The sequence below is a fragment of the Cetorhinus maximus genome, chromosome 2, assembly GCF_964194155.1.
Source record: "Cetorhinus maximus chromosome 2, sCetMax3.hap1.1, whole genome shotgun sequence".
In the NCBI taxonomy this organism is placed as follows: domain Eukaryota; kingdom Metazoa; phylum Chordata; class Chondrichthyes; order Lamniformes; family Cetorhinidae; genus Cetorhinus; species Cetorhinus maximus.
The window spans coordinates 38,623,787-38,767,965 of record NC_135880.1 but is presented as its reverse complement, the minus strand read 5'-3'; the positions used below and the strand labels follow the sequence as shown (position 1 = coordinate 38,767,965).

Sequence of the window (144,179 nt, the reverse complement as noted above, 5' to 3'; positions counted from 1 at the left end):
GGATGGACCACGAAAAATCAGGGACAATTGGAACCTTAATAACTTTAATTGTTGGCGGGCGTGCTTCCGACACTCACATGTGCCCGCCGAATGAAATATTGCACGATTTCGTGTCTGATCAGGTTGGGTGCATGCCTGCAGAGCGACCTAAAAAGGAGGGTCATATGGACTCGAAACATTAGCCCTGTTTCTCTCTCCACATATGCTGTCAGACCTGCTGAGCTCATACAACATTTTCTATTTTTATTTCAGATTTCCAGCATCCGCAGTATTTTGCTTTCTTGAAACAATTTTGACAAATGTTCTTGAAAGATTATTTTAAATGACTAACGTTCAGTTTAGAAAAGTTGTATTTATTTCTGGAAAAAAACCTAAGTGTACAACAAGTTTGAGTGGTTCGTTTCATTGCCATCGGAAATTTGCTTTTATTTTGCACAAAATGTGTACAAAGCAGTGGAAGCATCAACAGTGGTAGTAGGACACCTACTGGTAGAGGGAGAAACAACCTAGAACTACTCTAGACATATCTACAGTTATACACAAAAAGTATATACATCCACCATCATTTTAAACATATTGTGTTATGGTGAGGTGAGTTTAAAAGACAAACTCATCACAGAGCATCTGCCTAAAGATATGCGTATGCAGACTGAGTGCCTATGAAGATTTTCATTCATAAATTGCAACTTTTGTGCAAATGCTTGGTGAGGAAACCAAAAGCCACAATTATTCAGCATTTTGGAAGAAGGCTAGAATGGATTTTCCTCTGCTATACTGGGAGTACAGTGGCAGAAAATGGAGGGAAATGGGTCATGAAGGACTGATTCCAGCCTTGGAGGGAGTGCAGCATAGGTTTACTAGAAAGATACCTGGGGCCCTGTTTTAACTATGTGCAAGTGAATTGGTTTTGAGTGAGTTAAAATCTCTTCCCCTGGAGTCCAAGGGTTAAATTACAAGGTGAGATTACAAAAATCGTATTTGTATTCCTTGAAATTTAGAAGGTTGAAGAGCGATTTGATCAATGTTTTCAAGATATCAAGAGTAACTGAAAGGGTAGATATCCTGAAGCTACTGCTTGGGGAATCTAGGACCTGGCAACATAGGCTGAGGGCCTGAATTTGAAAATGGTGGACAGGACCCTGATCTGGCAGGTCCTATTTTCACTGGTAGGGAAGGGGGCAAGGCATGAAGCTCACAGGCGTGAATTATGAATCAGCTGGGCCATTTAAACTCAGTGCACATGGCAAGCAGACCTGATTTTTACTCCAGGAATGGCCTCAATCTGCAGTGTGTGTTTCATTAATTTATGCTGGAGACATAAATGCTCTTGAAGGGTGGATAAGGTATGTAGAACTGTCAAACTGTCATGTTATTTAAATCTCCTGTCCTTTAAAAATTGTAAAAAAAAAACACCTGTCTCTGTCTCTGCCAGTAAAAATAACCTGTTCCAGCAGTTTCAATAGTCGTTTGTTGACATAATCCAAAGTGCTATCATTATAGCATTATTACTGCTTGACTGCTTCCCACAATCTCTCATTATCACAGTGGGCAGGGGACTATAAGTTGAAAGTTCGATGGACAGCTCAAAGAGGTTATTAAAGGATTAGCTGTCTTTAATGTGGGGCTATGAATGCACATGTTTGTTTTTATTGGGGAATAAGCACTTGAAGAGATTTAAATGTTTGGCTTTCATGAATGGGATAGTTTTAATATAGTGAACACTGGAATAGACATTTGGAATATTGGGCAAAATTTTTAGCTCTCCAGGTGGGCACGCGCCCGACCCGACCGAGCATAAAATGATGCGTGATGACGTTGGGCGTGCATCCCAACATAATTGCGCACTCACGCGATATTTCGGTTGGCAGTCACATGCCAGAGTGGGTAGCGCACCCGCTGACAATTAAAAGGCCTAATAAGGCCATTAAAAGGGTAGTTAACTTAAATATTTCACTGCCCATCCAATCTTACGGTTGGCGGGCAGGTGAAAAGGCCAAGCAGCCTTTGCACTATTTTGGAAGCCTCATCCCGCAGGATCCCTCAAGGGTGGGATGAGGTTTCCAAAAGCAAATAAACATAAAATAAAAACTATATTTTTTTCATTAATAACATGCCCATGCTCATGTGAGGGACAAGACAGAGTCACATGAGGGGACATGTTTCATTACATTTTTTATTTTTTTATTATATTTTTTCATATATCTTCCTCTCCCTGAGGCAGCATTCACATTCCTCGCCCCGCCTGCACAGGCAGTGCCCAGCGCTGCCGCTCGCGTTTCATGAAATTGCCTTCCAGGCCCAATTGCGGGCGGCGGTCAGCTTCCCAACCGCCCTCGTCTACTTCGCCCTGCCAAGCCAGCACACCAAGGGCAAAATTCTGCCCATTATTTTGTTTCATCTCAGCATGACCCCTGTCGTCTGCCTATGGTGGATACTGGGTGGTGGTGGGTGGAGGTGGGCATGAGTTGGAAAGAGTTGGAATAAGTTGGCATTGGGGCTATAAGAGGCCAAGGGGGTGGGTGAGGGTCATAAGTTAGCACGGAGTGTGTGAGGGGCCTTTGGGGGTGGGTGGGTGGCATGGGTTGGCATGATTTGGCATGGATTGGGGCATGGAGAGTGGATGGGAGTTTGAGGGGTGTTGAGGGGTGATGATTAGAACGCTTAATATTTAACAAAACAACTGGGACAAAGTCTCAGAGAACCAAGGTGGGTCTTTTAACCAGCCTGCCTCAGCATTCGGCTGCCCCTGTGGCTGCCTCCGATCTGTGTCCGGGGGCAGTTGACCGAACTCCATCCGTGGACCTGACTCCATCCCACACCTCAAGTGAAAAATCGCATAATTCGTGGCACTTTTACTGAGGTGAATGCGTTCAGCCGGGAAATCCCCTGACTCGAGCTACCTGTCTCGGCTGCGAAATTACCACTCTAAAAGTTAGAGCCAGTTCTTTCAGGACTGAAGTTCGAAAACAACTCTCTACACACAAAGGGCTGCATTTCACGTGCCCCCGCCAGGCATTTCCTTAGCTGGGGGGGGGGGGGCACATAAACTAGGGCGGATGCCCACCCCACCATCTTCCCACCCACCCCCTGAGCTCACCCCCATAACAATGAAGGTGGACGGGCACCGAAATCAGCAGCTGCCCACCATATTTAAATACATAATCAAGGGTCAATTGGGCTTGATACAAAGCCAATCAACCCCAATAATACGCAGCCCATGCCATAAAACATATGGTGTGGGCAGTTGGGTGGGAGTGGGCAGCCCACTTTTTCAAAAATAAATTTCAAAGGGCGGGTTGCTATCTTCAGGGGCTACCCTTTGTGGATTGGGGGGTGCGCTCTGGAGCTGCCGGCAGCCAATCTGATTGGGCCAGTAGCTCCCAAGGGTGGGATTTCCTCCCCAGTGAAGGGCGGATGTCCCACACTGCCCCTATCTAGCCTTCTCGCAGTGCGCTGTGGCTGTGGAGTGGGCTGGCATGGAGCGGGTCAGCTCCATGCCAACTTTGCTTCTAGGGTGGCGATCAATCCACGCCACCCGCCCCCCCCCCCCCCCCCCCCCTCCACCCCGCCCCCCCAAACCCCCCTCATAATATTCTGCCCAAAGAGTGGTAAAAGTCTGGAATTCTCTTTTGGCAGTTGATGCGAGATCAGCTGTTAATTTTCATTCTGAAAATCTCTATTTCTAATTCTATTTCAATCTCTATTTTTGTTAACCAAAATTATTAAGGGATATGGGGCAATATGACCTCAGTGTATGTCAGAACACGCCTGAGGAGCTAAATGGTCTACTCCTGTTCCAATGTTCCTATAAATCTATTTTAAGTTTCATTCATTTTGACCTTAAAGCTGTTGCAAGAATTGTGTGTACACCGTAGCGTGGATTTTCTCCAAGTCGGGTTGACCCTGGAGCCCTTTAAAAATGGCGGGTGGGTCCCAATTTCGGGTTTCCCGACCCCAGTCCTGGGCTGTCTAAATTTTGGGAGTGCCTTTAAAGGGTGCGGGCTGCTTCCTATCAGAAGCCCGCATCCGGCACTCCCAATCTGGCCTACTCCATTGCGGAGCTAGGCATGTCCTACTCCTCCGCAATTTTCATGTTGTCGGTGCAAGTTTTGAAAGAGCCGTGGTTCACAGCCCCTCAGAGAAGTTCTGGACCCCAGTGTGCATGAGGGGACCTTATTAAAGGTAAGTTCAAAAAATCCCCTCATGCGCCCTATACCAAGTTATGGCTCCCCATCCACCCCCTATTGCCCCTCATGCCCCTTATGCCAGGCTCTGCTCTTCCACTCACCCCCTATGCCCCCTCACGCCTCCTATGCCAGCTCTGCCCTTCCACCCACCCTCTAAGTCCCCTCATGCTTCATTATGTATGCTTGGCTGAGAGCACAGACATCTATTTGAATAACAGAACACCTGCTCCCCAGAGAAATGCTGTTTAATTGGCAGCTCAGGCTCTCTGATCTCTGCTGTCGACCTCATTGTGTTTGTTTACATAACTCAAGTGCTTGCAAGTGTTTGTGGTTTTTGAAACCGCAAAGGGCCTGGATGATTGGCACTTTCAGGAGCTTGTCCAGGCTTTTTTTTCAAGCATAGGGAAAAGTGATCAAAGGATTACATTTTCTCAAAGCTTTTTTTTTCTTAGTCTGCTTTACACTGTGGTGTTCATTGGTTCTAGAAAGTATACAGTGGGTCAATGGGCATGGATGTGTCAGAGCTTGGCATAGGGGAAATGAGGGGACATAGTGAGTGGGTGGAAGGGCATGGCTTGGCATGGGGGCATGAGGGGATATGGATGGGTGCAAGGGCAGAGCCAGGCGTGAGGTGATGGATGGGGGGACATGAGGCGGCATGGATGGGGCATGGGAAGTGTTTGGACAGTGAAGAGGATGTGAGGGGTGAGGGCGGGAGGGCTTTGTATTCTTTTTCTCACTGGGACGAAATCCCATGGAACCGAGGTGGGCCTTTTAAACAGCCTGCCTCCGCACATGGCAGCTCCTGTGGCTGCCTTCACACTTCTTCCTGGGTCAACTGGCCCGACTCCAGCTTGCACCTGTCCCGCAGCAATGAAGATTCCACCTTGGCGGGCACTTTCTCCCGAGGCAGGCGGGTCAAGCCAGGAACTTTTCCGCCTCCCCCTATCCACCCCCAGGATGAAAATTCAGGCCTGTGTGTAAGACTATGAAGTTGGTGGCAAAGTACGTGGCAAGGTTACTACACAGCATCACCAAACTTCAAGTTAGTTTAAGACTATTCACAAGTTCCACTGGGAACAATAATCTTTTTGAAGATTAGGGCAATTTATTTAGAAAGGGTTGAAATAAGTGATTGATTCTCAGATATACCTCCACTATGGGTAAGGTAAGTGGTTCTTTTTTGAACAATCTGCATTGAGCAATACAATCTTGAACTAAATCCACCCCATAATTGAAATAACCAAAGTAGCAGGGGAAGCGGAATAAAGGACACACTGAATAATATAAAATTGGCCGTTAACAACACTAACAGCAGATTATTAAACCTTGTGGATTGCATGTGGGGTCGTAGGCTATAATTCTGACACCCTGTTGTAAAATCTATCTCTATAACGTTGACTAGCATAGCAAAATGTCATCTCTGACTCTGAATCTCTGGGAGCCAAAGTAAATGGTTTATTTTGAATGATGAATATTTGCATGATGGAACTTTTTAAATGTTTTTCTTACATTTTTCAAATTCCAGTAATTTTAAATGATAGATTTTTGTGTGCAACAATATATAGCAAAGAATATACCAAAGGTTGGATTTTATACTCAGCAGGTTATGGAAGCATATTAATTGCGATTTTGGTAAATTCAAGGAATTTTGCAGTTGAAATTTTTTCTCTCTGAACAGGACTGTAACAAACTTCAATAATCAATCAATTTCTAGTCATGAGTCTGTCAGCTAATGATCCTAACTAGATAGTAATTAGTGCCACGACCTTTGAAGTAAAAGTTGTGGTGAAAAATTGCTGTGAAAAATACTGCTGCAAATACAATGCTTCAGGGAGACAGAGATGGAACTGCTGATTGATGAGTTGTGAAGTGTTGTCGAGCAAATTTTAGCGGTATGAAATATGACCTGCAGCTCAGGATTATCAGTCAGCTTGGACTGAAATAGCTATTAATGCTGTTTCAAAAGTTAAACGTGTTGCCAAGAGCCCATGATAACAGCTGAACAACATTAAATAGTCTACAATAAGTGAACTGTATGGAAATGCTATAATTTTACCTTTGAGGCCTTTAGTTTTGAATCTTATCCAAATTGTAATTGTAATTATGAAGGGTTTTTTTTTAAATTCATTCATGGGATGTGGGCATTGCTGGCTAGACCAGCCTTTATTGCCCATCCCTAATTGCCCTTGTCTACAAATCGCCAATCTTACGAGACAATTGGGTCCCCAAAATGTGTATTGGGTGTTATTATTGGGTGTTGAGGAATTAGGGATTGGAATGTTGTCTTATAACAAAATGTAACAGTGAGAGAGCGCGAGAGAGCGCGAGAGAGCGTGAGAGAGCATGAGAGAGCGCGAGAGAGCGCGAGAGAGTGCGAGAGAGCGCGAGAAGCAGCGGGGCCATTAACAGTGAGAGAGCAAGAGGAGCAGCAAGGTCATTAACAATGAGAGAGTGCAAGAGAGACAGCGGTGCCATTAACAGTGAGAAAGTGAGAGGAACAGTGGGACCTTTAACAGTGAGAGAGTGCTAGGGGAGCAGTGGGACCTTTAACGGCGAGAGAGTGCAAGAGGAGCAGTGGGGCCTTTGACAGCAATAGAGTGCAAGAAGCAGTAGAGCCATTAACCGTGAGAGAGCGAGAGGAGCAGTGGTGCCATTAACAGTGAGATAGCGAGAGAAGTAGCGGGGCCATTAACAGTGAGAGAGTGTGATAAGAGCAGCGGGGCCATTAACAGTGAGAGAGCAAGAGGAGCAGTGGGGCCATTAACAATGAGAGAGTGTGAGAAGGGCAGCGGGGCCATTAACAGTGAGAGAGTGCGAGAAGTGGCGGGGCCATTAACAGTGAGAGAGTGTGAGAAGAGCAGCGGGGCCATTAACAGTGAGAGAGCAAGAGGAGCAGTGGGGCCATTAACAATGAGAGAGTGTGAGAAGAGCAGCGGGGCCATTAACAGTGAGAGAGCAAGAGGAGCAGTGGGGCCATTAACAATGAGAGAGTGTGAGAAGAGCAGCGGGGCCATTAACAGTGAGAGAGTGCGAGAGGAGCAATTGGGCCATTAACAGTGAGAGAGGACGAGAGGAGCAGTGGGACTATTAACAGTGAGAGAGTGCGAGAGGAGCAATTGGGCCATTAACAGTGAGAGAGTGCGAGAGGAGCAATTGGGCCATTAACAGTGAGAGAGGACAAGAGGAGCAGTGGGGCCATTAACAGTGAGGGAGTGCGAGAGGAGCAGTGGGGTCATTAACAGTGAGACAGTGCGAGAGGAACAGTAGGGTCATTAACAGTGAGAGAGGGCGAGAGGAGCAGTGGGGCCATTAACAGTGAGAGATCGAGAGGAGCAGTGGGGCCATTAACAGTGAGAGAGGACGAGAGGAGCAGTGGGGCCATTAGCAGTGAGAGAGCGAGAGGAGCAGCGGGGCCATTACAGTGAGGGAGAGAGAGAGGAGCAGCGGTGCCATTAACAGTGAGAGAGCGAGTGGAGCAGCGGGGCCATTAGCAGTGAGAGGGTGCAAAAGGAGCAGCGGGGCCATTAACAGTGAGAGAGCGAGAGGAACAGTGAGGCCATTAACAGTGCGAGAGCGAGAGGAGCAGTGGAGCCATTAACAGTGAGAGAGGGCGAGAGGAGCAGTGGAGCCATTAACAGTGAGAGAGGGCGAGAGGAGCAGTGGGGCCATTAATAGTGAGAGAGGATGAGAGGAGCAGTGGGGTCATTAACAGTGAGAGAGGGCGAGAGGAGCAGTGGGGCCATTAACAGTGAGAGAGCGAGAGGAGCAGTGGAGCCATTAACAGTGAGAGAGGGCGAGAGGAGCAGTGGGGCCATTAATAGTGAGAGAGGATGAGAGGAGCAGTGGGGTCATTAACAGTGAGAGAGGGCGAGAGGAGCAGTGGGGCCATTAACAGTGAGAGAGTGCGAGAGGAGCAGTGGGGTCATTAACAGTGAGAGAGTGCGAGAGGAGCAGTGGGGCCATTAATAGTGAGAGAGGACGAGAGGAGCAGTGGGGTCATTAACAGTGAGAGAGGGCGAGAGGAGCAGTGGGGCCATTAACAGTGAGAGAGGGCGAGAGGAGCAGTGGGGTCATTAACAGTGAGAGAGCGAAAGGAGCAGTGGGGTCATTAACAGTGAGAGAGTGAGAGGAGCAGTGGGGTCATTAACAGTGAGAGAGTGTGAGAGGAGCAGCGGGGCCATTAACAGTAAGAGAGTGAGAGGAGCAGTGGGGCCTTTAACAGTGAGAGAGTGTGAGAGGAGCAGTGGGGCCATTAACAGTGAGAGAGTGTGAGAGGAGCAGTGGGGCCTTTAACAGTAAGAGAGCGAGAGGAGCAGTGGGGCCATTAACAGTGAGAGAGTACGAGAGGGGCAGTGGGGCCATTAACAGTGAGAGAGCGAGAGGAGCAGTGGGGCCATTAACAGTGAGAGAGTGAGAGGAGCAGCGGGGCCATTAACAGTGAACGGAGCAGTGGGGCCATTAACAGTGAGAGACTGCGAGAGGAGCAGTGTTGTATTTAACAGTGAGAGAGTACGAGAAGAGCAGCGGGGCCATTAACAGTAAGGGAATGCGAGAAGAGTGAGAGACCATTAAAGAGCGTGGAGAGAGAGGCGAGAAAACAGTAGCGAGTGCGGAAAGCAGCTGTTTGGTGAGTAGAATTAGTGAGTGTTTCTAGTCTTTAAAGTTAGAGTAAGGTCTTTAGTTTGTGTTTAGGTCTCTAGTTTTTTTTTTCTTTTTTTCTCTTTTTCTTAAAAATAGCTTGTTAAGTATAAGATTGATACTGGTGTGTAATAGATTACAATAAAGTGTAAAGAGTGGGGGATTCTTCAAGTGTAAAGAGAAGGGATACTAAAGTACCCTAGAGTAGTCCCTTTAATTAATTAAATAAAATACGATAGCAATGGCAGGGCCTGTGCTGTGTTGCTGCTGCAGCATGTGGGCGCTGCTGGACACCAAGGTGATCCAGAGGGAACACATTGGTAGTCAGTGTTTGCAGCTCGAGGAACTTCGGATCAGAATTAAGGAGCTGGAATACAAGCAGCAGACATTGCACTACATCAGGGAGGGGGAAAGTTACCTGGACACTTTGCTCCAGGAGGTGATTACGCCCTTCAGGTTAGGTCATTCAGATTTAGTCTGTGATCAGGGACAGAGGGTGTGACTGCAGGTGAAGCAGGTTTGGAGGCCCAGGGGGTAGCATTTGAGAAGCCTCATCCCCTGGAACTATCCAACAGTTACCAAGTTCTTGGAAGCTTATGGGCAAGACCGGGGACTGCAGGGAGGATGAGCAAACTGGCCATGGCACCATGGTACAGGGAGCCATTCAAGTGGAGGGAGGAAATAGGAACGTAGTAGTGGTAGGGGACAGTATAAGTAGGGGGATAGATACTGTTCTTTGCAGCCGTGAGCATGAGACCCGAAGGCTGTGTTGCCTGCCTGGTGCCAAGGTTAAGGACATCCCCTCAGGGCTGGAGAGGAACTTGGAGTAGGGGGGGAGGGATCTAGTTGTCGTCGTCCACATTGTTACCAACGACATCGACAGGACTAGAAAGGAGGCTCTGCTAAAAGAATTTGAACAGTTAGGAGCTAAATTAAAAAGCAGAACCTCCAAGATAATGATCGTGGGATTACTACCTGAGTCACGGGCAAACTGACATAGGGTAAATAAAGTCAAAGAGTTAAACTCGTGGCTCAAAGATTGGGGTGAGGAATGGGTTTCAGTTCATGGGACACTGGGAGATGTTCCGGTGGGACGAGCTTCACTTGAACCGTGCTGGGACCAGAGTCCTGGCAAATTGAATAACTAGGGCTGTAGAGAGGGCTTTAAACTAAATAGAATGGGGGAGAGTTCTGGATAGGGGATACGTAGGCTAACGAAGCAAAGGGATATGGCAGCATTGCAGGGCAGCTATTTAGGTATTGATACCCAGGGTGTGACAGGAAGGGACAGATGTACAAACATAAAAAAAACAGCAGCAAATTGGATCAAAGGGGGAAAAATGGTTAAAAGGCAAAATTAATGGCTCTTTACTTAAATGCATGTAGCATTCGGAACAAAATAAATTAATTAACGGCACAAATAGAGATGAATGGATATGATCTTATAGTCATTACGGAGACATGGTTACAAGGAGATCAAAGCTGGGAACTAAATATTCAGGGGTATGTGACTTTTTGAAAGGACAGGCAGGAAGGAAAGGCTGGTGGGCTAACTAGCTTTGTTAGTATGAGATAGAATAGGTACGATAGCAAGATCTTGGATCAGAAGATGTAAAATCGATATGGATGGAGGTAAGAAATAACAAGGGGAAGAAGACACTGGTGAGAGTAGTCTATAGGCCCCCGAACAGTAGCTATACTGTAGGACAGAGAATAAAGCAGGAGATAATGAGGGCAGGTAAAAAAAAGCAGTACATTAATCAGGGTGATTTTAATCTTCATGTAGATTGGGAAAATCAAATTGACAGAGGTAGCCACAAGGAAGAATTCATAGAGTGTATTCAGGACAGTTTCCAAGAACAATATGTTATGGAACCAACCAGGAATCAGGCTATTTTGGATCTGGTAATGTGCAATGAGGCAGGTTTAATAAATGATCTCAGAGTAAAAGATCCCATCGGAAACAGTGATTATAACATGGTAGGATTTAACAATCAGTTTGAGAATGAGAAACTTGGGTCGGAAACAACTGTGCTAGACTTAAATAAGAGTAATTACAAAGGAATGAGGGCAGAGTTGGCTGGAGTGGGCTGGGAAAGGAGTTTAGCAGAAAAGATGGTTGATAAACAATGGCAGCTGTTTAAAAAAATAGTTCATGACTCACAACAAAGATATATTCCAGTGAGAATGAAGGATTCTAGGAAGGGGATAAACCAACCATGGTTAACCAAGGAAGTTAAGGATAGTATCAAATTTAAAGAAAAAACATACAATGTGGCAAAGATTAGTGGTAAGCCAGAAGACTGGGAAAGTTTTAAAAACCAACAAAAGATGACCAAAAAATTAATAAAGAGGCAGATAATAAACTTTGAGGGTAAACTAGTAAGTAATATAAAAACACAGTAAGAGCTTCTTTAAATGTATAAAAAGGAAGAGAGAGGCCAAAGTGAACATAGGCTCCTTAGAGAATGAGGCTGGGGAAATAATAATGGGGAACCAGGAAATGGCAGAGGTGTTGAATAAATACTTTGCATCAGTCTTCATGGTAGAAGACGTGAATAGCATTCCAAAAATACTAAATAACCAAGGGGCAAAAGTGGCAGTAGGAAATAAATACAATAACTATCACTAGAGAAAAAATACTAGGGAAACTAATGGGGCTAAAAGCTGATAAGTCCCCTGGGCCTGATGGGTTGCATCCTAGGATATCAAAGGAAGTAGCTGCAGAGATAATGGATGCACTGGTAGTAATCTTCCAAGAATCCTTAGATTCTGGAAAAGTCCCGGAAGATTGGAAAACTGCCAATGTAACGCCCTTATTCTAAAAGGGAGGGAGACAATAAACAGGTAACTATAGGCCAGTTAGCTTAACATCGGTCATTGGGAAACTGTTAGAGTCAATCATAAAGAATGTAATATCAGAGCATTTAAAAATGCATAATATAATCAATCAGAGTCGGCATAGCTTCATGAAGGGGAAATCATGAATGTACTATCACCAAGTTTGCTGATGACACAAAAATAGGTGGGAAGGTTATCGGTGAGGATGACACAAAGAGTCTACAGAGGGATATGGACAGGTTAAGTGAGTGGCCAAAAACTTGGCGGATGGAATATAATGTTGGAAAATGTGAGGTTATGCATTTTAGCAGGAAGAATAGAGGAGCTGAATATTATTTACATGGAGAAAGACTGCAGAAAGCTACAGCACAGAGGGATTTGGGAGTCCTCATGCATGAATCCCAAAAAGCTAACATACAAGTTCAGCAGGTAATAGGGAAGGCGAATGGAATGTTGGCCTTTATTTCAAAGGAAATGGAGTATAAAAATAGGGAAGTCTTGCTAAAACTATACAAGGCACTAGTCAGACCACACCTAGAATACTGTGAACAGTTCTGGCTCCCTTATCTAAGGAAAGATATATTGGCATTGGAGGCAGTCCTGAGAAGGTTCACTAGGTTGATCCTGGGTATGGAGGGATTTTCTTATGAGGAGAGGTTGAGTAGGTTCGGCCTGTACTCATTGGAGTGTAGAAGAATGAGAGGCGACCTTATTGAAACATATAAGATTCTTCAGGGGCTTGACAGGGTAGATAGTGAGAGGTTGTTTCACCTTGTGGGAGAGTCTAGGACCTGAGGGCATAATCTCAGAGTAAGGGGGCGCCCACTCAAGACAGAGATGAGGAGAAATTTCTTCTCTGAGGGTAGTGAATCTGCAGAACAACTCTACCACAGAGGGCTGTAGAAGCTGGGTCATTAAGTATATTCAAGGTTCAGATAGACAGGTTTTTAATCAGTAAGGGAATCAAGGGTTATGGGGAAAAGGTAGGAAAGTGGAGTTAAGGATTATCAGATCAACCATGATCTCATTGAATGGCGAAGCAGACTCAACGGGCCAAATGACCTACTTCTGCTCCTACGTCTTGTGGTCTTAATCCATGGTTGCATATGGAAGCTGAAACTTCCCAACATATTTCCCTTCTCCCCAATTCCCCATCCGTCTAATCTGGCCTTCATACACCATGGTGAGAGATCAGAGGTAATAAAGAACACTATAGTTGGACTAACACTATCAAACTGGAAGAAACCACATGCACATGAAGATTTCTTCTCACTAATACGAAAGCAGAATATTGCAGAGTCTGGGAATCTTAAATAAAAACAGAAAAAGCTGGAAATACTCAGCAGGTCAGGCAACATCTGTGGACAGAAACAAAGCTAATGGGTGGAATTTTCCATTTGGGGTGGCGGGCAGGTTTCATGGAACGCTTCCTGCTAGGCAGCGGGACAGGAACTCGCGCCCGATTTCACGCTCGGAAGCTCATTAATTATGCATTGGCGAGTAACTTTCTGAATCAAAGGGCAGGCACTGATTCATCAGTCCCACCGTTACCTAATGGGGTCGAAGTTCCGGGTACCATATTCAAATGTCACCCGAACACGCATATTCACTCTCTCCAGCCCAGCTGTGTGAAGGAGACGTCTCGATATGGCTGTGTCCAAGAAGAAAGCTGCACCAAGGTTCAGATATGACTCCCTTGAGGTTCTCATCCACGGAGCCAACCAGCTCTATCCGAGGGATGGCTCCAGGAGGCCCACCAGCCTCATCTCACCGGCCTGGGAGGTGGTTGCAAGGGAGGTCAGCTCATCGGGCACCCACCCAAGAAACACAATCCAGTACAGGAAGAGGATGAATGATCTTATCTGCTCCATCGGGGTATGTCAACCTTCAGCTCCAATGTCACACTCTCATTATGGCATCATGCACTCAAAGGGTTACACTGCTCAGGGATCTCACACAATATTAGCGGGGGCACATCAGCACTGATTGTCTCACAGGCACTTTAACATCACAGGCATCTCATCTACCATGCTGCACAAACATCATCCTCAGCCCTTACTGGAGAGGGCTCAGAGCACACGGCACACATGCGTGCTTCCCAACCTCTCCTCTATCTCCTCATCACATTCCATCCATTTGTCTTCATGCAGGCAAAGCTTGCCCACAACCAGAGGGGGAGATCCCAGACTGGAGGAGACAAGACTGACATTCTGGAGCTGTCCAAACTTGAGGAGGATGCTGCAGAGTTGGCGGGTGAGGACAGAGATCGGTCCTGTGGGGAAGGTGAGATCAGCCTCTCCCAGCAAGCCAGTATGGATGAGCCCTCCTGACATTCACAGTGAGTGACATGCAATGTTGTATTCAGTCTGTTCATGAACTAAATCTATCTTCTCTCTCTTACAGGCAACAGCAGGTCTAGACAGACCACCAGAGCCAACAGAAGGCCCAGCCCCCAGGTCTCCTCAGAGGAGGATGCTGAGCAGCCATTTCAAGAAGACCCATTGCTGCGTTCACCTGCACCTTCCACCAGCACAGAAACATACACACTGTGGGTCATAGATCTAGATTAGGCTTGGGGTCATATTCTGGGGAACACCTCACTGACATGTCTCCATAGCAGTCAGAGGTAGTGATAGCCCAGGTCTCTGGCACTTGGAGGACTGCTGGAAATCAGGCACCCACTGAGTCCGAGACTGATGATGACCTCTGGAAACAGCCATCGCAAGCATGCCGGAGGTGCAACTACAGTTGGTGGAAAATCAAGCAGAGTTGCAAGAAGCAGTCAACAGACTACAGCGAAGGATGGAGGAGTCCCTCTGCATTCTGTCTGATGTCATGGCTCTGACATGCGAGCATGGGAAGGGTGGTGACTGTCTTAGAGACTTTGGTCCAGAAGATCCTGTCAGATTTGTACTTGGACCTGCACTCCATCACTCTTGGCATTGGTGGGATCCATCAATGGCTCGGCAAGGGTGGGGGGTGGGCGGCGGGGCACCTTGACCTCCCTCCAGGAGCCCCTTCTCCTCAAGGAGTCAGGCTGGGGCCCTCAGGCACCCACAGGGAAGAGGACCAGCAGCAGGAGACCGCGGGGCCATTGACCCAGGTGACTCCGACAATGTCCAGCCTTACCTAATCCCCTTTGCCTGTGACTCCATCACCTCCAACTGTACAGGCTGAGAAGGGTGCACCTGCCCCACAGCAGGACACCCAAAGCAGGCTGGGCCCTCCAGCTCTCAGCCACACCTGCCAAAGTCATCAAAGACATCAGGGCATAGCAGTAGCAGGCTGCCTCCACCTTTGCTCCGGAGGTCGGGGATGCACCTGGACTTAGCGGTAGAGTTAGAAAAATTAAGAAGCTTTGACCTTATTTCTGGGTCACAGATGTTCATTCACAGCTTATAACATGCACCTTTGTAAATACATTTTCTGTTCATGAGAATGATCTCGTCATTTGAAAGCATCGTGCATATGCACCTATGTGCCCTCTTATTGCGAGGATGAGCCTTACTCCCCCCACTCAGTGTTTACCTCCCTTTGTGAGCCGCACGTACATGTGATGTGCAGCTGACTCATGATAGTTACTCTACCATTGTGTTATGTCAGGGAGATGTGTCGAACTCTTTACTGGAAGTGTCTCCAAATGCGTTAATAACCAGACTCCTTGCAAGACAGCATAGAGTTAGGCATGCTCACTGGCCTTGGCGGGGTAGCTGTAGTTGTCTCTCAAAATGAGACAGCTGCCTTCATTGGTAGTGCCAAAGCACAAGACCTGCAGCCATGATGATTTCTCCAACCATGCACGCATCCCACTGTCCACTGAAAGTTTCCTATAAAGGTGGCGCCAACTGCATCAAGTCCTTTGACACAGTGTTTACACTGTTGTGCCCTCTTTCACTTCCCAGAGTGCATGGATACAGGGTTCGCTGCTGACCTTTCCAAATATTAGGGCCTAGTGAATCATGAGGATTGAAGGTGCAAGTCCGAACGCTGAACTTGCTCTCGATGTCAGTGGTTGTAAAGGCCTTTCAGTGCACTAGCATGGCACTAAGGGACAGAAGGAATGTACCTGTGTCTCGTTGCCTGTACCTTAATCGTCCTGGAATCTTGTGGCTATCAGTGTGGCATGGGCACATCTTCCACATCGTGCTTCTTCAATGGCATCCTCATGTGGAAGCCAACCCTCATCTCCCTCTTCAGGTTTCTGTCCTTCCTGCTCTTCATCATCTGAGGAGCTCTCAGCTCCTCCACGTCTCCCTCTGGCAAGGGATCCACCTTTGAAATGCCAGGTGTGAAGGATGCAACAGACCACGATTATGCGGGACACCCTCTGTGGGGAGTACTGCAGAACCCCACATGAGCGGCCCAAACATTGGAAACGCATCTTCAGGATGCCAATGATCTCCTCAATGATGGATGGATGGATGCCTTTTGCATCCCATTGTATCTCTCCTCTGAGTGATTCAGAGGACGATGCACGAGTGTCATGAGCCCAGAAATCTAGCAGCCTGGCTAGCTTCATCGAATGATGACCCTTACTATAGAGGGCATCTGTCACCTCCTTGATATATTTATGTGCTGAGGACTGTGAGATGCCGCTTAGATCCCATGTGGATCCCTGGAACGAGCCCCAGGGAAAGAAATTGAGCACGGCGGTGACCTTCAGGGCGCCATCAGGGGATGTCCTCCCAGTCCATGGGGCATTAGATCCTCCCTCAGATTGTGGCAGATATGATTCACCTCACTTCTCAACAGGTGCCAACGTGCGCGGCATTGTCTTTCACTCTTCTCCAAATAGGAAAGTCTTCTTCAGTAGACCCTTGGTCATGGGAGTTGCCTCTGTGAGATGGGTCTAACCTCCTCATCCTCTGGGTGTTACTAGGGCTCCCCTGGATTATGGACCTGAGGCGAAGCCTTTTCTCGAAGACGGGCTAGGCAGCGCCGGGCCCTTCTCCTCCTCCTCAATTTGATCACTGCCATCAAGATGGCAGCATTGAGCACAGGCTCCATTATTCAATCCTCATTCTCCCTGGGAACTGATAGATGCAAGAGATTAATGAACACTGGGCAAATATAGCAAACTTTCCACTCGCAAATGGAAAGTCACTGCCATGCCCTAGAGCTGTGTCTGCTCTACTAGTTTTTCACTGATAGAGCCTTGTAGTTGAGGCGCACTCTCACATATCTAGGTGACCAAGATGCCAACCCTGATATCTCAATCCCACAGAGGTTGGGAGAGGATTATACACATTCATGAAACGCACCACCTCACCAAAGGCACTCCTGCAATCTCTGATCTGGTATACTGATCAAGCTCAACTTGCACTTCAGCCCATTGGCCTGTTATCCATGCCAATTGGAGAAAGCACATTACAGGCTTTCATTGATGATCTGGCAGGTATGCAGCAGCATACTTAATACTAATATTAATACTTCCTTAATGGTTGCCTGCACTTTCCATTCTCACATACCCCTCTGTTAAAGCTCAAATGGAGTGACTGTAGTGTGAAGCCAATGACTCCTGCAGTGGCTCCAATTGCACCTTCTCAAGGGAGTCTACCTCTTTTCTCTCAGCTCTGACTCTATTCCAATGTTGAGACTCCAAGCAGTTTGAAGGTGGTCCCTGAAAGGGCCCCTGTGTGCAGCCCTGGGCTCCTCCAACACTGACTCAGTCCTGTCCTGTGCTGATTCTTTTCCAGTTTCAGTTTCAAACTGCAGAAGAACCTCAGGCTTTCAAGATGGTGGTGATGCATTTTTATTCTAAGACTAACTTCAAGCCTCCCCCTGTCAGTGTTCAGGTCCCTCCAATCTTCCTGGAACCTCACGATGTGCAGGTAGACCTCCCTCTGGTGATTCTCCAGCCTCCCCCAGTAACCCTGGATCCCATTGTAGTTGTGGTTGACATTCCAACTCTCCCCACTGAACCCATCACTGTTGATGTCACCATGCCCCATGTGGACCTCACCCCTCCCCATCTCGAGGCTGTGTTTTTTTTTCCCTTTATTTGTTCAAGGGATGTGGGAGTCACTGGCTAGGCCAACATTTATTGCCCATCCCTAATTGCCTTCATTCAGAGAGCATTTAAGAGTCAACCAAATTTCTATGGGGCTGGAGTCATATTGTAGGCCAGACGATTTCCTTCCCTAAAAGGCATTAGTGAACCAGATGGGTTTTTATGACAATCAGCAATGGTTTTGTGGCCATCGTCAGACTTTTAATTCCAGATTTTTTATTGAATGCAAATTTCACCATCTGCCGTGGTGGGATTCAAACCCTTAAAGGATATGGGGAGTGGGCGGGCAAATGGAGTTGAAACCCAGGATCAGCCATAATCATATCAAATGGCAGAGCAGGCTCAACAAGCCATATGGTCTACTCCTGCTACTATTTCTTGTGTGCTTGTATTTTCTAAGCGAAAAAAATTCTCCTCATCTCCATTTTAAATAGGAGACCCCTTATTTTTAAACCCCAATTCTAGTCTCTCTGACAAAGGGAAACAGGCTTTCAGCTTCCACCCTGTCAAGCCGCTCAGGGTCTTATCAATAAGATCACTTGTCATTCTTCTAAAATTCAATGGGACAGGCCCAATCTGCTCCATCTTTCCTCATAAGACAGCCCCTACATCCCAGGAATCAGTTGAGTGAACCTTCTCTGAGCTGATTCTAATCCAATTATGTCCGTTCTTAAATAAGGAGATCAAAATTGTATGCAGTACTCTAGTTATGGTATCGCCAAAGCGCTGTACAACTGTAGCAAAATTTCCCTTTATTCCATTCCGCTTGCAACAAATAATAATGTTCCATTTGCCTTCCTAATCACTTGCTGCACCTGCTTTTTGTGGTTCAGGTACCAGGATACCCAGATCCCTCTGTACTGCAGGGTTCTGCCATTTCTCTCCATTTGAGTAACATGCTGCTTTTCTATTCATGCCGAAGTGGACAAGTTTACATTTTCTCACATTATACTCCATGTGCCAAATTTTTGTCCAGTCACTTAGCCTATCTATATCCCTAGACTCCTAATGGCCTCTTCACAACTTTCTCTCCTACCTATCTTTGTGTCATCAGTAAATTTAGTAACCATACATTCAGTCCCTTCAATCGAGGATTTGATATCCCAGCACTGATCCCTGTGGCACTCCACTCGTTACATCTTGCCAATGTAAAAATGGCCCATTTATGCCTACTCTCTGCTTCCTGTTGGCTAACCAATCCTCTATCCATCCGAAATGTTGCCCCCTCACCCCCTACCCACACACCTTGAGCTCTTATCTTGTGTAGTAACCTTAGATATGGCACTTTGTTGAATGCCTTTTGGAAATCCAAGTACACTACATCTATAGGTTCCCCTTTATCCACATTATTTATTACTTCCTCAAGGAACTCTAATAAATTAGTTAAACATGATTTCCCTTTCACAAAACCAATTTGAGTCTGCCTGATTGCATTGGGATTTTCTAAGTGCCCTGCTATAATCTCCTTAATAGATTCCAGCAATTTCCCTATCACAGATGTTAGGCTAACTGGCCTGTAGTTTCCTGCTTTCTGCCTCCCTCCCTTCCTAAATACAGGAGTTACATTCGCTATTTTCCAATTGGCTGGGACATCCAGTATCTAGGGAATTTTGGAAAATTAAAACCAAAGCATCTACTATCGCAGCAGCCACTTCTTTTAAGATCTTAGGATGAAGTCCACCAGGACCTAGGGCAGGATCTTGAGGTCGTCGGGCAGGTGCGGTGGGCGGGCCTGGGAGCGGCCGAGAAACAGTCCGCCACCCGCGAACGGCCCCCAACAGTGATTTCACACTGGTGGGCCAAATAAGGCCCACCCAGTGTGAAACGCAGCTTGCACTGGCCGGGAAGGGGCGGGCTGGGGAGAAGGCTTGTCGGCCGCCAGGCCCAAGTGCCACCCAGCAACCAGTTTAAAAATGGCCCAGGTAGTCCCTGGAAGGCTGCCACGGAAGGACATGTATTCAGCGTTCCCAATGGAGTCAAGTGTGGCTGGACACAGCAGGTAGGAGGGCAGGTCGGGTGGGAAATGGGCCCTTGCTTTTCCAACGAGTGCCTCGCCATCCTCCTGGAGGAGGTGGTTGCCAGGAGGGACACCCTTGTCCCCAGAGGTGGGAGGAGGAGGCCACTAAACCTCACCAAGAGGGCATGGGTGGAGGTGGCAGCGCCGGTGAGCAGCCATGAGGCTGTGCGGCGCACATGGGTGTAGTGCCGGAAGCGCCTCAATGACCTGCTATGCTCAGGAAGGGTGAGTACCATGTCGGCATGGGTCAGTGTGCAGACATGTTAAGGTGTGGCCGTCCTCCCGTGGACCTTAGGGGCGCTAGAGTCTGAGTGCCAACTGTCAATGATGCCGGAGCTGGCCAAGGGGGTGAGTCCTAGCTACTTGGATGTGCCTTAGGAGGTGTTCCTCCACTGGGGTTGGCCAGGATGCAATAGCGCTGCAGATAGAGAGTGGACTAACCAATGCTCCTCTGTTGTTTCATGAGAAGACAAGCCATAACCAGGCAGAGAGGGCACGTACAGGCAGAGGGCAGCCCAACCTCCTGCTGCTCAGCAGGTTCGAGCAAGGCACCGTGGAACTTGAGAGCCAGGACACTCCCCGTGCAACTGGACATGGAGAGGCAGGGGTGCCAGACGAAGTTAAGAGTGCAGTGCACAGAGGTGAGACCTTCGACTTGTGCAACCATTCTAGTGTAGTCTCTCCATTGATGTGAGCCTCGTACCTGGAGTCCCCATTGATCATTGAAAGATGATGGCACATTGATGCAGATCTCCATTGTCTCACCAGGGTACCTGGCATGCACAGTGTGTTGACTTTAACTAATGACATGTTCTCCCTCTTAGGTTCAACAGCAGGCGTTCACTCTGTGGATGCCGGAGGACCACGGAGCTTCCGTTGCACCTGCTTCATGCCCACTCTCTGAAGCAGGCACCAGTGCAGATACCAACACCTCGGTGGGTATTAGATCAATGACTAGTATCTCGGTGCACATTAGTGAAGGCACTTCACACTCGCTTGAGGTGCAGGTGGAGGACTGCCAGGGACCAGGACGATGCTCGGTTGAAAGCTGATGATGAGCCTCTGGAGTCGCCCATTAGGTGACAGATCCTGGATGCCCAGTGAGATGTGCAGGTGGATCTGGCGGAGATCCATGAGGGTATGCATGCCATGGTCTCCGTTATGGAGGAGTCCATGAGGAGCATCAGCACTGCGTTGACCCTTGTGGCCGAGCAGGCTGCCTCCTCCATTGAGAGAGTGGCGACCTCATGGAGAGGCAGCTCCGGGAACAGAATCAGGGGTTCCTCGCCCCTGCAAGCCCACCCACAGGCAATGACCTCAGGTGGTCAGTTTCAGTGTGGGAGATGGACGAGGCACCCAGTATCCCAGCTAGGTGCCCATCCATCAATAGTGAGCAGGGAGGTCCAGAGCGACCTCACATTGACGCATGAGCTGCTTGTCGTCTCTGGGGGCTCCTCTCAAGGTGCTCTGGATGACGGCAGCAGCCTCTCTGCCCCTCTGCCAGTAACCATCGCATCTGATGAGGTTGAGATGACTGGGGAGATGCCAGCCATGGGCCGTCACAGGCTCCACTGGCCAGAGGACGACTGCCAAGGTCATCAAGGCCAGCAAGACAGCAGAATCAGCAGGCTGCCTTCAATGCCAATACCAGTGAGGGGGAGGCACCAAGACGTAGCCCATGCAAACATCAGTTAAAGGCACCATGAGCACAAGACGGACAGATCACTGGTGATTTTATGTTCATTTATGTTTACTGTATCTATATTGGTCTGGGAATGAAGACCAGAGAAGTTTATGTAAATAGTTTGGAATTGTCAAAATGAGATAAATATTGTTATTGTTGTCATGGCCTGAGTATGCTTCGCCTTTTTATTTTATTGGTGCAGGGTACGCCAGTATGTAATGCTGGACGGAAGTAGCTCTGAACTTTATTGCGTAGGCACCGAGGGCAGAATTTTCTGCCTGTCGGGCGGGCGGGCCCGACCCAATCTCTGGCGGGCGGGCAGCCGATCCCCGCCAGAGAGGCGGGCCCCGCAACTATTTTACGTGGGCAGGTCAATTAAGGCTCACCCAGCGTGACGTCTTGCGAGAAGAGCTATGCACTTCCTGTGTGGGTGGGGGGGGGGGGGGGGGGCGGGGGGGTGGGGTGGGGGCGGATTCCCCAAAAGCGAGAGTGCACACTTTCGCGCATGTGCACGAAAGAGCGCACATCTCCCTGAGGCTAAGTGCTGCCTCAGGGAGCTCACTGGCACTTTTAAAAAGATTAAAAATAGAAATTTTAAAAAATCCTTAACATGTCCCCCTCATGTGACAATGTCACATGAGATGGGACATGTTCATAAATTACAGTAAAACTTTATTAAACTGTTTAAATCCCTACATGAAATCTCATCCTGCTGATGGATGAGGTTTCATGTTTTTTCTATTCCCCGCCAGGTTGGACGGGCAGGTCCTTTAATTGTTTAAATGATCCTGTCAATGGCCTCAATTGGCATTGACAGATCAGCAGGTGCACAGCTGATTTTGCCTTGTCCCCGCCTTCCTGAAAATTTAAATGGGGCGGGATGATGTCGGGGGTTCCCCCCAACGTCATTTTACACATCGGCGAACGGGCCCCGCCCCCTGCTCACCGATGGCAAAATTCTGCCCCGAGTGTTCTTTGTGTTCAAATGAAAGGGTCCTTTCAGACATCCAGGATGGGAGGCGGCGGCCCTCACATGCGTTTAAAGCTGATCGTTGGTAGCCTAGCTGAAGGAGTCTTGCATCAAGGTGTAAATAAAAGCAAAATACTGCAGATGCAGGAAATTAAAAACAAAAACAGAAAACGCTGGACAAACTCAGCAGGTCTAACAGCATCTGCGGAGAGAAAAACAGAGTTAACGTTTCAAGTCTGTGTCTGAGGATGTGAGCGTCATGGGAGCTGCCTGGGTACCTTGCACAGACTTGCAGAATCTGTATCCTGTGGTCACACACTATCTGCACGTTCATGGAGTGGAATCCCTTCCTGTTGATGAAGGCACTCGGCTGACCCACTGGCGCCTTGATGGCCACATGTGTGCAATCAATGGCACCCTGGACGCGGGGGAACTCAGCAATCACTGCAAAGCCTCTGGCTTGCTCAGCCTGGCTGGCCTCATCTGTACGGTAAAGAATAAAGGTCAGTACCTGTCTGAACAGAGCTTCTGTCACCAGCTTGATGCAACTGTGGATAGCTGATTGGGAGACTCCACACAGATCCCCCACAGACCCCTGGAAAGAGCCGGAGGCTTAGGAGTTGAGGGCCACTGTGACCTTCAGAGTCACTGCCATGGGGTATCCACCCACACAGTCGGAGCTGACTTCAGGCCCAATCATCTGACAAATGGAGGTCACTGTCTCTCTTGAGAGGTGGAGCCTCATTTGGCATTCCCCCTCAGACATATTGAGGTAGCTGCATCGCCGCCTGTAAACCCTGGCAGCAGGATAGTGGCGCCTTCTGCGGCCCCTTCCATCTTGGACTTCTTGCTGGCCCTGGGCCCCTTGTGTCTGCACCGCTCCTTCCACAGGTCCCTCCCCTGGAAGCTGCACTGGGACACCTGGCCTCCTCTCCCCTCTGCCCCTCTCTTCCTCCTCAGAGGAGGTGACACCAGTGAAGACCACAATCCCCATTACCAGGGTAACGGAAGACTGTCTGATACCTGGATGGGTCCACACGGTCAGAATCCTCCAGGGGCCTTGCAGGTACCAAGGAGTCCTGAAATGAAGCCTGGAAATGCTAAGAATGAAGTCCAGAACAGAGATGAAGCTGCCAAGTACCAAAAAGCAACCAGCAGCAAACAATCTCCTAAACTCCTCACACTGGCAATGCCTTTTTATCCAGCCTTGGATAAGGTTTTTGAAAATGTCGGCTGGCCGCCTGCCCGTTTTGCCCTTGCGGCGAGCACGAAATCACACGGGCAACAAAAAATTGCTGTCAGTTTGACTGTTAATGGCCTTAAGTGGTCTGTTAATTAATGGCAGGCGCGGTTCTGGTACACGCTCACGCTCGCCGAGCGCAAATGCATGATGACATCAGGATGCTCGCCAGACGTCATCGCGCGCTATTTTACGCCCAATTGGGTCCGCCCGCGGGACGTAAAATTCTGTTCCTTGGGACTTGTTAGCCTTTAGTTCTAATAATTTCCTCAGTACCCTTTCCCTGACGATTGTAATTATTTTAAATGCCTCCCTCCCTTTCACCTTTTGATTTACAGTAATTTCTGGGATGTTATTTGCATCTTCTACAGTGAAGACAGACACAAAGTATCTGTTCAATTCATCTTTATTTTTCATTATTAATTTCCTAAACTCACTTTCTAAAGGACCAACGCTCAGTTTAGTTACTCTTTCTTTTTAAATACCTGTATAAACTTTTACTATTTTTATATTTCTAGCTAGCTTTCTCTCTGAATCTAATTTCTCCCTCCTTTTTTTTAAGTCATTCTTTGATTTTTTTAAATATTCTGTCCAATCTTCTGACCTGCCACTAATCTTCACAGAATTGTATGCTTTTTCTTTCAATTTCATACTACCTTTAACTTCCTTAGTTAGCTATGGATAGTTTGTCCTTCCCCTAGAGTCTTTTTCTTGCTGAAATGTATCTCTGCTGAGTGTTATGAAATATTTCCTTAAACGTCTGCTACTGCATCTCTATTGACCTACCCCTTAATCTAATTTCCCAGTTCACTTTAGCTAGCTCTGTCTTCATACCCTTATAATTGCCTTTATTTAAGTTTAAAACATTAGGCTTAGACCCACTCTTCTCTCCTTCAAACTGAATATGAAATTCAAACACGTTATGATCACTGCTACATAAGGGTGCCTTTACTGTGAGATGCTTAATTAATCCTGTCTCATAGCACATTACTAGGTCTAGGATAGCCTGCTCTTTGTTAGGTCCTAGAATGTGTTGCTCTAACAAACTGTCCCAAAAACACTATGAGCTCATCATTCAGGCTACCTCTGCCAATCTGATTTGTCTAATCTATATGTATATTAAAATCACCCATGATTACCTTTCTCACAAGTCCTGATTATTTCTTACTGTATAACCTCCTAAAGTGTAGTTACTGTTAGGGGGCCTATCAATTACTTCCACAAGTGACTTCCTAGCTTTGTTATTTCTTATCTCTACTCAAACTAATTCTACATCTTGATCTTTAAAACTAAGGTCATCTCTCACTATTGTATTAATGTCATCTTAATTAACAGAGCTACCCCATCATCTTTTCCTAGCTTCCCGTTCATGCTGAAATGCCATGCACCCTTGAATATTCAGGTTCCAGCCTTCATCATCTTGCAGCCATGTCTCTGTAATGGCTGTCATATCATATATATTTATTTCTATTTGAGCTAACAATTTATCTATTTTGTCACAAATGCTACATACATTCAGATACAGAGCCTTCTGTTATATCTTTTTTACTATTTTGCAACTTTCTCTGTTGGCGTATGTTCTGTTCCTTCCTGCCACTCTCTGATTATCATTACCCTTATTGCTACCGTGCTGCTGTCAAGGCAAAGAAACATTCTGCTTACCACACATTTGAGTAACATGGTGGATGAATTTCAGTGCTGGGCAATGCCAGGTATGCAAATCGAATGAATGGCAGATCATATCAAACAGCAAGTCCCTTTTGCTGTTTACAATAGGTAGAGTGCTGACCATACTCAACCAATCTGTGCTTGCAAAACTCAGAACATGATGTCTAACATTAGTTGTGATTCCGCGAATGGGCAGCACTTACTGAACAGTCCTGAGTGTGCTAACAATTACACTAACAACCAATTTAATATTATCAGTCAGGCTCGCAATGCAGCTCACTTATGCTTGCTAGAGGCTGCATATGTATATTCATATACAGGCCAAAGGAATATGTCCAGACCCTGCATACTTTCTGAATAAACAAAAGTATGTCTCTAGTGCATGGCAACATCTCAACCAAACAGCGCCAGTTTACCAATTAATCAGCACCCCTTTCTCATACAGTATAAATTGTTGCTCCCTTTGAAATTTGGCATTCTTGTGTCCGTCCTGATCAGTGCAAGATGGAAAGCTTTAACACCATGTCCCTTTTTTAAGCATGTTATGACATGGCAGATGATGTGTGCCAGGCGGATGAAATCCGCAAGGGAAACTTGACCACGCAGTCACAACTTTTTTGCAATTTATATTTTATTTTGCGATGTGTGCCCTGAATTCAGAAGTAATAAGACTACCATGACTTCAGAGGTTTTTCAGAAAACTAAATTAAACATTTATTAACAAAAGAAAAGATTTCAAGCACATGCATAGATCTATAAATTACTATTATAATAACTCCTAAAACCCCTAATTAATCTGGCTTCAGTTACACCCGCGTCAAGGCAACAGCAAAAAAAAAGATTTAAACAGGCCCAGGCAAAGCAACACAATACCTTGGTCAGTGAGTTTCAAAGTGAGTATTCTCAGTTCCGGTTCCTGTAGACAGCAATTTGATGCACAGATGCTTTAAGCTTTTCACACCTGTGTTAGATCTTAGAATGCCTTCTCCTCTTACACATAACTTAATCTTCTTTGTACAGGTTTCTCCCTTTTTAATGCAAATTCCATTGTTCCAACATGTCTTTGGAACTTTACCTTTCTCATAATATAAATCTTTTCATCGTGCTGATTTTATCAGTAATATTTGGAAAAAATAAACACGTTTAGCTTAGCTTCTTCTGGCTAGGTGTAACATCTTACCATCTCTTTGAAATTTAGACTAACCTAATTTATCTATAAATGCAAATTTTCCTTACACCTCACATTCTAAAACTTCAGCCATGTTTACGTATTTAGCATTTCAAACCTAGCTTCTTATCTGATGACTCAAAAGCTCCAGACCAGCTGTCTCCAATTCAATTAAATCCTGCTATTAACCCACTCATAAAATAAATCACAATAATATTATGAGAATTATTATATTTTCATGACAAAGCAATACTCAAGTTCTGTATTACCAAGTGAATAGGCCATTAGGCACTTCGCCTGCTCAGCCCTTCAATAAGATCATGGCTGATCTTCTACCTCAACTCAACATTCTCGCACTATTGCCATTTTTCTTAATTTCCCTGATACTCAAAAATCTATTTATTTCTGTCTTGAATATACACAATGACTGAGAATCCACAGCTCTCTGAGGTAGAGAATTCCTCTAAGTAAAGAAATTTCCTTTCATCTCAGTCCCAAATGGCTGACCTTCTTATTCTGACACTGTGGCACTATGTACCCCGTGTTCTAACACCAGCCAGGGGAAACATCCTCCCAGTATTTTCAAGCATCTTCAGGATTTTGCATGTTTCTGTGCGGTCACCTCTAAATTCTAGGAAACATAGGCACAACCTACTCAATCTCTCCTCATGGGACAAACCCCTCATCCCAGGAACCAGTCCAGTGAATTTTTGTTACACTCCCTCTATAAGGCAAGTTTGTCCCTCCTTAGGTAAGAAGACCAAAACTGTGCACAGCACTTTATCCGCCAACCTGTCTTTTTCTCTTGACGTTTCGAGTCCTCACGACCCTTCAACAGAACTGAGTATAGTTAGGAGAAAGGTGAAATATAAGCTGGTTTAAGGTAGGGGGAGAGAAGTTGAGGGGGGAGGTGGTTGTAGGGACAAGCAAGCAGTGATAGGAGCAGATAATCAAAAGATGTCACAGACAAAAGGATCAAAGAGGTGTTGAAGGTGGTGATATTATCTAAGAAAATGTGCTAATTAAGAATGGATGGCAGGACACTCAAGGTACAGCTCTAGTGGGGGTGGGGTGGAAAGACTGACAAGGTATTAGTTGTAGATTTAAAAATAATGAAAATAGGTGGGAAAAGAGAAATCTATATAAATTATTGAAAAAAACAAAAGGGAGGGGGAAGAAACGGGGTGGGGATGGGGGGAGGGAGTTTAAGATCTAAAGTTGTTGAATTCAATATTCAGCCCGGAAGGCTGTAAAGTGCCTAGTCGGAAGATGAGGTGCTGTTCCTCCAGTTTGCGTTGGGCTTCACTGGAACAATGCAGCATGCCAAGGACAGACATGTGGGCAAGAGAGCAGGGTGGAGTGTTAAAATGGCAAGAGACAGGGAGGTTTGGGTCTTTCTTGCGGACAGACCGCAGGTGTTCTGCAAAGCGGTCGCCCAGTTTGCGTTTTGTCTCTCCAATGTAGAGGAGACCGCATTGGGAGTGACGAATGCAGTAGACTAAGTTAGGGGAAATGCAAGTGAAATGCTGCTTCACTTGAAAGGGCCCTTGGACGGTGAGGAGAGAGGAAGTGAAGGGTTCAGGTGTTGCATCTTCTGCGTGGGCATATAGATTTTTCTTTTCCCACCTATTTCCATTATTTTTAAATCTACAACTAATACCTTGTCAGTCTTTCCACCCCACCCCCACTAGAGCTGTACCTTGAGTGTCCTGCCATCCATTCTTAATTAGCACATTTTCTTAGATAATATCACCACCTTCAACACCTCTTTGATCCTTTTGTCTGTGACATCTTTTGATTATCTGCTCCTATCACTGCTTGCTTGTCCCTACAACCACCTCCGCCCTCAACTTCTCTCCCCGCCCCCCCACCCAAACCAGCTTATATTTCACCCCTCTCCTAACTATACTCAGTTCTGTTGAACGGTCATGTTGGACTCGAAACGTCAACTCTTTTCTTCTCCGCCGATGCTGCCAGACCTGCTGAGTTTTTCCAGGTAATTTTGTTTTTGTTTTGGATTTCCAGCATCCGCAGTAGTTTTTTGTTTTTATGTCTTTTTCTCTTTGCAGGTGCTAAATAAGTTACTCTGTGTTTCCCTTCCCAGCATCTTCTCCTTTTCATTTTTCTGAAAGTGTCTGTTAAAAACTCTCCCAAGTGCCTTGGACCCAATTTCCCTAGGGTGTAAAAGGTACACCCATGTCCTGCAGAAAGGGGTGGGGGGGGGGGGGAGGGGAGGTAAAACAGCCAACGTGCGCGCCCGCCCGATTGACGTGACGTGCATTGGACGTTACGCCTAACGATGACGTGACCTCGTTGAGGGACAGCGGCGACTAGATACTAAGATGGCGGGTGGTGTTGCGCTTGCGAAGTACAGCAGCTTTGCAGCAATTGTTTTTGAGTTTGACGGAACGCGAAATAAATTTTGCTGTGAGAAGGATGTAGTGGGTGCCGGGCAGTAATGTGATTTATTTGCTTTTTTAGGTCTGTCATGTGAGGCCAGGGTCAAATCTTGAGCTTGAGGCGCGGAGACTGGGAGCTGGGCCTGTTATCGTTGATTTTCATGGTAAGCCAGAGGGAAGGGAAAGCGCCCGGGCTCCGGCCCTGGCTCCTCCCTTATAATGTGCATTGTAGAGGGAAGGAGGAAGGGGAACCTGGGACTGAAGGCGCAGCTTGTCCGCTCGCAGCGGTAACCCCAGGAGACAGGGCAATGTTCCGGGTGTAAAGGCCTCGGTTAGAATTGAGCGAGCTTTAAAACAGTTCAGATCGAGTGTTTCTACCTTAAACGTTCGCCTTCCTTTCTCCCTATGGATGCTGTGTATTTCTAGTATTTTCTGTCCTTATTTCCAGTTTTGCGGGTGGTGATCTCCCTGTCTTTTTCTTTCTTTCTTTCTCTCTCTCTCGTCGTGCATTTGTAGTTTTTCAGGTTCTTGGGATATATCTTACATACTGTGTGGAATACGAGGGTCTTTTAAAAAGAATGGATCAAAGTGTGTGTTTAGGGGAGTTGGGATTTTTTTTTTGTGCTTAGAATCGTGCAACACCAAAAGCCTTTTTTGGCCGCCCCTTTGATAACTAACCAATTCTTGGGCAGTCTGTCGGATCCAGGATGTCTTGCTTGCGTAAAAGCAAAATACTGCGGATGCTGGAAATCTGAAACAAAAACAAAAATTGCTGGAAAAATTCAGCAGGTCTGACAGCATCTGTGGAGTGGAAGACAGTTAACGTTTCGACCCCGTATGACTCTTCATCAGAACTGACGAGGAATAGAAATGTGGTGAAATATAAGCTGTTTAAGCGAGGGGGGTGGGGGGAGGACAGGTGGAGCTAGATAGAGGACCAGTGATAGGTGGAGGCAAAGAAGAGATTGTCAAAGATGTCATAGACAAAAGGACAAAGGGGTGTTGATGGTAATGTTATTAGCTAAAGGATGTGCTAATGGTGACATTAAGGGTAGAAAGTTGGATGAGCAAGTGACAGATGGTCCTAGTGGGGGTGGGGTGCGGACAAGGGATCGAAATAGGCTAAAAGGTGGGGATAAAACAATGGATGGAAATAAATAGAAATAGGTGGGAAAAGAAAAAATATATATGTGTGTGTGTGTATATATATATTAGAAAAAAGGGGGTGAGGATGGAGGAGAGAGTTCAAGATCTGAAGTTGTTGAACTCATTGTTGAGTCCAGAAGGCTATAAAGTGCCTAATTGGAAAATGAGGTGCTGTTCCTCCAGTTTGCGTTGAGCTTCACTGGAACATTGCAGCAAGCCAAGGATGGATATGTAGGCATGAGAGCAGGGTGGTTTGTTGAAATGGCGAGCAGCAGGAAGGTCTGGGCCATTCTTGTGGACAGACCGAAGGTGTTCCGCAAAGCGGTCACCCAGTCTGCATTTGGTCTCTCCAATGCAGGGGAGACTGTCTCTGTCTTCCTCTCCACATCAGATCTGCTGAGTTTTTCCAGCAATTTTTGTCTTGCTTGCACTCCGGTTCGATTTGATTAGTTCTGAGATGGCTGATAAAGCCAACTTAGTCCCCTGCTCTTTACTCAAGCAAGAAGTCTGAATGAGATGTGTCAAGAGAGGCAAATTTAACTCACACCTCAATCCTTGGAACTTATACAGAAGTTGTGACTATGAAATGTTTTCTAATAGACAAAGTGAGAGTGAAAAAAGTGTTTTGCACAGCTTAAAATCAGTATTTTGAAATCAAAGGAAAGGAGGAAATAGCTAATTTATGTTCATGACCCCAGGAAGTGCCGAAGTGCTTCATGGTCAACAAAATACTTTTGATGTATTATCACTGTTCTAATGTAGGGATACGTGGAAACCAACTAGTGAACAGTAGGATCCCACAATCTGTTATGCGATAAATGACTAAAACTGTTTTTGTATGTTAAGGTTAAATATTGGCCGGGACAGTGGGAGAGCTCTGCTCTTCCATGGCAAAGAGCCAGCTGATAGCACAATTTGGGCCTCAGTCCTCTGAGAGATGGCACCTCCTGTAATGCAACATCTGCTCAGTACTGCACTGAATTGTCAGCCTGGAACTGTACATGAGTCTCTGAATTGTGGTTTGCTGTCATGGCCTTTTGACTCAAGGCACGTTATAACTGAGCCAAATCTGCTACCTAACAGTAAAGGAAACCACCACGCTCCATACCTCAAAATCAAAATTGAATTGTTTCCAGATGAAAATAAAGCTCATACTTCATAAATATGGCCTTTTTAAAAAGATTGATATCAGTTTTCAACAACCGTCACCAAACCTTGCAAGGTCACCCATCTGATAAATTCTCATGTCTGATATAAAAATCTTTTCACTCCTATTTGAAAAAAAACAAAAAGGCATGATATGGATTTAAGGGCCTCTTTATGATGGGGTCTATTTGAATGTCTTTAGCGTTATTAAGGTTTCTATGGAAAATTTGTGTCAAAAGTAGCAACTTTGGTGTGGAAATTCTGGTAAAGAGTAGTTTCAAATTCTGTTATATTGAGTGCTACTTTATATGGTGATATTTCGTCTCTATTACAGAATCTCAGAATCTTTACAGTGCAGAAGGAAGCCATTCAGCCCATCGAGTCTGCACTGGCTCCCTGAAAGAGCATTCTACCTAGTCCCACTCCCCTGCCTTATCCCCGCAACCTTGGACATTCTTTTCAGATAGCAATCCAATGTCCTTTTGAACACCTCAATCGAACCTGCCTCCACCACCCTTTCAGGAAGTTTGTTCCAGATGCCAACCACCCTCTGGGTGAAAAAAATTTTCCCCACATCACTCTGCCCTGTCAATTCTTTTGAGTATTTATTTATTTATTCTTTCATGAGATGTGGGCATCACTGGCTAAGCCAGCATATATTACCAATTACTTATTGCCATTGGGGTTATCTTTTGAATGTTTCTATTGAATCTGCTTCCACCACTCTTTCAAGCATTGCATTCCAGGTCACAACAACTCGCTATATTTAAAAAAAAACTCATGCTGCCTTTAGTTCTTTTGCTAATTACTTTAAATTTGCATCTCTTCTGCCAGTGGGATCTGTTTCTCCTTATCAAAACTTTATGATTTTGAACACCTATCGAGTCTCTTAGCTTTTGTTGCTCTAAGCAGAACAACCCCAGCTTCTCCGGTCTCTCATAACTGATGTCCTTCACCCCTGGTGCTATTCTAGCAAATCTCTTCGGCATCCTCTCCAAGACTTAAATATCCTTCCTAAAGTGCCGTGCCCAGAATTTGAACACTGCTCCAGCTGAGGGCCACCAGTTTTTATAAAGTATAACTTTTCTTTTTGTACTCCGTGCTTTTATTAATAAAACCAAGGATCCCATTTACTTTTTTTAATAGGTGCATGAACTTGTCCTGCCACCTTCGATGATTTTTGTACATAGGGTCTCTCTGTTCCTGCACCCTGTTAAAATTGTATCATTTAGTTCATGTAGCCGATGTTCTTCCTTCCTATCGAAATAAATCCCTTCATGCTCCTATGCATTAAATTTCATCTGCTAGTCAGTCTAGGTCCTCCTGAAGTTTGCTACTATGCTTTTTGTTGTTTGCTATATTTCTGATTTTTGTGTCATTGGTGAACTTGAAATTGTGCATTATACACCCAAGTCCAGGACATTAATATAGATATCATAAAGAGCTGACTCCTGGGAACACCACTGTATGCTTCTGTCCAGTCCTCAAAACAACCATTCATCACTACTTTTTGTCCCTTAGCCAGTTTTGTACCCAGCCGTCACAGCCCCAAAGGCAATGGACATACGTACATCAACCAGACTACCGTTATTAATCCTGTTTGTTACTTCAAGGAACATGATCAAGTTAGTCAAACAGTGTTTGCTTTTAAAAATCCATGCCATATAACCGTGTAAGATCACCTCTCAACTACCTCCTTTCAACACTTGAGAAGTTGGAAGAGATAACCTAATGTACTGGAGAAAAATGGACACCTTTGGGTTGGGCACCCATTTTACACCCTTTTTAAGTTGACTTCAGCAAAGTTGTTAATCCATTTGGTGACATGCTTATTTTGTACTTGATGGTTCTGACTCTTTATTCTGCAAGCTAAGCTCCTTTTTAATTCATACATGGGATATGTGTGGGTGTCCTCGGCCAGCATTTGTTGCCTATCCTTCACATGTAGGCCAGACCAGACCAGGACAGCAGATTTCCTTCCCTCAAGGGCATTAATGAACCGGATGGGTTTTTACAACAATCGACAATGGTTTCATGGTCATCATTAGACTCCTTTCCAGATTTTTATTGAATTCAAATTCCATCATTTGCCATGGCGGGATTCGAACCCTGGCCCTCAGAGCATTACCCTGGGTCTCTAGATTACTAGTCCAATACCACTATGCCATTGCCTACCCTAAAGCTCTGCATTATGCCTTTCAAGTGATCCACTTCTACTCTAAAAGTATTGTTGAATAATCTCCCCCAGTCAATTTCCTTTAGAATTCTTTATTTCTTATTCAAAATAACTCCTTTTTACTGTTGTATATGTGGCTCCTGATTATTTCTGAATATTAAGTCATAGTGAACTTGCACATTGTGTTTGCCAAGAATTGGGCAAAGTATTCCTTCACATTGTGCCATTTATGAATACCAGATCAACATGAGCAATTGTGGCTTCTCTGACAAAGTAGCTCATGAAGCAGTTGTGCTTTACAATTGCCAACTCATCATAAACCAGTTGAATTTTATTAATTTATAAAAAAGTGTTATGCCAGGTAGCATGACCACAAGTGTTCCCACTAAGCAGCAACTGGCAAGTGTGTGTATGTAAAAAAACATTAAAGGGGCCATGTCCTTAAATACATTACCAAGGCATTCCAAAAGTAAAACTGATATTGACTTATTACTATTGGAGGTACAGCACTTCGAAGAGGACCTAGGACAGGATGTCAACGGTGCAGCAATAGTTTGAGGAGAGGCCACTATGTCTGGGAGCATTGTGGAATGGGACTACTGGAGTTCCAAGAATACTGGAGGGGTAGGCTTTAGGAACACTGTGATCTGAGGCTGTAGGCAAGATCTGAGATCAATGGAACAACTCTGGGGCAACACAGGAAGTTGAGAAAGCTGTTTAGTCCCTGGAGCCTATTCTGTTCAATGAAATTATGGCTGACCTGTGACTTAACTCCATATCCCTTGATAACTTTGGTTAATAATCAAATTTTCAATTTTAAAATTAATAGTAGCAATTTTATTTTATTAATTCTTGAATTGACATTGGCAGGAGAGATTTCCACACTTCTACCACCCTTTGTGTATAGAACTGTTTCATAATTTCATTCCTGAAAAGTCTCACTAAAATTAAATTACTATGCTCCCTAGTCCTAACTTCCATAACCAGCAGAAATAGTCTCTGTATCTACTCATGGTTCCCCTTCATATCTTAAACTTTGGACAAATCACCCACAACTGTCTACATTTCTCCTGTAATCTTCTCATAATTTAAGCCTTGGAGCCCAGGTATTATTGTAGTAAATCTACTCTGCAATCCCACAATAGAGATTCTCTGTGTCTACTATTTGAGCCATATCTTCAAATAATGCAGCCAGATTCATCAGGCATGACCTACCCTTTACAAATCTGCTGATTCATGTTGATCAGCTGAACATTTTCAAGGCCTTCACCCTATCCTTATTATAGCCTCTAGCAATTTCCCAATTGCAAATATTAGGTTAACTGGTCTATAATTGACAGGTCCTTCACTCCTCTCCTTCTCCCTCTCTCCCCCCCACCCACACACCGCCTCCACTTTTTTTTGCAATTTTCGTATGCTTTTTCTTGAACACTTGAGCTTGATCATATTACGATCATTATTAAATAAAAGTTCACACACTTAAATGTGGCTCATACTTGATTAAAATCTGATAAGAAGCTCTGAGAGTGTGATCTGGAGGTTTATGAACAATCACTGGATCTGAAAGTAAGCTAGAGGAGGTCCTGCAGTACGGCTGAACCAAAGAAACATTTTGGCACATTGAGGTGCCAGTTTCTGGAATTCTTTATGGATGTGGGGATTAGGATCGAATGGTGTGAGAGGGGATGTAAGCTGCAGTGGGGCCGCTTTTAAGCCATCAGGTTCCAACCCCCCTGCTGCCACCATATTCTGACCCCTCTGTATACCTTTAGGTGCCCCATAAGTTTCCCCAATGCCATGTTTCTGCTCGAAAACTTTCAAACATAAATTTTCTGCTAAATTGTTGGGTTGGGTGCAAACTTTCCTAATCATTCCTCATCTGCTCCAGAATCAATATAATGCAGTGAGTTGTCATTTGTACGGTCTTCATTAAACAAATTTCTAAGAACACTAAAAAAAAAATCACCTTTTAAAACTCTAAATTTAATTCGTAATTTAACAGTCCTTTGGGTAAATCAATGAGACTCTTAAATACTTAGAACATGCAGAAAGGTACCCTTCAACTCTTATTGATACACATTGCATATTGACAAATTCAGCAAACTATGTGCTCAGAATGCATAGATGTGGCTTAAAGCTCTCCCAAATTACACAAGGTAAAAATGAACAATTGAATGCCAAGTTTTCCTGAGAGGCCATGGCCTTGAAGTAAAAAAAACTGATAAGGTATTAAAGTGAGCAAATCTAATCGTGTTACTATGAAATGTGCATTTTCATTTTTGTTTAAAGGCTTCTTATGAACATTATACATTTCCATTCACTGAGATAAAAAAGATGCAATTTATATAGGATTTTTAGTGATTTTAATTGCTTCGTGGACAGTGACAGACCATAAAGAATTTCATTGTTAGTTGACACAAATTGTAATAACAGAAGGTGAGGTTTGTTGTTAGGAAATATGTGTAAATTTATTTAAGATCAAAGCAAAATACTGCGGATGCTGGAACTCAAGAACAGAATTTGCTGGAAAAACTCACCCAGGTCTGACAGCATCTGTGGAGTGAGAAACAGAGTTAACGTTTTGAGCCTGCATGACCCTTCAGAAAGAAAGGTCATATAAACTTGAAACATTGACTCTGTTTCTCTCTGCACAGATGCTGTCAGACCTGCTGAGTTTTCCCAGTGTTTTCTGTATTTATTATAAACTTACTTAAACTGTTAGTGGTATAGCTTTCTGTGCAAGCACAGGAGATGTGACATCTCTTTACCTCCACCCTTCCTGATGTACAGGGTTCCAGACACTTGCAGATGAAACAGCAATTTACTTGTACCTCTTTTTCAAGTTAGTATTAGGCATTCACTGCTTACAAGACAGTTGCCTCTACATTGTGAAGATAAACATGGGTTGGGCGATTGCTTTGCAGAACACCTCCATTCAATCCACAAATGTGTCCCTGAGCTTTTGGTCACCTGCCATTTTAATTCCCTGGCCCATTCCTATTCTGATCTTTGTCCTTGGCCTCCTACACTGTTCTAATGAAGCTCAGTGGAAACATAAGGAACTTATCTCAACTTTTAGTCTTCTGTCCACTCATTCCACTCTAGCCTGTTAGAGGTCTCAGCCATTTTTCCCTCTCCATGTGTTTCTCTCAAAGAGGCAATTTAGAGACTTAAAAAGACCTACGAAGCTTAGCCCAGAGTGCTTTCCAAATGGTAAAAAGCCAGAAACATTTGAGGTCGAAAGAAAATTTGGGACCCATGTACATAGATCATTGAAATCAAAGAAGTTGATGGAATGCTGGCTGTTGCATACAGAAGAATCGAATACAAAGGGTTAGAAGTTATGCTGCAACAAATACAAGCCCTAGTTAAACCACATCCGGAGCTCTTTGTTCAGTTCTGGGCATCACACCTTTGGAGGCAGTGCAGCATATATTTATTATAATGATACCTGGACTCCAAGCGTTAAATTACAAGGAAAAAGTACACAAGCTAGATTGTATTCCCTGGAATTTAGACGTTGATGGGTGATTTGAGTAGATAGAAACTACTTATGCTGTTTGGGGCATCTAGGATGAGAACATAGCCTAAAAATTAGAGCCAAGTCTTTCAGGAGTGTGGTTAGGAAACACTCCTACGCGCTAAAGGTGATAGAAGTTTAGAACAATCTTGTGCAAATGGCAGTCTATGCTTGGTCAGTTAATTTTGAAACTGAGATCGATAGGTTTCTGTTTACCAAAGGTATTAAGGGATATGGGGCAAAGGCAGGTATACGGAGTTAGGACACAGATCAGCCATGACTTCATTGAATGGCAGAACAGGCTCAAGGGGCTAAATGGCCACCTCCTGTGTTCTACTGGCCTCGGTTTTGCTCTGTGTTGCAGGAATGGCACTCACCATTCACAGACTTTCCATGGAAATGGCAGCAAAGATTTCCTCTTAATTCAGCACTTGTTTCTACACAGCGCTATCCACAAAAGGAACTGTGGTGCGTGAGAGCAGGGTAGACTCATCAACCAATCAGATTGAAGAATCTTCACTGAGACATGCAGTCTAAACTAGGAAGTATAAAGCAAAATGTATAAATTAGATTCTGGAGGAGCACGAATCTTTGACAGTAACCTCAGGATTTCTGCATTTATTTGCAGATGTGTGTATTCCAGAAGTTGAGATTTTCTCTAATAGTGAGTACTGTTGGTCTCTTTTTTTTTGCAAATTCTGTGCTTTTACATAGAATATACAGCAAAGAATACATAGGAGCACCACCACCTGGAAGTTCCCCTCCAAGCCACTCGCCATCCTGACTTGGAAATATATCGCTATTCCTTCACTGTCGCTGGGTCAAACACCTGGAACTCCCTCCCTAACAGCACTGTGGATGTACCTACACCACATGGACTGCAACAGTTCAAGAAGACAGCTCACCACCACCTTCTCAAGGGCAATTAGGGATGGGTAATAAATGCTGGCCTAGCCAGTGAAGCCCACATCCTGTAAATGAATAGAAAAGAACAGCAAAGAAACAGGCCTTTCATTTTGATAATTTGTTTTTAAAATTCTTTTTAAAAAAAAAACCCAAGTTAGAATAAGGATGAGCAAAATTCTTCAATTTCCTCCCAAACAAAGTGGTTGGCAGTGCAGATTTTAACCATTCGAATGGAGCAGGCAATTCGCAATTGTGAAAAAGGCACTCCATTGCAGTTTGAAAGTTGTGGGAGGACAGGAAAATGCCTGATTCCTACACTCAGCTGTCCAGCAGCCTGGGCTTGCAGGGGCACGAAGCTAGTTCTGGAATTGGGCCAAGCACTTCTGTTCCTTCTGAGCCCACTAGCTGTATGCTTGGCTTCGCTGGTATCACTCTTGCCTTTGAGTCAAAAAGTTTTATGTTCAAGGCTAGGCAGATGTTTCAGTGCATTACTGAAGAAGAGCTCCATGCTTTGTTCTTTTGAATAGGGCACTAACCGAGGCCCCAGTTGCCTGTTCACATGGGCATGAAAGATCACTACATTATTTAAAGAAGAGCAAGAAGCTCTGGTTTCCTTGGTCAACATTATTCTTTCAACCAATACCACTAAAAGCAGATTTCCTGGGTGTTAGCTCACTTGTTTGTGTGACTTGGCCATGCATAAATACTTAACACTTTTGCCTGCAACAGAAGTGCCTGCACTTCAAGACCGTAATTAACCGTAGAGCACTTAGGATGTCCTGAGTTGTGCTAAGACATTGTGTAAGTGCAGGTTTGTTTGTTTTGCGCTATTCACAACGACTTAACATTTATGTAGCAGTCCCTTGTAAAAAGCGACAGCTGCTTTACAGAGAAAGTGAATACAGAGCAAGAGATGCAAAAAGGGAAGAAAAATAAGTTGGCACAGGGAGACAGGAGCAATCACGGAGAAGGGCCTGGGAGGCTTTTGAACACCAAGAGGGAGGGGAAGAATTGCACACATTTTGAGACTGAATTCCAAAGGACAGGATGAAAGAACAACTGTCAGTGGTCAAGCAGAGAGATATGAGTTAACTGGCATCCCAAGTTTTATATGCAAGATGTATGTGGTTGGAAGAGATTGCAGATAAAATGGGGTTAATCCATGGATGGGTTTGAACATGCAGCGAAATTTCAACAGTGACTACAGTTCAAAAGCATCTCACTGACTGTAAAGCACTTTGAAACATCCTGAGGTTGTGAAAAGTGCTGTATTAAGTTTGTTGTATATAGCTGATCCATCTGGTATAGGAAGCAAACATAGCTTGCAAGGAGAGGATGTGGATTTTTGAGACCAAGATTGGAAATAAGATGTAATTTTGTAAAACACAAAAACAGAATTACCTGGAAAAACTCAGCAGGTCTGGCAGCATCGGTGGAGAAGAAATCAGTTAATGTTTTGAGCCTTCATGGCCCTTCGGCAGAACTGAAGCATAGTTAGGAGAAAGGAGAAATGTAAGCTGGTTTAAGGTGGGGGGGCGGGGGGAGAGAGAAGTTGAGGGTGTGGTGATTGTGTGGGGGGTTGAGCTTTTAGCTTTTTGTTTTTATCTATGTAATTTTGTAACTTGCAAAGGAAAGGTCAAATGTTTTGATACAGCAGTACGGTTTGTAATTGATATTTCTTTGTCAACAAGTAAAAGATTAATACATGCATCTGTTAACAGATCAGAAGAAGAATTGATATCTGCTGTACTATAGGTAGAATCCAGCATCTCCAGTAGCCCAGTCAAGTTGCATTTTCCCCCTTTGCCTTGGCTACTGTCTGACATGGCTACTAGTGTTGACCCAGCAATTTAAACTGGAAACTTGTCTCTGCTTTTCAACCCAGAGAACAAGGAAGCTGTGCATATCGCTTTGCCTCCTAGAAAGTCAATCAGCTTCGTAACACATTTACCCCTCCTGAAAATGTATAGCTGGTTTCTCTATTCCACCGTTAATGACTATCCTATTTGTTACACTACTGATGAAGTTAACTGTTGCTTCCTCCCTTGCCTTTCAAAGGAATGTGAGACCATAAGAAATAGGAGCAGGAGTAGCCCATTCGGCCCCTCAAGCCTGCACTGCCATTCAATAAAATAATTTCTGATTGTGGCCTTAACTCCACTTTTCTGCTTGCTCACCATAACTTTTGACTCCCTTGCAGACCAAAAATATGTCTAACTCAGCCTCCACTGCTCTCTGGTGAAGAGAACTCCAAAAACTAATGACCCTCTGAGAGAAGAGATTCCTCATCTCCATCTTATCTGGCAGCCCCTTTGTTTTTAAACTGTGCCCTCTAGTTCTAGATTCCCCCACAAGGGGAAACATCCTCTCAGCATCTACCCTGTCTAGTCCCCTCAGAATCTTATATGTTTCAATAAGATTAATGATGAAATGAAGCCCAACCCAGATGGTTAACGTAATATTGCTGCTAGTTTATGTACCATCCTCTGCTCCTCCATTGTTCTGGCAGTCTGATAATGCCTCACATGGAATATCGTCCTCACGATTTGGGATCCATCTGCTTGTTCCTGCATTCTTCTTGTCCTGACTAATTTCCAAAATTAACATATCCTAACCAGGCAATAATCCCATGATGTGAATTTCTGGCTTGCGCAGCAGTCTAGTTTCAAAGAGTATCATTTTGATTTGCCATGCAATACAGACAAGCAAGAGATGTCTATTTTATTTCTATGCCCAATATTCTCTTGCTGCTTTAGAATGGAGACATTGAGGACTTGTTTTTGAGAAGGAGCGAAGTAAAGAAACAGGTTAATACTAATTTAGAAATTGCTTGACTTAAAAAAAAAGTCCATCTTGTTTACCTTCTACCATTGCGGTACTAGCATGATATAATATTGAAGTTGTTAACTAATCATTGTAATAAATGTATTTCAGTTCGTCCACAACAGACCCGTGGTGTGAGGTAAACCCCTGTAATGGAGAGCTTTGAGAACTATAGGTCCATAGCCGTTTTCTCCCAAGCATACTATACCCCAGATGTTGTGTTTGAAATTAATCAGTCATGTTGGAATACATGAGGTAAAGTGAGTTGGGTGAGCAGGAGATGGAATGGGAGGGGATCAGAAATTTGGTGTTGTTTTATGATTTGGTAAATTTGTGCCTGTGAGAGAGAAACAGTAGAGTATGTGGGGAGGCCTATATTTGATAGAAGTAATGGGTCAAAAGAGGCAGGTGCCCTTTATTTTGTTTGATGTTCTTAAGTTCATTGAAATGGTTCCTGATTTTAACTCCCCTCGCCTGGTGGAAACTGATCAGGAGGAATTAATATTAAGGAGTGAATTACCTCCCCTGACCCTGTTGCTTTCCCACTGTGTTCTGATAACCTGCACTTTTAAGGTGAATGTGACTCCTGCAGGAATGCAACAAGGTCCACCCTTAAATATCCAAATCTGCAATTTTAGCTGAATGGGCGGAGCAGTGATGCCATCAGACCAAGTCATAGGGAGGTGGAGCATAAGCCAAAAGAGACCCCAGCAGGTAAATCTTAATATTTTTAGCTGTCTACCTGAGCTAAGAGGAGCTGGAGGGTTCAACAAAGCATGGGCCTCCCTCATCACAAGCTTTCTCCTCTCCCAAATGGGTCCAGATCCACCCCTCACCTACTTTGAACTGTTGAACACCCATCTTGTGGATCCCTCACCGTGGCCTCTATTTGCTGTATCCCTGCTTCTGCCTGTGGTCAGGAAGTAGATCTTGGTCATCTTTGTAGGGGTCAAATGAGGCCCAGCTGTTGAGATCAATTGGGCCTTGATGCTGTGGGGTGTTCCACCTACTTTGAGGAATGTGTGCACCATTCAATTGAAGATATGCACTTTACAAAATAAACGCCATTAAATATTTGCCTTTCCAAAAAAAACCTGCCCTCAATTAATGTCTGAAGGATGTGGAAGAGTAACTTGTTTCAAAACCTCATGTACCATTGGATAAATGTTATTAACCATTTGTTTCATAATAAGGGCATTCATTCTCGATCCCTTGTTAATGTGCAAATTAGTGAACTTCCTTATATTCTGGTGATGGAATTCCCCAAGTGAATACAACCAGTACTGGTCTGCAGTCACCACAGACTTATGCTGTCCAAAATTGGCAATTAATGGCTAATTAGATATCATGGAAGATATCTGTTTGGAGGTTAGATTTGTACTTCATGTGCTTTTGGAATTGCCCCTTTAGTTTTTAATGTGGTGCCAAATGATTTTTTTTGCTGGGAAATGGTTACTTTTGACTGTTGCCTTCTGTTCCAGCTTTCTAATTCAGCACTAGGTTTGCAAGGATGGTTGAACACTTAGTGCAGAAAAAATTCTACAGAGACAATGTTTTATGTACTAATCACTTTTAAGTTTATTATATTTCTGATTCCTTTACAATTAAAAAAGTTAATAATTGTAATCCTTGTAAAACCCAGTGCTACCATATATGTTGTGGGAAATAAACAATGTCATGGCCTGGATTGGTTCAAGAAGATGCCTCACTACCTCCTCCTCAAGAACAGTTAAGGATGGGCAATAAGTGCTGGCCTAGCCACACCTCGTGAAAGGATAGAGAAACCAAAATGTCATCCTTTGCTATGATTAAGAGTGTGTGTCAGATGTGGCTCAGGTAGTAGCATTCCCACTTCTGACTCTCAAGGTTCCGGGTTTAGGTCCCTCTCCAGGGTTTGGGTACAAAGGTTAAGGCTGACATTCCAGTGCAGGACTAAGGGAGCACTGCACTGTCTGAGGTACTATCTCGAGACATTAAACTGAGGATCCATTCGTCTGCTCGGGTGGATGTAAAAAATCCTAAGGCACTATTTCAAAGAGCAACAGGGAAGTTACTCAGGTATCCTAGCCAATATTTATCCCTCAATCAACTTCTCCAAAAAAAACATTATCTGGTAATTATCACACATTTGGCTGCCACGTTTCCTACATTACAGCAGTGACTACACTTCAAAAAGTAATTAATTTGATGTAGAATGCTTTGAGATATCCGGTGGTTGTGCAAAACATTATATAAATGCAAGCCTATGTTTTAAAAGGATGCTTTGCTCTGATTTGGTGCAGGTTAGCGCTTTAAGATGCCGACCACAGATGGGGATCTGCACTCAGATCCTGACTCTGAGCTTCATTATCTAAGGCAGAAGGTCAGAAACCTGCAAGAAGAATTAACATCTTGTAAAAGTCAGATTCACGCTTTACAGAAAGAACTAAATAATGCAGAGATCCTACACAAAAGCACAGAGAGTTACAATGAAGACCTACGCAAGCAGGTAAGCTTAATATGTCAGAAAATATACAATGACATAAGTTAAGAGATTAAAAATAGATGATGCAACATTAAAAATTTGAAAAAAACATGTCAAATGATAACTTTTATATCTGGAGCTGATATCATAGAATTGTTACAGCACAGGAAGAGGTAATTCGGCCTGTCGTGTCTATGTTACCCCTCTGATGGAACAATTCATCTCCTGCCACCCCCCTGCCTTTCCTCTGTAACCTTGCAAATCTTTCCTTTTCAGATAATGATCCATTTCCCTTTTGAAAGCCTCAATTGACCCTGCTTCCACCACATTCACAAGCAGTGCATTCCAGATCCTGACCAGTCGCTGCATGAAATAGTTTTTCTTCATGTTGCCATTGCTTCTTTTGCCAATTATCTTAAATCTGTGCCCTCTGGTTCTTAATTTTTTCACCTCACCAAGGGGACAGTTTCTCCTTATCTACTCTGTCCAAATGCCTTGTGATTTTGAATACCTGTATCAAATCCAAATTTCTTCTCGACCTTCTCTTCTCCAAGGAGAACAATCTCAACTTCTCCAGTCTTTCCAAGTAACTGAAGTTCCTCCTCCCTGGAACTATTCTTGTGAATCTTTACTGCATCCTTTCTAATGCCTTCACATCCTTCATAAAGTGTGGTGCCCAGAACTGGACACACTGCTTTTATACAAGTTTAACATAACTTGCTTGCTTTTGTACTCTTTGTCCCTCTTGATAAAACCCAGGATACCATATGCTTTATTAGCTGCTGTCTCACCATGTCCTGCCGCCTTCAATGATTTATGCACATAGGCACCCAGGTTCCTCTGCTCCTGCATTCCCTTTAGAGTTGTACCCTTTATATTGTGTTGCTGCATTCTTCCTACCAAAATAAATCACAGCACACTTCTCTGCATTAAATTTCATCTGCCACTGGTCTGCGCATTCCACCAACTTACGTCCTTTTGAAGTTCTTCACTATCCTCCTCATGGTCCACATTTTGAAATTGTGCCCTGGACACCAAGGTCTAGGTCATTAATATATATCAAGAAGAGCAGGGGTCCTAACACTGATTGCTGGGGAGCTCTAAGTTTGCTAACAAGCCTATTGTGCGGCGCTGTATCAAATACATTTTGGAAGTCCATGTACACCACATCAATAGCATTACCCTCATCAACCTTCTTTGTTGAGGGTTTAACTAACTTGCAAGTTAGCTAAACATGATTTTCCCTTAACAAATCCATTCTGGTTGTCCTTAATTAACCTGCACTTGCCCAAGTGATTATTAATATTGTCCAAAATTATTGTTTCTAAAGCTTCCCCACCACCAAGATTAAACTGACAGGTCTGTAGTTGTTGGGATGATCTTTACATCTGTTTTTGAATAGACGTGTAACATTTGCAATCCTCCATTCCTCTGGCAGCACCCCTGAGTCCAAGGAAGATTGGAAAATTATGGCCAGTGCCTCTGCCATTTCCACTCTCACTCCCTTCAGTACCCTTGGATGCATCTCATCCAATCCTGGACCTTACCAATTTTAATTATAGACAGCCTATCTACTACCACCACCTTATCAACACTGTTAATTAGATAACAGCGACATGTCATACTCTAATTGTCATCAATTTTGAATCTGATTCAACTCGCACTAAATTCCCAATTTGCTGAGTTAATTACATTATTTAATTCAAATATCGGAATATTTAGTACAAAAAATGACTAAATTATGACCAAACCATATATTTTTTTAGAAGATCTATGGTATTGTTCACTGAATCAGCTGCTTTATGCTATGTAATCGTCAGATTTAGTGACTGAATAAGAGAAATTGAAAAGTTTATGTGAATGATAGTGGTATTTTGGAGCTTAAATTTTGTGATTATGTTCACATTTTAACTCTAAAAGCATTGCTTTGACAAAATATTTGTTTATCTATGTACTCAGTTTTACATCTTGCCTTTTAAAAATTTAGATGGTAGGAATGATGTTCCAAGCGAGTAGAGGCGGGCAGGTTTTAGATGGCTTGGTAGCATTGAAGTGGAATCTGGAAAGTGAGAAGGCAGTTCTGTATGCGATTTTTGGGTTGAACAACTTTGGGATGATATGCTGGCAAGTCATTGGAGTGTTGGGGAGGAGCATGGCTGGGTGTCAGTATTGGAATGGGGATTCCAGAGGATAGGAGCAGTGGGTTTATAGTCTTTGAGGTACTCCAGTTTGACACTATTGGTGGAGGGAGTTGCAGGATGCAGCAGCAATAGGGTTAGTTACATGTGTATAGGTACTGGGAGGAGGGTACAAGGATTTGGGACAATTGGAGGGAGAGATCTCAGAGCCCACAAGGATTGAGGAAGTTAGGATGCAGTGCTATTGCGGAAGGTTGGAATAATGAAGTTTAAGGAGCTGATTGTATTTTTCAGGAGCAGAAAAATGAATTCACTATGATATAGGTTTTATTTTAAAAATCTTCACTTGTTTGGTGGGCTAGTTAAGCAAAAAACAGCAGCCAAAACAATTTTTGAAGCAGGCTTCTGTGGTTTAATTAACTGAATTTTGCTTTTCTGTATTGGTAAATTTTTCTCACTACTTACAGTTGTAGAGTTGAGATTAGTGGCTGTTTGGCAATATGAAATCTGGAATGATCAAGGAGAGTGATGCTAGAACATGCGCTCAGATTTTCATACAGAAAACGATGCAAGCGTGTGATATCTGATGAGCTACAAACAGGAACTGCATACTATCGTTCCCTCTTTTAGTAGATAGATATATTATGAAATAGTAGATTAGTGATGCATTTTCTCATGCAGTAATGACCATTGTTCTTGACTGGTTGTAGAATGATGCTGCATAAAGTAATTGATGAATAACAAAGCTGTGTTTAAGGGAAGCTAGCTAACCACACAAGGGTGAAAGGGATAGAAGGATGCACTGAGAATTAGTGGGAGGAGGCTTGTGTGGAACATAAACACCCGCAGAGACCAATTAAGCCGAATGGCTCGTCTTCGTGCTATAAATTCTATGTAATACATTTAATTGCTATTTTATTAGTATTACCAACTGGTAATTTTGATCATAAGTAATTAAAAAGTAGTTTTGTGATCAGTATGCAAAGAAATGAAACTTTGTCTTATGTTTACAGGTTAAAGATCTCACTAAAAAAATCCATGAAAGAGAAAAGGAAGAAAATGACACAGTTGATATAGGAGTTCAGACGTACCTTTGCACTCCCCATCATTATAAAGGTAGAAGTTGAGATTTGTCTTGGGAACATAAAACTTGACTACTAACAGAGTGATGGGAGACAGTTTTCTATCTGCAACCTTCCTGATTGTTTTATTATGAGAAAAACTTGAAGCTTATTCATCAATTGACAACAATTTTATCAACTTATAAAAGTACTGGAGGTAATTCCTAGGTTTAGTTAACAGTTGCTTCTAGCAACTCCAGATATGTTTGCAATATTACACTTTTCTAAAGAAACTTATATAATAAAATCCCTTTAGGGAAAGATGCTAAAATGGCTTAAATAAACTAAATATTGTAGAAATTATAAGTGCCTAAATCTCATTACAGTACTTTGTCTTTCTGTTTCCTAGATTATTGCAGCAATGAAGCTCAGGGTTGTCACTACCACTTGAACAGCGATCAGAATGGCAGGAGCGATGTGTCAGGGCTTGAAATTCATGGAGCCTGTGGAAAAGACCAGGATGTAATTCAGGCCTCTACTCTGTTTCAAACACAGGCACAGACAGCCAACTACATAGAACAGCCTCAAACAGACGGCCATCAGTACACAGAACAAGCTCAAACAGACAGCCATCAGTACACAGAACAGGCTCAAACAGATGGCCATCAGTACACAGAACAGGCTCAAACAGACAGCCATCAGTACACAGAACAGGCTCAAACAGACGGCCATCAGTACATAGAACAGGCTCAGATGAACAGCTATCAATACAGAGAAGAGGCCCAGACAGATGGCTGTCAGTACATAGGGTATCCTGAGAAACCAACACTCCCAGATGGATCCGGAGACCATAACACTGAAAATGCAGAGGTAGGTATCATTTGTTACAGTTGAAACCAGAGTTAAGGTGAAAATACTGCTCCTAATTAACGTTTCCTGATCATTTTAGTTACACGGTCTTACTGAAGTATTGATACTTGAATAAAATAATACATAATCAGCAATACAAGTGAAGGTATTATGCCTTATGTCGTACCTGTGCAGATCAGGCTGCATAATTCTATCATAGCTTCCTTCGTGAAGTGGGGTTCACCTAAGATATGACTTAAATAGGTCTGCCAGTGTCCAAAGCTAGTCGTTTCTGGGCTGGTTCTGAGGAGCAGTAAATACCTGTGTAAGAATACCTGTGTAAGCACACCTGTCTGCCTTCCTTCTGTATGAACTTTTCTTTCTCCTCCAAAACCCTGACAGCAATTGGCAGAACCAAGAGAATTTCAATTCTAATCAATGTAGTTAGAGCTAAGTTTGGCAGCTAGTGGCAGGAGCAATGCTGTGGCTGGAGATCTGTACAAAAATTCAGTAGTAAACAACAGAGTGATAAAACTATCACAAAAGCAATAAATCCATTAAAACTGCATGATGCATCAATAAACCAATACAACCCAACTTTCTAAAAAAGCCAGGTCCAGCTTCAAGAGTGAATGCATTTTATTAAGCAACAAGTAAGTTATTTTAATGAGCAAACAGTTTATTTGGAGCTCAAAGGCCATAGCAGATGTGAAGTTCATTGTGAGATCTATTCAAGTTAATTGCCATCAGTTTTGGGTTTTAAAGAGTGTTGTGACACAGCAGTCGGTAAAGGCTGTTATTTAAAATCCCAGAGCAAAACTTTAAACAACTATCATAACCTATATTTTCAACTGGTATGTTTGAGATGCAGCTCTAAATTCAGGAATAAAACCACCAGTTCTCAAGAGGTTTTTATATCGAACTACATGAGACATTTATGAATTTACACAAGTTAAACATATACACACGGCTACAAATTACTACTATAATAACTTTTCAACAAATTCCCAAACTAATGTCTACTAAGGCAACAACAACCCATAGACTTTAAGCAGACACCAGGCAAAGCATTTTCACAGTACAAATTCAAAATGAGGTTCCTTTCACTTTAATTGTCATACAGTTCTGATGAAGAGTCATACAGACTCGAAACGTTAACTGTATTCCTCTCTGCAGATGCTGTCAGACCTGCTGAGTTTTTCCAGCTATTTTTGTTTTTGTTCCTTTCACTTTGGTTCCTCTGTAGACAGCTATAGGCTTACAGCTACTTTGATGTTACATGCCTCTGCCCTGCACACACAAAACTGCTTTCTGTTATACCCAGCACTTCTCTTTGAATATAAATTCTCATTGTATTATCAGGCCCTTTGAACTCCACCTTTTCATAGTACCAATTTTATTAGTAATATAAACACATTGCTTGGTGTCTCCTATCTAGATGCAAGATTTCACTCCCGCTCTTGAATGCTCTATTCAACAAAATGCAAATATACCTTTACCTCTCTGTGTACATCTCAAAACTACTGTATATCAAAGCACCCAGACTAGCTGGCTTTAATCCAGTTAAAACACCCCTAGACTAAACTTTTAGTTTTTTAAAAATAATTTCCAATAACATATACATTAATAGCTTTATGACAAGAGGCTTGCTTATACTGTCATTCTTGGGCCTACCTGCCCCATCTTTTGCTACACATAAGGGCTGCTCCCTGAGTGAAGTGCCAGAATTTCTAGAATACACCTGCACTAAAGACAATATTCGAACTGCATGCATTTTGCCATAGGAAAGCTTCTTGTAATGATGGCGCAATGATAATTGAACCATCTAGACAGTTTTTAAGCAAATGCTTCCTCATCTGCACCCTTTATCACAGCTGGCACTATGTACAGTAACAGTTATTGGTAGTGTAAATGGCTTCTGCCCCTCGCATATGATCACTATCCCTTTCAAAAGGCCATCATTCCTTTTCAAAATTCTGCAACCCATATCCCACAAAGATCCCACTCACCCATCACTCTTACATTGACATCTAGTTCCCCATACGTCCCTATTTTTTTCTTTATTCTTTCATGGGATGTGGGCTTCGCTGACACAGTCAACATTTGTTGCCCATCCCTATTTACCCTTGAACTGAGTGGCTTGCTAGGCCATTTCAGAGGACAATTAAATGTCAAGCACATTTCTGTGGGCCTGGAGTCACATGTAGGCTACACTAAGGACAGCAGATTAATGGACATTAGTGAACCAGATGAGTTTTTACAACATGGTCGCTATTACTGAGACTAGCTTTATATTCTAGACTTGCTAATCAAACTATCTAATTTCACCATCTGCCATGGCAGGGATTTGAACCCATGTCCCCAGACTATTAGCCTGAGTCTCTGGATTACTCGCCCAGTGCGATTACCACCAAACCACTATCTACTTAGCTTAAATCCTTTCATGGCCTTGTTTCTCCCTATCTTCTGAAGCCTAACACACTGCTTCCTGAACTCTCCACTCTTTGCCCCACCATTGACAGCTATGCTCTTTAGCTGCCTGGGCTCCACACTTTGGAATTCTCTCCCTAAAACCCCTGTGCTTCTCCACTTCCCTCTCTTCGTCAAAAGCCACCTCCTTTGCCCACAGTTTGAGTCATTCCTCCTAATGTTTCCTCCTTTGGCAGCTGACTGTTGTAGTAGTGATGCAACTGTACTTTGTCCAAAATGAAATCCTGATCCATCACTGCAGCTAAAATAAAATGCAGAAGTTCAATAAGCTTGGAGATGCAAAAGGTGAAGTGCTTCAGTACATTTATTTGATATAAACCAATGTTATCTTGCCTTTCAAGGACTTGGAGAATACATCATTGGCAGACAGTTTGCGTGCTACTGCAGAAGCTGCTATGTCACAGACGGGCTTCACCTATGATGAAAGCAGTGGGATGTATTATGATTACAGTACTGGCTTCTACTATGATTCGGTAAAATGCATTGTTTCATTATTGAGTTCGCTTTTTTAATAAACCAGTATTTTTAAAAATAACTGAATTATTAATCGGCTGTGTTTTACAATAAAAATGTGGAAATTAAAAAGTGAAGGAATGTTGATAAATCCATACAAGATATTAGATAGACATAGTTGAGTAATGTGGGCAACTTTGGGCACCTTTTATAAAAAAGATATTGGAACCATAATGGAGATGCAACTTAGATTTGTAGGATGATATGGGGAAGAGAATTTCAGTTATAATGAAGTACTGAATAGATTAATGTTGCATTCACTGCAACAAAGGAAGTTAAAGGCAGGATTGATGAGAACTGTTAAACATTGAGAGGCTTTGAAAAGGTTCATAGTGATTATTTCCACTGTCTGGTGAATTTAGGGAATTAGAAACAAAATGTGGGGGGTCGGTGATTGTGAGATTACAAGATTTTTTATACAGGGGTCAGTCACAACAGTTAAGCTAGAATTAGAGAAACTTTTCAACAACAAAAATATTGAAAGATATGGGGAAAGAGCAGGAAATGAGGTTACCATACAATGGACAGCTCTATTATGGTGCTGACGCAACTATCCGTTTCTGTGCTGAAATTTCCATGATCTTAATTCTATGAAGAGGCACGTACTTATTTTTGAATTAAATATTGTTTAATTTCTGTGACAATATTATTTTATACCTGCATGTTTTTATATTTGTTCTTATAAGTTGTATATCAGTTCTTGAATCCAGCCAGTCTCTGAGTCAACTTAATTTTTGCAAAATTAATGTTCAGGTCTTCCATAAAGCTGTGTTATAGAATCATGCAACACATCTTGCCTGTTCTCTGAATTAGTCCAACTCCCTTGCATTCTAGATCATAATTTGCTAAGTGAAAACATTTCTCCATATTCCCCGTGGCTTTTCTTGACAATTATTTTAAATCTGTGTCCTTGGGTTACCAGCCTTCCTGCCAGTGAATGGTTACTACCTATCTACTCTATTAAGATCCCTCATAATTTTGAGCACCATTATTAAATGTAGCAGATCGCTGTAAATTTACAATACCATTTGTAATTTCAAATTAAGATGCATTGGCCATTTTTTAAAAAGACACAATGGTAATACTGAAAATTGTTTAGTAATGCATTGCTACACTTCTCTGATAAGCCGGTGCCTTTCCATTGTGAATAAAAGCAAAATACTGTAAAGGCTGGAAATCTGAAATAAAAACAAAAAATGCTGGAAAAACTCAGCAGGCCTGGCACATCTGTAGAGAGATAAACAGACGTTTCGGGTCCGTATAAATCATCTTCAGAGCTAAAGCTAGAACAGCTAATGTGGTCCCGCTATTTAAGAAGGGTTGTAGAGATAAGCCAGGGAACTACAGGCCAGTGAGTCTCACGTCAGTGGTAGGGAAACTATTGGAGAAAATCCTGAAGGAGAGAATCTATCTCCACTTGGAGAGGCAAGGTTTGATCAGGGATAGTCAGCATGACTTTGTCAGAGGGAGGTCATGCCTAACAAATTTGATTGACTTTTTTGAGGAGGTGACCAGGTGTGTAGATGAGGATAGTGCAGTTCATGTAGTTTATATGGATTTCAGCAAAGCCTTTGACAAGGTCCCACATGAGAAACTTATAAAGAAGGCAAATGCACATAGGATACAGGGTAATTTGATAAGGTGGATTCAAAATTGGCTTAGTTGTCAGAGACAGAGGGTGATGACAGAAGGATGCTTTAGTGACTGGAAGTCAGTGGCATACCACAGGGATCTGTGCTGGGTCCCCTATTATTCGTCATTTATATAAGCGACATAGATGACTATGTGCGGGGTAGGATTTACTAATGGATGACTGGATGACACAAAGATTGGCCGGGTAGTTAACAGTGAGGTTGAGTGTCTTGGGCTCCAGGAAGATATAGATGGGCAGATGGAATTTAACCCTGAAAAGTGTGAGGTGATATACTTTGGAAGGAGTAATTTGACAAGGAAGTATTCAATGAACGGCATGACACTAGGAAGTTCTGAGGAACAAAGGGACCTTGGCATATGTGTTCATAGATCTCTGAAGGCGGAGGGGCATGTTAGTGGGGTGGTGAAAAAGGCATATGGGACACTTGCCTTTATTAATCGAGGCATAGATTACAAAAGTGGGGAGGTCACGTTGGAGTTGTATAGAACCTTGGTGAGGCCACAGCTGGAGTACTGTGTGCAGTTCTGGTCGCCACATTATAAGAAGGATGTGATTGCACTGGAGGGAGTGCAGAGGAGATTACCAGGATGTTGCCTGGGATGAAACATTTAAGTTATGAAGAGAGGTTGGATAGACTTGGGTTGATTTCGTTGGAGCAGAGAAGACTGAGGGGCGACCTGATCGAGGTGTACAAGCTTATGAGGGGCATGGACAGGGTGGATGGGGAGCAGCTGTTCCCCTTAGTTAAAGTGTCAGTCACAAGGGGATATAAGTATCAAGGTGAGGGGCAGTAGGTTTAGGGGGGATGTGAGGAAAAACTTTTTTACCCAGAGGGTGGTGACGGTCTGGAATGCACTACCTGGGATGGTGTTGGAGGAGGGCTGCCTCACATCCTTTAAAAAGTACCTGGATGAGCACTTGGCACAACATAACATTCAAGGCTATGGGCCAAGTGCTGGTAAATGGGATTAGGTAGGTAGGTCAGGTGTTTCTCATGTGTCGGTGCAGACTCGATGGGCCGAAGGGCCTCTTCTGCACTCTGTGATTCTGTGAGATGTGTAGGTATGACTGTAGTTTACACACACATTGTTCTCCATCAGTGAGAAGTATCTTGTCCCTTCCTGATCATTTTTCTCCCCACTCTTACCAGAATTTCCCATTAGGATCAAAAGCTTCTCTGTATGTGCACTTCTATTATCACTCTGTGGTGAAGCATGTTAACACACCAGCATGTTACCAGAATTTGTAACCAAACATTTGTTTTTTATCAAGACAAATCAACTTTACTATGACCCAAGCACTGGAATTTACTATTATTATGATGCTGAGAGTGGCCTGTATCAGTTTCATTCTCGGGTGGATCTACTAGCATATTGCCCAACAAATGCACCAAAAAAGGTTAAGAAAAAACGCAAAGGAGTGGAAAAGCTTGCAACAAAGGAAGAGAAAAAGGTATGTCACATTTCATTGTCCTTGCTGCAGCTGAGATCAAAATTAGTGTAATTCAGCCTGCAAATACTGTACTGCACATTAGAGAAGAGACTCAAACATTGTTCTTTTAAGAGTTCAAACTCATTAGTCTCTTAAGATTCAGGTGGTTTCCTTTCCATTATGCCGTAAGTGACCACATGACTTTTCAGTAGTCTCATTCTGGCATTCTGCCTTCAATGTTGATCCCCTTCATCAGTGGTTATGTCTCACTGTTATCTTTGCACAAAAAATGTTCTAGTTTTTCATACTTTCTTAAAATAGTAGTTTAGTAGTAAAGAACTTGAGTATTGCTGAAAAAAGATATGTCAAAGCTTTTTGTCTTGACTCATCAGGACACTTTGCAAGAATAGCAATATAAGGGGAAAACAATTTATATTGTATGAGGAGAGTGCTACTTGGATGGCAAGTGGACTCTGATTGGTAAAGGCATTGTCATGGAGAATGCACCAATTGAGTATACAGTAGCAACAAAAGTACTTTTTGCCACTAACAGGATGCTGCTGTCAAGCCAACAAGATGTTCTGCCTATCACACAAATGCGTAATGTGGTATGTGAATTTCAGTGCCAGTCTGATGCTAGGTATGTAAGCCATACGTCTCAAAGACTGACAGATCGTACCAAACAGCATGTCCCAACCGCTGTTCGCAGCGGGAGAGGTACAGACCATAACCAACCAGGCTGTGCCTGCAAAACTCAGTGTCCAACATTAGATGTGATTCCGTGATTGAACAATGTTTGCTAAATATTCTTTAGTGTGCTAAGAATTACCCTGACAAACAATTTATGATTGTCATTCAGGCTCGCCTTTGCATGTACTGGAAGCTACATATATTAATACATAGGGCCCTGTTCTTTGCAGACATAAAGAACATGTACACACATTGCGCCTGTTTCAGCTAAACAAAATAAATAACAGCCATACACTGACTCATTCCTCAGGGCAATGCCTTGACCAATCAGGGTCAAACCGCCTGTTTAAATTTCAGTCAGTACTCGGCAATTAACTGTCAGTCACCATCAATTTGTGCATTCTCCATGGCAATGCCTTTACCAATCAGAGCCCAATTGCCAACCAATCAGCACTCTTCTTATACAGTATAAATTGTTGCTTTCCCCTTAAATTGGTATTCCTGAGAAGTGTTCTGATGAGCACAAAGAGCTTCGACATGTGTCTTTCTTCAGCAATTTTCGGAAAAGCTTAAAGCTATATTAGCACGATTTTGTGAAATTTTGTCATTTTTCACATTTCAGAATCCACTTAGTTTAGAAGAATTGGAATTTGTCATAATATTCCATTTAAATCCCAGTTTTGCTGAAGTATTTCCAGAGACTTGTCGTAAGCATTCAGATGGCCTAGCTATGGGAACATCTTGGTGTAGGATTATAGACTGCTTACCTTTACCAAGGAACAATGCCACTTTTGGTCATTAGATAAATAATAAGCATGCGCTAGACAGACTGCAGATATCTGCAGAACTCCTTACAAGCAGCATGGTGAACAGTATAAAAACAAAAAGCTAAAAGCTACTGCGGATGCTGGAAATCCAAAACAAAAACAGAATTACCTGGAAAAACTCAGCAGGTCTGGCAGCATCGGTGGAGAAGAAATCAGTTAACGTTTCGAGTCTTCATGACCCTTCGGCAGAACAGTTCTGCCGAAGGGTCATGAAGACTCGAAACGTTAACTGATTTCTTCTCCACCGATGCTGCCAGACCTGCTGAGTTTTTCCAGGTAATTCTGTTTTTGTTTTGGTGAACAGTATAGTTTATGATAAAATGCATAAGTGCCAATATCCCCTGAACACAGCATGATTGCACACCACACTCCCCTGAATGGCTGCACCAATCTTTCCTCTCTGCAACCCAATCATGGTATGCGTCAAACCATGAATAAAAGAACCATGTTTTCGTATATGGGCTCCAGCTGGTGCCTTCTAGCAGCAGTTGTTCCAACCTTCAGTGTTTCCTTGTCAGTTGTATGACAGATGTGTTTCTGGTGTGATGCAAGGACCTATAAAGGACAACTTAAAACCTGCCAGCCACCATGAAAGCTAAATCTTCAAGTACAATTCCTTGTAGCAGGTTTATTCAACATGAACTGGTTTATTCTAGCCTTCATATGAAGTTTTTGGCATAGAGACATGCCTGCTGTGAGGCTGACTACTCTTACATCATACTGAGTGGCAGGATAATGTGAACAGGAGACCTCGCGCTCTGTTGCCATTCCCTGTTTTTGCAACAAATTTCAACTCTCACCTTGGTCCTAGATCTCACACATGGACTGAAAAAAGCCCCTCCATTACGTGCCTAGCAATTCTGAACAGTGAAAGATGTTGGGGCACACACTTTCTATGCCACGTGCTTATAGTTTTCTATCTAAAGAAAAAAAACCAAAGCAGCCAGTATCAGTATATCAGCCAGAATCAACAGCTAGCATTCACGATCTTTGAGACCCCCTTTTGAAGCCATGTAAGGCCATATTACCACACGATACCTAACATTGAATAGAAAACATTATTTTTAAAAAAAAGGAAACCTCGGTCTGTATATTTCCCTTGAGCTTTATGATTCACTGGTATCGTGCATAAAAATATAACATGCTCCACACATTCCTAATGCAAGAGAAAGCCAGCCTGTTCCTTTTTGATTGTGCTGCAAGTCTCCAAATCACTTAAAGTATCTGCTGTAACTATCTGAAGCACCATGTTAAGAGCCAATATCAACAAGATTCTTTGGCAGTTTTCTTTTCCAGTAGATCCTCCATTGTATGTAGAAACAACAACAGTGCTCCCATCTACTCTTCATTCTCTGTCTACCCCTTACCCAATTTGGAGCAACTTTTAGGAGACGAGCATGAATATGGTCCAGATCTATCACTCGGGTGTTTTGTAAATGGCACAGTGTGTACTCCAATTTCTTTGATCGACATGATTCCTTGAAGCTGCCTATCTGCAACATTTTCTACTGGCTTTTCCAAGTTCCTTATGGATGTCAGATGACAACTCATCATAATCCTATTTCCAGACCTGAGGATATAGTGCAGAGTTACAGCACTGTTGTATTCCAAGTGAGAACATAATTCGTTGAGCCAGAGCAGTGTCTCCTGTCACACAATTAACTGTATTCGTTAAGTATTATCACCCTTCAATCCTTAATTTGAATGATGTTGCAGTTTCATTTTGCAAAATGATTATTGGAACATGACATCATTACGGCCAGCAGAAACTTGTAAAAATATACTTCAGTTCTTCACATATTATTCTTCAGATGCACCTTTATGGGGCAACAACTTGGGTAAAAGAGCAGCCAATGGCTTATATACATGATTTGTGCATGCCACATAAAATCATTAATACTAAACAGACTTGAATGACAATGACTTTTCATTTTTGTTTTCAAGTATGCATTTCAATTTTTTCCATAACTTATCCCATTTTCTTGTTTTGCCTAATATGGCATTTTTATAAGCTCGTAAGAAAATAGGGGCAGGAGTAGGCCATTCAGCCCATTGAGCCTGCTCCCCCATTCAGTAAGATCATGGTTGATCTGATTCTGGCCTTAGCTCCACTTTCTTGCCCCCATTATCCTTGACTGACTTGTTGATCAAAGCATCTTTTTGCAGGTAAGGACAGGTGTACAACTTCCTTCAGGGCCATCACCAGTTCTTCCTGTAGCCAAGGAACAGAAGATGCCCAGATCCTGCTCAGATGTGACTTGTCCTTTCAATTTTTTTCAATTAAGCTGGACTAGGACCCGTGTTGCACTGTCTATGGCAATGAGCATTAACACACTGATGCTTTGCCAGGGCCTTTGGTTTTTTTAATGTCCAACTGCTCATTAGATTCTGTTCCTCCTGTCTCCAGGTGCTGCAAATGACAGAATCAATGGCTAAATTGAAGATTTCTTCTTTGGGATGGTCAGAATCAGCAACAGGTAGATTAATGACAAAAAAAATAGATTTCTGCTGTACTGTCCTACAGTGGGTAATGTTGGAACTAAACCATAAATTATATATATCAAACAGAATCCAAATATAGAGAACCCTTAATATTAGAATACTTAATCGACAGATGTCTTGCAGAGGAATATAATACTACCTCCCTCTGCATTCTTTTTCCATTGTTCATTAGTTGTTTGCTGTCCATTATCTTGGATTCAGCATTGAAATCTTGATGTGGTACAAAAAAGCCTAAAAGTTTCATTCATGCAAATAGCATGGTCTCATGAAATGAAAATTTGTGATAGGGGTACAGAATTAATAAAAGCCTCCCTAGACCAAAATTTGGAGCCGTCACTGAGGTTATTTGAAAAAAAGAACTATAAATTATATGAAGCTCAATAGACCTTAAAAATTAGTATTGTTCAGAACTCACTTTACAGAAGAGGGGCATGTCACCTTGCACAGTGGAGTCTCAGTTGGGCGGAGTGGGGTGGATAATATTTATTTGACAGCAGATCTTCCATAGAAGACAGCTGCAAAGGAGGGGTGCCACCCTGACCTCAAACTTAATGTAGAGGATAGGACCTGCCGCATGTTTCCAGCATTTTTCCTTTTATTTCAGGATTTCTAACTTCTGCAGTATTTTTGGTTCAGCATATTGTCTGGTAAATTATTTACATGATACTACTTAATCGTCATTGAAGTAGCTGGAGAAATTATGTTATCGAGGGAGGAAAGAATTTTTCAAGTCAGACCAGACTAGTACCGTCCTCTGCATCCTTTCATTCTCACAACAACATCATTCTTTACGGCATATGTCCTAGACTGTATACTATTATTAAGTTGTTTGGCCATGTTACCGTTGTTTAAGATTGTATATCAGTAGGTTACCAACATTTAAAAAGGCCAACATTTAAAATAAAAATCTGCTCAACTTATATATTTATATTTATTAAAGCTGTCAGTCACCTTATATTACTATTGCATTATGATCTGGAGCTAATAGTAATATTGTTGTGGTCAACACTAGCCTTGATCCCTCCAACTGCATGTCCTAAGCAGAACTGTACTACAAATCAAGTTGCCCTTGTTATGACCTGGCAAATGATGTGTGCTAGGCGGATCAAATCCATGAGGGAAACTTGATCACGTCGTCACAGCTGTTTGCAATTTGTATTTTATTTCGAGATGCGTGCCTTGAATTAAGAAGTAATAAAACTACCGCGACTTCAGAAGTTTTAGAAAACTAAATTAAACATTTATCATAAGAAAAGATTTCAAGCACATACATAAGTCTACAAATTACTATTATAATAACTCCTAAAACCCCTAATTACTCTGGCTCCCAGTTACACCTCCATTAAGGCAACAGTAAAAACAAATAGACTTAAACAGACCCAGGCAAAGCAACACAATACCCTGGACAGTCGCATTCGAAATGAGTTTTCTCAGCTTTGGTTCCTTTAGACTGCAGTTTGATGCACAAGAGGCTAGAGGCTTTTCACACTTCTGTTAGATCTTAGAATTCCTTCTCCTCTTACAATAGCCTCATCTCCTTTATACATGTTTCTCCCTTTGTAATGCAAATTCTATTGTTCCAATATGTCATTGCAACTTTCCTTTTCTCATAATATAAACCTTCCATAGTACTAATTATATCAGTAACCTTTGGGAAAAATAAACACACTGTTTGGCTTAGCTTCTTCTGGCTAGGTGTAACATCTTACCATCTCTTTGAAATTCAGACTAACCTAATTTATCTAAAAATGCAAATTTTCCTTATACCTCACATTCTAAAACTACAGCCATGTTTACATATTTAGCATTTCAAACCTAATTTCTTGTTGATAACTCAACCTCCAGACCAGCTGTCTCCAATTCAGTTAAATCCCCCCCTCTCTCTCCTTCTCACACACACATATACACACACTCTCTAATCCAAACCCCACTATTAACCTCCCTTTACAATAAATCACAATATTATGAAAATTATTATATTTTCATGACACCTTTAACTTAAAATAAATCAGAATGAAAGTGAGACCTACACATAACATGCATCTAGAACATGCCTAAATACAGAGAATGCTGGAAGTGCACAGCAAGTCAGGCAGTGTCATCAATGTAGGCGGATGAATATTTCATCAAGACAAATCTGTGCATTATGGTTTGTCTGTGTATATTAACAGAAAATGCTAGAATTTACTGGGCTTCATTGTGAAATTTAACCATCCACTTTTCTTTCCACAGACAAAACAAATGTCTGCTGTTCTTGGAATACTTCTAAAATAGTCGAGCAAACAGATAGGGTCATCTAATGAATTAATTTGTTGTACCATACTTAACACTTGAAATTACAGCCCAAATGTTATGACTAATAAGGCATCTGCAACACCTGTTATTAAAGACGCTAGTTAATCCAAAAAAATTGCAGTAAAGCCCTTTGAATAACACTAATCTATATTTTTTCTTAAGTGACTTTTACTCTGAAAATTTCTTCTGTATTCTCTGTTTCACAGTCAGTCATGTGGTAGTCAATTTTCTTTTTTGTTCATGGGTTGTGAGCATTGCTGGCAAGATCAGCATTTATTGCCCAAATCTAATTGCCCTTGAGGTGGTGGAAAGCTACTTTCTTGAACTGCTGCAGTCCATGTGGTATAAGTACACCCACAGTGCTGTTAGGGAGGGAGTTCCAAAATTTTGAACCAGCAACATTGAAGGAATGGTGATATATTTCCAAGTCAGAATGGAAATCTGAAGGTGGTGTTCCAATGTGCCTACTGCTCTTATCCTTCTTGGTAGTAGAGGCTGAGGAAGGTGCTGTTGAAGGAGCCTTGGTGAGTTATTGCAGTGCAGCTTGTAATGGTACACACTGCTTCCACTGTGCACTGGAGGTGGTGGAAGTGAATGCGGTTTCTGAGGTTCCGATATTATTTGGTGTGCATCGTCCTTTATTGATGAAATCTTATCACATATAGCCTCTTAATCCAAATAGCAGCATTGAAGATGTACAATGATTGGACTGCTGATACAGACCTAAGACATTTTCTTTACACCGCACACGAACCACGTTACGTTGCTTTCCTGAAATTTTCACTGCTGCATGGTAAAAGTATCCAAAGATCAGAGACTTTTGAAAATTTTAACATTCCATTTGTCATTGACAAGTACTGAAAAACACTTTCGAAACAGGCCCTTGAAATTTGATATTTCTATTATTTCCTCTAAGGATTCTGTAGCTGATATGCCGAAAGCTTCAAGTAATTGCAGGTCCTGTGCCCCAGAAGAGAGCGAGGTATTGTCAGAAGGACCAGCAAACAAACGAAAAAAAACAAAAGTGGAGAATATTGATCAGGATTCATCCAATGAACTCAGTCTAAATGTAGAATGTATCCAGGATGAAGATGATGTTGAAGTGAAATTGGAAGAGAAGGAAGAGGCTGAATTTGGAAGTGAACCAGAAGAAGGAGAAATTACAGACTCAGACAAAGAGGAACACTATACAGATGAAACGAGTGAAGAATCAAACGAAGCTGAAAGCGATGAAAGTGAGAAAGAAGAAGGTGAGTGATGGTTTACTGTGTGACCGTATTCAGTAATACTTTTTGGATTTATATAAAATCAGTTGCAAAAGTCAAATAATTATACAGATTTAGATTCCAAATGTGGCCGTGTGGGTTCTTTTAATCACATTGTATGAAAATTTCATTTTTTCATTACTATGACATTCCACCTACTTAGCAGATGCAACTCTATGCTAGTCTGCTCCTTAATCTCTATTGTCTGGATCTTCTAAATTAGCATGAATTATTAGGGCAGTTTTGTCATTTAAATAACATGCCATTTGCCTTTCTTTATTGGAAACAATATTTAAACACAGCTATGGTGTTTTTTAATTTGTTTCCAGTGTTCCAAAATTCATAATATTGTTAAACATATTATTAAGGTTGCTAGTTCTTTACCCATATTCTTTCATATTCACTAAATATGCATTTTGTTTTGTGCTTGGAAATTATTCAGCCCTGTAGGTTGTTCAGGCTGTCTCTCAGAACAAGGTGTACATACCTTTCAACCTCATACACATAAGTTGACTGCATTCTGGTAATCTCAGTTGATCTCCCCGCCCCTTTGCAAGGAGTGACGGCTTCTAATAGTTTCAGATTCTGGCACAAGCACAAAACGTTATTCTGTTTCATTGAACCATTGTGTCTCAACAGCTAATAATAGCAAGTCTTCTGCATGCTGTCCACATTTGATGTTACTTTTTGCTCTAATGAATTAAAGACATGTCTTTCATGCTTTCTCCCTTTCTCTGAAACTTGCTTGATATGACGATGTCAGGTTGAGATTTTTTGAAAGCGCTGGTGGAGTAATTCTTAACAGCATTCCCATTAACTGTTCTACAGGGCTTCACCTGTTGACCAGTTTGACAGGTATGGTATGTTTTAAAAAAAACAAAATTTGCGTTGATTTTCCGAGGAGGTTCTTTGTAGTTTACACTGCTCTCTCTACCTTCCTGTTACATGCCTCCAGAAATTAAAGGTTAATCTCCTGGACACTTCTGAGTAACACAGGAGAAAAATCATAGGGGCACTAAAAAAAGCTTTATTTTTATTCTCTTTGAGCATCTTTGTTAGTTATAAAAATGTTGGAGATGGAGAAAAAGGTGGAGCTGTAGGAGGTGGGAGGTCATGTGATGAAACCTTCAGGAATAGGTCTTACTTGAGTCAGCAACCCTATCTACAAAGTCATGCGGCATGGTCAACTGTGAGTCAACTATGCTTATTTATGAAATGCCAGTATTCTACAATGAAAGAGAATTATGCCTTTCCATTTGGTAGACTATTCCCAGCTTTATGCTTAACAAAGCAGATGGTATCATGAGCTCAACCAAGTGTATACTTCCCTCAAAGGATTTAAAACAGTTCTGAACAAATTTGAGATGTATTCAAGGCAAATCACTACTGCTTATCACACAATTTTTCTATTTCTCAATGCTTCAATGCACAATGTGTTCTCCAAGCACCTGGGCCATGTTGATGTAGGAATCACTGGGTGCTCCATTTCTAGACCAATCCATCTTGCAGTGACACTCTGCTTTCACAGTCTAGTTCATTCTTAGTTCATGCTTTTCTGGCAGCCTTCCATGAAGTAACCCATAATGAGAATCAGGCCGCATGCTTCATTTACCTTTACTTGAATCTTCACTTGTTCTGGGTGATCTTCATTTTCTGATAGCTTCTGGGACAGTAGTGTTCACATAAGCATCCTGATCGTCAAAAGAATTGAGTTGTCTTAGTTCTCATACTGGAGCTTGTAATAGACTTTCAACTGTTGCATGGGCTTTTCCTAGAATTATACAGGAGAGCTGAAGCTTAAGCAGAAGCTCTATTTCACAGTGGTAGTGCTTGTGATCATTCTCAGGTTAAGAAACTTTACTTCGTTAGATTGTTGAATCTTTCACATATTATGGCTAAAGCTTCTATAAACTTGGATATATCCTTTGTTCCCTGGTAATTGTGATTTCAGCAACAGTTTATCACCAAAATCATGTTATGAAACTGGACTAGCCGCATAAATACTGTGGCTTCAGGAACAGGTCAGAGGCTGGGTATTCTGCAGCGAAAGACTCATCTCCTGATTCATTGATGCCTTTCCAAGATCTACAAGGCCTAAGTCAAAAATGTGATAGAATACTCTCCAATTCCTTAAATGAGTGCAGCTCAAACCACACTTGAGAAGTTTGACACCATCCAGGACAAAGCAACTCACTTGATTGGCACCCATCCACCATCTTATACATTCACTATTTCCACCACCAAAGCACCATGGCTGCAGTGTGTACCTTTAAAACGATGGCACTACAGCAACCAGCCCAGGTTTCAATAGCATCTGCCAAACCCACAACCTCTTCCACCTAGAACAGGTCGGCACCCTGCTGATCGGGAGTCAAATGCAGCTCATTAAAGACTCAAGGTCCCCAACCTTGATTGATCAAACCCATTTTGCAATTAAATGGCTTGTTCTGTTTTTTGACTTTTAAAAGCATTATACTTGTGAGAAAGTGTTATTCAATTAGTAACTTTTTTGTAAAAACCTTTAAAGTTTTGTTGAAATGTGCTCTGTCCTGTTTTTGATTATTATTGGCTTTTGAGTAACAACATTGTAGCTCTTAAGATATTGCATTTTTACTAAGTTCAAAAAATGGCTCATGTTGCTAACTTTGCAGACCCTTGACCTAGAAGGACAAGGACAGCAGGTACAAGGGACCACCATCAACTGCAAACTCCTCTCCAAATCACACACCGTCCTAACATGGAAATATATCCCCCTTCATTGTTGCTGGGTTACAATCCTGGAGCTCCCTCCCTAACTGCATTGTGGGAGTACCTATACCACATGGATTGTATTGGTTCAATAAGGTGGCTCACCACCACCCTCTCTAAGAGCAACTAGTGATAGCTAGTAAATGTTGGCCTTGCCAGCAATGTTCACATCCTATGGATGATTTATTTTTTAAAAATCTTTCAGTACACACATTCATCTTCCAAGCTCACAAAATTTCATTGATGATGAACTGGCTTTTGTTTTTAATTGCTCAGAAGTTTGCTATTGGAGCTACTCTAGCTTTAGAACATTTTTACATGACAGATGCCTGGGTGGTTTTGTTTTCCCTGTTAGATATAGTTGCATTTCCCTAGCAGGTCCATGCATAACACTTATTGATCATCAGAGATGTTTATTAATTCAGACATAGTAGCGATTGCCTATATCTTTTCAGGGCCTCCTTTAAGTCCTGATGAGTTTATCTGAAAGTTCACCTCAATTCAGTGTAACACTTTCATCTTGGAGGGTCCTAAGGTCTGTCTTGTTCTCTTTAGATCCCCATACACATTGGGATGACACATTTTTTACAATTCCTCCAACAACTCATCCCTCAGGCCAGGGTGGTGCAGAGTTTTCTACTTATTGTGTAGTGTGCTATATTCTTCATGCTATGCTTAATGGCAGACAGCAGTGAAGAAACTCTACATTTCTGTGTAACATGAAATTCCCCTCAAATGCTTCTGCATTGCCTTTTTATTGTACTGTTGCTGCAAACAGTTTTGTCTTAATGAATTGAAATTTGTCTTTTATTTCCCCCCTCACCTTAACCTCCAAAGTCAAGCAATTAAAGTCAATCATGGCAGATATAGTTGCATGCAATTCATAAGTTTGAAATTATTCCCTATGCTAGGCCACTTCGTAGAGGACCAACTACTGTCCAGATTTACTTCATCTTCAAATGATTCACAGAAGCAAAATTTTAAACCCCGAACACCATGGGCTCTTACCTCCTGCAGTAACCTTTTATGTGACACCTTATTCAATGCCTTTTGGAAATCCAAATGATACCCCTTTATTCATGTCAATTCCAAATATGATGCAACACTGCTAACCTTGGAATGACCCCCAGCATTGTCGTTACTTTGACCAGTTACATTATAACATATGGATTTTAGTTTCTTGAAAGCTTAAATATTCTTCTACGCTGACTAATGGTCAACCTTTAAATCAGAAGAAAATAAGGCAGCATTGTAAGGAGTCTGTAACTTGCAGTTCAGCATGCACTTATTTGATGCTTGTGGTGAATACAGTAGTGGTGCAAGTGGTCAGGATAACTAGCTGTGCTCACACCACTACAGGCTATTCGATTCTATGATAAGAGGATACAATAGACTTGTTTTGGTATTGCACAAGAGTTGAAATCCCACCATGTAAGTTGTGAAAATTAATGTAATAAATTTGTTGATTTGTGCACCAGCACCTCAAAAAAGTGACCATGAACACTGTTAGACTGATGTAAAATCCTGACTGGTTCACTCACATCTCATTCTGGCCTGCAAGTGACTCCAATTCCTCACTACGTGCTTGATTCTTCATGCCTCAGGCCAAGTACGAGTGATAAATACTGCCTCGTCACAGACCAAAAACAAATATATTTTTTTAAAAGTGCTATATCACTACATAACACCTAAGATTATAGATCGGAGCAAGGCATTTGTAGCCTTTTTACAGGCACAGTAAAGTCCAGATTTCAAATCTTGCAATTACTTTAAAAATCTCTTGTACTTCAGTCATAAAACTATAAAAGTTTTCAGTTAAATGTAACACTTATCCAGTGTTACATCTAATGATGTTAGCTCCAATAAACCAAATATTTCCACCTGATTCACTCAATAAGTTTCTAATACTGTAGCTTTCCCAAGTGTCCCAAGGAGAGTGAAACTGTCCCTCTGTTATGAGGGAATAATAAAGGACCCCCATCACAAATTATATTAGATCTCACTGAAGCAAGAAATATATATATGAATTCTGCCTTTTGCTTATAGGTTGAATAAATTGAATACCTGGTAAAGAGCTGTGGAATGCCGTATTTATCCCATGAATAATGTACTTGAGGTTTGCCTGTTGGATGATATTTCCCTTCTCAACCATGGGCCTCTATTACCACCTCTATGGCTGGGAGAGGGTCAGAGTCGTGGGTATTAAAGAACAAAATACATCCTGAATATGTTGCACATCTGCTCTTGCCACAGATGCTACCTGATCTACGTGTTTCTCACATTTTCTGTTTTTATTTCCAATTTTCAGTATTTGCAATATTTTGTTGTGGTTTCATGTTCAATCAGCCTGTTCTTGCTGGGCATGTGAGACCTTCATATGATTAGCGAGACAAAAGTTGCAAACTATCTTAAAGCAAATATGTATGTGTTGCACTTTCATAAAGCTTATCTTGAAGGTTTTAATTTTGATTGCCCTGACCATACAATTAAGATAAATAATTTCTGTCCTATTCTATATTACTTCCTAACGTATAGGTCAGCCGTGGCCTCCGTGTATTCGTGTGATAGTGGTACGATCACCAGTTCTGGAACCTGGTACACTCTTCATCATCACTGCAGTGAAGTCAGCGACAATTGGAAGGTATCGGACATGCTGTGCCAGTTAAGCAGGGATAATCAATAACAGATCAGTTGTTAGGTTAGGCGTTAAAGGATTTTACCTGACGCTGTGCTGTATTGTTCATGCAGTTTTTTTGTTGGAGTTGCGAATGTTCTCTTCAGTTTAATTAGTATCCTGTTCTTCTATCTTGTAAGAAAATAGAAAAACGCATTTTGGTTTTTTTTCTTCAAAAGATAAGCACTGTCAAAATTGTGAGCACTTCCCAAAATTGTTACAGTGCGCCCTGTTGTGTCTGCCCCGGAAGATATTGATATCTTGAAAGAAATGGTGTCTTTTAAAGAAAAAGTAGATGTTGTTCCAGTTTTCTAAACTTGTAAGCTTTTTGGACTCTCCACTTGTGGAACATTTGCTTCAGAACAGGTTGTATCTGATAGGTCCATGTCATACCACAAATATTCTGATGCTAGTGAGTTTGCCTGTTTTCCACATGCAACAGAAAGACTTGCATTTATATAGCACCTCAGGATGTCCCAAAGCACTTTCCAGCCAAATGAGCACTTTTGAAGTGTTGTCATTGTTGTAATGCAGCCATATCTGGAACACCTAATGGCATAATAATTAGCATTGATTTTATTTGTATCTTTTTAAGATGCAGCTTGTTTTTACCCAGCACTGTGAATAAAGCTGATTCAACCACTTTTTGAAATATGTTATGATTGAGAGCACATCATTATATCTGCAAAGCTTCCTACCTTTGCTATTATAGTATGCTGGTATAATATGAACAAATGAGGAAGAACCTCATAATCTTTGTTCATTATTTTATTTCTCATAAGTTCACCTTCCATGGATGAAGCTGTGCCTCTCCTGTTCTTCAGTCTTCTCTAATTTTGAGCACCTCATCAATTTTTGTGCGTGTCTACTTAGTTTTTACCACTCAGCTCCCATCAAGAGAAATGAATTGCAACTTCAGGATAAGATCTTAAATGCACGATGAATAGATTAGGTCTTGTGGCTTAGATGCCCAACATAAGAATGTAAAAGTAACAAACTCAGCTTCCTTTTTTTCAAGCATATGGGATTTTAGTTTGTCCATTTTGATCAAGTCTCTGGTGTTTTCATAATATTGCCTGTGTTCTTTCTGTGGAGCTTACCAATGATAAATTCTCCAAGGAAATACCTTGAAACAATTGGAGACTTTTACAAAAGCCTCTTAATGTTTAATGATCGTAATTGGATGAAGTAAAGTGAATGCCTGCAACACATCTTCCTTACGTAATCTATACAGCCTCAAAAGGAAGTCTTAGGGCGCTTTGCCACTGTTGGGCCAAAGTACCCTGCCCTGTAGTGGGATAAGGAAAGGAAGTGTTGTGATGATGCATCTCTAGCAACTGTACATGAGTGTATTCTTTTAGGGTGCCCTGATTAAGGTAGGCATTGTATAATTCTCGAATTTCACTACCCCGGCCAAAGAACAAGATATTACTGTTCATATCTTCCTTGGTCTCCCATTGGCACAATATATCAAGTGACTCATCCACTGACTGAGCAATTTAAAGTATTTGCAAGAGCCCACAGAATTTTGAATGCTCCAATTTAGCCAAAAATGGTTGCTATTTTTCTATATATTTGGTTGTCTTTTTGCCAAAGAAGAATAGAATTAGGAACTTCTCAATTTAATTTTTGGGTTTTTGATATAAAGTTCTAAAGGTACCTGCATCATAATTGCAATGTATTGCATACAAAAGTAGTCAGTGAATAATGAGTCACATATAGTCCAGACCAGGTTAGGATGACAGATTTCCTTTCCTAAAGGGCATAAGTGAACCAGATGGGTTTTTACAACAATCACATTGGTCATCACTAGACTTTTTATTCCAGATTTTTTAATTGAATTCAAATTCCACCATCTGCCATGGCAGGATTCAAACCTGGGTCCCCAGACTATTAACCTGGGTCTCTGGATTACTAGTCCAGTGGACAATTAAACAACTCACTGGAGGAGGAGGCTCCACAAATAGCCCCATCCTCAATGATGGAGGAGCCCAGCACATCAGTGCAAAAGACAAGGCTGAAGCATTTGCTACAATCTTCAGCCAGAAGTGCCGAGTGGATGATCCATCTCGGCCTCCTCCGGAGGTCCCCAGCATCATAGATGTTAGTCTTCAGCCAATTCGATTCACTCCATGTGATATCAAGAAAACAGCTGAAGGCACTGGATACTGCAAAGGCTATGGGCCCTGACAACATTCTGGCAATAATACTGAGGATTTGTGCTCCAGAACTTGCCGCACCCCTAGCCAAGCTGTTCCAGTACAGCTACAACACTGGCATCTAAGCAGCTATGTGGTAAATTGCCCAGGTATGCCCTGTACACACAAAACAGGGCAATTACCACCCCATCAGTCTACTCTCGATCATCAGTAAAGTAATGGAAGGGGTCATCAACAGTGCTATCAAGCAGCACTTGCTTAGCAATAACCTGCTCACTGACACCCAGTTTGGGTTCCGCCAGGGCCATTCAGCTCCTGACCTCATTACAGCCTTGGTTCAAACATGGAGAAAAGAGCTGAACTCCCGAGGTGAAGTGAGAGTGACTGCCTTTGACATCAAGGCAGCATTTGACCAAGTGTGGCATCAAGGAGTCCTAGCAAAGCTATAGTCAATGTGAATCAGGAGGAAAACTCTCTGCTGGTTGGAGTCATATCTAGCGCAAAGGAAGATGGTTGTGGTTGTTGGAGGTCAGTCATCTCAGCTCCCGACATCACTCAGGAGTTCCTCAGGGTTGTGTCCTCGGCCCAACCATTTTCAGCTGCTTCATCAGTGACCTTCCTTCCATCATAAGGTCAGAAATGGGGATGTTCACTGCTGATTGCACGATGTTCACTATTTGTGACTCCTCAAATACTGAAGTAGTCCATGTCCAAATGCAGCAAGACCTGGACAACATCCAGGCTTGGGCTGAACAGTGGCAAGTAACATTCGTGCCACACAAGTGCCAGGCAATGACCATCTCCAACAAGAGAGAATCTAACCATTGCCCCTTGATGTTCAATGGCATTACCATCACTGTCAACATTCTGGGAGTTACCACTGACCAGGAACTGAACTGGACTAGCCATATAAATACTGTGGCTACAAGAGCAGGTCAGAGGCTAGGAATCGTGTGATGAGTAACTCACCTCCTGATTCCCCAAAGCCTGTCCACCATCTACAAGGCCCAAGTCAGGAGTGTGATGGAATACTCCCCACTTGCCTGGATGAGTGCAGCTCCCACAACGCTCAAGAAGCTTGACACTGTCCAGGACAAAGTAGCCTGCTTGATTGGCACCACATCCACAAACATTCACTCCTTCTATCACCGATGCACAGTAGCAGCAGTGTGTACCATCTACAAGATGAGTTGCAGGAATTCACCAAGGCTCCTTTGACAGCAGCTTCCAAACCCACGACCACTGCAGCCTAGAAGGACAAGGGCAGCAGATACATGGGAACACCACCACCTGGAGGTTCCCCCCCAAGTCACTCACCATCCTGACTTAGAAATATATCGCTGTTCCTTTACTGTCGCTAGGTTAAATCCTGGCACTCCCTCCCTAACAGCACTGTGGGTGTACCTACACCACATGGACTGCAGCGGTTCAAGAAGGCAGCTCACCATCACCTTCTCAAGGGCAACTATGGATGGGCAATAAATGCTGGCCCAGCCAGCGAAGCCCACATCTCGTGGATGAATTAAAAAAAATGATCTCTGTACTCAAACCTATTTTATTCAGGCCAGTATTAGAAGGCATAATTCTATCTTCTAATTTAATGTTACATAATTTTGATTATTCGTTTATCATTTTTGAACAAATTCAGCAAACTTGTGTTTAGCAATTAAAATTCCAGTTTGCAAAACAACAATATTGAACATGCAACTTATTGGGAGTGGCGACATTTGGATTAATGACTTAATACTGCAGAAAATATTAGTATTCTGTTATAAAATGGCATAAGGTTGCTAAATGGCCTCTGGATATTTACTGGTTAAACAGCATTCTCTTTCAGATTGGCCCAATTTTAATTTTCCCAGGCTTCAGGCTCCTACTGTGGATGGGACATGAAAGCTGATTGTCACAATGCGACAAAGTGTTTCTGAGAGCAAGCTAGGAATGTGTTCCCTTAAATGGTTTTGTCACCATTGTGTGAAATTATCTTTGAATTATATTAATGGAACTCCAGAAAATGAAAATAAATGTAGCATGGTATATGCGATTAAGTTTTCAAATCACTGGCAAAAGTAAAGAAGGTGTAATGTGCGTTCTGTTTTATTTTGTTAAATGTGATTCTTTTTATTTAACAGAGAGAAAGATATGGGCCATGCAATCAGAATAGCTGAAATTGGAGTTAGTAAGGTTAGTTATGTAATCACATTAAACTGTAAAAAGTGAAAATAGAATGGCATTAAAAAGATTGAGACTGTGACAATTTTAACTAGTTTCATTGTAAAAGCCAATACTTAGTAATGTTCTCGTAACAAAATATAATATTTCCAGAACTTCCTGTTCAGTGCGATACTAAATTACCTACCATTTGGTATCTTGAATAGCATCCATCTTTGGTAAATATGTATATATGGTATAAGTCTCAGATTGTAAATTTTTTTCAGCCCCAAAACAAGAGAATGTTTATTTCCCAATCTCCTAATTCCTTGCCCCCACCCGATCTATTTCTTCCTCCCTAACAGCACTGTGGGTGTGCCTACGCCACATGGACTGCAGCAGTTCAAGGCGGCGGCTCACCACTATCTTCTCAAGGGCAATCGGGTTTGGACAATAAATGCCGGCCTGGCTAGTGACGCCCAGATCCCTTGAAACATTTTTTTTTAAAAACCTACAAATGGTTCTCTTGATCTGAGTGATTAATGTAGGCATATATAAGGTAGCCTTGAGAACCTCACCCGTAAGTTTGGAGAGACCAAATGCAGACTGGGTGACCGCTTTGCGGAACACCTTCGGTCTGTCCGCAAGAATGACCCAGACCTCCCTGTCGCTTGCCATTTCAACACACCACCCTGCTCTCACACCCACATGTCCGTCCTTGGCCTGCTGCAATGTTCCAGTGAAGCTCAACGCAAACTGGAGGAACAGCACATCAGCTTCTGACTAGGCACTTTACAGCCTTCCGGACTTAATATTGAGTTCAACAACTTTAGATCATGAACTCTCTCCTCCATCCCCACCCCCTTTCCGATCTCCCTTTTCCCAATAATTTATAATTTTTATATATATATATATTTTTTTATATATATATTTTTCTTTCCCAGCTATTTCCATTATTTTTAAATGTATTTCCATCTCTACCTTTATCTCTACCTTTGTTTATCTCTACCTTTTAGCCTATTTCGATCCCTTCCCCCCCACCCCACCCCCACTAGGGCCATCTGTCACTTGCTCATCCTGCTTTCTATCCTTAATGTCATCATTAGCACATTCCTCAGCTAATATCACCACCGTCAACACCCCTTTGTCCTTTTGTCTATGACATCTTTGGCAATCTCTTCTTTGCCTCCACCTATCACTGGCCCTCTATCCAGTTCTACCTGTCCCACCCCCCCCCCCTTCAACCAGTTTATATTCCACCTCATTTCTATATTTAGTCCTGATGAAGAGTCATACAGACTCGAAATGGTAACTGTATTCCTCTCCGTAGATGCTGTCAGACCTGCTGAGTTTTTCCAGGTATATTTGTTTTTGTTTCAGATTTCCAGCATCTGCAGTATTTTGCTTTTATCTCACCCGTAAGTTCTTGTTTTGTCCCAATGGGGAAATGTTTTGCCCTCTGTTCCTTCACTGTCACTCGGTCAAAATCCTGGAACTCCTTTTCTAACAGCATTGTGGGTGAATCTACACCACAAGGACTGCAGTGGTTCAAAAAGGCAGCTCACCACCACCTTCTCAAGGGCAATTAGGGATGGACGATAAATTCTGGCCCAGCCAGCAAAGCCCACATCCTGTGAACAATTAAATTGGAAAAAAAAAGATATTCTTTCCACCACCATTGGGTGATAAAGCCTAACAGTACTGGGAATTGCAGATATAACTTTGCATCCTACCATTCTGTGCCATTACTAGGTAATTCTTTATACTTTTAGATATTGACAATATTGGTCTTTGGTCTGTTTTCTTTTTCTCACATCCTGATTTCCATTTTGTTTAGTTCCATGCTGAAGTATACTTTGACCAAGATCTACAGGAATACATGCTGGTAGACCAGGGGAGCCAGAATGGGACTGTGGTCAATGGGAACAGAATCCTCATGGTACTGATTGAATCCTGATTGTTACTGTAATCAGTTAGTAAGATCTTTTCCTGGCCTTTCTCAACATCTAGGTGTGAGTGCGCGAACACTTTTCATGCTAACAGAAAACAAGAATGAAGTTAGTTTTGTTCTGAGAAAACTATTCTGTGCAGAAGTCTAATATTGTTTTGAGTTCGAGAGCTCCAATTCTTCACCCACACAACATGCTCTGCTTGTACTCTTCATTTTTTTTTGTTCATTTTGGCACTCCCATGTAAGTTGTTACAGAAGTAGAACTCTCAACCCAGTGCCTCAACTCCCCACCCAATGCTCAGAAGAGCCCTTCTCATTGTATAGATCTCTGGTCTAGTGACAATGACAGTAGCTGGATTCAAACAAAAAACTACTGCGGATGCTGGAGCTGGATTCAACTTTGTTTTGTGAATAGAACTTTGAGTTCACTTCAGGAGACATTCTGCAGAAAATGATCTGCTTCTAAGATTCTAATTGAACAATCAGAGACAAAAATGCATTGATTTTCAGAAGTAAGCAGAAGCTGAAGTTCTGACTTATGGGTTTGACCTGTGCATTCTTAACTTCCTTGAAACTGCACAGCCACAGCTTCCTATATTACTGTGTATCATCATTCATGTGTTATGGTGTTCTTGATAAAGCTGGTGCTTTATCAAGTTAAACTTACTATCATTTCATTGTTTGTTAACCTGAGTATTCAGAATGGCATCAGTAGGTAAGTAGGTCAGAGGCTAGGAATCCTGCAGCGAGTAACTCACCTCCTGACTCCCCAAAACCCGTTCACCAACTACAAGGCCCGAGTCAGGAGTGTGATGGCATACTCTCCACTTTCCTGGATGAGTGCAGCTCCAATAACATTCAAAAAGCTCGACACCATTCAGGCCAAAGCAGCCACTTGATTGGCACCCTTCCCACTAACATTCACTTCCTCCACCACTGACGCACAGTGGCAGTAGTGTGCACCATCTACAGATGCACTGCAGGAACTCACCAAGCCTCTTTCCACTGCACCTTCCAAACCCAGGACCACTATCATCTGGAAGGACAAGGGTGCAGACACATGGGAACACCACCACCTGGAAGTTCCCCTCCAAGCCATTCACCATCCTGACTTGGAAATATATCGCTGTCCCTTCACTGTCGTTGGATCAAAATCCTGGAACTCTCTCCCTAATAGCACTGTGGCTGTACCTACACCACATGGACTGCAGCAGTTCAATGAGGCAGTTCACCACCACCTTCTCGAGGGCATTTAGGTTTGGGCAACAAATGCTGGCCTAGCCAGCAATGCCCACATGCCATGAATGAATTTTTAAAAATGTTAAAATCAGATGCAGTAGACTTGGATATGGTTCACTCAGGGGTGGGGGTGTATGTTATACTGGGGCCAGTACAACACAAAACCCTTCATTTAACTAGCATTTATTTAGATTTTTGGAAATATTTCTTGATTTTAGCCTGTAAATTAACACTATGATTGCAGGAGAATGGGTCTTTGCTAAGTGACTTGTTTGATCGTACGAAAGTGAAAACATAATCTCTTGGTTTATTTCTGGTCTGTGGAAATTATTCAAAAGTACACCATTTTCAATTAAATCTGTGTTTAGTATTCATTTAATTAAAGTACTCAATCTCCACTATTCTGTAATTTTTTAATTGCAAAAGAAATACAAAATGTAATTAATATCTGCTTGTTAGCCATCGACTTAATGTTTGTAATTTTTTCAGCCAAAAAATAAATGTGATCCTCATAGATTGGAGCATGGTGATGAAGTGAAATTTGGGGAGACGGTACTATCTTTCCATATCCATCCAGGAACTGATACATGCAATGGCTGTGAGCCAGGCCAGGTTAAAGCACACATGCGCCTCAATAAAAAAGAATTCACAGGTATTTGAATATGGTAAATTTATTATGCTTCTGTTAATGCATTATATATCCATTCTTGTTCTGAAACTAATGAATCGTAAATAATAATATATGGTGAAGCCCGGATTACACACTAATATTATCCACATTTGCCTATCACTGACCTGGCAGAAATTAATGTTTCAGGTTGGATGAACCCTTTGAGTCAGATTTAATTTAAGCTGTCTCCTGCTCTATATTTAAAAAAATAAAACTTACATTTGGACAGTAAGAGGAGGAGCTGAACAACTATTTATGTCCTGTACTGGTATGCTGTGATCAGTTGTAGCTGGAGGATGCATGCTGAATGTCCAACTACAGATAGTGACACGTCACAGGTTTGAAGTGACATGTACATACTGCTGAGGCTAATGGTGTATAATGTCATCTCAGTACTTCTGTGTTATTCCCTGCTGTGCAACGTTAATGATAAACTTGTCAGTATTACCCGTAATACCTCTTGTACCTGTAAGTGGTACTTCAGTTGGAATTTTTATTGTTAAAAAACTTATCTCACAACAGCTGCAGAACTCTCCTGGCACTGTATTTTAATCTTGAGAGTTAACATGTCTAAGCATGCAGTTGCATAACAAATCCAGTAGGTGGTAGTCCAAGATAAGGAGGAAAGGCACGTGCCAAGGAAATTATAAATACTCTTTAAGCTATTGGCACTAGGCCCATACCTCAAATATCCCCTGCCACCTTTCTGAAGAATTTCTAAAGGTACCCTTCCTGTTGGAGCACTTGCCCCAACAGACAAGCAGCAAATATTCAAGGTGAACAGTTGAGAAACCCCAGTGGTGTACTTGATAGCTCCTGCAGTGTCTCCTCATGATCATCTCCCTAGTTATGGAAATGTAAATCCTGCTGTTGAACTGAAGACATCCCTCCCCACTGGAAAATTTGCCATACTGCCTCAAAATATCACGGTTTGGACAGAATTATCCTGGCTTTTGATTTTGACCCTTGTGCACACAGTTCCTTTTTCCTGAGGTATACTACATTGGGAAATTGCCTGAAGCATGTGGAGGAAAATGAAAAAGTAGATTGCAGCCTTTCGATGTTTCTTATGGTATTTCTCATTCTTTTTAAGTTATCTTCCAAATACCAGGGTTTCTCTAGCTACAGATCAGGTCATGGTTAATGTGCCTCCCTAGTTGCAAGTGTTGCATGATGCTACTTGTGATGTTGTACATGATTATCTGATGCGCATAATTTAGTTGAGATGTCTTGCCTTGTTTGTAATTTTAAGATTCTTAGTTAAAAACAAGGAAGGAGGAAGACACAGTGCAATTTTGTCTGATTTTGCTATTCCATCCAAACTGGTATAAGGTGAAATTACTAATGGTGCAGATAAAAATATTGATGCTACATGTTAAAATTACTGATGATGCAAAGCAAAATTATTTATGGTACTGGTTAAAATGACCATGCCCTGTAGTTGAAGGGTCAAGATCAAGGGGACATGGATACAAAACCATATGTATGAGATTTTGAACAAAGCATAGGAGAAGCTTCTTTGCAGATTATGTGCAATTCACTTCCATGGTTGAGCTAACAATCATCAACATTTAAGTGTAGTTTGGTAAATGTATTTGCAGTACAGAAATAGGCCATTCAGCTCAACTGTCCATATGCTCCATGCGAACCTCCTCACCCACTTCTTCACCTAATCCCATCAACATTATCTATTCCTCCCTTCCTCGTGCTCATCTAGTTTCCATTTAAATGCAATTCACCTCAACTATGCCTTGTATATCAGTGTTTACCCTCTGCCATTTGCTAAAGGGGTTAGGGAAAATGGCCTGTTTCTATGTTATAATTTTCAAGTTTACTTCTGCCACTGAAGGTGGACGGGAGTAATATTTTCACCCCATTTGTTTGTTTGTATGTCTCAAAAACTAATGGACAGATTTCAATGAAACTTGGCACACAGATAGAGTATGGCGCAAGGTTTTGGCAAAGATGTGGATCTGGATCCTGGAATTTTTTTTTAAAGGATCCCTTAACATTGGGGGATGGGCAAATGGACTTTTTCTTTTAGAATGATATACATTGTTATATTTAGAATGTTGTTGATTGTTATAGAATGTTGTGGATTGTCTCAGTGACTGTGGTGGAATTTGTTACAGCTGTCAAAATTTGAGCAGTGTTTTCAGAGCAGGTTGTTGGATATGGATTGACCTGAAGCCGCCTCAGTGAAATGGAAGCTCTTAATGAAAAGATTTCTTTTTTCACCTTTGTACTTACAGCGCAGCAGCGGGGAGGGGAGGTGGGGGGGGCGGGGGGTGTTGGAAAGCCTCGAGGAAAAGTTTTGCAATTGTAATAAGGTTGGGTTAAAAAAGTATGGCAAAGATATGTGCTCTGCTGAGTGCCCTCTTCATTTGTTTTTGATTATAACAGCCTTGGTGCAGAATCTATTGCTCTTGCCATCTTGTAGTGTCCAAATCAGTTGTATTGATTATTAAATTGCTACATTTTTTCATTTTTTATCAGCAGTTCCGGTGCTGAGTAAACAAGACAAAGATAAGTTACGACGTCAAGAGTTAAAACAGATTCAGGTCAAGTATGGATTGCAGGTGTGTTTTTGCTGATTTCTTTTCATCAGCTGATTGTAAAACTTTGCAGTTACATAATTAAAAGTCTTACTGCCAAACATTTGAAAAGATAATGTACCGGTCAATTTTTTTAATAAGTATCTTTAGAAGTGAGTGATCTCAATTTTCTTTTCATCTATCCATTCACAGGATGTGGGCATTGCTGGCTAGGTCAGCATTTATTGCCCATCCCCAGTTGCGCTAGAGAAGGTAGTGGTGAGCCACCTTCTTGAACCGCTGCAGTCCCTGTGGTGTAGGTACATTCACAATGCTGTTAGGGAGGAAGTTTGAAGATTTTGACTCAGCAGCGGTAAAGGAACGATGATATATTTCCATATCAGGATGGTGTATGGCTTAGAGGGGAACTTGAAGGTGGTGGTGTTCCTATGCATCTACTGCCCTTGTCTTTCTAGGTGATAGAGGTCGTAGGTTTGGAAGGTGCTGTCGAAGGATCCTTTCCGAGTTGCTGCAGTGCATTTTGTAAATGGTACACATTGCTGCCACTGTGTATCGATGGTGGAGGGAGTGTATGTTTAAGGTGGTGGATGGGGTGCCAATCAATGGGCCTGCCTTGACCTGGATGGTGTTGAGCTTCTTGAGTGTTGGAGCTGCACTCATCCCAGGCAAGTGGAGAGTATTTCATCACACTCCTGACATATGCCTTGTAGATGGTGGAGAGGCTTTGGGGAGTCAGGATATGGGTTACTCTCCGCAGAATTTCTAGCTCCTGACCTGCTCTTGCAGCCATAGTATTTATATGCTGGTCCAGTTCAGTTTCTAGTTAATGGTAACCCTCAGGATAAAGATTGCAAAGATAATGCTCCTGTATGTTGTACTTTTTAATATGTTATGTCACTAGTTGACTACAACAGACAGTACACTAATTTACACAATAGCTCCACAGTACTTGAAAACTACCTTCTGTGAAGTTAGAGATTACAAAATTGTGAACCTACCTGATTTGTTTTTGGCTGCAGGCATGTTAACACTAGCCTGTCCATCCTTTCCCACCCATGTGCAGCTGTTCTCCACCAGCCCAAAGTGCCAGGTGGTGGTGTTTCTCTCATGTTTCACTCTCTTCCAGCCCAGCTTCTCCAAGTTGTACCCCTCACGTTATATCCTACCTGAAGTGCAGTGCCCCAGAACTGAGCACAGTATTCCAGATGGGGTAGGGACAAGGCTTTTTACAATTGAAGCATAACTACTTCTTTGTATTCCAGCCCCACCTTGAGATATAGGCCAAAATGTCATTAGCCTTTTCAATTACCTTTTGCACACTAGCTTTTAGTGATTTGTGCATATTTTACACCTTCACAACTCCTTAGAAAGTATTCTGATTTGTCTTTCTTGAATCCTAAGTGGATGACCTCACGTTTACCCCACATCTAAGTCCAGCTGCCAGTTTTGCCCACTCACTTAATCTGTCTTTGTTCCTTTGTAACTTCCAGCTCCCATTTGCTGTGCATCTTCCTTCTTGCCCTCCTTTCTCTCCTTATCCTTGCCATCTTCTTGTTAATGTATTATCAATTACATTAAGGTTTGTTAATGTCATGTTAACTTTAAGAGGAACAGGTAGTAATTGTCTTTCAGCACATAAACAGGAGATCCTGAGTTTGAATCTCAGTGGTGCTCTTGGCTGTTTGTTCAATACAATGCCTTTAAATTAGGGGAGATGGTGGCGTAGTGGTAATGTCACTAGACTAATAATCCAGAGACCCCAGCTAATGCTTTGGGTACATGGGTTCAAATCCCTCCATGGCAGCTGATGGTATTTAAATTAATAAAGGAGGTCTTGTGGCATAGTGGGTATCATACCTGTCTCTGAGCCAGAAGCTCCGGGTTTGAATCCCACTCCAGGAATTGATGGTCAAGGAAGGGATGTTCATAACGTGGCCAGACAGGTTAAGTATTAACCTACAAATCCTTCCAACACACACCAGTAGCAGGCAGTAAGAGCAGGAGAGATTCCTGGTCAGCCATGTGATTGCTGACATGATGGAAAAAAAGTTGGAGCTCTACCATCACTATCCATAGCTCTAGTCTACAACGTGCATGTAAAAAGTGTGTGTTGCCTCAACAACTCGGACTCCCTGAGTGATTTTAACACATCACCACCACAATATATATATAAATAGGGGATAGCTGGGACACTGGGTTGTGTGGGAGGAGAGCTGCAAGAAGTCAATAAAGAAAAGCTCTGTGTCTTGGTTTCAGCTTCACCAATTAGCTTGGCTCCTACTAACACCTCTGCCCTCACTCTCTACCATCCTCTCTGCCTATCTTCTCCTCTTGTTCATCCATCTTCCCTTCTCAACTCCTCTTGCATGCTTTGACCTCTTCCATTGATTCAGTTATCTCCTTAGCCACTAATACTGCTAAGTCTGATTAGTGCCCTTGGTTTGGACTCCCTGAGACAATAAGAATTTTTATAAAATAAACCCTATGAAGTACATCAAAACTGACCCAACGGTTTATAATTAAAATTAGTGTAAAAGATACTGATTATCTCAGTTTAGTTCTCTAAAATATACTGGGTGTTTACAGGTAACTACACACAATAGAGATTCTTTGATACTCTTTCTAAAATGTTATATTAATGTTAATTTTCAATCAATTAGTAAAACTGCCATTTTATATTTAGAATAGCGCGTATGAAGGAGAAGAAGCATTAAAAAACTCAGTGTACAAGGATCGAGCTGCAAAACGCAGACAAGTGGTTGGAAGTGATGGCATCTACAGAAGAGATGATGCTCCAGCTTCAATCAATACGTAAGTACATAAATGAACACAGGGTTGTGAATCTACACTGAAAATTGGCGGAAATTTTAGAAATTACCAAGTAAGTACTTGTTTTTTTGCAGCAGAGAATGTAACTTGCCTACCAAGAATGATCTTTGACATTTCTTAGAAAGACCAGACTTCAAATAGAATATTGTCATAACCCCATAGGATAAAAAGTCATTAAGAGTATTATCCATTTAAGAAATTCACACTCTATTTGGACACGTGGTCTTTCATCATTGTTCTAGATTGTACTTTTAGCTTTTTGTTTGCAAGTGGCAGCATTGAGAACCCAAAAAAAAGAGCACAGTAAAAGCTATTAAATAAACAATTCAGCAGTTTTACGGCATGAAATGCCTGAAACAGAAGTGAGTTGATTAGAAGACAGTTTTACGTTTGGATTTCATAGCAATATAGAATGGTTACATCACAGGAGATCATTCGGCCCATCATGTCCATGCCAGGTCTCTGCAAGAACAACTCAGCTAGTTCCATTTCCCCGCCCTTTCCCCAAAGCCCTGCAATTTTTTTTCTTTTCAGCTGCTTATCTGATTCCCTTTTGAAAGCCAGGATTGAATCTGCCTCCACCACATTTTTAGGGAGTGCATTCCAGATCCTACCACTCGCTGTATTAAAACTGTTATGAAGTCATGCTTTTTATTAAAAAAAATGTCTTTATGAATCTACTGACTGGAAACCACAAATTGAATTTTTGAACAAGCCTAAAACTACATTCTAATGATTTGAAATCACAGTCAAAAGTGGGTGAACATTCCAAAACCAAGAAATGGAGACCACCTATTTGTAAAGCCTCACCAGGAACAATTGCCTTGAAGGAGTATGTGGGGGCCATTTGCTACCCCGTTAGCAAAGCATCCAGACAATCAGCTCAGTGGAGACAAATCATTGGGCGTAATCATTTGGACAATGTGACCTTGGCTGTGAAAGGAATTTGCCCAGACATAATCACGTAAACCAGGCAACTGCAATCCACTAGCCATTACCATATTTGGGTCACTGGATCATGTGACAAACCAGCTAACCCTTTCTGTTTAAGCGCCTGTTTTCTCTGCAGACCAGCACAAGCAAATGAGATGCTGAGAAGCCAGACCCTGAGTGGGTTCCCCCCTTTCTCTCTCTCCATCCAACTTGCAAATTTTGAACCCTCTCCTGTTTTTTGACTCTCCATGTGCTGCAGACAGAGATTTTAAAAAGAACTCAACCCTGCAGCTGCTATCTTCATAAGAACAGATAAATCGTCTGTCTACATCTTTAAACCATGTAATCAAACCTAGAAGGACCAGAGTTCAGCCTGAAGCTAGTCATGTCACCAACTTCAAGAACTGTATACCCTTTAACTTTACTGGACTTTAAATTGCTTAATTTATCCTCCCACTCTGTAATCTATTTGTGTGTGAAAGAACTTTGATTGTGTGTGCTTGTGAAAGTTGGAGCTTTTTAATATTATTTTTCTTAGACCGAGTTAAGTACAATAAGTACTATTCCCTTTTCCTTTTTAAAAAAGAAAATCTGGCTGTGTTTTTATGGTCACAGAACGTAAACAGTTAAGCTTTCACTGAATTGCAAGCATATCCTTTCTAAAAACCCTCAGAAAGGAGAACATCCTAGGCTTCTCTAATCTATCCGCAATACTGAAGTCCCTCATTCCTGGAATCATTCTGTTCCCATTGGTGGGAACGTCGAGAACCAGAAGACACCGATTTAATGTGATTGACAAAAGAACCAACTGTGACATGAGGAAAAGCTTTTAAATGCACTGAGTGGTTAGGATCTGGAATGCATTCCCTGAGAGTGAATGGAGGTAGATTCAATTATACTTCAAAATGGTATTGGGTAAGCAGCTGAAAGTCTTGCCTGCAACCTCTGTAAAGCCTTCATTCACATCCTTCCTTAACTGTGGTTTCCAGAATTGGACACAATACTTAAGGCTAATCCAGGGCTTTATGAAAGGTTCATCACAACTTCTCTGTGCCTCTATTTATCAAGCCCAGAATTCTATTTGCCTTTATCTTCAATGATTTGTGCATATGTCCTCAGATCTCTCTGTTCCTGTAACTCCTTTAGGATTGTATCATTTCCTTCATATCGCCTGTCCTTATTCTTTTTAGCAAATTGTATCATTTCACACTTCTCTGGATTAATTTTCATCTGCCACATATCTGCCCATTCCATCACCCTGTTTTGAAGTCAATCACTGTCCTCTTCACAGTTAACAATACTTCCAACTTTTTCCATCTGCAGGTTTTGAAAACTGCCCTTTGCACCCAAGTCTAAGTCATTCATCTATATCAAGAAAAGTAGTAGCCCTAGTACTGACCCTTGAGGAACCCCACTATATCTTTTCATTCTGAAAAACAGCTATTCATCACTACTTTGTTTCCTGTTAGTCAGTCAATCTTGTATCCATGCTCGCACTGCCCCTTTTATTCGATGGGCTTCAACTTTGCTGACAAGCCTATGATGTTGCACTTTGCGAAATGCCTTTTGGAGGTCCATGTACAGCACATTAACTGCATTCCCCTCATCAACCCTCTGTTAAAAACTCAATCAAGTTAGTTAAATGCTATTTGCCTTTCACAGATTTGTGCTGGCTTTCCTTAACTGATCTAAACTCGTTCAAGTGACTTAATTTTATCCCAAATTATTGTTTCTAAAAGCTTTCTCACCAAGTTAAAGTGACTGGCCTATAAATAAACAGTTTTTACTCACATCTTTTTTGAACAAGGGTGGAGAATTTGTAATTCTCCAGTTCTCTAACACTACCCCCCTATCTAAGGATTAAAATTTATGACCTCTGCAGTTTCCACCCTTATTTGTCTCAGCATCCTCAGATGCATCCCATCCTGGTAACTTATCAACTTTTAAGTACAGCTAGCCTTTCTGATATCTCTTTATCAATTTTCAGCCACTTCTCTTTCACAATGACTTTGCCAGCATCTTCCTCCTCAGTGAAGACATCCAAAGTACTCATTTAGTACCTTAGCCATGCCCTCCCTTCCATGCGTAGATCCCCTTTTTGGCCCCTTATTGATCCCACCCCTTCTCTTACTACTTTTTTACTATTTCATCTGCCTATAGAAAACTTTTGGATTCCCTCTTTTGTTAGCTTCCCTGTTTGCCTCACATTTTACCTTTTCATTTTCCTTCTGAACTTCCTATATTCAGCTTGGTTTTCACTTAAATTATCAACCTGACATGTTATACAGATTCTTTCTGTGCTTCATAATCTCTTTCTTTTTCATCATTCAGGGAGCTCTGGCTTTGATAGCCCCATGTGGGGCTCCTCTTAAAAGACAGTCCATTGTTCCTTTGGTTTGCCAAAAACTTGGGACAGATCTGTTCTGATTCTAGTGAAATTGGCACTCCTCTAATTATACATTTTAACTCTAGATTGTTTCCTTGTCTGTTTCCATAGCTAGCCTAAACATTATGCTACTAAGATCACTGTTACCTAAATGTTCCCCTATTGAGACTTAATCCACTTGACACACCCCATTCCCCAGAACCAGATCAAGCAATGTCTCCAGCCTCACTGGGCTGGAAACATATTGATCAAGGAAATTCTCCTGAACACACTTCAGAAATTCTATCCCTCCTCTCTGCCCTTTACACTGTTGCTATTTCAGTCTATATTAGGATAATTAAAGTTCCCCATTAAAGCGGGTCTGTCCTTTTAGCCCTACATTGTAATTTTCCTGTGAATTTGCTCCTCTATATCTCTTCTACTGCTTGGCCTGTAGAATACACCCAGTAGTGTAATGTTATGTCTGTTGTTTCTTAACTCTAACCAAATAGATTTGTCATTGATCTCTCTAGGATATCCTCTCTTCAGCGATATAGTATTCTCACAAATTAATACTGCCACCACTCCTCCTTTCTTTCCTTCCTTATCTTTCCCAAATATCTTTTATCCAGGAATAATTGGTACCTAGTCATGTCCTTTTTGAACCAGGTTCCATTATCGCCATGACAGTATATTCCCACGTCTACAGCTCACCAACCTTATCTACCTCGCTTCATGTGTTTACATACATGCACTAATACATACTGACCTAATTTAGATCGCATTGCATTACCTCTTAAAAATTTGACCACCCATAATGTCTTACTATTTCTTGCTCTAGTGTTCTGTCTCTCCTGATCCTTAATGAACCTAATGTTCCATTATGACTCACACCCTCTCACCCCCACCCCACCTCTCACCCCATCAAGTTAGTTTAAATCCTACCCAACAACACTAGCACACCACCCTGCAAGGACATTGGTCCGGTCTTGTTGAGGTACAGCCCTTAGGGCTTTGTACAGGTCCCACCTCTCCCAGAAGTGGTCTCAATGTCACAGGAATCTAAAGCCCCCCCTCCTGCACCATCTCTCCAGCCCCACACACGTTTATATACTTATTTGCACATAGCACTAGGAGTAACCTGGAGATCCTTGGAGGTCCTGCTTGTTAGTGTTGTTTGTAGCTCCCTAAAATCTGCCTGTAGAACCTCATCTCTTTCTACCTATGTTGTTGGTCTCAATGGACCAAGACCTCTGGCTGTTCACCCTCCCCTTCAGAGTACTCTGCAGCAACTATGATATCCTTGATCCTGGCATGAGTGAGCCAATATACTATTCTAGAGTCACATCTGCGGCAGAAGAAATGCTTGCTTGTTCCCCTGACCATAGATTCCCTATCACTCTTGCTTTCCCAAATTTCTGGCTGCACTCCTCAAAGGAACCATCACCCTCACCAGTATTTGGAACTGAAACCAATTATAGGGCAAAATGCACTCTGGATTCATGCACTAGTTGCCCAGTCCTCCTTGACTGTCTGGTGGTCATGCATGGCCTCTCTGCCCCCACACCCTAAAGCTGCAATGTAACCACATCTGGGGCATGCTATCCACTGCATTGCAGTGACTCGAGCTGCTGCTCAAGTTCCAAAACCCAGAGCTCGAGCTCCTACAGCTGATGACGTTTCCTGCACATGTGGTTGTCCAGGACATGAGAGAATGAGGTTGACTACCAAAGGCAGATCTCTTCATTTGTTCAGGGTGAAAGAGATTTAGACAAATCTAGCTGATGGTTCAATAGGAACTTAAACCATCTCATCATAGTAAGCAGCTTTCACACCCTTAGGATGTCACTGTGTTACAGGCAATGAGGTTAGTTTTGAAGTGTAGTCACAGTTGTAATATAGAGAAACATGCAAGCAAGTGTCCAACAAACAGCAATGAAATAATGAACAGAGAATCTTTTTTAGCAATGTTGTTTAAAGGATAACTGGCTGGGAGATTGGAAATTATTTTTTCAAATAGTGCGTAAGGATTTTTATTTCTAACCATAATATCTGCCATTTTTCTCCTTGGTATTAAGAAGTCACGGGGTTGCGAAATACAAGTAAGCTTTGTGAATTGGTGGAATGCATCCTGTAGATTGTACTTATTGCACCAGTGTCGCAGTGGTAGCAAGGCACCAAACAAGCAGAATACTTTCTCCTGGATAATGTTGAGCTTTGTGGCTGCTTTGTACTCACTGAGGCAAGGGCTGAGTAGTCCATCACACTTCTGCTTTGAATCTTGCAAATGGTGGAGAGGCTTTGAGGGATCAGGAAGACATTTATCACAGAGCACCCAGCCTCTGCCCTGCTCTTGTACCTTCAGTGATCCAATTAAGTGTAACAACTAGCCAGAAGTTTAAGATTTTGAAGGTGGGGGAGCTAGCCATGGTAGTGCTGTTCAGGGCCAAAGGAATTAGTTCTTTACTATTTGTCAGCCTTGATGTCCAGGCCCTTCATTATCTGGAGCCATATGCCACGGAATTGTCAGTCAATATGTTGGAGAACAGGTAGTTTAAGTAGCTTGAAGCAGTTTGAAATGAATGGGCTGAGGATGCTGCCTTGAGGAGCTTAATATTCTGTGTCAGCATGATCGGCCTTGGCAACTTCAAAACACTCTGTCACTAGAGACTTTGCTGGGGCTCTTAAGTGCCAGACATGTTTGATGTCAAGAGTAGCTACTTTCATCTGTCCTGTGGAATTCCTGTATTAGGAAGTTGTGCAGCTGAATATTGCTAGCAGCTCCATACATCTATGTCCTTGTATTGTGTACATATCTTTGAAGCTATATATGTTTTGACATGTTCAAATTTGTACATAAGGTGCTGACTAAAGACAAAAGCAGTAAATATTGCATTTAACATATCAAGATTTGTTGATTTTAGGGAAATCTGTGACAGCAACAAAGGGCGAAAGATGTTGGAAAAGATGGGCTGGAAAAAAGGAGAAGGACTTGGCAAAGGGAGTTGCGGAATTAAAGAGCCAGTAAGTTGTCCTTGCCTTTCTGTATAGAAAACTGTTAAAATATCTTTTGTGGATCCAAAGATAGAAAGCAAACAAAAATAAAAGAAATAATTCATCTGTTTAGTTTTAAGTGATGGATCTATAATGTTCATTCATTCTTTAATAGAGAACTCGATTGGAAAGGCTGTTGTTTTCGAAAATTACTCCCATACAAATTGAATACTTTTTAAAATTGCCAAATACACTTTCAAATCAACTTGCATCAATACCCAAATACTGTAAATTTTGTGTCTAATACCTTCTGCCAACATGATTTAAGCACTGAGTATAACAGTCCATATACCAAACCAGAAGCTATTGAGACTCCCACTGATGGTTTAGCAGGAAAAATGTACCTGTTCATGTGATACTCAGCAATACAAACTAGGGAAGTTCCATGTTCTGCACTTTTAGAAGACCTTGGTGTGGTTGGCACTAGTGCCCCTTGAATAGAGGTGGGAGAGAGAAAATAGATCAGTCAGGGTTCTCTTTTACTGATCACTATTAAGTAACCATGCTCAACCACATGTGCCCACCAGGTGACAACAACCACTATTGAGGCTTGCTAATGAAATTGGCCACTTGGCTATAGATACCAGGGGCTGCGAGCACTTTTGCAACAAAGGGAAAAAGTTGCAGTGGGGGTAAGAGAAAGGTAAAAACTACATACATTCCAAAATATTTGATCAGGTGAAAGCATTTTGGATATTTAAAAAAATTACTGAACCATTTAAATAATGTGGGGTAATACAAAACATTTTTGAGGGCACGGTCAACATGTAACTTCTGTAAAGGTCAACCTCTTCAGTAAACATTTAACCTTTAATTGACTGAATTTCAAAATGCATTTAGGTTTTATTTTACAGCTTTCCAAATTGGGAAAAAATGTATCTAATATTGCACCCATAGTAGGCCAATTGTTTGTTAAATCCCAAATATCACTTTTATTTTCTACCTTGTATCCATTTTTCAGGTTAAAATTCAACTTAATCAGTCACAAGCTGGTTTGGGAGCTACTGCACCACTTTCCATTGAAGATGTTCAGATGTGCAGATCCAAAAATCAGAAGAATTGGGCCAAAGCTAGAGAGAGATTTTCTGAAACTTTTCAGCAAACCACAAGTCAAAAGGCAGCAGAAGTGAAAACATCATGGGTCAAAGGTGAATGTGTAAAGGAGCAGACTGAAGACTCTGCCACAAGCTGACTTGTAAATAGATGTTCTATCACCTGGTGTTTCTTTTTTAATGTATTAATGATATTCTGAAGGATTAAAAGTCTTTTTATATTGTAAAATAAAAAGCAAATATGTATATTCAGTTTTAGTTTTTAAGCTGGATCCTTAGCTTCTATGCTATACTTAAGCTTTTAACTCTTCCCATGAGGGAGAAATTTAATTTCTTCTGTGAAGAATTCTACTAGACAACGAATTCTCCTCAAAAGGCCCTGTCGTTTGATACATTTTTGTGCATCTCTAAATAATCCAGTTCCAGCTGGAAAATATTAATTTAATTAAAGGTTTCCAGCTCCAAAATGAACAGAGAAGCTAGGAGGTAACTTTTCTGTAAGTTTCTCCTATTACATGTGCAACATAATAGCAATGGAGTGGATAAAGTCCTAGTTAGACCAAGGATTAATTTCAAGTGACTACAAATTGACCAAAATAATGGGTAAAGTTTATATACTTTGTCCAGTAGCTAAGGAAGCCAGTGAATTGGCTGAAAGTATATGAATGAGGTCTATAATTGCTTTTATTGGACCCCCTATGAATTGCTAGATCCAATCATCAACAAAACTTGTCACCATAGCCATCAGTAACAAAATAGATTTTGCTTTCACATTCACAATGTTTGAAAACCAGATTTGAGGGGATTTCTTTCAACACTTTTATACATATCTTTTGTTTCACATACTTTTATTTTACAGCTGTGTTTAATACACTAAATTCTTGCCAATTACAACATAAAAGATTGGTGCATGAATCATGCTTCTGCAAAGTACCAGTGGGGGAAAAAGCTGGAGTTTTCACTATGTCCTTAATTCTGGAATTGTATGTTGAAGATAATCTGTGACTTTACTCTTCACATTACTGCAGCTTCTGTAAAAATGCCAATAGGATGGTTCTTCATGTTTCTGCACCTTACATAAAAGTCCATCTTCCAATGTTGCAGTCAGCCGTTTGATTATGATGGCCCATTAAAGTTAATTCCAGGAGTCCTGGCATATTGGGTAATAGTACTGCACACTCAGGCTCATTTGTACAATTGAAGTTTAGCTGCACATGGTGAAGAGAATATTGACAAAAATACATTTACAACATTCGCAATATTAGTTGGGTGCCATCCAGAAAGGCATGGAATTTTGGGACCTTGGTAAACCATGTTGCTGCTGGTGATGATGGTGAGGATGATGATGTTGGTGTTGGATAGAATGCTGAAAGTAGGGATGGTACATATTGCGCGATGCATTTCCAGAAGGTCGGTATCTCCCACCTCGCTTGTGCCGGTCATCTTCCTCGTCTGAAGAATCCTCCCCATACTGGGCCAGGGCACCTAGGCTATCACTAGTCTTGTGTCGCTTATGGCTTGGAGAAGACATATGACCTACATTTTAAAATAAGAATCCCCGAACACCAAACACACCCAGAAAGCCAAATATTCAATATAAAAAAGAAAATTTAGTTTGTGGGAAAGAGAACACATTGTTAATATTTAAAAATGTTTACAGACAGTTAATGTTAAAATAAATCATTTGTACAGTACACAAATGAAGATGTCATAAAACCATGTCAAGTTGACAGCAGCAGGTGATGTCCCATCAGAAACATGTAAGAGAACACAAGACACAAAAGAAAGGGAAAATTAAATTCAGATCAATTGCTACATATTAACTATGCTCAAACTGTAGCACAATTAGAAATTTTACAGCATGTTAATCATATTAAGTCCTATTAAACAATGCCTCATCTATTGAACAGTGTATACATGTTAGGTTTCATAAATGCCATAAACAAGATTGCAGTAAATGTTAATTTTTATCTGCCTTAATTATAATGTAAAACTTTCGCCAGACTGACAATGTATAAAAAAATAAACAAATTAGGCAAACCTCCCACTTTTTCTCTCCAAAGACTAATGGTAAATTTTATGGCTTACTAGTTCTTTAGCAAATTGGACTCACAAAAGTAGGTTCATTTATGCAAATGTGTAAATTATGTAGGTGCTTACACCAAAGCCTTTTAAGATACCAGCATTTCTGGGGATATTAAAGAAAATAAGGTCATTTATAAAATTGAGTGAAGTTTTTTTTAACTAAGCGATCTTGTGTTGGACTTGATGTGACAGCAGTAAATCCCTTGACTGTTAGACATCTACATAAGGCATCAGATACTTTGTTTGAATGGAGTTTATTGTAAATGCTATTATTTCACCAAAGTACATGGTGCAGTCCATGCTTCGATTTCTCACACCACATCCTGAATTTCAACTCCTCACGAGATAGACTATAAACACACAGGGAAATTCAACCAGAGTCATGCTGAACTAACAGCTAGATGTCCACAAACTATGACAGCTGATTCTCACCGATATTGGTAAGAGGTTTAGTAGATAGTGATGTATATTAGATATGTTTGCCTCACTGCTGAAGCAGTGTTTCTTTATTTCAAAGCTTTTTCATATGTATTGTACACAAGGTATTTTAAAGAAACTTTTCCTTAAAAACTTTTTTTTAAAAATAAGGGGTCTTCAGATATTCCATTAAAAATGTACCCAGATTTTTTTTGTACACAATCAATTGTGCAAGTCTATTAATGAGTTTGTAGGTAGAGAAGTCAAGACATATGTATCTCTTAACACCCACTAAAAATCCATATACATTCCTCCTTCAACCAGGGAACGGTGATAGTCTGAATGACCATTATGCAAAAGGCATGCTTCTCTAGGTATAGTATGATACAGTAAATGTTTTCTTACTCTATGCTAAAATTGAGAACTGTCTGTCCAATGTACTAACTGAAAATTCACTACAATTACAGCAACTAAACTAGTGTCATCTAAACTAGAATCTGAACTTAATCATCAGATCGGAAACTTCTGGGTTCCTAACTTTGAAAGTTTTTTTTTAAAACTATATTTACTATATTGGAATTAGCAAAATCAGTCTGCATGTAGTTTAACCTACCCCATTGCCTTGATTGGAAAATTATATTTCAAACTCAAATCTCAGTTCCATTGCATGTTTCAAAAGTCAATGTACTTGTTTTCATACTGTATTCGACTTTTTCTCCTGTTCCCTAAATCTACTACCTTCTGTAGAAGCATCACAGTTGCAAATCAATGTTTTATTGAAAAAACATCTGCTTATTTTCAAACATTAGTGCATCATGTCAGTGATAGACATCAATTTGCCTCTTATTTAAATTTCAGTCACTTTTAAGCTTTCTGAAATCTCACATTTTGAAGGAAGTTTTCATTAAGAACTAGTAAAAATAAAACCGGGCTCTTCAGACATTCAGCTGAAAAGTGTAGCCAGCAGTTTACTTGTTATCGTATTGAAAGTTTCTCCTCCAGCTGACACTGCAATGTTTTCTTGAGGCCAAAACTGTGATGCACTTGCTTTCCCATTAACTATTTACACCATCACTGACAGAAATAAGAAAATCAGAACTACTGGTTAAAAACCCACATGAACCAATCATACCACAGACTTCATTAGTAAAGGAAAGCTAGTAAAGTACTTGCCATAGAAAAACAATTCTCGTTGATGCATGCAAGATTTTGAGACACTAGATGTTGAGAGGCTGTTTCCCCTTTCTGGAGAATCTAGAACTTAAGAGGCAGAGTAGAGTCTCAGGATAAAGGTTTGGCCATTTTGGACTGAGATGAGGAGCAATTTCTTCAGTCAGAGCATTCTGGATCTTTGGAATTTACTACCCCAGAGGGCTGTGCATGCTCAATCATTGAGTTATTCAAGGGTGAGATAAGTTTTCAGATACTCAGGAAATCAAGGAAGATGGAGACTAGGCAAGAAAGTTGAGTTGAGGTCATTTCAGTCATGATCTTATTAAATAACTGAGCATGCTCAAGGGGTGGTATGGCCTACTCCTATTTATGCAGTTTGTAATCCTCCATATGCAATCACTTTCTTCCATGAGGACCTGTCATTTTATGCCTGCTTGTATTAAAGATACTCCAATAATAATGGAGGGCGCTCACTGACATCCACGGCTGGTTCCACATACTTGAAGCTAACCCAGCTATGTATCTTGACATTAGCCCAATGAGCCAGTCTACAGCTCCAACTGCCATATAAACAGAATGCATGTATCATATATTACTGGGACAGTACTACAAGACAGGAAAGTACATGAAAATAATTCCTTACATATACCAATGAAGGGAGTACTTTGTATAGAAGGCACCCTTCATCCCTTTAACTGTCTGCTGCACATTAAGGGACCCACTATAGGGAGAGTAGTGCCAGTTGTGCTTTTGTATTTTGCCAGTTTTTCTTGTGGGGTCACACCATACACTGAATGCTTATGCACTGGCTGAACAGCAAACTCAAACATTCACTCCTCACCACCGACACACCAGCAGTGCATACCATCTACAAGATGCACAGCAGGAACGCACTAAGGCTCTTTAGATAGCACCTTCTAAATCCACAACTGTTATCATCTAGAAGGACAAGGGCAGCAGATGCATGAAAAGACCACAACCTGCGATCCCCTCCAAGCCACACACCATCCTGACTTGGAAATATATTGCCGTTCCTTCACTGTCACTGGGTCAAAATCCTGGAACTTCCTCCCTAACAGCACTGTGGACTGCAGCACATGGACTGCAGCGGTTTAAGGCAGCAGCTCACCACCACATTCTCAAGGGAAATTAGGGATGGGCAATAAATGCTGGCCTAGCCAGCCAACACCCCATGAATGTATTAAAAAAAAGTTGAACTTACCTTTAAGGTGTATATATTCAATCATGCAAAGTTAAAATCTAATATCACCCATTTATAGCTCAGCAAATAAAGTTCCAGATGTGGTTGCTGATCTCAACTAAGGCAACAAGGTAAAGTGACCTCAGCGTCACCGAATGATGGACAAAGGGAGGTGAAGGGTTTGCAAAAGACAGAAAAATCCGATATGCTTTGCATCTACTATGTGTTGACAACTCTGTCAATGCAAATGCATGTGGGTGCCTTGATAACAGGATCTAAAAGCCTGCCAGCAATTACAATCTAAACTTACAGATGGAGAAGCCTCTTGTACACCCAAGATACTGTACTTTAGCATAAGTTACTCCCTTCACAAGAAAAGTGGCAAGAGGAAAAAATTAAGGTAAAAATTATTCAATGTATTGAGCACTAATCTTGCAAAATCCAGAAAATATTACAACATAGATCGTGTGACCCTGAATTAGTAGAACAGGGGACTTTTTAAGTGTGGAGAGTCCTCACCTTGCATGTTTAAAGAATGCAACATATGCATCGAGGTCTTTGGCATTTCAGAATGATCTCCATGGTTGGACAGCAGGGGCATCAGCTGCCTGCAAGGTACAAAATAAGAATCATCTGTCTCAAATATTTGATCACAGCAGACAATGCACAGTATCAATTGTTACAATCTTACAATTTTTCAATCTGCTGAAGAATGATTATTGTGAACCCATCATACTTTGTATTTCATTAGCATTTTAAATTTCATGTAAAACAAAGATAATTGTATGTTAATGTAATTTCACACGTTTTGAAGGAAAACCTTTACAAAGTAAAATGTAAACCTTTAAGGTATACTGTACTTAGACTATGTAGCATGTGCTATTATATCAAAATTAACTGCAGTCACTACCCAAATATTAGGATCTTTAGATCTTTCCTAAAGATTTTAAGTTGCCCATAATTTTCAATTGGAATATAACCATTTTTATTGTGGTATCTCACATTAATTTCTATATCAAGCATCTAAGAACATGTTATACCATACCAAACAAAGACAGGTGTATTCTCTGTATTTAAAATACAGCACAGTGGCGACTATTTTCATATGCATGGCATAATATGTCAATACCTCTGCAGGAGGTTCTTATACAAGAACTACTTCATCTGACAAAGATGAGTGTACAGACAAGGAACTAAAATGGTAGAAATGAAAATATATGAAATAAAAAAAGTTGCGACTCTTTATTCTCTGAAAATATTTTGGAACAGTGACATTTTCGATGGTGTAAGCTAAGCCACAACAGTCAGAGGCTGAGAAAACTAACAATATTTGCTAAGTACGCACTATAAAAATTTATTGGGGAGAAAGTAAAATAGGAAGAAGGTAGAGAATTAGAAATACTTGTTCACTGTGGAGTCAAATAAATTTATATGGTTCAAAGTATAAAGGGTATGTTTCCTTATCTTAGGTAGGGGTAGCCCACCAAAACTGCACACCTGGCTCAGAGGACCAGGACTTCTTATCCTGAGCCATGTGCAGCTCCAGCACAGGGCCAACCCATAGCAGGGTCTAAAGCCAGTGGAGGGGGCAGCCAAGTGAGGTGATGTTGAAGATCTTTTCTGGTTTATGCCCGCAAATCAGCAGGGAGATCAGCCACAAGTACAGGTTACAACCGAATATCCTTAGTGAGATCAATGTTTTAAACTTTATTTAAAAATTCCTTGCCTCATGGCTTGGTTGAATTTTAAGGCTTTAGCTCACATACTATGTGTCCGCATTATTGTGTGACATAAATTGTTTGGGCCCATAAATCCTATGGTCAGCAAGAGTTCAAGGAAAGGTCACAATGTGTTGTTTCTCTAGGCAGCTGCAAACCTTCGTTCAAGAAAGAGGGGAGATGCTGCAAACATTCCCTAATTATGGCATTTGGTTATAATGGTCCTGATCTTAAAGCAGATTCGAGCTTAGCTCCACCCACCCAGGAAAACACTGGAGGTCTCTGAGCAATGTTAAATTTGGTTCACCCGATCTTGTCCCTTTTCCTCAACTTCATGGCCAGGAAATTTGGGCCTTATGAATCAAGTTAAAGATCTCGCAAACAAACAACACCTTGCAATTAATACAGAAAACTACTTACCTCTCTCTTCCCCTTCCAAAGAGGACAGAATCAGCAGCTATCTTCATCCCAGATCCCATATCATGACTGCTCCTAGTACCTAGATTAGTCAAGTGAAATGGTCCGTGCTATGAGTAGAAAAAAGGCCACAGAAATCAACAGGCGTGATTGCATATAAAGCATAAAAAAAATTCGATTATGACTAACGTACACCAATATTAAATTAGTTTTTCTAATGCAAACAGGATCTTAGAGCTCTTTAGAATTAGAAGGGGACTTGCATGGACCTCTAGTGCTGGCCTTAGACGGTCATTGTTCACTGAATGAATGAACAAACAAAACAGCTAATAGCATACTTTTAAAATTCTAACCAGTTTTTCCCTTTATCAGGAAGTTAAAAATTCTGAATATACATCTCAACTGTTACAAAACAGCATTTCCTTTCCTGCTGTCAATTAAGCAATACCTTGACATAGAAAATCAACTTGATAGATTGTAACCAGTGCTATTAAAGTTAACATTGATTCATAAAAATCCAACCCTAAACCTGCATCTGGATTTTAAATCAACCCATTGCAACACAGTAATGTGACTGAAAAGCAATTTGCACCAAATATTTTCCTTAAAAAGCATCGCTGCATTATAGCCCCACTGTTTATATTCAGAATAAACTCTGAAGTTGAAATAGATTAATATAACCTCTCATAACTCAGTGGTAATCTCACTTTGAAATTTGGTGACCAGTTTTAAGCCCCCAAATTCAAAAGAGAGATAATCCCAAGACCTTGAGAGGAATGGAGAAGGTTGATGCAAGCAGGCTATTCCACTTGGATTTAAAGCACAGAGCTAAAGAATGTGAGTATAATAAGCAAGCAGGTCAAGATAACTAAACGTTTCCCCCACAGTAGTGGATATACAGAACACATATATTAACATAATATATAATCTATCCATATAATATACAATATATAGAGACCTGGGGTTATATGTGCACAAATCATTGAGATGGCTGGTCAGGTTGAGAAAGAGGTTAATAAAGCATATGGGGTCCTGAGCTTTACAAATAAGGGTACAGAGTAGAAAGGCAAGCAAGATGGACTTTTATAAAACATCAGTTTGGCCTCAACTAGAGTATTGTGTCCAATTAATTAATTGGACACAACTGGACACTTAATCAAGGCACGAGAAAAAGCGTGGCAAAGATTTTCAAGAAAAGTTCCAAGGATAAAGGACTTCAGTTACATGGACAGACTGGAGAAGTTGGGGCTATTCTTCTTAGAGGATGGAAAATTAAGAGGAGATTTTATAGAGGTCTTCAAAATCATGAGAGTCTCAACAGAGTAGATAGGGAAAAACTACTCATGCTGGCAAAAAGGCCAAGAACCAAAGGACACCAATTTAAAGTGACTGGCAAAGAATCAAAGGCAACATGGGGAAATGATTTCTTACTTATCTGGAATGCACTGCTTGAGTGTGGTACCTGCAGATTCAATTGAGACTTTCTAAAGGAAATTGGATAATTATCTGAAAGGAAAAAAATTGCAGGGATACGAGGAAAGGGCAAGGGAGTGGGGCTAGGTGGGTTGCTTGCAGAGAGCCGGCACAGACATAACATCGCCCCCTGTACTGTACCCATTCTATAATAGGCTTTCTCCTTAAGTAGCTAATGCTACGTCGGTTAATTTTAAGATGAACGAGTAAATATTTAATTAGGAACACTAAAAGATTATAAAGAACAGATAGGGAATGACTGAATGTCCTGTGAAACAGTGACTTGTAAATTGCTAAGACCATGCAAATTTCATGCTGATGGAGGCAATAGTGAATATGAAGATTGAAAACCAGATAGGTATTCCAATATTCACTCAATTTATCTGTGAGAAACAGACCTTCTTCTCAAATTAAATGTGGAATCCAAAAGTGTTTGTGCATGATCTTTAAAAAGAATAGGTTTGATGGGGTGTGACTGACCTTTTTGATCTGTGCTTAATGTTCTTACAAAACAGTGTATGCAGCAGTGATGTGCTTTAGCAACAATGATGCGCTGTAGCTTAGAAAACACTGCTGGCATTATTTTAATATGGGAGGTTTCTACCAGTAAGTGCAGCACAGTTAAAAAGCTACCTCACCTTCTCAATCCTCCAATGCATTCACAAGTATGGATAAACCAGTTATTTACATTGTATAATGAAATAATGTACAAAAAAGTTTTTGTCAAAACAGCAAAAACCAGCATGTTATAAAAGCTCTGATTATGTGTAGATAGGATCCCACAAAATAATCACACTTACATGATGACTGAGAAATGAAAATGTATGATTGAGTAGGTCTAATTATACAATAAGGGTTTGTTTAATGAAAAATGAGATTTGGAGAAAGACGACAGTTTTGATATTGAGTGGTTTTCTAATACCTCTCAACATATGGTCGCTGGGTAGTGAAATGAAAAACTATAAAAATGCTCTCAGATGGAGGAAGGGTTATGGTCTGTCTGTCTAAAGTACTGACAGCAGAGGAAATAGGTGTTCCTTTTTAAACATTTGACATTTAGAAAGGCAGATCCTAACCATAATTGCTTAACCATACCATTATTGCTTAATTCATATTTATACAAGGCCTTTAACACAGTAAAAACTGTAAACCCCCAAGGGGCTTCACAGGAGCATTCACACAGCCACATAAGGAGACATCAGGTTTGGTCAAAGAGGTAAGTTTTAAGGGTGGTCTTAAAGGAGGAAAGAGGTGGAGAAGTTTAGGGAGGGAATTCCAAAGCAGAGGGCCTTGGTAGCTAAAGGCATGGCTGACAGTGTAGAACAATTAACATGAGAGATGCTGATGAGGCCAGAATTGGAGGAGCACAGATATGTTCAAAGATTGTATGGCTGGAGGGAGAGACAAGGCCATTTCACAGATAACAAAAAATAGGAACAGGCGTAGGCCATTCGGCTTTTCAAGCCAGCTCGACCATTCACTAAAATCATAGATGATTTTCTACCTCAACTCCACCTTCTTGTACTATCCCCATGTCCCTTATTTCCTTTATAACCTGTCAGTCCTTGTCCTGAATTATTCAAAGACTGAACGTCCACAGATATGTGGCATAGGGAATTCCAAAGATTCGCAACCCTTTAAGTAAATAAATTTCTCCCCATCTGTACACAGTATTCCAGATGTGGTCTCAACAAGGTCCTATATAATAGTAGTAAGGCTTCTTTATTTTTACATTCCAATACCTTTACAATAAAGGCTAGCATACCATTGCTTTCTTCGTGTACCTGTATGCTCACTTTCTGATTCATGTCCAACGAATCAGATTCTTCAGAATACCAACATTTCCCAACCTTCCAACATTTAAAAAAATTCTACTTTTCTATTTTTTTTACCAGCAAAGTGAATAACTTCACACTTCTCTACACTATATTCCATTTGCCATGTTCTTGCCCACTCATTTAACTATGTCCCTTTGCAGCCTTTTAACATCCATCTTACAGCTTACTTTCCCTCCTAACGTTGCATCAGCAGCAAACGTGCTTACATTACACTCAGTCCCCTGATCCGAGTCATTGAATTGAATTTGAAAACAAGGATGAGAAATTTAAAATAGAGTCTTTGCTTAACCAGGAGTGCGTTGGAATAATCAAGTCTATAGATAACAAATGGGTATAAGGCAGAAAATTTGACTATTCTTTTAGATTCATTGTTTAATGAAGTAACAGATTTAAATATATTTAGTATATTATTCTATTAACTGTATATCGCCACACCATTATCCTAGCAGTCAAACAACCATTACAAAAGTTGCACAACATGCAGCAGCGTCATTTGTTCACCAAAATTTAACATTATACCATTTTCTTTTTAAAAGTATGCAATTAACTGTTTTATTGTTAATCTTGCATATTCTTTTGATATCTTATTCGTGTAGTAGTTTCATCACTGACATAAAACAGGATTTTCTTTACTATGTGTGCCATGTTCTTACCACCTCCAATAAAAGGGAATTGTCCAGTTGGATCATGCATTGACCATCATGTCAGTCAGTATGCTCTCTCCTTTGAACATCACCTACCAGATCCTAAATGTAATTAATTATTTGGTGTAATATATCAGTGGATTTTTCCAAACACACACATTATGAGGATACCTACCCGGTATCCAAGAAGTCCTTCTGGTGAATTTGCTCCTCTTTCTTCAGTAAAACGTCTCTTTTGTGGCTGAGAAGGAGGTGGCATTGGATTACTAGTACCTGTGGCCTGGAACTGAAACTCTGAGCTGGACATAGACACTGGCATTGGGGTGGAGTTTACAGTTTGGACCTATGAACAATCAACAAAACACAATAATACTACCATAATAGACTGATGGGGTGGTCAATCAACCCCAAAAAGTTGACAAACACCAAGGTTTTCTTCTATATGAATGATTCTCTGAAATAACATGGAATAAAACTATTCATGCAGATCCAGATACATTACTGATATTCAAAGTGCAATGGTTAGGATTTTGAACAACCCAGAAAATTTGAGCTCTGATCGCACCATGACAAGCTGGGAAGCTGAAATCTTGTTGATTTATGGATTGGCACTAGTGAAAAAAATGACCACAAAAGTTGTGCTCTTGTAAACTCACAAATGGTTCAGGAAAGGAATCTACCATCCTACCTATTATGAGCTACATGTAACCCCAAGTCCCAAATGATATGGTTAACTTTAAACACTCTGAAATGCCGTAGGAATAATCCCCTAGCAAGCCATTCAGTTGGAAGGAAATTGCTCATATTTCATCACCTTGACAGCAACTCAATAAGTACAGTCCAATCAGCAATGCCCACATCCCATCACAAAAACAAATCTGAAAATCTCAAAGCTCAAAATTATTACTTGTAATCAATGGAAAATCTCATCTTAAAAATTGTACTTCTGAAAACAATTCTGCCCAACTGTTTTCTTGCTTAGGTTATTTATTGGGTTCCAGTCCTTGATTCATTATTAATTTTTCTAGGAAGTCAGATATATTATCATCTTCCTCTACTGTGAAGACTGACAAAATGTAATTATTCAATAAGTCTGCCATTTCTTTATGTCCATTTGCAATATTATCCTCATCTGTTGTAAAGGATCCACTATTCTTTTACATATTAATCAGGATATCCCTCAAGTTTCAGAAAAACTATTGTAATATTTTAATATGAAACAAGTTTACAAATGCAGTACAATAATATAAACTATATAACCACTACAGGTAGCTACAAAAAGGTATGTTTGATGAGAATACCATAGATGCTGTGTATATTTTACACCTATATGAAAGCCATTACCTTCCTGCTGAAAAAATGCAGTTTTCCTTTTCTCAAAAATCATTAGTAGTTAAAACATTAAAAGAAAAATCCTACCAGTTTCTTCAATAAAAAATATTCTATATGAACACAAAAATATAAGGAAGCCATCTCTACATCATACACTAGCTGCAAACTATTGAATTATTACACTTTTCTATTATTTACATCAGCATGTCTGTCTTATGATATACAGTATTCCCCAAGTCATGCAAGAATGGAATTATTGTTTCTTTATTTATTCGTTCACTGGATGTGGGCGTCGCTGGCTAGGCCAACATTTATTGCCCAACTCTAATTGCCCTTGAGGAGGTGGTGATCCGCCTTCTTGAACAGCTGCAGTCCACGTGATGTAAGTGCACCCACAGTGCTCTTAGGGAAGGAGTTCCAGGATTTTGATCCAGCAACAGTGAAGGAACGGCAATACAGTTCCAAGTCAGGATGGTGTGTGGCTGGGAGAGGAACTTGCAGGCGGTGGTGGTCCCATGCATCTGCTGTCCTTGTTCTTCTAGGTGGTAGAGGTCGCTGATTTGGAAGGTGTTGTTGAAGGGTGGGTACCAATCAAGCGGACTGTTTTGTCCTAGATGGTGTCAAGCTTAGAGTGTTGCTGCACTCATCCAGGCAAGTGGAGGGTATTCCATCACAATCCTGACTTGTGCTTTGTAGAAGGTCGACAAGCTTTGGGGAGTCAGGTGGTGAGTTATTTGCTGCAGAATTTCCAGCCTCTGACCTGCTCTTGTAGCCACAGTATTTATATATTTTTTTTCCTTTATCCTTTCATGTGATGCGGGTGTTGCTGGCAAGGCCAGCATTTATTGCCCATCCCTAATTGATCTTGAACTGAGTGACTTGTTAGGCCATTCCAGAGGGCTAAGAGTCAACCACATTGCTGTGGGCCTGGAGTCACATGTAGGCCAGACCAGGTAAGGATAGCTGATTTCCTTCCCTGAAGGACATTAGTGAACCAGATGGGTATTCATAGTCATGTTTCATGGTCACCATTACTGAGACTAGCTTTATATTCCAGATTTATTAAGTGAATTCAAATTCCACCAGATTCAAACCAGTGTCCCAAGAGCATTAGCCTGGGCCTCTGGATCACAAGTCCAGTGACATTAGCACTATGCCACCATCTCTTGGGTGGTCCAGTTCAATTTCTGGTCAATGGTAACTCTGAGGAGTTAAAAATGGTGATGAAATTGTGCAATGATCAGCGCATATCCCCACTTTTGACCTTATGATGGAGGGAAAGTCATTAATGAAGTATCAGAAGATTGTTGTGCCGAGGCCACCACCCTGAGGAACTCCTGTAGCAATGTCCTGGAACTGAGATGATTGACCTTCAACAACCACAACCATCCTCCTTTGTGCTAGATACAACTCCAATCAGTCGAGAGCTCCCCCCCCACCCCCCACCCAACCCCGCCGATTCCCATTGACTTCAGTTTTGCTAGGGCTCCTTTATGCCACACTCGGTCAAATACTGCCTTGACGTCGCGAGCAGTCACTCTCACCTTGCCTTGAGTTCAGTTCTTCTGTCCATTTTTGGACCAAGGCTGTGATGAGGTCAGGAGCTGAGTGGCCCTGGTGGAACCCTAACTGAATGTCAGTGAACAGGTTTATTGCTGAGCTAGTGCTGCTTGATAGCACTGTTGATGACTCCTTCCACTTTACTGATGAGTAGACTGATGGGGTGGAAATTGGCTGGATTGGATTGGTCCTGCTTTTTGTGTACAGGACATACCTGATCAATTTTCCACATTGCTGGGTGGATGACAGTGTTGTAGCTGTAGTGGAATAGCCTGGGCTCAGGGCACAGCCTGTTCTGGAGCACAAGTCTTCAGTACTATTGCTGGAATGTTGTCACAGCCCATAGCCTTTGCAGTATTCAGTGGAGTGAATTGAGTTGCCTGATGACTGGCATCTGTGATGCTGGGGACCTTGGCAGCAGGTTAAGTTGTAATGTCCTCAGGGCAAGAAAGGATGAGCAATAAATGCTGTCTTACCCATATTCCAAGAACAAATGAAAAAAACAAAACTAACTTACGCCGTTGAAGTTATTTTTAATTTTACCCCACACTTCTGAAGAATGTTGGGGTACAATTCTACACTATAACAGCCTGCTTGGTCCTCAAAAAACAGAGGGTTGAATTTTCCCAGGCCCGCTAAGGTGAGATAAGAAACTGGGCCGGGAGCAAAGTTGGAAAATAGTGTGCCAGGTCGATTACCCAATGCCTTCCCATCTCTATGTGATCTTGTCAAAGGCGGGGTCAATACAGCAGAGGCTACCTGCCCAGCAGTGGTGGGTAGCTAATACGGGCCATTAATTGGCCTATTAGGTGAAAGTTGATGGTGCCAGCAGACAGGCTGGCACTGAAGCTGAAGCTTCACAGGTAACTGGAGGGGGCTTCCTGGCAGCAGACAGGGGCCAACAACTTATATTTATATAGCATCTTTAAAGTAATGAAACATCCTAAGGCCCTTCACAGGAGGATTATAAAACAAAGTATGACACCAAGTCGCATAAGGAGATATTAGGTAAGATGACCCAAAGCTTGGTCAAAGAGGTAGGTTTTAAGGGATGTCAAAATAAGAAAGAGAGGTAGAAAGGTATAGGGAGGGAATACAAGAGCTTGGGGCCTAGATTGCTGAAGAAAATGGTGGAGCAAATATAATTAGGAATGCACAAGAGGCCACAATTAGAGGAGCATATCTGAGGGTTGTGGGGCTGGAGGAGATTACATAGGTAGGCAGGGGCAAGGCCATGGTGGGATTTGAAAACAAGAATGAGAATTTTAAAGTCAATACATTGCTCGACTGATATCAAACGTAAGTCAGCCGAGCACAGGGCAACAGGGGAACGTGTGAGTTAAGAAATGGGCAGCAGAAATTTGGATGACCTCAATGTTTCCTCTCAATCAATTACCCCAGCATGGACCCACATTTTGATGCACCCTTGCAGTTTCCCACCTGCCCCAGCAGCGGCCACCTCTTCTGGTGGGGCTGCCAGCTAGATATTGCTGTGGGCCCTCCTATTGAGCCTCCCGCTTCCCTGCCAAATTTGCCACTCTTAATTGAATGGGGCTTCCAGAAGCGGTTTCGTTGGCCAACTCCAGCAAGATTGTGACCAACGTCCCACTGTGGCCACTACCAGATTTGCGACTCAGAATTGAGGTTGATGTCAGGATTACGACCCAATTGGAAAAAGTGCAATTCAACTGCAGTGTTATCAAAGTGAAGCCTATCCATGTACTTGGCCGATATCTCACAAGCAACTTTAACCAAGGGTCACTGGATGATCAAGGCAAGGACTCTGATGTACTTTGTCTCCTTAGCACCCAAGTGACTGTGAATGGAATGGCTGCTAACATTATGGTTAAGGATTGAATCTGAGTCCTTCGTGGCCCATACTGCTTTGGTGCTACCCATACACACAGTCAGAATTAGTCACTGCATAATTGTTTTAACTAAAGCTTATTTCCAGTCTATGCCCCAGATATATATTAGTCAGTGGCTCAGTCAGTGGGATTTTGAAGCTTTTCCCCTCTTGTTCATAAAACTATTCATTTATCACAAAGTAGTTTTACAAACAAGACAGAAATAACCATTTAGAGCTAATTCATAGGTAGGCACTTGAAATCCTCAAATGAAAAAGACAAGTCGGCAAGCAAGAAGCCTTTTGGAAGACATGTTACTTTGATGCCACAATACTGTCTGCTAACTCCAATTATGGGAACTTGGGACCTAAAAATTGTGTTAACACATGCCCAATGTAATCCATTCAAAACTCTTTAAGCTACTGAACTGAAAACCAAAATGGGAGAATAGCCATTTTGAATCTCACTGAATACTGATTTTTTTTTAAAAAAGTGATTCCATTATTAATGACATGAAAGACTTAAGTGATAAATAGCACACTATTTTATTACTTTTAAAGAGAGCCAAGAATAGATGTAAGAGACAGTACCTCCTAGTTTGTTTAACAAATATTTATCTTCAGTAATTCAGAAAAACAAATACAAAGTTTTAATTAGAACAGTGACTGACATTATACAAACAGTTCATTTCCTTTATGCTCTTACCTGCTGCAAACTTGTTCCAGTTTGTTGCAAAGGCTGTTGTGTATAACAAGGTCCTGGCATAGGCTGTGGCATTTGAAAGTTGTTCTGAGATCCAGGATTCATGATCCCTGACACTACTTGGTTCTGAGAGATCTCTGTAGGTAATCCAGCAGTGTATGGTGTTGGAAGAGGCTGCCTGAATTGCTGTGTAGTATACTGTGCATTTGTGTTGGCAAATGTGTACGGGACAGATGTCTGAGGCTGAATGGGATATGGCTGTGACGTCATCACTGGAGGTAAAACAGAGACAGGATTCTGGGCAGGGCCCATAGCTGGAGACGGTGTCACCATGGAGTAAACTGTAAAATGTTGAAGATTTCAAAGTAAACTTAAGGTTAAAAGTTGCCACACGATATCAAATACTTTGGGTTTTTTTTTAAATTAATCTTCTTAAGATTATATATCTAACAACATAACAGACTTGCTGTTTATTCAAAGTAATTCAAATGAATGAATAGATTAGCAAAGGTTTACCAGTTTTATTCAAGGACCTGCATTAAAAATTAATTTTACCACTGCAGCATATAAAGTGGAACATATTAAAAAATTGTGTGCTTGAGTAAAAAGCAGTCACTAAATAGATTAAACTTGAGAATATTAGCTGTTTTTCCAAACAAATTTCTCTCATTATATTTTAATATTTAATTCCTTGCAAACAATTGAAACACCAGTAATGTGGCTGAGTCAAATGTCAAGTTTGTAATGCAAGGAAGATTTAGTAATCAATCACAAACAATGTGTATGTTAATGTCTATTGCCCTTTATCTACCCTGTTACTTAGAATTCCCCAAGGTTGGCCAAGCATGACCTTTTGAATTCTATGATGGCTCTATAATATTTTCATTTTCTAGATGTTCCTCTGCTACTTGAATAAAGACTCCATTATCTTTCCTATGAAGTTAAGCTAATTGGTCTATTGACTTGTTCTGTCTTGCTGTTTAAATGTAGGAATCACATTAAATCTCCCTCAGTTCTCTGGCAGCATTCCCTTTATTAATACCTGTACATATATAATAGTCCCTCTACTAACTCTTCCCTAACTTCTACAGTATGCACAGATACAATCTATCCAAAACAGGGAATTTATCCTCTCCAAGCTTTATCAGTTTATCAATTATCTCCCCCCACTACCCTTAATGTCTTCCCAAGGGTTACTTTTTGATTTTCATTCAGTCATGAAGTAACATTGCCATCTTTATTTGTGTTGAATATTTTTTAGATATCTTTAGATAGATAAGATAGCACAAATACCAAAGTCTGTGTATATGTATATATAAATCTTTTAACTTGGGATCTATAAATCAAATGTTTTTGTTAATTACAAATAAATATCTCAAACAGTTATCAAAATGAAAGTTCTAACTACTTGGTAACTTATTAGGAATGAGTCTCACGTCTGCAGCCCGTTTTAAAAAATTATTGCAAGCAATTAGCACTCTTCAGCATTCTTTGGTTTTTATCTGCTAATTTCAAGTTTCTTTCCTCTCAATGTTTCTGTTTTAAGTGAGTGCTGATGAGCACGTCAGGATACTGACTTCCAAAAGTCCAACTATGCAACAAGAGGAACGCACACAAATTAATGCTGCAGCACCAAGCTAACCATCAGATAACAAATAATTTAATTCACATATTTTTAGTGATTTTTCCAAGATAAGGCACCTTCTTGCATGATTATCCATACTTCAATGAGACACAGATCGGATGAACCAAAGGAGCATTAATTGTGGTTCTCGGTACCATAATAAAAATAAAGGACAGGTGTTTTATTCTCAAATGGAGCTGGTTAGGGGGAATCGATCTTTAATAAAATCGAAAACAAAATGAACTCAAAAGAACATAACTCCAAGAGATCAGAACGCTACCATTTGGATATCAGCATGTCAATACCAACTTTTTCCCTTTCTACAAAAGCTTTACTGTTCATATTTCAAGGGGTTGTTTCGTGGGATTAGCTTCGGAAAGCATAAGGAAGCCTTTGCACCTCTGCTTAGTCATTGAGAGAACATTCACATGCCACTTGGAACACCAGGGCGAATGCAAGCCAGTGGTCACCTGAGTTTCTCAGAGGTGTGAACAATGTGCCAGTGCATTAAAGAACATTTGACATTCATTCTGGTTTCATTCAGATTACAGGTGACCAGAAAATAGTACAATTTTCCAGAGCAGCCACCCTCAGCTCTTTCATGCTGACTGAAGCCAGAGCACCTTCCATTAATCAGCGGCTCCTTCATGGGCATCAGTCCCAGACCCCAACCCTCCCATTAACCAGCACTTCTGCAAAATTTCTCCATTTCTCACCTCTCCTCAATATGGCCTCCTCAAATGATTGGTGATGGTGCAGCCAAAGTCTCCTGCATGGCAGCAGCAGGACCAGCCAAAATAAGCTCCAGCTCCTCCAATCACAGGTTCTCTCTCTCCTGCCCTTGCTGTTCCTCCAATCATAGATTCTCTCTCTGTTGGAACAGCAAGAGTGGGAGGGGGAAGAGCTGGAGCAGCGAGCATGGGAGGATCAGATTGTGTGATTGGAGGAATAGCTCTTCACAGATTCTGTCCCTCCCACGTATGGGGGTGACTTGTCTCTCATTTTCCACCCATCATTGATCTTCTAAGAGCTTTTTTGGGGATTTCAAGGGCAAATCTGCCCACTGTCCCCTGTATTTTGAACCGTGATAGAGGCATTTAAGGGAAATATGGTAAGTCTGAAGGAGAAAGGAATAGAAGGTTATGCTATTAGACTAAGATGAAGTGAAGTTGGAGAAGACTCACGTGGAGCATAAACACCAGTATAAGCCTGTCCGTATGACAGACCTGTTTCTATGTTGTAAAAGTATATATTAGTCCCCCAGTAAACATTCAGGCAAAGTGATTATTTGTAGTCTTGCCATTTCCCTGCAAGTTTATGATGTGTATCCCTATGTGTAAATTAGCCTATCCTAATTTTACCTTGGCTGTTTCTGTATCTGTATACTGAATACTTCATTATTTCTTTCTATGTACCTTGATAAAGCCTTCCGAATTGTTGTTTTAACTTTCTTAACCTTTACATATTCCTTTTTGTTATCCTCTCCTATGTTGTCTGTGTACTTAGTGAACGCCTTTATGTTTAGTTTCAATTTCAGCCTCATTTCTTTATTCATCCATGGTAAGTAATTACTGGCTAGATTGTTCTTGCTTCTTAGTGGAATTTATTTTTTCCCGGACTCTACTAATCGCCCTTTTAAATGTTTCCAACCACAGTGCTATTTCTCGGTTTCAGTAAAATGTTCCAGTTTCTTTTCCCTAGATCCAATCACATCCTCTTAAAATCACATTTTTTCAAATTATTTACTTTGGTCTCTGTCTTTTGTCCATCTCAATCTTTATTTTCGTTTTCACTAAGATCGTGACCACCCAATCAGCAACCACTGCCGCATCACTTCCTTCCACTAGCCCACCGGGTCAAATTTCTTTCAAAGTGCCCCCCTGCCCTAGCCCTGAATTTAGATCTTTCTCCACTTCCTCTCCCGTCTCCCCTCATGCCCTCTCCAAGCTCATCTTTGTCCATGAGACCTACCTCCTGCTCTCTCAACCATATTCAGTTGAATCAGAGCTTCAGAGGAGTTCAGAAGACCATGCAAGGAGCAGCACCCGGCAAACCTAAAAGAGGTGCCAACCTGGTGCAGCTGCTCAGGACTACATGCATCCCAAACGGAGGAAGCAGCACGCAACAAACAGAGCTAAGTGATCCCACAACCAATGGATCAGATCAAATCTCTACAATCCTGTCACATCTAGTTATGAATAGTGGTGGACAATTAAACAACTAACAGAGGAGGAGCCTCCAAAAATATCCCCAGCTTCAACAATGGGAGAACCAAGCACATCATTGAAAAAGGCAAGGCTGAAGCATTTGCAACCATTTTCAGTCAGAAGCGCCAAGCGCATGATCCATCTTGGCCTCCTCCTGAGGTCCCAAGCATCACAAAGACCGGCTTTCAGCCAATTTGATACACGCTACATGATAGCAAGAAACGGTTGAAGGAACTAGATATTTCAAAAGCCATGGGCCCTAACAACATTCTGGCAGCAGTACTGAATACTTGTGCTCTAGAACTAGCCACACCCGAGCCAAACTGTTCCTGTACAGCTACAACAGTTGCATCCTCGCCTTTGAATCAGAAGGTTGTGGGTTCATGTCCCACTCCCGGAAACCAAGAACTGTGAATGTACTCGAAAGAGTTACATGCGATCTGTTGATAACTCGAAAGAGTTACAACAGTTGCATCTACCTGACATGTGAAAAATTGCCCAGCTGTGTCCAGTCCACAAAAGGCCAACAAATCCGATCTGGCCAATTACCGCCCCACCAGTTTACTCTCAACCATCAGCAAAGTGATGGAAGGTGTCGATGTCAATGCTATCAACTGACATATACACAGCAATAACCTGCTCACTGGTGTTCAGTTTGGGCTCCATCAGATCCACTTGGTTCCTGACATTATTACAGCCTTGGTCCAAACATGGACAAAAGAGCTGAATTGCAGAGGTGGGGTGAGAGTGGTCTCCCCTTGACACCAAGGCAGCATTTGATTGAGTGTGGTATCAAAGAGCCAAGCAAAATTGAAGTCAACAGGAATCAGGGGGAAAACTCTCCACTGTTTAGAGTCATATCTAGCACAAAGTAAGGTGGTTGTGGTTTTAGGAGGTTTAGCCCCAGGTTCTACAGTTCTAGGACATCACTGCAGGAATTCCTCAGGGTAGTGTCCTAGGCCCAACCAAAGTCAGCTGCTTCATCAATGACCTTTCCCTCATCATTAGGTTAGAAGTAGGGATGTTCGCTAATGGTTGCACAATGTTCAATATCATTTGAGACTCAGATACTGAAGCAGTCCATCCATAAGCAGCAAAGCCTGGACAAGATTCAGGCATGGGCTGATAAGTGGTAACCAACATTCTACACCACACAAGTGACATGCATCTCCAAGAAGAGACAATCTAACCATCTCCCTGTGACATTCAATGGCATTACTCTTGCTGAATCACGCACCATCAGCAGAAATTTAGCTTGACCAGCCATACAAATACTAAGCCTACACGATCAGGTCAGAAACTGGGAATTCTACAGCTACTAATTCAACTCCTGGCTCACCAAAGCCTATTCACCATCTACAAAGCACAGGTCAGGAGTGTGATGCAATACTCTGCATTTGCCTGATGAGTGCAGCTCCAACACCACCAAGAAAATCGACACCATCCAGGTCAAAGAAGCCCGTTTGATTGATGCCCCATCCACCACCTAATATCCACTCCGTCTGTCACTGATACACAGCGGCAACAATGCGTACCATATACAAGATGCACTGCAGCAACTCACCCAGGTTCCTTCAGCAGCAACTTCCAAAACCACGACCTTTATCATCTAGAAGGACCAGACTGCACACACATGGGAACCCCACCACCCAAGTTACCTTCCAAGCCACACACCAGCCTGACTTTGAACTATCACTGTCATTGGGTCAAAATTTTGGAACTGCCTTCCTAACAGCATTATTGGTGTACCTACAACAGATGGACTGCAGTAATTCAAAGCGGAGGCTCACCACCACATTCTCAAGGCATTTAGGGATGGGCAACAAATGTTGGCCTTGCCAGCTGTGCTCACATCCCATGAAAGAATTAAAAAAATACATTACCCATTGCTGTAGGCCTAGCAAACTTGCAGTTCCCAATAAACTGCTGACCACCCAATTCCCCCTCCTGCTTCCCATGTCAATTGATATTGCTGATAGTCTTATATTATCTCAGATATTATCTCCCTCCCTTTTAAACCTGTTGTCATTACTCCTCTCATCAAAAAGTCAACCCTTGGCCTGACTGTCCTTGCAAGGACCACCCCAACTCCAACCTCCCTTTCCTCTCCAATATCCTCAAATGTGTTGTTGCCTCCCAAAACCGTTCCCATCTTTCCTGGAACTCTATGTTTGAATCCCTGCAATCAGCCCCTGCCACATTACCGAAATGGCTCTAACCAAAGTCACAAATGACATCCTACTTGTCTGTAACAAAGGGATCCCTCCTTGCCCTTCTTGATCTGTCTGCAGTCTTTGACACAGCTGAGCACACCATCCTTCTCCAATGCCTCTCCAAAGTCATCCAGCTGCATGGAACTGCTCTCAGCTGGTTCGATTCTTATCTAATCGAGGCCAGAGCATCACTTACAAAAGCTTTTCTTCCTTCTCCAGCACCATTACCTCTGCTGCCCCCCACCAAAGGATCTTTCAATGCCCCCCTTGTATTTCTGATCTGCTTTCTGTCCCTTGGCAAAAACATGTGAAAAAACGGTAGCTTTCATATGCATGCTGACCTCACCCAGCTCTATCTCACCATCATCTTCTCTTGAATTCTCCACTATTGCAAAATTATCAGACTGCTTATCCGATATCCAATAGAGTAGGAATTTCCTCCAATTAAATATTGGGAAAACAGGAGCCATTGTTCACAGTCCCAACTCCAAACTCCATTCCCTTGCGAATGACTCCATCCCTCTCCCTGGCAACTCTCTGAGGCTAAACCAGACAGCTCACAACCCTGGTGTCATATCTGATCTTAAGATGAGCTACTGACCACACATCTGCACTATCACTAGTGCAACATTTTTCCTCCTCCATAATGTCCCCCGACTTTGTTCCTTTCTCAGCTCATCTACTGCTGAAACTCTCATTCCTACCTTTGTTACCTCTGGACTTGACAACTCCAAAGCTTTCCTGGATGGTCTCCCATATTAACCCTCCATGAACTTGAGATCATTCAAATCTCTGCTGCCCACGTCCTAACTCGCACCAAGTTCTGTTCGCCTAGTACCCGTGCTCGGTCTCCTAAATGGGCTTCCGGTCAAGCAACTTTCAATTTTAAAATTCTCATCCTTGTTTTCAAATCCCTCCATGGCCTCACCCTTTCCTACCTCTGCAAACCCCTCCAGTCCCACAAACCTCCAAGCAAAACATATGCTTTAACATTGTGTTTCTCAAAGTTCACATCACTCCAGAAGGATACCTGATGGTGGACCCATTCCTGATGTAATCTGGCTTTGGTATCTAGAATATTCTGCATATACCTTATAAAAAAAAGAGACAGTATTCAAAAATGAGCATTAGATAATTATTTCAGTTTGTAAACTAATATCTGGACTTAATATCAGAACATACATCTTATCCTCTGACATTGCACATTCATCATTAATTGCGATCACTGCTATTTGGAGTATGATCTTTTTATAATGCAAGGTTATACTAACATCTCTGCACAATTCCCTAACAATAAAGAGTGGCTTCCTTAACCTCTTCCAACTCAAGTACAGTCAACCCAGTTACCCTATAGTCAGGCTCATAACAGAGGTGGTTGCAGTATGCTTACGGAAGTGTCTGAATAGGCAATCATATTTCATTGGAAAGTCAATTATTAATACAACTCTGCTTTATTGAAATACGCAAAAAGATAATTCATTTTATGGCAATCTATATAATTTAAAAGGGAATCAAATGAAATTTTGCCCATTGTTCCTCTAACGTTTAGAGTCCATATGACTTCTAAAAGAAGCTCTCTTTCTCTCTCCACAGATGCTGCCAGACCTGCTGAGTTTTTCCAGCATTTTTCATTTTTATTCCCTTCATCTGCAGTATTTTGCTTTCATTAAAAAACAATCTCTGATCTCTCACTGCTGACCTTACTCGCTACATCAGGCTATCAGTTTGCGACTGCCTGCTTGTCATAATTTTCAGAAAGAAAATCCTGGCATGTGCAAACCTGGTCAAAGAGCTGGGTTTTAAGGAGGACCTTAAATGAGAGGGAAGTAGTAAGATGACAGGTTTAGAGAAAGAATTCCAGAGCACAAGGCCTAAGTGGCCAAAAACACTGTTACAAATGGTCAGGGCAAAGGGTGCACAAAGGGTCATAGTCAGAGGGGCAGGGCTAGGAAGAGGGGAAGATTTGTAGAACAGGAGAAGATCAGAGAGATAGGAACAGATGAGGCCATGGGACAATTTAAATGCAAGGGTATGAATTTCAAATTTGAGATTCTGGGGGAAAACAGGAGCTGATGGAGGTCCCATTGGCTACACTACAAAAAAAATGTCATTGCTGTAAAGCACTTTGTGATATCCTGAGATCATGAAGGACATTATATAAATGCAAGATTTTTTTGCATATTATTCTCCATGCAAGATTGTTGAATACATCAATTTACGACTAAATCCAACACCATTCCCAATCACTTCAAAATAATTTATAAAATCTCATTTAAAACTAATTTGGGTGATTTCAGTTAGGTATTCTTTTTCAAGCTTCTTTTATTGTTTCTCCAACTTTCCCTAACTGGTTGGACTCAGCTCATTAGCATGGCTAGACTCTGACCTGTTAGCTTGCTCCAGAACTTGACAATTCAAGTTGGTAAGTGATCAATACTCCATGGCCTCTTACTATATCTCACCTTTTGATAAGGTCCCACAGAGGGGGCTAGTAAATAAAATTGGAGCACATGGGATGGGGGGGGGGGGAGGGAATATACTAATATGGATCAAGAATTAGTTAGCAGACAGAAAGCAGAGAGCAGGAATAAACAAATCATTCTCAGGATGGCAGGCTGCTACTAGTGGGGTACCGCAAGGATCAGTGCTGGGTCCACAGCTGTTCACAATCGATAATGATTTGGGGATCAATTGTAATATTTCCAAATTTATTGATGGCACCAAACTGGGTGGGAACCTAAGTTTTGAGGAGGATGCAAAGAGGCTCCAAGAAGATCTGGGCAGGCTAAGTGAATGGGCTAGAGCATGGCAGATGGAATATAATGTGAATAAGTCTGAAGTTATTCAATTTGGCAGAAAATTTCTTAAATGGTGAGGCGTTGGTAAGTGCAGGTGTCCAAAGGGACCTGGGTGTCCTTGTCAAGGGTCACTAAAAGCTAGCATGCAGGTGCAGCAAGCAATTAGGAAGGCAAATGGTACGTTGGTCTGAATCGCAAATGGATTTGAGTACAGGAGTAAAGATATCTTGCTGCGGTTGTATAGAGCCTTGGTGAGACCTCACCTGGAGTATTGTGCGCAGTTCTGATTTCCTTATCTAAGGAAGGATATAACTGCCATGGAGGGAGTGCAACTGAGGCTCACCAGATTAATCCCTGGGACGGTAAGATTGTTGTATGAGGAGTTTGAGGAGACTGTGTCTGTATATTCCCTAGAATTTCAAAGAATGAGGGGTGACCTCACTGAAACTTACAAAGTTTTACAGGGTGTGACGGGGTCGGTGTAGATAAGATGTTTCCCCTGGCTGATGAATCTAAAACCAGTAGACATAATCACAGGATAACGGGTAGGCCATTTAAGATTGAGATGAGGAGAAATTTCTTCACTCAGAGGGTAGTGAGTCTTTGGAATTCTCCATTCCAAAGGGCTGTGGAAGCTCAATCATTGAGCATGTTCATGACAAAAATTGATATATTTCTGGAGACTAATGAAATCAAGGGATATGAAGATAGTGCAGGAAAGTGGCATTGAGATAGATGATCAACCATGATCTAATTGAATGGTAGAGTAGGCTTGATGAGCCGAATGGCCTCCTCCTGTTCCTATGCTCTTTCTCCTATGCCTTAACACCATTCAGCTAGCGCAAGTCCTGAAACTGTATTGCACAAAGTACTTAGGAACACTTTGATTTTCAATTTCTTTCTCAGTTTTCTCTAAAGAAATGACATACAATGTAAAAGCTCCACAGATTGCAGTAGTCTTCCAATAAGTCACACAGGTAGTCATTCTTAATTTGGGAGCTTCAAAAGTGAGCACTGAGTTATTTGATTGGGGGCTTTCACAGCCATGACCAAACCTGTCCTCATTCATCATACATGCAACTACATAAAGGTTTGCTGATTGCTATTAGATTTGCCTCTTCCTTAGTTGATGCACGTTGAAGCCAACTCAACATTCCCGTCGCTGCCTCAGTTAAGATTGGCTGTCATCTTTACTAAGGATATGAATATGGAATCTACCTGCTCTGTATGGCTCTATACCATTATGGAATTGCACTATATACCAACCCATTGTAGGGATATAGGTGTTACTTTCTACTGGGAGATGAAAGCACCACTGGAACAGTACTGCAGTATGGATCTGACACAATGCAGTAGTAAAGCACCCATACTTATATGGACAATTCCTGGACTTTTCTTAAGTGGCAATTTGTCATTTCATGTGCTAGGGAATAAACAGTATTGCACAACGCCATCTTGTACTTCAATCAGAGAAGGGTAGCCTGTTAAGAGAAGAGCCACTAATACTTAGAAAAATGGCCATATTGCCTCTTTAAAGTATTGTAATACTTCAACTTATCAAGGTGGTTACCAACCTTGGCATAAAATGCAACCAACAAATTTACTATTTCTCTTGCAATAAGATTAAATTTCAGCATATCTCAGTCAATTTGACTGGATCAGGTCTACTTACTGTCTGAAGCAAGTTTTCACAAAGTGTTTTTGCTGACGCCAAACCTTCTGGTTTAGGATGACTGTGAAAACAAAAAATATAGCTATGTAAAGGGTAACATATCCAGGATACCGAATATTAATTTTCCTTAAGTGTGAGCTTACAATTTCAATAGAGGAAACAGGCAGCCAAATTACTGATTTAAGAGGTTACAGTGACATTACATACATGTGTAGAGTAGTAAATAAAGCTCTCTAATGGTTGTTGACATGGAAATATTTTGCATTTATGTATTACATATCCTCAGAATGGTGCAAAGCACTTCACAGCTAATTAATTACTGTTGAAGTGTGCCCAATGTTATTTTGCAGATGAATGCAGTAGTCAATTTTATGCACAAGACCCCAGAAACAATAATTAGATAAATGACCAGATAATTGTTTTGGTGGCATTCAATGTGGGATGAAGATTAACCATGCCACCAAGACTCCTTGCTTTTATTTGAAAAGGTGCAGTGATCTTTTACATCTACCTAAACAAACAAATAAAGCCTTAGTTTAACCTCTCACCCAAAAGGCAGCAAACTGTGTGAAGTTGTATTGAGGTAATAAATCAGGAAGCTTCCAGATTCAATACACAGTTTTAGGAGTAACACAAAGTCACTACAATCTACCCTAGTAGTGTCTAGCTCTGGAAGGGGTGTAGAAAAGGGGGGTGGGGCAAGTGATTCAGGCCAATTTCCTGGAAATTCCACTAGTCTTCCACCGGCTTTTCAGCAAGAGGCCTTGAGAAATTCGCAACTAACCTTCACCTCAGTGACAAATGTATCACTGGAAATAACATTCTTTCTACATTCTGTAATATTTAAGCCCTACTGTACTGATAAAATTAAGCTGTAGTAGAATAGCAATGATAAACTGCACTTTCCCTCAGAAGTTGCTACCATTAGTAATTTTTCTATTTAAGTTAAAAAAGTTAGACTTACGTGATATAAATATACATAGGTTCAAATGCCTCCCTTCCAGATGTTGGCTCAATGAACCCTGACCCTTTACCTCGGAGGTGAACTTTGGCTCCTGTTTCATTTTGTATATGGTGCAGAAAAGATCCTCCCGGGCCCTCCACTTTTTCTTTTGCATTGAAATTTGGAGGAGCATGCTCTAGACCCACAAAGATTTTGTCCTGAACAAAATGCATCTGTAAAGAGAAACAAAAACGCATTTCAGCACGCAGCATTAAACTGATCAAATACACTTAACTCCCTCTATCCTTTTAATACATGGAGAAATTTTCTAAATTTAACTAAGTTTAAGAACAAACCAAGCTGAAACCATTAAACAGCCTTAATATTTTAAAGTGTTCATTTTAGGGGCAAAATCTTCAGGCTTATAGTTTAATGGAGGGAGAGGGGGGCGTCTATAAAGGTTACAATGCTCTATAACGTGCCACATAACATCCCCCTGTTAGCCAATCATAGGGCAGTGCTAACAGCAGTCACAGAAACGCTCACATTTCATTTTACTGTACTCTCTTGGCTGGATTATATTGGAATTACACTAGCTTTCAAGAGCAACAAATTAAGAGGGAAAAGTTAAAGCAATAAAGAAACACCAACTTGGACAAAACATTAAAAGATTTGCTGACATCTCACTCCAAGTATATAATCAAATAGGTTTAAAACAGGGTACCCAATATATTACTCAGTCTGAATCTGACCCATAAAATTGGTTTACCATTCTAAAAAAGAGTTCTTTCATTTGAATACATATACCAAATTTCTTATACCATAATAGTAACTAGATACTCAAGTTTATTCTCTGTCCCACTCTGACCACTACATTGTTGAAATGAAGTTCAGCAGAAGTTAGAGAAACAACACCTCGTTTCTCATTAAGGCACTTTATAACCTCCTGGACTCCACTCTGATTTCAACAGCTTCAGATCGTAACCACTGCTCCCATTTTTCCAGAAAGCAGATACTGGGAAAAGTTCTCCTATTGCCATTTGTTCCTCCTCTAGACCTACCTTTTTTTTAAATTCATCCCACTGTCATCCTTTTTTTGCTTTAGTTACACCCTCATCCCTTTTGTCATTTGAATAATCACTCAGCCTGTCACAGATGTTCTTGTTCTTTCCTCCACCACTCTTCTCCCTGCCCCTTTTCTCTTCCTAACTCTGTGCTGCTTATAAACTGTTAAATCTCTAGCTTCTTCCAGTGCTGACATCAACATGAAACATTAATTGTTCCTCACTCTACAGATGCTCCCTGACCTGCTAAGTATTCCCAGCATTTTGTGGGTTTTTTCTATTATTTAAGTTTACAGTCCATGGGGTGAATTTTTAGGTCGGCGAGTGGGGGGCAAGGCCTGCTCGCTGACGCGTAAAATGACGCGGGGTGATGTCAGGTGTGCGTCCCGACCTGCCAACGGCCACTTAAGGCCCTTAAAGAAGTAATTGAAGTAATCAATGGACCTGCCCATCCAAACTTAAGGTTTGCAGGGAGGCTGGGAGCCCAGGCGGGCTTCCGAAAAAACATGAAATCTCATTCACAAGCGAGATGAGGTTTCAGGAGGGATTTAAAGCGTTACAGAAATTTTTAAATAAAAGTAATGGACATGTCCCAGCTCATGAGGGGACATGTCAATAATTTTTTTTCTCATCTTTATTCAATGTTTGAAACCTGAGCCGATTTCCGAGGTAGCACTTTGCCTCAGGGAGATCTGTATGCTCTTTCGCGCATGTGCACGAAAGAGCGCACTCCCGGCTCAGGGAATCTCCCCCTTCCGTCCACACAGGGAGTGCATAGTGCTTCCCGGCACACGTCACACTTGGCGGACCTTAATTGGCACGCCCACGTAAAATGGCGGCCAATCTCAACCCGCCCGCTCGCACCCGCTAACCCCCCCCCCGACCAAATGGGGGGGAAGATCCTGCCCCATCATTCAATGTTTCACTTTGTAGCTCGCAACGTCCATAGGCAGTTGAGTGGCACACAAGGAAGGAAAGAGTTGGACAACCCTGCTCCAAAACGTCAGATCTGGTGAAAAAGGACTCACACTAAAGCAAGTTGCTCATTCGTAAAGGCACAATTAAAAACAGGATTAAAATTGAAAACTTGACTGTCTTCAATTTTGATTTGAAGTCGGATTGCTTTTAAAATTTGATCAAATTATTTCATTGCTGAATTAATTCCAATTGTGCGTCCACCATATTTCAGTTTTTTAAAACTGTGGACAATCTACAAAAGCACAAGTTTCAAATATAAGTTGTAACTTACATCAGCACTTATCAGACACTCCTTAAAACCTACCTCTTTGACCATGCTTTTGGACATCTGGCCCAATATCTCCTAATGCAGCTCAGTGTCATATTTTGTTTTATAATTTGCCTGCAAACTGTCTTAGGAAGCTTTTATTACATTAAAGGTGCTATATAAATATAAGTTGTTGTTGTGATCTAGCACCAATCTCAACAATGTTTCAGCAAGATAGAGGAAGCACTACTTTGCATTTGATTGTGTTGAGCTTGATTTGAGATTGTTTGCAACCAACTTGTATCCACATGGAAGATATTTCACTGCCCACCACCAACAGCCTTCACTTTTAGTAATTTTTAAAATGCATCAAAAATACAAACTTAACTCAGTGTAAAACTGTTTTCATTTCACAGAGACGAACCTTGCCATGTCCTGAGTTAAGACCTGAACTGACTTTGCAGCAACAAAGGCTAAGAATCCTCTGAGAGGAAGTATGTGGACGTAGAGTCGAAGTTCAGTGTCATGTCAAACCTGGAAATTCTCAGGAATTATTTTAGACCTCCTGCACATGTTTTAAACCTACCTGAACTTAATTTAGATGTATAAAGAGCAGAAATTCTCCCTTCAATGGTCTTTAAATATTTGAAGATTGAACCTGAAGGATAGAGCTCCATGCTTGCAAACACACAAATGTGCCAAGGTCTCCTGGACAGAATGATTAGAGCTTCAGCCAAGGCAGGAACACACTAAGCAAATAGCTCTATTTGGCATCCTACAATATCCAAGTTTAAATTCCCTATCAAAGCAGGCTTAACCATTTATTCTCCAATTCAATTTGAAGGAGGGTATAAACTGCTTAGCAAAAATGTATTTTAAATAAAGTATCTAAATTCTAAAACACTTTATTGTCTTTTGGTAAATCTGGCATTGGCCTAATATTGCAGAATTATTCTACAGCACAGCCATAAGATAAAGCCATTAAAATTAAATTACTAGACTGTAATTCTATGATTCGATCAAGTATTTGTTAATCTGAGTCTGTTGATGCATAACTTCACTTATAAATAATTCTATAACTAATATTAACCAATACAGCAAGCGCATACTAATATTCTGTTTAGCCTAAACCATACATACCCCTGGCTGTAACTGGGGCAAAGAGTTGTATGGAGAGTTGTGTGCAGTCATAGGACTGCTCCTTGCAGTAGATGTCACTACAGGTGGAAGTGGTTGTTTGATGGCTTCTTTTGCTAATGCTTCACCAATAATCTCTTTGATCCTGTTTACAGCCCCTGAGATGAAAACAAATCAGCTGTACTTGATGCACATCGTTTTCTTGGAATGGAAATTAAACGTAAAGTAACTGCAAGTAAAAAACCTATAAATGCTTTCAAAAAGTATTTCCAATGTAAAGTATTCCCTGAAAAGGTTACTGTACAATCTACTTTATCAATAGCACCAATGTAATAAAAAACTATGACTCCAACTAAACAGTGACCTGCTCAGCTCCATATACCAGTACAGAAATTGCATGAGGTTTACAAGATAAAAACCTGCACGAAGGTGCAACTCCTGCAACAAATCTATAACACTGGTATTTTATATTAATTCTGACGTGAACAATTTACACATTATCTTCAAAACCAGCAGTTTCCTGGCCAAAATGAATACCTCCGCTATATATGACATCCTTCAACATCTGGAAAACACCCAAGAAGACAAGTTCATATAATTAAAATATCTATTGTGTTTCCCCAAACGTTAATGTCTCATAAGTTGTGTGTCAAAATAATGTCAAAAAAACTGTATACAGTTTTGCATGAAAGTGCTTATTTAAATACCAGTATTTTGTTACACATTAGTCCAAGCTTTAATTTAATTCAAATGAAATTGAACTAAGGTGAGGTGTTAAAGATAGTTACAGTCGTTCTACAGCAGATTTATAGAATGAGTAGGTGAGCCAAAGACAGATTTGACTCCTTCCTATATTAAGTGAGCCAAGTTCATTCTGCAACAAAGGATGGAAGAGAAGGTGGAGTTGGAGGTGGGGGGGAACAGAAATAGCCCACTGATACTCAAGGTCAGGATCATATATAAACAATGGCCATTTTGGCAAGATATAAACAATGGCCATTTTGGAAAGTACATGGAAGTGACCAACCCCATGGAACCATACCCCACTTCACACCTTCACAAGAGGACAAAAAAATTAGAGGGGAAAAATAAACAGTTAAAACTCAACTTAGAATCTACATTTATCAAAGTCAAGAGAAACAAACCTATTATTATAAACTAAAAATAGTCTATTATTTGTCACATAGCATCCAATGTTCTGTAGCTCTAATGATTATGACACAGTATATAGACTGTAACTATCATCCAGGTAACACAAAAATGACTGAATTTTTAATCAAGTGAAAATTAGACACGTAGCAATTTCAACAAGTCTTACTGTCCACACTCTTCTGCGTCTGTGCCTGTATGCAAAGGTAGAGGGGTCGATCCCTAAAGAAAGAATAATTATTGACTTAAAGCGCTTTAACTTCAACGTTACTAATGCATTACAACGGAACCAAAGATAAAACAGACTTTATGCTTTAAAACAAAATGCACAAACTGTACTTCTAGGTTACTGTTTTAATCAATTATCTACTGATAACTAACGAGTTAGGCAAAGAAAACTGTTTTGTAACTAAAAGACTTGCATTTATATAGCACCTTTTGCAATATCAGGATGTCACAAATTGCTTTACAGCCAATTAAGTATTTTTGAAGTGTCGTTATTGTTGTAATGTAGGAAACACAGCAGCCAATTTGCACAGAGCAAGGTTTCACAAACAGCGCAATAATGACAACAGATAATCTGTTTTAGCGATGTTTATTAAGGGATAAGTATTAGCCAGGACAATATCCTAATTGGACTAACAATTATCAAATTTCTCCTACTGTGCATTCAAATAAAATTTTAGAAAAATGGCTTGCATTTATACAATTCTGTCCACAGCCTCAAGACATCGCGAAGTGCTTTATAGCCAATGAAGTACTTTTGAAGTATAGTCACCATTGTATTGTAGGAAACGTAACAGCCAATTTGAATACAGTAAGGTCCTATAAACAACATGATAATAATCAGATAATATGTTTTAGCGATGTTGGTTGAAGGATAAATATTGGACTGAACATCAGGGAGAATTTCCTTGCTCTTCTCTGAAATAAAGCCTAGTATCTTTAAGTCCATCTGAGAGGGCAGACCAGGTTTCAGTTCAAGGTTTAATGGAAGATATCATCTCCAACAGTGCAGCAGTCCCCCAAGTTCTACATAAGAACGTCAAACTAGATTTTGTGCTCACGTCCCTGGATGGGGATTCAAACACAAGTATGACCACTGAGCCACAGCTGACATTTTAATAGCACAACTCTGTGTATGGTCAGTTGTATTAAAAGTTTTTATTGTACACGCAAATGGCATCTCAGAAAAATGCATTTTGAGTTACAGCATTCTTCTTTGTAAGACGTCCTAGTACATAAGGCCTTCTGGGTCTATTATGTATTTTATTAAATACGATATTACTGATAGCCATAATGAAACAGCCCTCTTTTACGATTACTTATTTACAAATATACATTCTATGCTGTTCCCTTACATTGCACGTAGGAATACAGAATGAAATTTCAAGGAAGATTACTCCTCAGTTGGTCAGTGGATAGCCAAATAAGTATCAATCCTACCAGATATGATGCTCTACTCAAAAGAAAGACTAATCTCAGAGGTGTAGAAGATACACAGCAGATTAGAACAACTGGGATTAACATTTGCAAATGTCCCACTGCAGTTGCATAGTAGCACAGAGTTAAGATTTTTCAGGGCAAATTTAGGATAGACCATGGAAATTCTGTTTTTACACAGGTGGTGATCACAATCCAAATGAATCAGCGACAGGGGTAGGGTGGACACTGGACTCATTTAAGAACCCAGAGGTTGTAATGCGAAGATGGTAGTTTTCCAGAAGGAAGAGCTCAAATGAATTTGAGTGAAGGGCATTTTTCATCCGAACCTACCTTGTGAACTTGTGAAAATATTAAGTCTCTCATTAAGAAATTACAGAATTCTTTATGTCGCTTGGTGGCACAGAACTTGAATATTGCTAAAAGAGAGACATGTTGTCAAAGGTTTTCATCTTGCTCTCATCAGGACAAACACTATACCACCAAAGTTTGGCATGAGTTTTAAAGAAAGCTGTATGTGTAATAAGTAAAGGAAATAAGCCATCTTTAAAAATCTTCTTTGTCTAAAGCTTGAGAATACTTTCTTAAAGGAAAAATGATAAGTAGCTCTGCTTTCATTCCCCTAAAAACCATAGGTGTTTTTCAGTTTCCATGTTGGAGCCTTCAAGGGAAAGGGGTGTTGCTGTATGGGTAGGTTGAATTTTATCAAAGGTAGTAAAATACTAAGTTGAAAATGGTTACTGCAGCATGATTCAAAGAATTGAAGTGTCCTGACTAAATCCTCTGAGGCACATGGGGATTATAAAACTGAGGGACAAGCTCATCGGGTGTCCCATGTAGATTAGTACAATATTCTACTTTATAGGCAAAACAAGTGGAAAAAGACACAAAAGAGAAACTTTTTAATTCCACTTTTTCAGCTTTGTAGAAATAAAAAGTATGAAATAACTGTGCACCACATACAAGATGCACTGCAGTAACTTGCCAAGCTTCCTTCAACAGCACCTTCCAAACCTGCGACCTCTACTATCTCGAAGGACAAGGACAGCAGATGAATGGCAACACCACCACCTCCCCTTTAAGCCACACACCATTTTAACTTGGTACTACATCACCACCCTTCACCATCACTGGGACTCCCTTCCTATCAGCTCTGTGGGAGTACCTACACCACATGGGTTGCAGTGGTTCAAGAAAGCAGCTCACCACCATCTTCTCAAGGGTAATTAGGGATGGATAACAAATATTAGCCTAGCCAGCAACACCCACATCCCATGAAAGAATAAATTAAAAAGAAAACAAAATCAGAAACTACACAGAAAATTGATCAGCATGAGAGAAAAAGGTCACATCTCAAATAGTGATCTTTTACTTTCAGGTGTTGAATGGCCTATTAAAACATTTCCAGAATTTCCATTATTTTAAACAGTATTACAATAAAGAGCAGCTTCTTCAAAAACGTCTCTAGTCTCCAGCCTTTTCAAAATCTTAGCACAGGAGTAATTTTCTAAATAATGTGTATAATTTAGTGGGCCCTTTCTCCTTTGGAAGTTCCTGTAACATTTAGCCACTAACTTCCACTTAAAATGGGAGACAGAAATGAAATAAAATGAGCACTTCCAACTTTCTGCAACAAAACAGATTTCTTAACCCAAAAAAAGGAAGTATTTATTTTGCTTTAGCATATACATGGTAGACAATAACTATTTAATCACAAATTTAATTGTTTTTAATTAAAGCACACTGCTCAGCCTAACATGGAAAATATGTTTTGTCCTGGAGCACTAGAATGACACATTTCTGGAATAAATTGCAAAATGCAAACGATGCTTACCCTTGTGCTGCCATTTGCTTCTCATCTGCATTCATGTAACGCCCTCTGGTGGAAACAGCAGCACCACTGATTTTGTTTATCTGAAAAAAAATGAATTGCTTTGTATATATCAGATAGTAATAAACATTACCAGTACATGAGAACACACAAACACTTATTCGGAGTGGCATAAGGTGAAAAGTGGTGTTCCACAAGGATCAGTGCTGGAACCACTGCTGATCACAATTTAGATTTAACAATTTGGATCTTGAAACTAAAAACACAATTTCTAAATTTGCAGATCACACTCAATTGGGGCAGGATAGTAAATACTGAGGATGGTTGCAACAAATTACAAGAGTGCATTAATAAACTTGCAAATTAAACAAACAATTAGCAAATGAAGTTCAACACCGATATATATGAGGTAGTACATTTTGGTGGGAAGTCATTTATTACTTGGAAGGTGCAAGTCTTGATGAGGTAGAGAAACAAAGGAAGCCTGAAATACAAATACACCAATAAATAAAAGTTGTGCCACAGGTTAGCAAGGTGATTTCTAGAGGGGTTGAATTGGAAAGTAGGGAAGTTATGCTAAACATGTATTGAACATTGATTAGATCACCCTTAAGGGTGCTGCATGTTGTTCAGGTCGCCATATTATAAAAAGGATATACAGGCAGTGGAGAGGGTGCAGAGAAGATCTACAAGGATGATACCAAAAATGCTCAGGAATATATATCAGGAAACGATTGACAGGCTGGGTCTCTCTTGAAAAATGGCTGAGGGGTGACCTAATAAGAGATATTTAAAATTATGAAAGGTTTTGACAGAATGGACAGAGGATGGTTCCTTTTGTAAGGAAGAGCATAAATGGAGGTCATCAACATAAGATAGTCACCAAGAAACTTTTTTACCCAAAGAGTGGTAAGAGTGTGGAAGTCACTACCACAAGGAGTGGTTGAAACAAACAGTACAGATGCAATTAAGGGGAAGCTAGATAAGCATATGTGGGAGAAGGGAATAGAATTTCAATGATAGATTTAGATAAGGAAAGATGGGAGGAGGCTAGAGCGAAGCATAAACACTAGCATGGAATGGTTGCACCTGTCGTATTTTCATTGTAATCCTATATTGCCATTCAATATTGAGTGTTACAACTGACTGATGAAATAACATATTGAGAACAGGTACACAGGTGACTGACAAAGAGTTTTTCTAAAAATTGCCAAGGATGTCAAGTCCCTGGGGAGAGTTCAGAGATTTACTAGGATTATATCAGGGATGAGACACATCAGTTATGTGGAGAAACTAGAAGCTGGGATTGTCTTCTTTACAGCAGAAAGCGGTGTTTTCAAAGCGATAAGGAAAAAAGGTTGATAGATTGAGGCACAGATTTAATATAATTAACAAGATTTGGGGAAATTATTTTATACTGCCAGTTAGATGGCTTGGAATGCACTTACTGAAAGAATGGTGGGAGCAGATTCAATAACTTTCAACTGGGAATTGGACAAATACTTAAAAGGAAAAATGTGAATGTTCCCTCACACAGCAACCCAGAGGTACCTGCGCAGGCCAAGCACAAGTCAGCACCTTTAAGTTACAGTGTGTGCACAGCCATGTAAGAAGTTTCAAAGAGTCCAAGCACAAATGAATCAGCTGCATACTACAAAAAAAATAGAGGGTACTTTTGTAACGTGGAAAGAGCAGGGCTTTGGGACCAATTGGATAGCTCTTTCAAAGAGCCAGGATAGGCACAATGGATTGAATGTCCTCATCCTGTGCTGCATGATTCTATTCTATGGCTCTAATTGTCTCTCAGGAATTGATTACGGACAACTTTTCAAAAAAAAACACACAACATTGACAATTATTTGAATTGTCAAGCATGAGACTCTGTCTCAGCTCATCTGTTGCTACAACTCTCACCCATCACCTCTAGGTTTGACTTTTGCAACACACCCTGACGAGCCTCCTACTTTTTACCATGTAAACTTGCAGTCATCAAAAATTCTGTTGCATGTTTCCTAACTCCTCCTTCCCCTCGGCCCTCCCCCCCACCGGTTTGGGTGGGTGTCCTTGCTACCCCTCAGCATGATGGGTTCTTGGGGCTTTCTGACTGGCAAATAACCTGGGCCATTTAATTAGCTACCTGCCCAGCATATGTCATTTGTATGCAGAGAATGGAGTAAATACAAACATACGAAATAGGAGCCCCTTAAGCATGCTCCGCCATTCAACAAGATAATGGCTGATCTGTTTGTGTTGAGTTCCGCATTCCCATCTACCCCTGATAACCTTTGATTCCCTTGCCTAACAAAAATCTATCTACCTCTGCCTTAAAAATATTCAGTGACCTCGTCTCCACCACCTTCTGAGGCAGAGTTCCAAAGTCACACGACCCTCTTAAGAGAAAAAAATTTTCCTCAACTCTATCCTAGAAGGATGATCTCTAATTTTAAAACAGTGCCCCTTAGTTCTGGACTCACCCACAAGAGGAAAAATCCTTTCCACATCCATCTTGTCAAGACCATTCAGGACCTTATATACGTCAATCAAGTCACCCATCCCCCACACTCTTTCAAACTCCAGTCCAACCTAACCTCTTAAGATGCTCCCACTCATTCCAGGTATCAATCTAGTAAATCTTCTATAAACCACCTCCAACACACTTATATCCTTCCTTAAATAAGGAGACCAAAACTGCACACAGTATTCGAGATGCAGTCTCACCAATGGCCTGTATAACTGAAGCATAACATCCTTACTTTTATGTTCAAAGGAATAAAGGATAGCATTCCATTAGCCTTCTTGATTACATGTTGTACCTGCATGCGAACTTTTTGTGACTCATGCACGAGAACGCCTAGATCCCTTTGCACCTCGGAATTCTGCAGTTGTTCTCCGTTTAAGTAATACTCTTTTTTTATTCTTCTTGCCAAAGTAAACAACTTCACATTTTCCTACATTATACTCCATATGCCAGATTTTTGCCCACTCATTCAACTTATCTATATCCGTCTACAAAACCCATGTCTTCTTCACAATATACTTTTCTACCTATCTTTGTGTCATCTGCAAATTTAGCTACCATGCCTTTGCTCCCCTCATCTAAGTCATTGATGTAAATTCTAAAAAGTTGAGGCTCCAGCACAGAACTCTGCGGGACTCCACTCATCACATCCTGTCAACCAGACAAAAATCCATTTATGCACATTCTGTTTTCTGCCAGCCAGTCTTCTACCTAGGTTACCCCCTACACTATGAACTTTAATTTTCCACAATAACCTTTGACGTGGCATTTTATCAAATGCTTTCTGGAAGTCCAAGTACAGTATGTCTACAGACTTCCTTCTATCCACCACACATGTTACCCCTTCAAAGAACCCCAATAAATTGGTTAAATATGATTTTCCTTTCATAAAACCATGCTGACTCTTCCCAATTATCTTGAACTTTTCTAAGTGCCCAGCTATTAACTCTTTAATGATCGACTCTAATGCCTTCCCCACAACAGACATCAAGCTAACTGGCCTATAATTTTCTGTTTTCTGTCTCCCTCCCTTCTTGAATAGAGGGTTATATTTGCTACTTTCCAATCTGATGGAAACTTTCCAGAACCTAGGGAATTTTGGAAAATTAACACCAACGCATCTACTATCTCATTAGCCACCTCTTTTAAGACCCTAGGATGAAGTCCATCTGGACCCGGAGACTTGTCAGCCTGCAGCTCTATCAGTTTGCTCAGTACTGCTTCCCTAGTGATTGTAATTTCACCAAGGTCCTCTCTCCCCTCCTATTACTGGAATGTTTTCTGTATCCTTCACAGTGAAGACAGAAGCAAAATATTTCAGTTCATCCAACATTTCCTTATTTTCTACTATTAACTCCCCATTCTCACTTGCTAGAAGGCCAACACTCACTTTACCTACTCTTTTCCTGTTTAAATACCCGTAGAAACTCATGCTATCAATTTTCACATGTCTAGCTAGTTTCCTCTCATAATCTAGTTTCTTTCACCATTAACCTTTTAGTCATTCTCTGCCGTTCTTTATATCCTGACCAATCATCTGATCTGCCACTCATCTTAGGAAACTGATTGGAAAAAAATCACCCTCAAAAGAGTGATTAATTATAAAAGACTCTTTACAACTAACTCTCACATCCAGGCCATGCTATTCTACAAACAGAAGGTGTCTCAAGCATATTCCATTTCAATCGGTCCACCAATAGCAGCTATGCCTTCAGGTGCCAAGGCACTAAGCTCTGCAATTCCTTCCTTAAACCTATTCACCTCTCTGTCCCTCTTTTCTTAAAACCTACCTCTTTGACCAAGTTTCAGGGCAATTGCCCTAATATCTCATATATGGCTTGATCTTTTGTTTCACAATGCTGCTCTGAAGCACCTTGGGACATTTTACTACATTAAAGATGCTATATAAATAGAAGTTTATTTCTATATGTATTTACATATTCTATTAAAAATGTTTACTTTTCTCACTTGCAGTTATTTGAAAATTCTTTCATAATCTCCACTCTTTCATAAACTGGATACAAAATATCCAAGAAGTTAATTTAAGATACTTGTTAATTACTTACTTCATCTTGAGTGTGACCTCTTGTGAGTAGATTTCTACAGACAATAGGAACATCATTAATTTCAATTTCAGCAACCACCATATCATCTTTGTTCTTTAGATGGGACATCGATTTTGAAGACTTTGACTGGAAGGAGAAGTTATCAAATGAATTGAATTATTTAGGAGTTTTTGACACAAGCATTTCCCTCTTTAATAAACTAAAGAAGTTAATTTCTTCATACTTATTCAAGTTATAATCTTCCGTCTAGTGCAGCAAATGACACAGCAAGAAAACTTTAAACCTAATTCTTCAAAAAACATAGGTATGCAGTAAGAAAACATGCAAAGTGGCTAAATAGAGTCTTGAGGTAGAGTTGGTTGAATGCCCTTTACTCATTTCTACCATATTTTGTTTCTAGAAAGTCAAATGTTCAATATTCATGACTTAAGTCAACCTGACTGTATTTCAAAATCAAACAACTGCTTCTGCTTTCCTTAGCAACAGTCTCACCAGCTTTCCTTCTCCCCTTGGGACATAGTAGTTGATGAGGATGATACCTAACAGAAAGGGGTGAGATTGTAAGGGTATCAAGGGATACAGAGCTAAGGTGGGTAAATGCAGTTGAGGTACAGAATGGCTTATTTGCTGTTCCTATATTCATTTTCATGACAATCCCCAAGGCTAGCCTGGGATTCAGGAGCCAGTGACAAAAGACAACACAAAAATCCAATTTTTATATGACCGGCAATTTATATTTTGCTACATAGTCCTCAATTCCAGTTCTTCAATCTACAATTAGAGGATATGGTGAAATATTGGATTAATGAGCAAATTTATCAAATTGTGAGCACGTTCCACTAAACTCATGGTGCAACAAAAGATCAACAGTTAGTTTGCATTTCAACAGAAAATCAAAGAGATAAAACACCTGGGGGTAAGAGGTCAGAGTAGACTAAGACAGGGTATCTGCTGGCCAAGATTCTTTTGAAAATTCTCAAATAAGTTCTCAGAATGCTTAAAAGGAGAGTTTCTAAATTTCACTTGGGACAAGACCAGAATTCCCTTTTCTTCAAACAATGCCAGGGAATCATATGAGAAAATAATCATAGTGGGGGTAACATAATAGCATGGATAGAAGATTGGCTAGCTAACAGGAAGCAGAGTGTTGGCATAAATGGGTCTTTTTCTGGTTGGCAAGATGTGATAAGTGGTGTGCCACAGGGACCAGTGCTGCGGCCTCAACTTTTTACAATTTATATAAATTACTTGGGTGAAGGGACCAAAGGAATGGTTGCTAAATTTGCTGACAACACAAAGATAGGTAGGAAAGTAAATTGTGTAGAGGACATAAGGAGGCTACAAAGTGACATAGATAGGTTAAGTGAGTGGGCAAATATTTGGCAAATGGAGGATAATGTGGGCAAATGTGAAATTGTTAATTTTGGCAGGAAGAATTTTTTAAAAAGTTTATTATCTAAATGGTCAGAGCTCTGAGATTCAGAGGGATCTGCGTGTCCTAGTGCATGAATCACAAAAGGTTAGCATGAAGGTACAGCAGGTAATCAGGAAAGCTAATAGAATGTTATCATTTATTGTGAGAGCAATTGAATGCAAAAGTGGAGAGGTTATGCTTCACTGTACAGAGCATTGGTGAGACCACATCTGGAGTATTGTGTGTACTGTACTGGTCTCCTTATTTAAAGAAAGATGTAAATGCTTTTGAAGCAGTTCAGAGAAGGTTTACTAATACAAGGAATGGCGGGTTGTCCTATAAGGAAAGGCTGGACAGGTTAGGCTTGTATCCATTGCAATTTAGAAGAGTAAGGGGTGATTTCATTGAAACCTTTAAGATCCTGAGGGGTCTTAACAGGGTGGATGTGGAGAGGATGTTTCCTCTTGTGGGAGAATCTAGAATTAGGGGTCACTGTTTAAAAATAAGGGATCGCTCATTCAAGACAGGGATGAGGAGAAATTTTTTGTCTCAGAGGGTAGTAAGTCTTTGGAACTCTCTTCCTCAAAACATGATGGAAGCAGAGTCTTTGAATATTTTTAAGGCGGAGCTAGATAGGTTCTTGATTGACAAGGGGGTAAAAGGTTATCGGGGGTAAACAGGAATGTGGGGTTGAGTATACATTCAGAGAATGGAAGAGCAGGCTCGATAGGCCGAGTGGCATACTCCTGCTCCTAATTCATATGTATGTTCAAGTGAGCATAAAGGTTTAATGTCTCGTCTGAAACACGACACCTTGGATAACATTCAGTATTGCATGCTAGTGTCGGCCTAGATTACATGTGTGCGTTTGTACTTGGACTTGAACCCATAGCTTTCTGACTCATCCAAAGTTTTGCGTCCTATGCAACTTGGGAGGTAGAGAATGAGCAAAAACACAGAACTTTATGAATCACTTTATATAGTCCTTAACTTTTGAACAGATGTTTTGCCACCCACAAGAATGAATTGCCTTCTCTGACTGGTCAAGAAGAAAAGCTAACTAATGATTTATTGATGCACTGAAACAAATAGATATAACCATTGACGAAAATTAAACAGAAAAATATGAGCAATTGTGAGAATATGGAACTGAAACTAAAAATGTGTATAGATCTTGCCAATAAAATATGCAGAATACTTATGAAATTTGCAGTATTGTGAAATGGTATTAAACTGTCCAGTGTTAAAATGACAGTTGAAGTGCAGCAACCTGCATTCTTGTTCAATAAAATGTTAAAAATAATGCATCACTTACTCTGTTACTTGGTGTCTGTGGTAACTTCAGTTTCCCTTTTGCCATCAACATGGCATTAATCCTTGCTGCGGCAGCAGCGGCTGCATCTAATGCTTCTGATGAAGACTGAGGAGATTGACTGACCGATGGAGGACCAGAGAGACCTCCACCATGAATTGCAACTTGTGGCATTGTGACAGGAAAACTATTCATCTGAGACTCTATCGACACTGCCATTGATACAGGAATTGATTCTGGACAATCCCATTTACTACGGCGCCTAGAGTAACAAAAACATGTTGTTTGTTAATATCGTTTGTGAGAAAATAGTTATCTTAGTTTAGGTGTTAAAAGAAATGATCCAGTCCATCAGTTGTAGTTCCAACACATTTCATGATATTTCTCCTCCCTTGGCAAAGTATTCAATCCAAATCATGGAGTGATCTGCATCTAAATACATCATGACATGTTTTTACTTGACATTGACTGAATAAGGAAGATCACTTGTCTGCACCGATTTAACTAATTTCAGCCAAGGTGACGGCTGCTACAAATAACCTCAACATCTTAGGTTAGGAAAAAGACAAATTACCACGATTCCTACAAATTACTTCATTCCTTGAGCAGCTGCTAAAATGCACACATGGAGGACAAGGACAAGATCTGTCTCTGATGTGCTATCCCTTGCAATCATATAGTCTGCCAACATCCACCAACGTTCACAGGAATAAAGGTAACATGGACAAGGAATGTTGGAGCCCACCAGCTCCCACTGTACTGTGTTGTAAGGCAGCAAGGAGCCTTCAACAATTGGGGAGGGAAGTTAACTGGCAAGATTAAAAAGAGAATAAAAATACCAAAACCAGATTTAAAAATTTCAACCTTTCAAAAACATCTTTCCAAGCAGTATGTATAAAAAATGCTGGCTAAACGTGCTAGTCTACACTGGCATTACTTTCCCAATGGCAAGCTTTTCAATTGCAAAAACCGGTCTACTCTCACATTCATATCTTAACAGACAATCCAGTGCTAAGTTTTGGGCAGTTCTGTCCTACAGATCCACTCTGGCCCAGATTCACTTCAACACCCACCCCACACAGGACCATAATAATTCAGAGGCTTTCTTATTTCAATCTCATCAATTTTCTTCACTACTCCTTGGGTGTTTAAACCTTCCAGTGCCTCATGCAAGCGTCCATTACTTATGAGGCTTTCACTCAATTCACCTACTGGGGAGCAGGAATAGGAGAAGAGGGAGGGCTTACAGTTGAATGTACACTTCTATTGTACAGGTGTGGTGGCCAAATTATTTGTAGCCAACCAGCAGTAACTGGAGTCGCTAATGTGCTTATTCATTTAAAATACAGTTTACTGATGAACTGAAACAGTAAAGCCAACAGATATGAAGAGCTTGCTACAGCATATATATGCATATAATTTTAACATTATAATGCCCAAAATTGGGAAAAATATTTTGGAAATTAAGTATATAGTCATCACAGCTAATCTTGCTATAGAATCAAAAAGTAAGCAACACAAGCATAGCATTATCAGCTGGTCAGACGCAGGAGAATATTCAAGGCGCCATTCCTAACATCAGGATCAGTTTCAGTCAGGCTAGTTGATATTTTTACAAACTATTTTTATCAAAGGCTTAAGATAGCTTTTAGCCCGGCTAAACAGAAGAGTGTATTCTATTTCCTCTAAAATTATTAGGACAGTAAATTATAATGGCAAAAATTGTTTAAATTTTGTTCAAAATTCCTAATTTCATACACTAGTTTTTTTTTTAAAAAGTGATGCAAAGTTCCAGCACAATGAGTTCTGAAAGAGCAAAACTTGAACAATGTTTAGACTAATCACAACCCTAATATCGCTACAGCCTATAAAGTGCAAACTTTTAAATAATTAAGACTGACCAGAATATTATTGATCCATGTCCTGTTCCAATTACATCACACTTGTGCATCTTTCAGTAGGCATAGCATGTACTAAATACACTGACAATGTCTCCCACTGTATTACTCGCAAAAGAACTTTAAAAAATATCACAAAAAAATCACCATGCAATCAAAAAAAATCAGTACATCGGGGATAGAGTCAACACATTAGGCCAATGAGGACTGGTGAGAAGTGCGATAAAATGGAGTTGAAGAAAAGCTGATGAAAAATATTTTTAAAGTTCCACATAAATATGCTAATATCCATTTTAGGGTGACAGCCAGTTATCTAGTGTATTTAACTTAGGCAAAAAAATTATGAAACAATTTTAATACTGCTGGATTGGATTACCGGTAGTGTTTCATAATCCAACATCAGCCAAATATCACTTTCGTATACTAACTGCTATGTAATTTTAATTTGAGTTTTTTCTCCAGTTGTATAAATACTACAAAATTTCAATGCATTACGGATCAAGGTTTACTAGAAAATAAATTATTTAACCATGTAAGCTTTACCAAAAGTGTTTTTTTTCTTAGCATAGGTAACTATCTAGTACAATTGTTACCACTGTCAGTAAGGTAGAGAACTCGAAAGACAAAATTCAATCAGCAAATAACCCAGTATTGAATTACTACCTTAAATACAGTACCATCTTTATTTCAACATACACAAGAGTAAACATATTCCGGAAGATAAGTCCATTTTAGGATTTTCATTTCTAAAGGGCAGATGTGACCATACTGACCAAGAAATACCAACAACATCATTTGAACAGATCAGTAGACAGGCTGACCAGTAACTATCAACTCATTATGAGGGAACATTTTGGAGCCCAGAAAAGATTTATCTTGAATATTTATTAGAAGTCAGCCCTGCAAATGAGGAGACGCTGAAACTTGGCAGAGTTTTATTATCGTCAAGTTTTTAAATACATCCCATTATCCCCTCACCCTCTGACCGGTCGCTGGACTGAAGCGGTGAAGAAAATGAGGAGCTAAAGGATAAAGGCGATATACAGCGGATGCTGGAAATCTGAAACAAATGCTGGATAAACTCAGCAGGTCCAACAGCATCTGTGGAGAGGGGAAAAAAAGAGTTAATGTTTGGAGTCCGTATGGCTCTTCTTCAGAGCTAAGTTTCTGAAGAAAGTCATACGGACTTGAAACGTTAACTCTGTCTTTCTCCCCACCGATGCTGTTAAACCTGCTGGGGAGCTCCAGGAGGCGGATCGCACGGTGAAGGAAGCCGAAAGCTCAGCCACTGCTCCCAGCTTGGGGGGTGGGGGTGGGGTGTGACACAACCAATCCCGGGGTTGGGCTCGGGGCCTCCCTCACATAAAAAGGGCGAAGAGTACCTGCGACAACAAGAGGGATGAACAGGTTTAAAGGATCGCTTTCCCACACGGTGGCAAACGGATCGACAGCTGTCCATACACATACCGACTAACCGGCTCTGCTTTCCCCTCCCGCGGCCTCACATTTTACCAACTGTCCCGGTTCGATCCTGGTTTACCCTGGCTCGGCCTGGTTTGGCCCGTTTTAACCCGGCTCGGTCCGGTTTGGCCCGTTTTATCCCGGCTCGGTCTAGTTTATCCCGGTTGGGTCCGGTTTACCCCGGCTCGGACTGGTTTGGCCCGTTTTAACCCCGCCTGGGTCTGGTTTACCCCGGCTGGGTCCGGTTTACCCCGGCTCGGACTGGTTTGGCCCGTTTTACCCCGGCTCGGTCCGGGATGGCGCCATCAACGCAGCAGCTTATTTTTCAAAAACAAACCACGCCAACTCGCGCCAGCAGCCGCATGGCGGCCCCGCACCGTCCGCCACCTAGCAGGCGGCCCACCATCACCCTGCCTGATTCTCAATATGCGATCGAGATGAGCTCGGCCTGTCGCGCACTACCGCGCGCTCTCACCCCGTCGATTGTGGCGATCCTGCCGACATGGTGAAACCCAGCCGAGCGGAGACTGCGCAAAACGCACCGTGCGTGACGGCAGCGCGTCACCACGTGGCCCTGGCGGCGACGCACAGCGGCCTGGAGTCCTCCTCACCGCTGGGTGGGGCAGGAGCTGCCCAAACCCTTCCCCCCCCGCCCCGGGTGTGACGCTGGAGCTCAACGGAGTCCTCCCCACCGCTGGGTGGAGCTGCTGGGAGTTCCCACGGTCACGAGTGAAGCTGGAGCTATTGGTAGTCCTCCACACCACTGAGTGGCGCTATCGCCGGTGGGAGTAACCGGGTCCCAATAGGTCCCAATAGAAAAGGATTTGTATTTATATAGCACCTTTCACAACCAGAGGACGTCACAAAACGCTTCACAACCAATGAAGTACTTTGAAAATTAGTCACTGCTGTAATGTAGGAAGTGTGACACCCAAATTGTGCACACAGCAAGCTCCCACAAACAGCAATGTGACAGACCAGATAATCTGATGATGATTGAGGGATAATTACTGGCCAGGGCATCAGGCATAACGCCCCTACTCCACTTCGAAATACTGCTGTGTAGCCTTTTACATACGCCTGTGTGCGCAAATGGATAAAAGCAAAACACTGGGGATGCTGGAAATCTGAAACAAAAACAAAAATAGCTGGAAAAACACTAGGTCTGACAGCATCTACGGAGAGGAATACAGTTAGCGTTTCGAGTCCGTATGACTCTTCATCAGAACTAAGAAATATAGAAATGAGGTGACATATAAGCTGGTTGAGGGGGATGGGACAGGTAGAGCTGGATAGAGGGCCAGTGATAGGTGGAGGCAAAGAAGAGATTGCCAAAGATGTCATAGACAAAAGCACAAAGAGGTGTTGACGATGGTGATATTAGCTAAGGAATGTGCTAATGATGACATTAAGGATAGAAAGCAGGACGAGCAAGTGACAGATGGCCCTAGTGGGGGTGGGATGGGGGAAACGGATCGAAATAGGCTAAAAGGTAGAGGTAAAACATGGAGATACATTTAAAAATAATGGAAATAGGTGGGAAAAGAAAAATATATTAAAAAAAAATGATAAATTATTGGAGAAAGGGGGTGGGGATGGAGGAGAGAGTTCATGATCTAAAGTTGTTGAACTCAATATTCAGTCCAGAAGGCTGCAAAGTGCCTAGTCGGAAGATGAGGTGCTGTTCCTCCAGTTTGTGTTGACCTTCACTGGAACATTGCAGCAGGCCAAGGACAGACATTTGGGCATGAGAGCAGGGTGGTGTGTTGAAGTGGCAAGCGACAGGGAGGTCTGGGTCATGCTTGCAGACAGACCGAAGGTGTTCCACAAAGCAGTCAACCAGTCTCCGTTTGGTCTCTCCAATGTAGAGGAAACTGCATTGGGATCAGCGAATACAGTAGACTAAATTGAGGTAAGTGCAAGTGAAGTGCTGCTTCACTTGAAAGGAGTGGTTGGGCCCTTGGACGGTGAGGAGTGGGGAAGTAAAGGGGCAGGTGCACCTTCTGCGGTTGCATGGGAAGGTGCCGTGGGAGGGGGTTGAGGTGTAGGGGGTGATGGAGGAGAGGACCAGGGTGTCCCGGAGGGAATGATCTCTGCTGAATGCTGCCAGGAGGAGTAAAGGGAAGATGTGTTTGGTGGTGGCATCATGCTGGAGTTGGCGGAAATGGCGGAGGATAATCCTTTGAATGCGGAGGCTGGTGGGGTAATAAGTGAGGACAAGGGAGATCCTATCATGGTTCTGGGAGGGAGAGGAAGGTGTGAGGGCGGATGCACGGGAGATGAGCCGGACACAGTTGAGGGCCCTGTCAACCATTGTGGGTGGAAAACCTCGGTTAAGGAAGAAGGAAGACATGTCAGAGGAACTGTTTTGGAAAGTGGCATCATCAGAACAGATGCGACGGAGGTGAAGGAACTAAGAAAATGGGATGGAGTCCTTACAGGAAGCGGGGTGTGAGGAGCTGTAGCCGAGGTAGCTGTGGGAGTCGGTAGGTTTGTAATGAATATTGGTGGACAGTCTATCACCAGAAATTGAGACAGAGAGGTTAAGGAAGGGAAGGGAAGTGTCAGTGATGGACCATGCGAAAATGATGGAGGGGTGGAAATTGGAAGCTAAATTAATAAATTTTTCCAGGTCCAGACGAGAGCATGAAGCAGCACCAAAACAGTCATCGATGTACCGGAGAAAGAGTTGTGGGAGGGGGCCTGAGTAGGATTGGAACAAGGAATGTTCCACATACCCCATAAGAGACAGGCATAACAGGGGCCCATGCGGGTACCCATAGCCACACCTTTTATTTGGAGGAAGTAGTACGAGTTTAAGGAGAAATTGTTCAGTGAGAGAACAAGTTCAGCCAGACGGAGGAGAGTAGTGGTGGATGGGGATTGTTCGGGCCTCTGTTCGAGGAAGAAGCAGAGAGCCCTCAGACCATCCCGGTGGGGGATAGAGATGTAGAGGGATTGGACGTCCATGGTGAAGAGGAGGTGGTTGGGGCCAGGGAACTGGAAATTGTTGATATTATGTAAGGCGTCAGAGGAATCGCAGATGTAGGTGGGAAGAGACTGGACAAGGGGAGAGGGAATGGAGTCAAGATAGCAAGTAATGAGTTCCGTGGGGCAGGAACAGGTGACACGATCGGTCTGCCGGGACAGTCCTGTTTGTGGATTTTGGGTAGGAAATAGAATCGGGCCGTCCGAGGTTGGGAGACCATCAGGTTGGAAGCTGTGGGAGGAAGATCTCCAGAGGAGATGAGGTCAGTGACAGTCCTGGAAACAATGGCTTGATGTTCAGTGGTGGGCTCATAGTCCAGGGGGAGGTAGGAGGAAGTGTCTGCGAGTTGACGCTCAGCCTCTGCGAGGTAGAGGTCAGTGCGCCAGACAACAACAGCACCACCCTTGTCAGCAGGTTTGATGACAAAGTCAGGGTTGGACCTGAGAGAATGGAGTGCGGCAAGTTCAGAAAGAGACAGGTTAGAGTGGGTGAGAGGAGCAGAGAAATTGAGACGACTGATGTCACGCCGACAGTTCTCAATGAAAAGATCAAGAGCAGGTAAGAATCAAGAGGGAGGGGGTCCAGGTGGAGGGAGAATATTGGAGGTGGGTAAAAGGATCCGTTGAACGGGGAGAGGACTCCTGCCCAAAGAAGTGAGCACGGAGATGAAGACGGCGGAAGAAGAGGTCAGCATCGTGCTGAGCTCGAAATTCATTGAGATGAGGGCGTAAGGGTATGAAACTTGAGTCCTTTGCTGAGCACTGAATGTTCAGCATCAAAGAGGGGAAGGTAAATGGGCAAATGGAGCCATGGTTTGACAATCATCCAAAAGACAGCACCTCCAACAGTGCAATTGCACTGTTCCTTCTGTACTGCACATCGGAGTGTCAGGCTTGATTTTTGCGCTCAAGTCTGTGAATTTGGACTAGTTTGAGCCTTCAAACTTCTGACACAGGCAGAATGCTACCAACTGAACTCTGGCTGAGAGTACATTCATATCATGGCATCACAAGTAAACAAAATAATTATAAATGACTAAAGCCATTTGACCCATCTTAAGTCATAGAATCTTGCAGTCCTCCCAAGCAGCATCCAAGTTGTTTCTTAAATGCTTCCAGGTTTAGCTTCCAAGATTCCTTCTGGGAGTTTGTTCAATGTGTGCAGTTGATGTAGTTTATATGGATTTCACCAAAGCCTTTGACAAGGTCCCACTTATAAAGAAGACGAATGCACATGGGATACAGGGTAATTTGATAAGGTGGATTCAAAATTGGCTTAGTTGTAGGAGACAGAGGGTGATGACAGAAGGATGGTTTAGTGACTGGAAGCCCGTGTCCAATGGCGTACCACAGGGATCTGTGCTGGGTCCCCTATTATTCATCATTTATATAAACGACATAGATGACTATGTGGAAGGTAGGATTAGTAAGTTTGCGGAAGATTGGCCAGGTGGTTAACAATGAGGTTGACTGTCTTGGGCTACAGGGAGATATAGATGGAATGGTCAAATGGGCAGATAAGTGGCAGATGGAATTTAACCCTGAAAAGTGTGAGGTGATACACTTTGGAAGGAGTAATTTGACAAAGAAGTATTCAATGAACGGCATGACACTAGGAAGTTATGAGGAACAAAGGGACCTTGGCACGTGTGTCCATAGATCTCTGAAGGCGGAGAGACATGTTAGTGGGGTGGTGAAAAAGGCATTTGAGACACTTGCCTTTATCAATCGAGGCAGAGACTACAAAAGTAGGGAGGTCATGTTGGAGTTGTGTAGAACCTTGGTGAGGCCACAGCTGGAGTATTGTGTGCAGTTCTGGTCGCCACATTATAGGAAGGATGTGATTGCACTGGAGGGGGTGCAGAGGAAATTCACCAGGATGTTTCCTGGGATGAAACATTTAAATTATGAAGAGAGGTTGGGTAGACTTGGGTTGTTTTCGTTGGAACAGAGAAGACTGAGGGGGCGACCTGATCGAGGTGTACAAGATTATGAGGGGCATGGACAGGATGGATAGGGAGCAGCTGTCCCCCTTAGTTGAAGGGTCAGTCACGAGGGGACATAAGTTCAAGGTGAGGGGCAGGAGGTTTAGGGGGGATGTGTGGAAAAACTTTTTTACCCAGAGGGTGGTGACGGTCTGGAATGCGCTGCCTGGGAGGGTGGTGGAGGCGGGTTGCTGTAAAAAGTACCTGGATGAGCACTTGGTATGTCATAACATTCAAGGCTATGGGCCAAATGATGGTAAATGGGATTAGGTAGGTAGGTCAGGTGTTTCTCATGTGTCGATACAGACTCGATGGGCCGAAGGGCCTCTTCTGCACTGTGTAATTCTGTGCTTCTGTGTTGATCAATCCCCGTGTGAAGAAAAACTTTGTTATATCGGTCCTAAAAATGCCCTTTTACTAGCTTGAACTTGTGTTCCCTTATCCTACTCTCACCAGAAGGTAAGTTTACATTTAGTTTTGAGGTTGAGAGAAGCAGGAGTTAGAATTTGCTGACTCTGAGAATGTAAACCTGGAAATTTGATCATGTAACATTTGCCCACTTGTTGCAGAATCATTTTGTCTTTACTTTATAAAACTTCACTGTAGACAAAGTACAATAGTTAAGGGTTACCCATTCTTATCTATCGAAAAAAGATTTGTAAGACATATTTAAAGTAATTCTCCTCATATATGAATTATGTACTAGATCTCATAGCAGTTTATTTAGCAAAATAAAATAACAGTTTGTCCAGTTTTACCTCTTAAATTGGAAATAAAAGAATAGTGCAATGATAATGCATGTTTATGTATTCTATTTGCATAACACACCCTTATTAAAAAATATAGTTTGAAGTTAATTCCCTTTTTAAAATGTGTTTAAACCAGTCCTTTATTTGCGGCTTAACATATTTTGTGTGTCCATCTTACTTCTTTTCTGGCTTTGGACTTGATCCAAATTTGATAAATGAGTTGTGCCACCTATGTCGCTGCCTCAGTATTGGTAGCTCCACACCACTAACTGTGGCTTTTCGTGATTTCTCCCTCATGACACCAGAGGCAAGAAGGATTGGACACAAGAACTTAAAGCTGTTGTGTGAGAAATCCCCTGCATGCAAACCACAAACTCTACTTCGTGAGAGGAGGCTCGTGTGGGACATAAAAGCCAGTATTGAACTGTTGGACAGAATGACCTGTTTCTGTGCTGTAAATACTATGTATGTTCTGTACTCCAGCATTTTCTCCTTCTCTCCAGCCGCAGCACCCAGAGGATAAGCCACCAATTCGGGAGGTTTGGGAACCAAAGCGGGAGTGCTCCTCCGAGCTCCACGAAAACCACCTGGGCTGTACTGGCAGATTTCTCCCCTCTCCCCCCCCTTACAAAAATGGAGCATCCTAGGCTTGGAGTCTGTGGGTAACCCCACGGAGCTTATTATTTGCCTCCAAATTACCAGCTTATGGTTAATAAGGCCTAGCCTTCAGAGTAGACTGGACCTTCAACTGGTACCAGCCTGTCCCTTCGGTACAATATTTTATGATACAGCATCAACCAGAGAGCAACTTTCAATTGGAACATAGCAAGAGGAGCAGGCCATTCAGCCCCTCAAGCCTGTTCCACCATTAATGAGTTCATGGCTGATCAGTATCTTAATTCTATCCATCCACTTTACCTGCTGATCCTTTTATACTTTTGTCCAGTAAAAAATACAAATGGTGGGAGAAATGTCAAACTCTTTCCTATAAAAAGTAGTAGACTCTAACCCAATTAATAATTGCGATTGAATGCTACTCTCACCAGAAGGTCAGTTTACATTTAGTTTTGAGGTTGAGAGGAGCAGAATTTGCCAACTCTGAGAATGTAAACCTGGAAATTTGATCATGTAACATTTGCCCATTTGTTGCAGGATCTTTTTGTGTTTACTTTATAAAACTGCACTGTAATTGAGTAACTTTATTTGTACAAAGAAATATTTTTTGTATTTTTTAAATTCATTTACGGGATGTGGGCGTCACTGGCTAGGCCAGCATCTATTGCCCATCCCTAATTGCCCTAGAGAAGAGGTGGTGAGCTGCCTTCTTGAACCACTGCAGTCCATGTGTAGGTACATCCAAAGTGCTGTTAGAGAGGGAGTTCCAGGATTTTGACCTAGCAACAGTGAAGGAACAGTGATATATTTCCAGGCAAGATGGTGTATGGCTTGGAGGGGAACTTCCAGGTTCCCATGTATCTGCTTCCCCTATCCTTCTAGATGGTAGTAGTCAAGGGTTTGGAAGGTGCTGTCTAAGGAGTCTTGGTGAGTTTCTGCAGTGCATCTTATAGATGGTACACACTGCTGTTACTGTTCGTTGGTGATGGAGGGACTGAATGTTTGTGAATGTAGTGCCAATCAAGTGGGCTGCTTTGTCCTGGATGGTGTCAAGTTTCTTGGGTGTTGTTGGAGCTGCACTCATCCAGGTAGTATGAAGAAGTATTTTGCTCCTGAATGGCCTGGTGCTGAATTTAAGGTTATATATCTTCTTGTGCTAGACCCTCCCACCAGCTGAAAAAAGTTTATCTCTATCTACCCTAACAGTTCCTTTCAAATCCTTAAAATCTGAAATAAATCATGTCTTAACCTCAATCAAATCACCGCTTAATCTTCTCCATTCCAGAGATTACAAGGCATTTATGTAATCTGTTCTCATAATCTAACTCTTGGAGCCCTGGTATCATTCTGGTGAATCTGCACTGCACTCCCTTCAAGGACAATATTTCATTTCTAAGGTACAGTGCCAAGAGCTGTGCACAGTCTTCCAGATGTAGTCTGTCCAGCCTTTGCATAGCTGCGACATAAGTTCCTCTACTCCTCTCACTGTAAAGGCTAACATTTCATTTATGGAGCATTTGGCTCAACTTCCAGCTGTACCTCCAGCTAGATATGTGAAGAGCCATTTTAATTTTTTCAAAAATAAGTTCTAAAGGAAGAATTTCTTCAAAGTGATTTAAAAAAAAGTCAGGAAGCTTAAAAAGAGTTTGAAATTTACATGGCAACTTTGACTCTTCCCTGATCATTGGGAAAGGAGTGGGAACACAGTTAATTTGCAATAACTGTTTTTCCTAACAGTAACCTTTAAAATCGCCAGAAGTCTCAAATGAATAAATGCAAATCAGGCCCCAGGACATGATTTTCTAACACAGGAAAGAATAAAGTAAGGGAGGACATTGATGGCAGGAAAATGAGTAGCATTATATGAGTGAGTCTAAAAGGATGATTAAACATAAACTGAGAGGAACTCCTATTAAAAATAATTTAACATTTTTGTACAGCAATGCACACAGAATCCATAATAAAACAGGGGAGCTGGAGGTAATCATGTGTAGGACAAAACCAGACATACATGGCTACAGGAAAATCAGAACTGGGAATTAAACATTACAGGATATAGCATATTTAGAGAAGATAGAATGGGGAAGTGGAGTAGCTGTATATGGCAATAGAAAAAAGGGATTCAGCTATGAACAAGACAAAAGTAGAATCCATATTGATAAAGATTAAAAATAATAAAGGATCTATCACACTGATTGGTGTCATCTACAGACCACCTAATAGTGGAAGGGAGGTGGAGAAAGAAATAGGCAGACAAATTAGGGAATTGATTAAAAACTTAGAAAAATAAACATGGGGGATTTGAAGTACTCAAATAGGTAGGTAAAGGGGAGAAAGGAATTCAGTTCTTAGAATGCGCGCAGGACTCCTTTCTTACCCAAAATGTGAAAACCTATTACAAATCTGAGGTTTGTAAGATTGTTATTTTTTAGGACTGTGTCTTTAATTTAGAGTAAAGTGAAAGTTGAGGGGGGGGGGGGGGGTGGCGCATGTGACCTGTTCTAAGGCCTGTCTAACAACAGACCTGGATGACATGACTGTTAAATATTAAAGGGAGGCCCAGGTTGTTTTGCTGGAAAATAGGTGTAAGGTGTTCACACTTAGAGACAATAGCAGCAGCATCTCTGTTTACAGTGGTCAGGCTGTTAGTCTCCAAAGTCCCAGAAAGGTGTTGAGGATGTCTGGTTGTAAATAGTTATGCTTTATACTATCTATTTACTTCTAAGATAAAAGAGAGTTGGGGTCTCAAGTATAGCCATGGAGATGGTCTTTGAGAGGGCAATGGTTTCTAAGATACAGTTTAGTTTACAAAATTATGAGTGGCATGGACAGAGTAGATAGTCAGAAGCTTTTTCCCAGGGTGGAAGAGTCAATTACTAGGGGACATAGATTTAAGGTGAGAGGAGAAAACTATAGAGGAGATGTGCGGGGCAAGTTTTTTATGCAGAGGGTAGTGAGTGTCTGGAATTCGCTGCCAGAGGAGGTGGTGGAAGCAGGTACCATAGTGGTGTTTAAGAGGCAGCTTGACAAATACATGAATAGGATGGGAATAGAGGGATATGGACCCCGGAAGTACAAAATGTTTTAGTTGACGGGCAATATGATCGGCACAGGCTTGGAGGGCTGAAGGGCCTGTTCCTGTGCTATACTTTTCTTTATTATATCCCTGAAACTCAGAGATACAGGCAGTCTGCCAGAATTCAGGAGAGAGAACATCTAAATGCTGAAAGTCTCTATGCTTCGCTATGCAGGAATGCAAGTGGGGGATCATGCTCAGATTGAGAAGACCAAATTAGTTTGAAACAGGCTGGAAGATACCCCTAGCTTAGGCTAGAGGGAGAGTCGGCAGGAAAAACCCTCCCCATGCAAGACAGTTCTAGGGTTAAAAGTTACCAGGCTTGGAAAGGAAAGGAATGTAAGTAAACACTCGGAAGTTAAGAATCATTTTGGACTGGGACCAGGAAATGGAGTGATCAATTAAGAATGTAATGTATAACTGAAGTGAGTTTGTTGATTGTGCTAAAAGTAAAAGAGAAAAGTTCTGTTCTGTAGCTTAAAGTATAAATTGCCTAAAAAAATAGTGTTTAGTTAATAGTGCTTTCAGTCTGTTTGTTACAGTAAAAGTCTTGAAATGTGAAATCTTATTGTGTCATCCTTTCAGCTATCAACTGGAAGTTCGAATTTCTTCTTTTAAAGTTATCAGCCTCTATGAGGATTGTAACGAGCCCAATAAGGGAAGATTCACTAATGGATCTAATAATAGGGGATGAACCAGAGCTGATAAGGGAAGTAAAAGTAGTGGAACACCCAGCAATAGTGACCATAATATAATATACTTTAAAGTGATGATAGAGAAGGATATAAGTATGGTAAAAACTACATTAATAGATTGGAGAAAAGCTAATTTTGAGGGGCTAAGAATAGAACTTGGAAAAATAAAATGGGAAACAATATTGGCAAACAACCATGTAAAACATTTAAAATGGCGGTCAACAGAGTAGATGAAAAATATACTTTGCTAAAAGGAAAGACCAAAATAAGCACTAGTGGGATTCTGTGGATGAATAAGGACATGAGGGAACAACTGATGGTTAGGAAAGAGGCATACATTAAGTACATAGACAACAGAGGAATGCATGAGAAGAGAGAATACAAAAAGATTAGGAGAGAAGTAAAGCAATTAGGAAGAAAAAGAGGAACTACGAATTCAAATTATCAAGGAACATGAAACAATAGTAAAACATTTTACAGGCACATAAAGAATAAAGGAAGGCAGTGATGGGAATAAAACCATTAAGGAATAAACAAGATAATACCACAGGTAATGATAGAGATATGTCAGAAATATTAAATAATTAT

At 41.4% G+C, this 144,179-nt stretch overlaps 2 protein-coding genes and 1 non-coding gene across 4 annotated transcripts; 1 reads left to right on the top strand and 2 right to left on the bottom strand.

Annotated features, from left to right (window-relative positions):
* Positions 1 to 28,708: 28,708 nt before the first annotated feature.
* On the top strand, positions 28,709 to 87,353 carry aggf1 (angiogenic factor with G patch and FHA domains 1). The gene is made up of 16 exons (XM_078563416.1): positions 28,709 to 28,794; positions 28,908 to 28,989; positions 42,825 to 43,030; positions 46,158 to 46,260; positions 46,615 to 47,075; positions 49,886 to 50,017; positions 52,984 to 53,163; positions 60,373 to 60,706; positions 66,005 to 66,110; positions 70,435 to 70,486; positions 72,291 to 72,392; positions 74,133 to 74,295; positions 76,810 to 76,892; positions 79,552 to 79,679; positions 85,920 to 86,019; positions 87,011 to 87,353. The coding sequence occupies exons 3-16, from the start codon at positions 42,839 to 42,841 to the stop codon at positions 87,239 to 87,241; spliced, it is 2,367 nt and encodes a 788-aa protein (XP_078419542.1). The 5' UTR covers positions 28,709 to 28,794; positions 28,908 to 28,989; positions 42,825 to 42,838; the 3' UTR covers positions 87,242 to 87,353.
* Positions 87,354 to 87,932: 579 nt separating this feature from the next.
* LOC144693609 (KH homology domain-containing protein 4-like) lies at positions 87,933 to 134,068 on the bottom strand. 2 transcript variants are annotated; one of them, XM_078563425.1, is made up of 14 exons: positions 133,959 to 134,068; positions 130,128 to 130,386; positions 127,399 to 127,524; positions 122,818 to 122,897; positions 119,710 to 119,762; positions 118,395 to 118,549; positions 114,987 to 115,198; positions 114,023 to 114,083; positions 110,583 to 110,643; positions 103,512 to 103,849; positions 98,243 to 98,410; positions 94,116 to 94,222; positions 92,497 to 92,585; positions 87,933 to 88,637 (listed from the first exon to the last, which is right to left on the bottom strand). In XM_078563425.1, exons 1-14 carry the CDS (start codon positions 133,985 to 133,987, stop codon positions 88,363 to 88,365), a joined length of 2,013 nt encoding a protein of 670 aa, XP_078419551.1. In that variant the 5' UTR covers positions 133,988 to 134,068; the 3' UTR covers positions 87,933 to 88,362. The 2 variants fall into 2 exon arrangements, with proteins under 2 accessions (XP_078419551.1, XP_078419561.1); XM_078563435.1 differs by lacking the exon at positions 133,959 to 134,068 and adding an exon at positions 133,490 to 133,619.
* On the bottom strand, positions 96,097 to 96,238 carry LOC144671749 (small nucleolar RNA SNORA47). Its single transcript, XR_013574000.1, has one exon. It is a non-coding gene; the product is annotated as a small nucleolar RNA SNORA47 (small nucleolar RNA).
* Positions 134,069 to 144,179: the final 10,111 nt, after the last annotated feature.

Excerpts from the sequence above, each read along its gene's own strand:
- aggf1 (XM_078563416.1), top strand. The coding sequence starts at position 42,839 with ATGCCGACCACAGATGGGGATCTGCACTCAGATCCTGACTCTGAGCTT. Across the intron at positions 47,076-49,885 it reads ATAACACTGAAAATGCAGAG|GACTTGGAGAATACATCATT; the intron begins GTAGGTATCATT and ends TTGCCTTTCAAG. Across the intron at positions 86,020-87,010 it reads GTTGCGGAATTAAAGAGCCA|GTTAAAATTCAACTTAATCA; the intron begins GTAAGTTGTCCT and ends TCCATTTTTCAG.
- LOC144693609 (XM_078563425.1), bottom strand. The coding sequence starts at position 133,987 with ATGTCGGCAGGATCGCCACAATCGACGGG. Across the intron at positions 118,550-119,709 it reads GACGCAGAAGAGTGTGGACA|GGGCTGTAAACAGGATCAAA; the intron begins GTAAGACTTGTT and ends TTTTCATCTCAG. Across the intron at positions 110,644-114,022 it reads GTGAAAACTTGCTTCAGACA|GTATATGCAGAATATTCTAG; the intron begins GTAAGTAGACCT and ends TTTTTTTATAAG.